Raw genomic sequence first — 144,179 nt, forward strand, 5'->3', positions numbered from 1 at the left:
TGTTCCACCACTACTCTTTCATCCATGACCAAGCAGTTCTCTATCCATCTTACTAACTGACCGCTGATTCCATTTCACTTCACCTTCTGTATGAGCCTGCCATAAGGAACCATATCAAAGGCCTTGCTAAGGTCCAGACGGCCAACATCCAGCCCCATGCCCTCATCAATCAATTTTGTCACTTCCTCAAAATAATCAATTAAGTTTGTGAGACATGATCTTCCCTACACAACTGCATTGCCTGTTGCTAGTAAGTCCATATGAGAGTACTGTTGGAGCTGCACTCATTCAGACAAGTGATTATTCCATCATATTCCTGACTTGAAACTTGGAAAAGATTAGATTCCCTACAGTGTGGAAACAGGTCCTTCGGCCCAACCAGTCCACACTAACTCAGAAGAGTAACCCACCCAGATCCATTCCCCTGCCCTATATTTACCCTTGACAAATGCACCTAACACTGTGGACAATTTAGCATGGCCAATTCCCCTGACCTGCACATCTTTGGACTGTGGGAGGAAACCGGAGCACCCAGAGAAAACCCACGTAGACACGGAGGGAATGTCTAACCTCCACACAGACTGTCGCCCAAGGTCAGAATTGAACCTACGACTTTTGTGCTGTGGGGCAGTAGTGTTCAGCACTGAGCGATTAACAGTTACTGTGCAGTGGGAGGTATGTCGGGCCGTGACTATTACTGTACAGTGGGAGGTATGTCGAGCTGTGACTGTTACTGTACAGTGGGAGGTATGTCGGGCTGTGAGGTTGCAGACTGAGTTGCCCAGAGTATGATTCGACCGCTGCTGTTGGCCAATTGCACCTCATAGATGCATCATCATTTGTTGCTCAATCTGTTTAACATCTGTCCCATTAGGAACCCATATCATGGTGAGGTGGGTCTACAAAATGTGAAGTTAGCCCTTGCTCCCCATTGTGCAGTGACCATTCTTACCGATATATGAAATGGAGAGGTGTATCTGCAGTAGGCAGATCGGTGATAATGTGGTCAATTATATGTTTCCCTTTTACTGATTCCATCATAACCTGCCACAGAGCTGTATAGCAGCCGCAGGATCCAGCACCAATGCTGAGCACTGTATTTAATATATACCAAGGAGCTGCCCCCTCAGCCTGGCTATGTCCTGTCAGTGGGACATAACCTACCAGAGAGGGTGGTGAAGTTACCAGGGACGTAGTCCTGTTCACAGAATCCTGCTTTACAGGCAATATCTGACTGTTTTTTTATTAGTCCATGGGAAATATACAACAAGTCACTTTTACATTTTGTATAATGAAGTGTTCATATCACTTTATTTCTTATATAATTTAAAATAAAAGAAACATCATTGTTTTTCAGTTGAAAACAATTGAAGTGAACAATAATTGAAATACCAGAAAGACACCTAACTATTACACAAATCAGTGACTGTAGTAAAGAGCCGATTCATGTTCAGATCAGTGAACACACCATCTTGCAGGCAGCAAAGCTGTTGGAAATGATTTTGAGGAAAAGCCTGAATTCAGACATAGTGTTACTGGCCCTCACCATGACTTCCACAACACTGGCCATCACCAAAGTCTGTCCAGAGAGCTTCCAAACTGGAGCTGGGCAGTTACTTACACAATCCCTCACAATAGACTGATTGGAGACATACCTGAACAACGGAGAGATGTAAGTGGGGAAAACTGGTCAATGGACTAGCACATGGCGCTAATCCAGACGCAGTTCAACATTTGTAACAATGACCTGTAAACAACCATGTCTTGCATGTGTATCTCTTCTATGTGCCACCTAAACTCTGTAATTCTGTACCTTGGACCCAATCCTGAATGAAGGTGTTATAAAGGTGATGGGCTCCTGCAACACATGGCATCTTACACTGAATCCATCATTAACCATATCCTGGGTATGTTAGCTCCACAATGTCAGTATCCAAACAGATTTGTGCAGCCCCATTAATGGCCAGAATCATCCCAGCCCAATGTCATTGTGTGTGACTTGAGCTGGAAATCTCTGTGCAAATGTTTGCAGGATTGTTCTAACCATTAACAGCAAAGTCTCTTCACTGAAGTTCCGACATCCTTTCATAATACCAGCTTTTAGATTGCCCAATAAGCACAAATTCCACCCATTTATTCCGTTCACTTTTATAACAACAATATGATGTGAGTGGCCAACTCACAGTAAGGAGCATTGAAATGATGAATCTCATTACCACACCCAAGACCACATTATTATTAAGGACGAGGAATTTGAAAGTATTCATTTATTTTCCCTTGTATTAATATTGTGAACACATAGTCGACTCTCCTGCTCCTCAGACGCTGCCTGAACGGCTGTGTTTCTTTTTATCAGAACCACCCTTTTTGACTCTGATCTCCAGTATCTGCTGTCCTCACTTTCTTCCTGCTGATATTCACTCATAATCACTTTCATGGCAACAATATCACTGTGTTTTTAAACATGTTACAGTCAGATATGAGTACATTTTGAATTGCTTCGGTCTATTTCAGAGCTCGGTAATGTGTAATGTGAATGTCAGTGTCTGTGCGGTACGTCGGCCACGCCTCTGAGAGACTGACAGATTGTTTAAAACAGCATATCCCTTCAGCTGTTCACAACAAACAGGTTACTTCCTGGACCCTAACAGCCTGAGCTCACAAAACCCAAAGCACAGTGTCCAGCACTGAGCTGGTCTGGACTATATATTCATTTTCATTTATACATGGAATATGATTGTTTCAGTATTTATTGCCCAGCTCTTGTTGCCATTGAGAAGGTGAGGGTGAGCTGCCATATTGAACTACTGCAGTCAATGTGCTGTAATTAGACTTACGATACCATTAGGAGGGAACTTGAAATAGTGGCACTGAAGGACCGCCAATATACTTCCCAATCAGGATGGTGGAAGGGAAAGCGAACACGATGATAATCCCATGTATCTGTTTCCCTTGTCCATCTTCACGGTCATGGTTTCAGAGCTACGTTGTAAGAAGCCTTGTAAAATTTCTGCAGAGCACCGTGTAGATGGCAGGTATTGATGCTCCTGAGTTTTAGTGGTTGAGGGGTGAAGCTGCATTCACAGGCAAATGGGCAGGGCGCGGGTATTTCATCACACACACATTCAATGTGTGTCTTATAGATGGTGTACAGGCTTTTGGAAATCATGAGGTATGTTATTTCTGCAGGATTCCTAGCCCTTGAGATATTCTTGTAGCCAATTAATTTATATGCATCAAAGTGTGGCGCTGGAAAAGCACAACAGGTCAGGCAGCAGCTGAGGTACAGGAGAGTCAACGTTTTAGGATAAGCCCTTTACAGGAATGGGTAATAAAATTATGTGGTCGGTCCAGTTCTGGTTAATGGTAATCCCCGGAATATTGGTCGTTGGGAGTTCAGTGATGGTGGTGGCATTGAACGTTAGAGGATATGGTTCCATTTTCAATTGTTAGAGGTAGTCGTTGTCTGGCATGTGTGCAATGGAAAATGTACTTGTCACGGTTAAGCACACACCTTCATATTCCCAGGTCCTTGTAGCATTTGGATAAGGATTGTTTCAGTAAATGACATATAGTGTTGAATACTGTCCAATCAGTGACAAACATCCCCAGTTGTGACTTCACTTGAGTAGAGATGGTCATCTATGAAGTAGCTGAAAATTATTGCGCCTAGGGCTGAGAGCTCACTTACAGCTCAGTGATGCTGTCCCTCTCTCTGAACTAGGAAGTTTGCTTCTAGTATGACCTGCTCAAGAGGTGTCTAACAACATATCTGAATGGAATAATATTACAGTATCTTCCCCAAGGAGTCGAGTGAGGACTTGGTTAGCTCAATCAGTTGGCCGACTGGTTTGTAATGCAGACTAATACTAACAGTATAGGTTCAATTCCTGCACTGACTGAGGTGTTTGAAAAGGGCTGTCCTACTCAAGCTCTCCCTCACTTAAGGCATGATGACTGTCCAGTTAAACTACCACCCGTCGTCTCTGTCTAACAAGAGAGTAGTCCTATCATCCTGTCTGGTATGGTGCCTTATCTTTCCGTTTCTAATCTGCAGGCTTACCCAAAAAACCCTCCCCTGGAGAGCAGTGGTCTGCTGTGATGGCTGCTCTCTACCTACCCCAGCCACCTTCCTTTGTACCAGGTGCAACTTTTGCCAATGCAGACGATTCCTATTTGCTCCAGGTTTGTTGTTAATCCTGGAAACAACATTTGGTCGAATGCAGTTATGATCATGTTAACTGTCACTTTCACTTTACCTCTATGTGTTTTCTTGTTGGACATCGTTAAACCAAGGCTTCAATGAGCCGAAGGGATTGGAGCCCAAACTGAGCTTCAGTGAGCAGGTTGGTGCTGAGGAAGTGCTGCTTGATCCCACGGAAGGTGACATCTGCCATCCCTTTATTAATGATAGAGATGAGAGCAATGGGGCAGTCATTGATTGTCTGATTTTTTTCTGTGTGTGTACAGGACACACCCGGATAGTTTCCCACATTGTCAGATAGATGCCAGTGCTGTATCCCAGCAGGAACAGCCTGAATGGAATGTTATCAGTGCGCACAGCCTTTGCATTCTCCAATTCCTCCAGCTGTTTGTAAATACCACACACAGTGAATAGGATTAGCTGAAGACTGCCATGTGGAGGAGACTAAAATAGAAAAAGTAGGAGAAAGTGAGGACTGCAGATGCTGGAGATCAGAGCTGAGAAATGTGTTTCTGAAAAAGTGTAGCAGGTAGGCAGCATCCAAGGAGCAGGGGAATCGACGCTTCGGGCATGATTCCTGAAGAAGGGCTCATGACCGAAACGTCGATTCCCCTGCTCCTTGGATGCTGCCTGACCTGCTGCACTTTTCCAGCAACACATTTTTCAACTGAAATAGATCATCTCATCGATATTTCTGTCTGAAAACTTTAGTGAAACATCAGCCTTAGCTTTTCTATTATTGTGCTGGGCTCTTCAATCTTTGAAGAAGGTGGTATTTTTGGGTCCTCTTTCTCCAGTGAGTTGTGTGATTGTCCACCACCACTCACCCAGACTGCGAGAGGATTGCAGAAATTAGGTCTGATTCACGCTTAGATCTATGGATCATTTGCTATTTATACCATGTGTTGAGTAAATGGCCCAATTTAGTAACTTCATCTCATTCTGAGGTGTATTTGGTGATACTATAGGCAGGCCCTCCTGTATTCTCCATTCTCCAAGGCTGTACCCCTGGCTTGATGGTCAGGATAAAGTGGAGTGTACACCAGGCAGTGATAGTGAAAATTATACTGGAGTACAAATCTGCTGTTGTTGGTAATGACCCGAACCACCTCACATGGGCCAGTACGAAATTCCAAAATCTATTGGAAATCTGCCCTGTTTAGCACAGTGATGGTGTCACACATACACAGGGGGTCTTCACAACGTAAAAGTGGAACATGGTCTCCAGAAATACTGTGTGCTGTACAATGTTTGGGAGAAGATTTGTAGCTCGGGTGCTCGTTGTTGTGGTTCTGTTCGCCGAGCTGAAAATTTGTTTTGCAAACGTTTCGTCCCCTGTCTAGGTGACATCCTCAGTGCTTGGGAGCCTCCTGTGAAGTGCTTCTGTGCTGTTTCCTCCGGCATTTATAGTGGCCTGTCTCTGCCGCTTCCGGTTGTCAGTTCGAGCTGTCCGCTGTAGTGGCCGGTAGATTGGGTCCAGGTCGATGTGTTCGTTGAAAGAGTCTGTGGATGAGTGCCATGCCTCTAGGAATTCCCTGGCTGTTCTCTGTTTGTCTTGCCCTATAATGGTAGTGTTGTCCCAGTCGAATTCATGTTGCTTGTCGTCTGTGTGTGTGGCTACTCAGGATAGCTGGTCGTGTCGTTTCGTGGCTGGTTGGTGTTCGTGTATCCGGATTGTTAACTGTCTTCCTGTTTGTCCGATGTAGTGTTTTGTGCAGTCCTTCCATGGGATTTTGTACACTACATTGGTTTTGCTCATGTTGGGTATCGGGTCCTTTGTTCTGGTGAGTTGTTGTCTGAGCGTGGCTGTTGGTTTGTGTGCTGTTATGAGTCCTAGTGGTCGCAGTAGTCTGGCTGTCAGTTCAGAAATGCTCCTGATGTATGGTAGTGTGGCTAGTCCTTTGGGTTGCGGCATGTCCTCGTTCCGTTGTCTCTCCCTTAGGCATCTGTTGATGAAATTGCGAGGGTATCCGTTTTTGGCGAATACTTTGTATAGGTGTTCCTCTTCCTCTTTTTGTAGTTCTAGTGTGCTGCAGTGTGTTGTGGCCCTTTTGAATAGTGTCCTGATGCAACTTCGTTTGTGTGTGTTGGGGTACTTGTTTTCATAGTTTAGGACTTGGTCTGTGTGTGTGGCTTTCCTGTAAACCTTTGTGGTGAATTCTCCGTTCGGTGTTCTCTGTACCATCTCGTCTAGGAATCGGAGTTGGTTGTCCTTTTCTTCCTCTCTAGTGAATCGGATTCCTGTGAGTGTGACTGTAGCCACCGTTCCCAATATGGTCATTGAACAATCTGTCTGTAGTCGGTAGGTTGGTAAGGATGAGGTCAAGGATGTTTCTCCCTATCAGTCATTCCCCCTGACCCGGTGCCGACGCAGTGAAGCAGTTGCGTCCTTTTGGACTCGACCACCTCGATCAGCAACGCTGCTGCTGAGCTCCCCTTGGTGGTGGTTTTGAAATGGCCCACCCTCCAGCTCTGTCAGTCTCTCAGTGCTTCCTCCAAGTGTTGTTCAATGTGGAGGGACACTAATCCACCAGCTCAGGCAGGGGAGTCATCAGGAGGTTTCTGTGTCAGTGTTTCATATGACATTGTGAGACTGAGGGAGGGGAGTCAGCAGGATGTTTCCATGTCATTGTTAGATCTGACGCCGTGAGACTGAGGGAGGGGCGTCAGCAGGAGGTTTCTATCTCAGTGTTTGATCTGACCCCGTGAGGCTGAGGAGGAGAGTCAGCAGGAGTTTTCCGTGTCAATGTTTGATGTGACACCGTGAGGGTGAGGGAGGGGAGTCAGCAGGAGGTTTCCGTTTCAGTCTTTGATATGACCCCATGAGATTTTCTTCTGTCACATTGTTGCTTGAGCAGTCTGGAGGACATCTCTCGCAATTCTGGCATAAGCTCCAATGCATTAGGAAGGAGGAGTTTGCAGGGTCTACAGGGTCTTTTATTTTATTACAGTCAGCAGAAGGGCCACTCCTGTGTGGATGACACTGATTCCTTGGCTCTCGTGATTAGACACTCCAAGGTCTCACTCCTTCAATTACTCTCTGTCCCTTGTCTGCCCATTCATCAACCAATCTATCACTGTAAATACCTGCACAACCGTCCTCCTCCCTACCACTTTAAATTCCTCCAAAGTCTGTACCTCTCCCTATCTCTGTAACGTCTTCCAAACCCTACACCTCTCCCTACCTCTCTGTCCACCTCCAAACCCTACACTCCTCCCTATCTCTGTCACCTCCCCCAGCCCCCATAACACTCCCTATCTCTGCAAACTGCTCCAAACCCAGACCTTCCTTATCTCTCTAAATTCATTCAAACGCTACTCCACTGCCTAGCTCCTATACCTCCTCAAAACAGAGATCTCTCCCAACTCTCTAACCTCGCCCAAACCCTGCATCCCTCCCTATCTCTCTGACATCCTCCAAATCCTACACCCATCCCTGTCTCTCTAACCTTCTCCAAATCCAACACCCCTCCTCACCTCTCTAACCTAGTCCAAATCCTACACCATCCATATCTCTCTGACCTACTCCAAACACTATACACCTTCCTATCTCTCCAATACTCTTCACCTCCTTCAATCCTCCCTATCGCTGCAACCTACTCTAAACCCAGGTCCCTTCCTATCTCTCTAATCACCTCCAAAACCTACAGCACTCCCTACCTCTCTAATCTCCTTCAAATTCAACACCACTCTCCATCTCTCTAATACTTTTCAACTCCTTCACATCTCCCTAACTATGCAACCTCCTCGAAACTCAGATCCCTTCTTCTCTCCCTAACCACCTCCAACATTTGCACCCCTCGTTATCTCTCTCCCCACCTCCCAACCCTACATCCCTCCCTATCGTACTAACCTCCTCCATCATCTACATATCTCCCTTTACCTGTGACTTACTTCAGCCCCTACAACCGACATATCTCTCTAAGCTGCTCTCAAATATATCCTGTCACTGTAACCTTGTCCAGCCACACCCCGCTCCCGACCTTTGTAAACCTCATCCAACCATGATCTCTGTAACGTGCTCCAGCCTCTCCATACTGCTCCATGCTTCTGGCATTCTCAGTACCTCTACCTTTTCTTATGTATATAACCACCATAAACACATTTAGTTTTGTGATGGAAAGCGATAGGTACACGCCACAGGCCAAGCGTTATCAATGGGGGAAGGGCAATTGTAATGTGAATCGGCAGGACTTATGATGCATAGAAAGGGGTAGCAATATGCAGGGAATGGAGATAATCGAAATGTGAAGCTGGTTCAAAGAATAGACGTCGCGTGTCCTTGAATAACATGCCCCCATCAGGCAGGGAGGAAGTGATAATGTAAGGGAACCATGGTTTACTACAGAAATTACATCTGTTGTTAAGAAGGGAAGGAGGCTTATGTGATGATGAGACAATGGAGAGTTACAGATTATCTATGAAGGATTTAAAGAGAGAGTTAAGAAGAGCAAAGAGAGGATAGGAGTAGTCTTTAGCAGGTCAATAAAAGGAGAATCCTAAAGATTTTAATAGGTATGTTAGGCAGAAAAGGATGAATAGAGTAGGAATAGAGCCAGTCAAAGACAGAAGCGGGAAGTTGAGTGTGGATTCTGTGGAGATCGGAGAGGTGCCAAACGAACATTTCTCATTGGTTTTCACTTAGGGAAAGGAGAATATTATAGAGAAGTATGAGATGCGAGATATTTGACGAGAAAGGATCAAGGTTGGTAAGGAAGAGGTGTTATCAATTCGAGAAGAAGTGAAAGTGAATACGTCCCCTGAGCCGAATGCGATTCATTCGAGCATTCTCTGGTGCGCTAGGAAGGAGTTGTTGGAGCCTTTGGCTTTGATATTTGAGTCTTCATTGTCTACACGTTTAGTACCAGAGGACTGGAGGATTGCAAATGTTTGCCCTTGTTCAAGAAAGGCCTAACAGGTGACCCAGGCAATTACAGGCCAGTTAGCCTTATTTGTGTGTAGAAAATATTTTGGAAAGGATTGTAAGAGATAGGATTTATAATCATCTAGCAAACAACAATGTGATTACAAACAGTCAACATGATCTTGTCTCTCAAACCTCGTTGAGGTTTTTGAGAAGGTGACCGAGCATGTTTAAGAGAGTGAGGCAGTTGACGTGGTGTACATGGACCTCAGTAAAGCATTTGATAAGATTCCACGTGGTAGGCTGTTGGAGAAAGTGCAGAGGCGTGGGATTGAGGGTGATTTAGCAGTTTGGATTAGAAACTGGCTTTCTGTAAAAGGCAGCGAGTGGTGGTTGATGGAAAATATTCAGCATGGAGTCCGGTTACTATGGTGCACCACAAGGATCTGTTCTGGGACCACAACTGCTTGTCATGTTTATAATTGACTTAGATGCAGGCATAGCTGGATGGGTTAGTAAGTCTACAGATGACACTAAAGTCAGAGTGTGGAAATATTTTGCGGGTTGAAGAGGCACGTGGACAAACCGCAGACTTGGGCTGAGAGGTGGCAAATGGAGTTTTAATGCAGCTAAATATGAGGTGATTCATTTTGGGAAGAATACCAGGAAGGCGGAATATTTGGTCAATGGAAATATTCTTGGTAATGTGAATGTGCAGATGGATCTTGGTTTCCATGTACATAGATCCCTGAATGTTGCTACCCAGTTGGAAATGCTGTTAAGAAGTCATACGGTGTGCTAGGTTTTATTGGTCAAGGTATTGAGTTCTGCAGCTGTAATGTCATGCTGCAACTATGCAACATGCTAGTGCGGCCACACTTGTAAGTGTGTGCAGTTCTGGTCGCCCCAATACAGGAAGTGTGTGGACGCATTGGAAAAGGTGCAGTGGAGATTTACCAAGATGTTGCCTGGTCTGGAAGGAAGGTCTTATGAGGAAAGGCTGAGAAACGTGGGTCTGCTCCCATTGGAGAGAAGAAGGCTAAGATGGGATTTGATAGAGACATATAAGATGATGAAACGATGTGATAGGGTAGACAGTTAAAGCCTTTTTCCTCAGCTTTACGAAGGGGCATAGCTACAAATTGAGGGGTGACAGGTTTAAGACTGATGTCAGAGGCAGGTTCTTTACTTCGAGAGTAGTAAGAGCATGGAATGTCTTGCCTGCCAATGTTCTTAACTGAGCCACGTTAGGGGGATTTATACAATCCTTGGATAAGCATATGGATGATGATGGGACAGTGTAGAGAGTTGGTCCTAGATTAGTTCACAGGTCAGTGCAACATTGAGGGCAAAAGGGCATGTTCTGCGCTGTATTGTACTACTATATTCTATAAACACTTACATCTTCCCCATTTCAGTAACTACACGCTGTAACTACAGCCCTCTTCATCTCTGTACCTCCTCCACCCACTTCATCATCCTCGATCAACGTACACTCCTCCAGCCGCTCTTCCCATCACTACCTCTGTGAACTTCATCCATTATCCATGGTCTTCCTGAGCTCTGTCACCTCCTCCAGCCTCTCCACACCTCCCTATATCGCTTACATCCTCCAACACCTAAATCTATTCTTATCTGCATAACCTCCATCAACACATACATCTTCCAGTCCTCCAGCTCTACTGATCCCTGTAATCTCCTGCAGTATCTTCTGTCCTTCTTATCACTGTGGCTTCCTTCATCACGAATACTTTCCATATCTCTGGAACACACTCTAGCAATTCCATACTACCCTCTCGCTACAATCTCCATAAGCTCCTCCACTCCTTCCTGCCTTTCAGCACTTACAGCCTTCTCGAAGTTTGTAAAGTCTTCCAGCACATACACCCGTCCGTATCTCCGTCATCTCCCTGTTCTATTGCAGCTTCCCCTCATCTATAACACCCTCTTGAACCTATATCTCCATATCATTGTAACATCATCTAACCAGAAGCTCCTCCATATCTCTGAGAAGTTTTCCCTGAATTCATTGACAGTGCATCCACAATCGTTGGAATGGCGAATACTGAATACGCTGATACCCTTCGAGGGATGTGTTTTCACATCATCTTAATCCTAGATAAGTTGCCCCTTAGCCTGAGATCTTGTCATCATGTTTTGGATTCCCAGACACAGAGAAATAATTTCTCACCATCTGCCTTATCACGTTCTTTCCACTCAGAAACATTTGCACCTCAATCAAATCACTTCTCTATTACCTGAGATTCAAGAATATTGACTAAATATATTAAGAAACGCAGCAAGGGAAACTCAGATGCCAAAGAGTGAAACATTATTGTATTATTCATTGATAGCTATCAGACATTGCTGGCTGGGCCATCATTTATTGCCCATACACTGTTGTCTGGACATGGTGGCCGTGCACTGCCCATTTGAACTCTTGCAGTCACGTTGGTGCAGGGTCACCCACAATAATGTTAGAGAATGAAAGTCAAGATATTCATCAAGTGACACCCGCAAAACTGAGATATATTTTCAAGTCAGGATGGTCATTGACTTTTTTTGTAACTTGCAGGGTTGGTGCTGCCCTTGTTACGTCAGATGACCAAGGCTTGGAATGTGCTCTCGAATGGACTTTGGCAAATGTCTGCAATGTATCTTATAGCTGGAATACACTGCTTCCTTTGAGGGTTCATAGTGGAGGTAGTGAATGTTGTGGATGTCGTGGCAATTAATCTGGACTACACATGTACCCTTTCTTATACATGGGAGCGTAGCTGTTCTAGATATGATCTAAGCTATTTTTGTCAATACGACTTCAATTTGTTACAATCAATGACTCCATGTAATTTAATTGAAGAATTATCTGCTGAGATGAGTTTGTAATTGGATGCATGATCGCCATGCCATTGCAATGTGGAACACAATACGATCAGGGCAGGATGAGGTTGTTGAACCCCTTGCTCCTGATCCACAATTTAAGGTTATTCTAACTGATTTGTTACATAACTCCGTTTTCCTGCCTTTGGCCAGATCCGTCACGAACTTTCCTTCGCTAAAAAGGTTTCTATTCCAGGTATTCACCTGTAAACAAAGAACGAAACAATACCAACCAAAACAGAGAACAAGATGGATGTTGAGTGGATAACCCGAAACGTGTCAACTTAGTGTTGCCTACAGAATGCCGTTGAGGGACAATTTTAATGATGGGGTATTGTCCTTCAGTCATTGCCTTTGCTTCTGTTGAGAATATTTTGTTCAAAAAAGACAGTACTTCAACTTTTCAAAGTAAGAAATAAAAGATGTAAATTGTGTTTGGCATGTGTCAAGGCGGTTGCATAGTAAAAGTGGGAAATTGGTTTGGGCGGAGGTAATAATGTTCACTTCAAGGGCCAGTGACAACACTATGGGCCTCCTTCACTCTAACAATACTATAATTTTGGATGTACTCGTATGGATTCATTATTCACGAAAAGACAGGAAACAGAATGAAGCATTTAACAGAAAACCCTTGTGTGGGAATATGTGCTCTGAGGAGATTTAAATATTTATGAAAATTGAACGGGCCTCCACATGGGCAGGGTCATTGCAAATGATATATGATGCAGAGACGTGAAGTTATCCACTTTATTGGAGAAATTGATGATTCACTGACTGAGTAAAAATATGTCTCTCAGCCTTTAAGATATTTTCAAAATCTTTTGGAATTGTTTCTCTCACTGATATGAGTCTTTACTTCGTTGTTTATTTCTAGCGCACTTTGTTGAACCGATATTTATAATTCATAAATAGTGAAACGTTGAAAAGTACAGATGTAAATAAAACCCAAGGTGTCCTTGTCTATATGCTGCTGATGTCTAACTTACAGGTGCAGCAATCTATTTGGAAAGACAGTGGAATGAGAACCTTTATTGTCAGAGGATGTAAGCACAATAGGAGAGACGTCTTGCTTCACTTGAATTGAAGATTGGCCAGACTGCACCTGGAAGACTCTGTGTAGTTTTGATTCTTTCTCTCAGTAAATATTTTATTGCCATAGAGAGAGGAAAGGGAAGGTTCTATAGGTTTCTACCAAGGACAATGTTATCAAAGAGGTCCATGTGAAACTTGGCCTGTGTTCCCCGGTGTTTAAAGGAATGAAACTTAAAATCATTGGAATTTACAGAATACTGATTAGATTCCTGCTTCTAACTAATTCCTGGCTATTCATGTACCATTTATAAATTCAGTTGTATTCCGAACTGTGCCTCACTGCAATGGGAGACAGGTTGTTGTTTTCACAAACACAGAAATAGTAGCAGACTGCATACCACAAGGCATAGCAACAATATGCCCAGCAGCTCAACGAGTATGTTCTGCCTTTCAGTTCAAAGATGTTTGTTCTGATAGCCCTCAACCCCACTTCCTTGCATTTTCTCCGTCACCAATAATTCACTGACTGAGTAAAAATATGTCTCTCAGCCTTTAAGATATTTTCAAAATCTTTTGGAATTGTTTCTCTCACTGATATGAGTCTTTACTTCGTTGTTTATTTCTAGCGCACTTTGTTGAACCGACATTAGATGCCGACCTCCACTCTGTTCAAAAGTACAATAAATAAATAAAGCTCATAGCCTGTTATTTTTTCCATCTTCTTTCATATCAGCTTAAGATACAGATCTGGGGATTTGTCCACTCTTTACTCTGTCAAAACTTTCAGTTCTTCCTTCCGGTCGCTATCAATCTTTTAAAGGCTCACACGGTCACTCTCCCTGAATCCAGGAACTCCTTTGCCCAAGTGAAAACGGATATGAAATACGTGCTTTACGTATTTTCTGGCTGTGTGCACAGGCTGCCTCCTTGATTCTTCCTATTCCCCGTTATTTCCCTTGTTATCCTCTTCCCCCAATATGTGGATGGAATATCTTCGGATTCTTACTATTCTTACCCGCTAATGTTTTATCACACCTCCTTTATTCTCTTCTACTAACTTCCTTAACTTCAGCGCTGCACTTTCTACATTCTTAGAGGGATTCTATTGATCTGCTCACTTTATAGCTGCTTTAAACTTCTCTTTACTTTGTTTTTCAGCTCTGATTATTTGTAGACGTCAGAGTGTCTCTGGGCTTGTTTTCCTAAGCTTGATCTTAGAGTGTAACGTATTGGGCTCATACTCTCATCAATTCCTTTTTGAGCATAGACACTCCTCCCTACTCCACGCTATTCGACGACAGCGTTACCCAGAAGTAAATGTCCCCAGACTACTTTGGCCAGATCCTAATTTCTAATAAACTCTGTCTCCCCAATCCAAAAACCTTATATTTTTCAGGCTTTTTTTGGCCTTTTCCTTAAGAAACTTAAAATAAATGATGTTATGGTCATTGGTCCTTACCTTCTCTTCCAATCCTGCTCGAACATATGATTGGCTTCATTCTCGACAATAAGGCCCAGCCATGTACTATCCCTGGTTGTATCTTCTACACGTTGATATGAGAAGCTCTCGGCAATAAATTTCAAAGTATTTGTCCCCTCTTAAAAGCATGTGACTTCCCCAATAAATGTTGCATATTGAAAAGCATAAATATAATTACCCTCTTACTGTTTTTATACACTACAGCGATTGGTTACATACTGGCTCATGTATTTTCTTCTAACAGGCGATCTTTAATATGCCCCTAGCAATTATCTGGTTATCTTTTTATTCTAATCACAATCCTCGAAGCCTCAATTGGAGGCCCGTCCAAGATAATGTCCCTCTTTACAGCAGTAATTGATTAATTAATTAATAAAGCAACAGCATCTCCTGCATATAGTTCCTATGCTACAGAATACAGAGTTGCCAATCCTGACCTCCTTCAACCACATCTCTGATGTCAAAAAAGTCACAATTTCACGTGTCAATCTATTCCCTTGTAACATCTGTCTGACATGTAATAATCCTAGCACCAAGGTAAAGGGCATCCAGCCTGGAGTATAACACCAGGAACAGTCTGTACCTCGTCTGTACTTCAGAGATCTATAAACATTCACTGTTTGTTAACAGGCTTCCCAATCTACGAACAAAAACACTAGATCTAAGACTGTAAGAAGCAATAATTGTTGAATCACCATTTTTAAAAAAATTGATGCATCAAATTCCACTTTCCCGAACTGAGCGATCACCTCCACATAGCATGAGTTTTTTGGTGATTAATTCCCCAAACAGTGTGCAGGGGCGCAGACCTCAGTAATGGGCAGCGTTGATTAAGTCCTTCCACAAGTTCATGTGTTCCCAGTGATGCTGCTGGAGCGTGCAGGGTACCGGCTTGTGCTGACCCTTTGTGAACAATAATCACTCTCCCTCTGGTAGATCAAATCTGCCTCTCATCATGTGGAGTATCCCACAAAAAATGGTTAGTGCCTTCTTATGTTTTCAATTCCATCATCCCCAGGATATTGGGAATCATATTGGCTCAGGAAGTCAGCACTACATGTAGCCCTGAAATGTAAAGTCATTAAGTGGGTTGAACAGGCCATTATAGAGTAGACCACCTGAGATGAAGCACAGACTGTTTCTCCCAGGTAGTGGATTCTCATCAATTGGTGAATGGGGGAGGGAGTGAGGTGAGGAAGCTGGGAAGTGGCGTTAGATCGAGACTTGCAGTTATGGTGCCCATTGTTACATTTTACTGAGTGTCAGTACAATGTGTGTGTGGTGACATACATCAGACAAAATCCACACAGTTCAATTATTAAAGTGGTTTCAAATTGGTGTTTGCTGCTGGTTCCCTCAGATGCACTCTGCAGGACTGATCTCGATCGAAACCCACTCAAAAGCAGGTTGGATAACACAACCTGATCTCTGGCCACATACACAGAAGTTCAATTTTATTTTGACACTGTTGAGTATGAAGGTGACATATACTGCTGATGGGTTTAGAATGTTCACTCTGAGACACAGTGTGCTCCAGGAGACAGTCAAATTGTGAATTTCTTCATCCTGGGTCTGGTGCAGGGTGCAAATATCTGTAATCTAGGAGGGAGTCCAGATGCTGTCAAGTCCCTTGTGCGGTGTGTTCTGGCAAGACATGCCCATCCATCTGCTCCCTGGAGCAGGCTGAGACTGAAGATGAATTTGTAAGACCTGTTTGCTTTGTCAGTCATTGGCACCTAATTTGGACAGCATGTGTGTCTACACTAAGACAAGCGATAGGCTATTGGTTAGTTTTCACCTGCCCAGGGTGAGCTGCCAATGATTTCTTGTGAACGTATGTTTGAATAAGTGCCCCAACCCAGGTTGTAATGTCTCTAGACAGGTTGTGGAGCAGGCCAGTGTGTCACTCAGTATTACAGCAGCTGTGAGTTCCAGTAGCACTATGCCTGAATCTATTTATTATGTTGGTCATGATTCCAAGTGATGAGTTTCCCGGTATGAACAATAATAAAATATCTGCTGTGTTTTTTAAATTGGGGGCAGCAATACCATGTGAACTCCGACTATTTCACATAACAATGCCTACATTATCTCTGAGAACAACTACATTGTTACTATATGTTTGGGACTAAAATATACATTCATTACAACACATTATGATACAAAATTAAAAGAAAACTGCATGTTATTTTACATTGAACAGAGAATATTTGCCTAATATTTGTACAATCACAGTTAAATATTCAACGTCAATATTCAAATGAACACATTCTCACTCTAATATTTCGGAAGTTGTTTGCCTCTAAACCATTACATATTCACAGTCGGCAAACAATTCCACAATCAAATAGATTTAGCATTCTTATGAATTAAAATATAATTAATAAATTTAATTTCTCACTGAAATGCATGAGCTTTAGCTAATTGCAAATAATTAAAGAATGAAAGTAATTCAATATGTACTTCGAATATTAATAGTTGTTAATACTTTGTGTTATTAAATGGTATTTGTTACGAAGCCAAAGCACGTAGATCCAATTTAAAATGAACATTGTTTTCTGTATATTGAAGTAAACTCAAATTGCAGGCTCAGCTGCCCAAATGGAAGGGCTGGGAGATGAGCTGTTACAAAATGGATACATGGAACAATTGGCTGTTAAATGGATACTTGAATTTTGGTTGCTGTTTTGACAACAATTCAAATTTAACCAAATAGTAAACTATGCCCGGGATACTAAAACCCATTCGGGTTTGAATTTCTTGTTTTGATGACAATGACCAGTGACAGGGGACGATATTGGGGGTATAAAAAAGATTGGGTATTTTGAAAATTGGTTAGAGCTACTGCCACTGAATAACACAGCAACTGCTGCAGAGTGGAAGAGCTAACTGCCTATCTAAAATCTTGCTCTCAAAGAAATCTGAAAGCCGTGCATCAAAAAGATATCTTTTGCTGTAAAACATATTCAGAGTAAAAGAAATAAGTCGAGAGTGTGGTGCTGGAAAAGCACAGCAGGTCAGGTAGCATGCAAAAAGTAGCAGAATCAACATTTCGGGCAAGAGCCCTTCATCGGCACAACTCTCTTGTCTCTAATCTCCAGCATCTGCAGTTCTCACTTTCGCTTAGTAAAAAGGAATAAGACGACCCAGTGAAATCAGTGGGTAAAAGATTGATTACAGCAGAAAAGGCAAAGACTATGTAGACATGTGATTAGGTTAATGTAATATTTATTGTGTGTTATGGGAACAACATGTCAATAGGGTTGTGCTTAGTTAAGAGAAGCAATGTTCAGTTTCATAATAATTTTGTTCGGAAAGAAAATTGTTACTTTTCTTTAAATAATGGAAACTGGGTGTTCCCTTTCAGTTCCTCACACTTCGAACAGATGACAAGATGACGTGAGCGTTTCTGTGCGTTCAACTTTATTTAGTAGCGGTTCGACATCAGCATTTTAATAGATTGGGGTGTCGTCTGGGATTTGGACAGGTTTAAACAGAATTGGGGTACCAAAGATCCCAGCAGAATTCAACACTTGATGATTAGTGTCGTAAATCTTGAAATAACATGTCGGTGAAATAATTGGTTTCATTTTGATGATATGTGATTGGTTAAACTAAAAGAGAGGGAAATGGCTCTTAACTTTGCGAAAGAGGTTCTGAGGTTTGAAGGTGCTTCGCAACTTTGCCAAGGAAGGTTAGAAAGACAGAGGAATGATATTCTTTTGGAATTAGCAGACAAATTAGAATTTGTTGTAACCAGGGACATAAGGAAAATGAAATGGACTTGGTCAAACACTGAGGTATATCAGAGAAACAGAAGTGCAGCAGAGTTAGAAAAACGTAAACTGTGTTTGAGGCAAACGAAATGAGAAGAAAAAAAAGGGAGAGAAGGATATTAGCTGAGCAAAAAGATAGAGAGAAGAAAGACGAGAGAGAGAGAGAAATAGAAAAGTAGATGGAGAAGAGAGGGAGTAAACGACTGAAAAGAGAGAGAGAAAAAGGAGAGAAGTCTCTTAGCTGAGCAAAGAGAGAGAAGAAGGAGAAAGAGAAAGGGTGAGGGAATGTGCACTTCAGTAGTTTCAAATTAGTCAGGAAAATCAAGTTCAGAGGATGGAAATGAAGTCAAAAGAGTTTATCCTGCTGGAGTGCGTAATGAACTCATTTCCAGAGAACTTATGTGATGAACAGAAACTTCAAGAAGTGAGAAGAGCAGCAGAGATGATCAAGAAATGTGCATTGATGCATGGCGTGAAATTTAGTTTCTGACACGAATTTCATCCCTGTGAGGGATAGCAATTGGAAACCGGGAGAGCCTTCACTATAAAACAAAGAGTCGAGCACACTGGGAATAGTTTTCCATTGGTGGTAAAATGAATTCCAAGGAAATGAAAGGCCTCAGGTGTTTGCAGGGTGGTACGATTGTACTCGTAAACTCACAGTGGTGGTCATGGAAGAATGACATTGTGGGAAAAGCTGTGGGAAAAGAGGCTAATCCAATGGTATTAGGTAAAGTAGTAACGGAGACCCAAAGAAAAGCCGAGGAGCTGCAGGAGAGTGCACAGCCTTGGCAGGGCTGGGATATTGAGTAAGTTGCTGATCGCAATAAATACTTTATCTCTGTGGGAAAAGTTTACTTAGGAAGAACAAGGAAGAGACTGAAATTAAGTTATTATTTCATGAGATATGGGATCTGGTCAGTCTCTGATGGTAAGAGGTGAAAGTATTTTCACGCTTTCCGACATATTACCCAAGAAGGTATTAATTTGTTGAATAGATAGGCAGAAAGTTAGCGTTCCCCTATGTAAGATATGGGATCTGGTCAGTCTCTGATGGTAAGAGGTGAAAGTATTTTCACGCCAAATAAAGACTGGGGAAGTACCTGTAGGAGTGATTGACAGAATGTCAGTTTCAGGAATACAATTTTTTCTTGGGAATTATTCAGCAGGATCCAAGGTGTGAGTGACACCCCTTGTAGTGGAGAAGCCAACAGAAGATCAGGGACATACAGAGTTACAAGAAGAATGCCATGGAAGTTTTCCAGACTGTGTCGTAGTAAGAAGTCACTGTCATAAGTTACAGCAAGAAGGAAAAACTAAACAGAAAGACAAAGAAGTTGAGGTTCAGTAGCTGACACCCTATTTGATGTAATGTTACAGGAAAACCCTTAACAGGCAATGGGTCAGACAGAAATGTTTAGTCAAGAAAGGCTAAGAGACTTGCAACAGAAAGATGAGAAGATATATATTATGATACAAACTCAGAAAAGGAATCAGAATATATTCCTGGGGGTTATTATCTGAAGGAAAGAAGCCTAAAACAAAAGTGGAGACCCCAAAGGGGAAATGGGCAGAGGTGTACCAGATTGTGTTGCCTGTAGCATACAGACAGGAAGTGTTAGGGATAGAACATGAATCACCAGAAGGAGGTCACCTACGTATGAGGAGGACTCAGGCTAATGTACAAAAGCACTTCCATTGGCCTGGCATGCACAAGGATGTGGTTAAATATTGCCACACATGTTATACATGCCTAATGGTAGGTATGCTGCAAGCAATAATAAAATCAGTAGATTTGTTGCCAATTCCTGCATTTGTAGAATCTTTCACATGGGTTATGATTGATTGTGGAGGACCTCTTCCTAGAACTAAAAGTGGGAATCAGCACTTGCTAACCATAATGCACATGTCAACTAGATTCCGGAGGCAATTCCATGACGGAGTGTTAAGACAAAAAGGATGGTGGAGGGGTTTGTAGCTTTCTTTCCCTGTTATGTGCTACCCAGAGAGATTCGACTGTTGAGTTGTTTAAGGAAGTTATGGATAGCATACATCACTTTAAACCAAGTCCATACCATCCAAAATCCCAGGGAGCCTTGGAAAGATGGCATTGGCCCCGAAGACAATATACAGTCAGGATACCCTGAGTGATTGGGATAAAGGTACCGAACTTGTATGGATTGCCATGAGAGATGCCCCAAATGAATCTACTCAGTTTACTTCCTGTGAGTTAATATTTGGACATTATATGAGAGGGCCTTTGAGACTAAAAATTTGATATGATCGAAGTCAGAGATCTCACACTTGGATTATCTAGCAGTGGTGATGGAATAATTACATCGGGAAGGTGAGTTAAATAAACAGCACCTGAATATGGCACAGCGTAGAATGAAGCAGTTGGCACATAGAAATTATAAAAAAAACAGACGTTTTCCGAAGGAGATGATGTATTAGTATTGTTTCCAGTAGTAGGAGATGCCTTCAAAGGCAGGTTTAGTGGCCCCTATCAAATTGAGAAAATGTTGAGTCAGGCAAGCTATCTCATAAATTTGTTGGGCAGAAAAGAAGCTGTATTGGGCATGCCATCTGAATATATTGAAACCATAGCGACATGGAATTGGATAAGCAGGTGTTATTTATTGTCCTGCTGAGTGAGAAATCAGATCCAGATGTAATGGACTTTGATGTGCCTCAAAGTGCGTTCAATAATGAGGAAGTCCTGAAAGAATGGGGTGGGAGAATTAGCTGTCTGTCTCAGGAGCAAAGAACACAGTTGAAAGGTTTGTTGCAACATTATGAGGACATATGCAGGAATAAAATAGGAGGACTAATACCAGGGTGCATGAGGTGGAAGTAGGGAATGCTGTTCCAATAAAAAAATACCTTTACTGGCGTAATCCTTTCAAAGCCCAACAGGTCCAGAAGGGAGTGAATGTGATACTCAATGAAGACATCATCGAACCAAGGCAGAGTGGAGTGGAGTTCGCTGATCTTGTTCGTTCCCATAGCTGATGAAACTCAACAATTTTCTTTGGACTATTGGAAGGCCAACGACTAACAAAATCGCTCTCATAGCCAATACTGAGTTTGGAGGACTGTACAGAGAAAGTTGGAAAAGCCAGTTGCATCACAAAGTTGATTTACTGCATTGTTACAAATAGGTATCTTTAATAGAGAAAGCGAAAGAAGTTTCTGCATTTGTTAACCCAAATGGACTGTATCAATTCAAAATAATACCCTTTGAGATGAAGAGCACACGGGCCACATTCCAAAGACTCATGAACAGACTTGTGGCCAGATTAAGAAATAACCTGATGATGTGGTGATCTTTCGCCATTCATGGAAAGATCACATGTGACAGTTGGCAAAATGCTTTGACTGATTCCTAAAAATAAAGCTGGAAATAAACTTAAAAAAAACCCATAATTTGTGACATTCCTGGGATATAACATTGAACATGGAAGGATGATTCCAAGGAACGCATGGATGAAAACAATGGAGGAATTTCCTTGCGCATGGAGAAATATGTGCTTCGACTTTTGGGACTGAACAGATTCGACAGGAAGTTTGTTCCAAATTTCAGCAGCATGGGGGCACTACTGACAGATTTACTAAAGAAGAACATGGAATTTGGTTGGACAGAATAGTGCCAGGAGGCATTGGAACATTAACAAGCTGTATTAACCACCACATCAGTTTCATATCATTATACTTGCAGACATATATTTGCAGATAAATTCTGTTTTGCTCAAAAATGCATATACTGCAGGCAGTCAAAGCAGGCAGTCATTGCGTTAAATATTTTGTTAATTCCACTTTGGAAATAGAACAAGTCTAACTCAAGACTGGGACACAGACAGACTCTGACCTTCCATCTTTAATGCATCGTCTGAGCTGAGATGTCACCTTTTGTTGTAAAACCTTAAGTTATCATGAGATGATGACTTAAATGAAGTTCTGGGATTTACATATTAATGAACCGAAAACTGCAACCCATTCTAAAAGATGAAAGACTTAAAAATCCAGGTTGGTTCAATATACTATTTCAGTTGCATGGCACTCTGTTATTTTGCTCTAAATTTTGCGTTTTACGGTCTGACTCTCCACAAACACCTGCTGAAGGAGCAGCGTATTGAAAGCTATTGCTTCCAAATAAACCTGTTGGAATATAACCTGGTGTTGTATGATGTTTATCGTAGTAACTTCAGATAATGGTCTTTTCAAATAGAATAAGACAATTTCTCTCATCCTTCCTTTATCCTGAATTCCAGTTATGACTCTATTCATTGATAATGTTCTTGATATTCTTCGACAAAGTAATGGATTGCGTGCGTGTGTGTGTGCTTATGTGGTTATTTTTGTATGCATGTGTATCTGTGTCTGTGTCTTTGGTTGTGTACCTGTGTATATATGTGTTATGTACGATCCTTTGAAATTGGAGTGAAATGAAAGAATGAGAAATTGCCATATGAATGAGAAAATGTACAAAGATTCCAAGTAGTCTGGTATAAAAAGAACAAGAACAAGTACAGCACAAGAACAGGCCCTTCAGCCCTCCAAGCCTGCACCAATCCAGATCCTCTACCTAAACCTGACACATATCTTCTAAGAGTCTGTATCTCTTTGCTCCCTGTCCATTCATATATCTGTCTAGATACATCTTAAATGATGCTATCGTGACCGCATCTACCATCTCTGCTGGCAACGTGTTCCAGATACCCATCACCCTCTGCACAAAGAAATTTCCACGCATATCAACCCTAGACTTTTCCCCTCTTACTTTGAACTCCTGACCCCTAGTAATTGAGTCCCCACTCTGGGGAAAATAAATCGTGTTCTTCATTCTATCTATATCTCTCGGAATTTTGTAGAGCTCAATCAGGCTCCCTGCTCGACTTTCATCTTTATAATGAAAATAACGATGATCTACCCAAAATCTTTTCATAGCGAGCACCCACCATACCTGGTTAACCTCTTGTGCACCCTCTCCATAGCATCCATATCCTTTTTGTAATGTGGCAACCAGGTGTGTAGGCAGTATTCCAAATGTGGGGTACAAAACGTCTTATACAACTGTAACATGACCTGCCAACGCTTGTACTCAATACCCCACTGTATGAAGGAAAGCATGCGATATGCCCTCTTCAGGGAACAATGGACCTGAACACCCAGAAATCACTGAACATCAATTTAACCCAGCACTTTTCAATTTTCTGTATATTTCGCTCTTGAATTAGGTCTTCCAAATTGCATCACCGCACATTTGCCCGGATTGAATTTCATCTCCCATTTCTCTGCCAACTCTAAAATTCACCTATATTGTCCATTATTCTCTTACAGTCCCCTTCAGTATCTGCTACTCCACCAATCTTTGTGTCATCTGCAAACTTGCTAATCAGGCCATCCATACGTTCGTCCAGATCACTTCTGTATGTTGAAAACAACAGTGGTCCCAGTACGGATCCCTGTTGAACACCACTGGTCACAGGCCTCCATTTTCAGAAACGCCCTTCCACTACTAATCTCCATGAGCTGTGGCCCAGTCACTTCTCTATCCATCTACCTAGTACAGCCTGAACGCTATACGACTTCACTTTCTCAATCAGCGTACCATGGGGAACCCTATCAAACGCCTTACTAAAGTCCATGTATATGACATCTAAAGACATTCACTCAACAAGCAACTTTGTCCTTCCTCAAAGAATTCTGTTAAGTTGGCAAGACATGTCATTCCTTACACAAAACTATGTTGCTTATCACTGATAAGCACATTTTCTTTCAACTGGGAATACATCCTATCCCTCAGTATTTTCTACAACAGCTTCCCTGCCACGAACGTCAGGGACGCCATTCTTAAACAAGAGAACACCAGTACTCTGGGACTTCACCCGTGTTCAAAGATGCTGCAAATATATTTGTTATGGTCCCACCTGCTTCCTCTCTCCCTTCTCTCAGTAACCTGGGATAGATCCCATCCGGACCTGGGAACTTGGCCACCTTAATGCCTTTCAGAATAACCAACACTTCCTCTCTCCTTATTTCGACTTGACCTCTAGGAATCAAGCATCCATACCTAATCTCAACATTTCTCCTTGGTGAATACCGATACAAAGTGTTCATTAATATTCTCACCCATTTTCTCTGACTCCACGCATAACTTTCCTCCTTTGTCCCTGAGTGGTCCAACTCTTCCTCTAGTTACCCTCTTGCTCCTTATATATGAATAAAAGTCTTTGGGATTTTCCATAATCTTGTTTGCTACATACATCTCATGACCCCTTTTTCGCCCTCTTAATTCCTTGTATCAGATCAGTCGTACATTCCCGATATTCTTCCCAAACTTTGTCGGTCTTCAGTCACCTAGACCTTATGTACACTTCCTTTTTCCACTAAACTAGTCTCACAGTTTCACCTATTATCCATGGTTCCCTAATCTTGCCATTCCTACCCCTCATTTCCACACAAGCATATCTGACCTCAACTCTAATCAACCTCTCTTTAAAAGCTTCCAACGTATCAAATGTCGATTTACCTTCAAACAACTGCTCCCAAACTATATTCCCCAACTTCTGCTGAATGTTGGTATAGTTGGCCGTCCCCCAATTTAGCACTCTTCCTTAAGGACCACTCTTGTCTTTGTCCTTGTGTATTCTATAACATATGTGTGGAATATAGGTAAATTGATGTTACTTCTGCAATTCTGAAATTATAAAGAACAGCCTCGGGAAAGGCACATATGGAAGGGGTAGATAATGATGAAGAAAGAATATGCCCAACAATGACCTATAGCGGGATGAGGTTAAACAGCCTTGTGAGGCCAGAAATAAGCATTTTGTCACAGACAAGGCCGGATAAGGCAAGAGATAAACAGGAGTAATAGGTGCCGGTCTTAGGGAAGTGGAAGATGTAAATGGGGAGGAGCGATGTAAAACAAAAGAAATCAAATCATATAAATATTGTGTATGAATTGAATTTGGTGTGTGTATGTCCTCTGCCTTATAGACACTGGAGATCACACCCACTTGCAAGTGTAAAATAAATGATACCACTGATTCATAACTTGTCTCGGACTGACATTATTGAAGTGAGTGAGCTATCTTTCTCACAATTGGGGGCTGTCCGCAATGTTCTTCCATCGCCGGGGGAAGTGGCTGGCCCTGGACACTTAGAAGACGCGTCCCGTTCCCCATTGAGGAGCGGTCTCGTGTCCCGGCTTGGTCCACTCCCTTGGGCGACTGGTACGAATCCCACAAGAGAGACATCTGAATCAGACAGTGATAGGAGCTCGATAGGAAATACGGCACAAAGGGGCCAGGCAACTCTGTGCACAGACCAAGGTAAGAAAATTGACTTTTAAGTATTGCCTTGGTGGCCGGGATTGAGTTTTAGTAGTTAATAAGGGACTAACGAAGGAACTCAATATGGGTTGTGCCGTGGGTAAGGAAAAAGCCTCCGGGAAAACAAAAGAAGGAAAAGGCAATGGAAATGGAGACGGGGTCCCTTACAACATACCTCCAGAAAGTCCTTTGGGCAGGATGTTGTGGAATTGGCAAAATAATACTTGTACAAGGGAAAGAGATGATTAAATATTGTTGCTTCGTATGGACTAAGGAATCCATTCTTCATCCCGCCGTCTTCTGGCCAAAATACAGGTCGGACAAAGACTGGGTTTGTAAATATCTGAATTTATTTGTCAATGAGTGAGAGAGAGAGAGAGAGAATGAAAAGAGCTGTACAGCTGGTACAAAGTTTAACCCTTTGTGATTTGGTTTGAATGTACATTTGTTTGTTGGTGATTGAATGTTTCCGCATTATTCCCTGGAGCTTGAGTTCCGGGACTGTTTTGAATCTGATTTTTATTATGGAAACTTAGCATGATTTCTTTTAAGGTTAAGGATTCTATAGAAATAATGAAAAAATAATAATAACTCCTGTTCTTCTTACAGCTAATGACTGCCTTACTATCAGTTTCTAACTGATCTCTTTTATCTTTACATAAAAGCGATTTATGGAGGACAGTTCAAGTTTCAGTTCAACATTAGATTGTAGTAAAAACAAAATTCTATGGTTAATATCTGTGACCTTGGATTCGGCCATTGTTAATGCATTAGAAGTTTTTTTTTAACTAGAATAGACAAATTCTTTTAAGGCAGCTCTGATTATTTCACAACATATAGTATTGTAATTGAGCAATGATTGGTCAGGACTACTTAAGAAAACTAATTTTGGATTTAACTTAATGGACTAAAACTGGGTGATTACAGTGGATTTCAAAATTGGAAACTGTATGCATTTTACATTGCAAATATTAAATACTGAATAAATGAACGTAAATATATAAATATATTTAAAAGTTTGGAATATGCTTTAAAGTTAGTCAAGCATGAATTGATGAATTGGTGTTTGAAGTTATGGGGAGCGAGAAATATTGCAATATTTCTTTAAAAAAGAAAAAGGGGAAGAACGTAATGACGAATCCCCTTCGGGAGGTACCAATAGGAGACAAAGAGATTGGGTTTGTAAGTGCCCCCCACCCCCCCTCAGCAGTGGGGAGGTCAGAACATTTAAAAAAGAAATGAAGGTCCTGGTTGAGGATCCGGTAGGGTTGTCTGAACAAATTGATCAATTTTTGGGGCCCAGTTACCTGGGCTGAGTTAATGTCTATTTTGAATATACTATTTACTGGGGAAGAAAGGGGACTTATATGGGGAGCAGCCATTAAAATATGGGACAGGGAACACCCGATTGGAGATGGGGATGCTGGACAGAGAGAGACGAAGTTTCCCCTCAGAGACCCCAGTGGGAAGATCAAATCCCGGAGCATAGAGAAGAAATGAGGAAATTGAAAGACCTGGTTCTAAAAGGAATAAGAGAGGCAGTTCCGAAGTCACAGGATTTGACTAAAGCCTTTGAGGTTAGACAGGAGAAAGATGAGACTCCTTCAGCTTTTTTGCAGAGATTAAGAGACTCAATGCAGAAATATTCTGGAATGAACCCTGAGAAACCCTGTGGCACAGGGTCTTTTGAAAGTACATTTTTGTGACAAAGGCATGGCCAGACATACAGAGAAAGATACAGAAGATAGAAGGGTGGAGTGAAAAGCCATTAGATGAATTGTTAAGAGAGGCACAGAAAGTGTTTGGAAAGAGAGAGGATGAGAGACAAAAACAGAAGGTGAAAATGATGGGAGCTACGGTTGGTGAGGTAGTTCAGAAAAGAATGGAACCAATAGTGAGCAACCGGAGCAGTGGGTGGCAGCAGGTAGGACGGAGAGGATAAGGGGGAGGGAGAGGGAGAGGGTTCGAGCGACAGGGGCAGAGCTGGAGGACTCCACAGGCAGGATGCTATTATTGCGGAAAGATAGGGCACTTTAAGCGGGAATGTCCGGCTCTGAAAAGGGAAGAGAGGGCAATTCCGCTTATGAATTTTGATGAAGTATAGGGGTGTCAGGGGTTCCTGCCCCCGGGGACCCACCAGGAACCCTTGATAAACCTGAAGGTGGGACCCTATAGGGAAGAGGTAGTCTTCCTAGTAGATACGGGGGCAGCACGGTCATCGCTGAATTTTAAACCAAAGAAAGTAGGAATGTCGACATGGTCAATTACAGTTTCCGGGGTGAAAGGGGAAGGATTTACTGTTCCAGTATTTGAACCTATGATGATAGAAGGTCCTAAGGATAGGGTCAAAGGGGAATTGTTGTATATCCCTGATATAGGAAGTAACTTACTAGGGAGAGATTTAATTATCCTCTTAGGACTGGAGATTGAAATTCAGGAAAAAGAATTAGGTGTCCAAATGGCAATGTTGACAGAGGATATGGAGAGAGAGATAGACCCTATTGTATGGGCTAGAGAAGGGAATCGTGGAAAATTACAGATCCCTCCCCTTGATGTAAATTTAAAAAGGAAAGGGGGCGTTGTCTGTGAGCGACAATATCCCATTTCCATAGAAGGTAAACGAGGACTGCAGCCAGTAATTGAAGGATTGATTAGAGATGGATTGTTGGAGCCATGTATGTCTCCTTATAATACCCCAATCCTACCAGTGCGGAAATCCGATGGAACTTACCGATTAGTGCAGGATTTGAGAACATTAAATCGAATACTACAGATCAGGCACTCAGTGGTGCCAAACCCCTATACCTTATTAAGTAAGATCCCTCATGACCACAAATGGTTTAGTGTGATAGATTTAAAGAATGCCTTTTGGGCCTGTCCCTTGGCAGAGGAAAGTAGGAATTTGTTTGCCTTTGAGTGGGAAGACCCTAAGACAGGACGAAAACAGCAATACCGGTGGACTGTGCTTCCCCAGGGGTTTACGGAATCCCCGAATTTATTTGGACAGATGTTAGAACAAATATTGGAGAAATTTAACAGCCCCAAGGGGACTACCCAGTTGCAGTATGTAGACGACCTCTTAGTAACAGGAAAAAGAAGAGAAAGAGTAGTAGAAGCCACTAACAAATTATTGAATTTCCTGGGTCAGCAGGGACTGAGGGTATCTAAAAACAAACTACAATATGTGGAGCAAGAAGTGAAATACTTGGGACATTTAGTTAGTGAGGGAAAGCGAAAGATAAGCCCGGAACGGATAGAGGGAATAGTGGGGATGCCACTGCCCAGCACTAAAAGGGAGTTACGCAAATTTTTAGGTCTTACGGGTTATTGCAGATTGTGGATTGATTCCTATGCTCAGAAGACTAAGAACTTATATCTCAAACTATTAGAGGGGGAACCAAATTGTCTAAGTAGGGATGATGAGGAAAAAGAACGAGTTGAGAAACTCAAAAGAGATCTGATCCATGACCCCGTGTTAGCATTACCTTCTCTAGATAAAACTTTCCACCTCTTTGTGACTGTAGATAAGGGAGCGGCTTTGGGAGTATTACCCCAGAGGTGGGGAGGAATGAAACAGCCAGTAGCATATCTTTCGAAGCTATTGGATCCAGTATCCCGGGGGTGGCCTGAGTGTGTGCAGACCGTGGCTGCCACTGCACTGTTAGTGGAGGAAAGCAGAAAGCTTACATTTGGAGGAGTCCTAATAGTAAGTACCCCACACCAAATGAGAATGATCCTAAACCAAAAAGCTGGGCGATGGTTGACAGACTCACGGATTCTGAAATATGAGGCAATATTAATAGAAAAGGATGATCTAGTGTTGGTCACTGACAATTGTTTAAGTCCAGCTGACTTTCTTTGGAAAGGGGAAGGAGACTCTCCTCAGAATCCAGGGCACGACTGCCTTGACATTATAGAATACCAAACTGAGGTCTGCATGGATCTGAGAGATTTTCCGCTTCATGCAGGAGCCCCACATTTTATAGACGGATCATCCCGGGTGACTGAAGGGAAAAGACATAATGGGTATGCAGTCGTAGACGGGATGGAAGGTAGTATTGTGGAGGCAGGAAGGTTGCCAAATGGGTGGTCAGCTCAGACCTGCGAACTCTATGAATTGGAAAGAGCCCTTAGGGCGTTAGAAAATAAAGAGGGAACATTATACACTGACTCTAAATATGTATTTGGTGTTGGCACTTTCGGAAAGATATGGCAGGAAAGAGGACTGATCAATAGCCGAAGGAAGGAATTAGTACATAAGGAGTTGATTAAACGGGTCTTGGAGTCCCTATTACTCCCCCGAGAAATAGCAGTAGTGCATGTAAATGGTCATCAGAAAGGAAATGAACCTGAAGTTAGGGGAAATACATTAGCCGATGAAGTGGCTAAGGAAGCAGCCCTGAACCCACAAGAAGTGGTGATTCATTCCCTAATACCTACTGTCCCAGGTCCTCGGGAAGCTCCTATATTTACTGAAAGAGAAGAAAAAGAATTGAGAGATTTAGGGGCTGTAAAAACAGCAGAAGGGCGTTGGAGGTTACCTGATGGAAGGGAAATGTTAAACAAAATGATGATTCGAGAGATTATGGCTGTCCTACATCGAGGCAGCCATTGGGGAGTACAAGCAATGTGTGATTTAGTTCTTAGGGAATATGGATGTAAAGGAATATATACAATTGCTAAACAAATATGTGAGGGATGTATAATATGCAGAAAGGTAAATAAGAAAGTCCTGAGAAAACAGACCCCAGGAGGAAGCGACCCGGGATTGAGACCCGTCCAGAGTATGCAAGTAGATTATACTGAACTACCCAGAGTAGGAAGACTAAAGTATTTGCTGGTTATAGTAGATCATCTATCTGGTTGGGTTGAAGCATACTCCCGAGCTACTGCCACTGCGAGTGGGGTGTCTAAAACAATATTAGAGCACATAATTCCCTGATATGGGCTAGTGAACCGTATAGATTCTGACCAAGGAACTTATTTTACCTCTAAAGTGTTTCAGGGGGTAACGAAAGGGTTGGGAATTTCCTGGGAGCTCCATCCTCCATGGCACCCTCCATCATCGGGAAAGGTTGAGAGAATGAACCAAAAACTCAAATGACAGCTCTCTAAATTGATAATAGAAACCAGACTGCCTTGGACCAAATGTTTACCTCTAGCTCTCTTGTGAGTACGAACAGCCCCAAGGATAGATTTGGGACTATCCCCCTATGAAATCTTATTTGGATTACCTTACTTGGGAATGAATGGAGAATTGCCAATTCCCGAAACTAAAGACTTGTTTTTAAAGAAGTATATACTGGGCTTGTCCTCCTCTTTGTCTTTCCTCAGGAAACAGGGGTTATTGGCACAGACTCCACCCCTTCAATTCACCGTTCATCCCATCCGGCCGGGAGATTCGGTCTTAGTAAAATCATGGACAGAGACTAAATTGCAGCCGGACTGGGAAGGGCCGTACCAGGCGCTTTTGACGACCGAAACGGCAATAAGGACGGTGGGGAAAGGCTGGACTTACTACACTCGGATCAAAGGGCCAGTGGAACCTCCAGTTGGGGAAGAAGTCTGGACAGTCGGATCAACGGAAGACCAGCTGAAACTCAGACTGAAGAGACTTTGAGTAACTGATTATACAGTGGTGACGCGAGCGCGGGATTATTTCGGTAAGATTGTATATTAAGTCGTTTTGTGCTTCCCCATCATGTTTAGAATGCTGGAGATGCTTAGAGTTATGATGCTAGCTCTCCTAGTATTGGGATTTTGTCAAATATCATTTTTATATGTATTATTAACAGTTCCTCAGTCTGATAATCCACAAGTAATAGACGCTGATGTATGCAGCTTAAATTGTGGGGATGAAGATAATCAGAGACAGTACCACAGCTCAGAGTTACATCTTAATCCTATGGGGATGGCTTTGGAAACGGTACTTGGTATAATGATCTCGTCACAGTACACCGGGCCCCCTTCCGACCAGCTCGCGATTGTCCCGATAAAAAGTGTAACCCAATATACTTAACGATGAAGAAAACCACATGGCACAGAGCAATTCTGGGGTGGGGGGGGGGGTGGGTGGGGGGGTTGGGGGGGCACCTATGAGATACAATTAAATGAAACATTTGGTATAGAAATGAAAGCAAATGGGTAGGATTTCTTGGGCTGTTGTTTTTGAATTAGTGTAGGACAGGGAAAACGGGCAGAACTACTGGGTCACCCCTCCCAATGACCCTAAAGGAGTAAAAATTACACAGGGAAAGGACTTAAAACAGACCATCAAAATAGAAACTGGGTATGGGGATGCAAATGCCTGAGTTGAATGGGTAAAGTATACTGGAAAAAGTCTGAACAAGACCAATTGTTATGCATGTGCCTCCGGTCGGCCAGTGGCCCAGGGGGTTCCCTTTCCACTCGGGTGGAAGGGAGACAGGAAGGGCATGAAATGTATGATAGCCCTGTACCAGGATGAGACTGCATGGAATGATAGGAACTGTACCTCCCTATCTCTGATGTTCCCTCCCTCGGAGAAGAAAGATGCAAAAGCCCTCCCACCACCCCCCCGCCACGTTTCCAGCCGCAATCAGAAATCACACGTTGTGTGTGCGTAGACGAGTTACAAATCGGTCTGGAGACTTGGGGGGAGCTGAAATTATTTACAGAGATTAAGGATGTCACCGAAACGGAGAAGGGAGGGAACTACTCAGCACTGAACGTTCCTCAAGCGGATCTGTGGTGGGACTGTGGAGGCAAAATACTGAGACCCACCCTCCCTCCGGATTCGAGAGGGATATGTGCAATTGTACAATTGGCAATTCCATTGACCCTGGCATTTGAGAAGGAAAAGATAGTAGGGAAAACGGGAAGGAGTAAGAGATCACTGTTAGACACTTCATTGGATGACAGGATTTATCTCGATTCTGTAGGAGTCCCTGGAGGGGGGGGGGGGGTGTTACCTGATGAGTTCAAGGCTCGTACCCAGATTGCAACAGGCTTAGAGTCAGCTCTCTTCTGGTGGGTAACAATTAATAAAAATGTAGATTGGATAAGTTACATTTTCTATAATCAACAGCGATTTATAAATTATATAAGAGATGTAGTTAAAGGAATATCAGACCAGCTTGATGTGACAAGTAGGATGGCATGGGAAAACAGAATGGCCCTTGATATGATTCTAGAGGGAAAAGGGTATGTGTGTGTGTGATGTTAGGAGGAAGCTGGTCTACCTTTATTCCTCATTACACTGTGCCTGATGGTTCAATTACTCGGGCCTTAAGGGGATTGACTACCTTAGCAGAGGAACTGGCTGAGAATTCAGGAGTAGACACATCTCTCACAGGATGGCTTGAATCATGGTTTGGAAAATGGAAGGAGGTGGTGGTCTCCATCCTTACTTCCCTGATAGTAGTAGCCGGGGTATTGGTGGCCACTGGCTGTTGTATCATACCCTGTATACGAGGACTCACCCAAAGACTGATTGAGACAGCCTTAATGAAACAGATGCAATTCCATTTACTTGTACAAGGCAAATGAACTCACACCAATGTGTAATTGTTTTAGCCAAGAGCTGAGTCAACAAGAATGGAAATATGTGGAGGAAATACATAATTGTATTAGCTGAAATTGTATACAAGAATGAAATGTGACTGCAAAACAATGGTAGATATTACAGGCGAATAAAATAAGATGCTGTGAGGGGAGGAAGTTAAGCAAGATACGCCTGTACAAACAGTAGATATAAACATCTTTTCCCACTTTTACAGAAACACAGGAACAAGCCCCAATTAAAAGGGTCATAGGGATCAGAACGGCCTCGGGAAAGGCACAGATGAAGGGGGTAGATAATGATGAAGAAAGAATATGCCTAACAATGACCTACAGCGGGATGAGGTCAAACAGCCTTGTGAGGCCAGGAATAAGCATTTTGTCACAGACAAGGCCGGATAAGGCAAGAGATAAACAGGAGTAATGGGGGCCGGTCTTAGGGAAGTGGAAGATGTAAACAGGGGAGGAGCAATGTAAAACAAAAGAAACTAAATTATATAAATATTGTGTATGAATTGAATTTGGGGTGTGTATGTCCCTTGCCTTACAGACACTGGACATCACACCCTCTTGCAAGAGTAAAATAAAGGACACGACTCATTCAGATTTTGTCTCGGACTGCAATTATTGAAGTCTGTGAGCTTTGTTTCTCATCGTTCCAGATCCTAACCACTGGATTAATCCGGCCTACCCCACACTATCAGACACTGTGTTCCACACCCTAACCCCTGGATTAATCCGGCCCATCCCATACTCTCAAACACTGTGTTCCAGACCCTTACCCCTGGAGTAATCCTGCCTATCCCACACTCTCAGGCACTCTGTTCCAGACACTAACCCCTGGATTAATCCAGTCTCCCCACACCCTCAGACACTCTCTTCCACACACTAACCCCTGGAGTAATCCGGTCTATCCCACATTCCATACACTATATTCATACACTATGCACTGTATTCCATACACTAACCCCTGGATTGACCCGGCCTATCTCACACTCTCAGGCACTGTGTTCCAGTCCTTAACACCTGGATTAATCCGGCCTATCCCTCACGCTCAGGCATTCTGTTCCAGACCCTAACCCCTGGATTAACCCAGTGTCCCCACACTCTCAGGCACTGTATTCCAGACACTAATCCCTGGAGTAATCCGGTCTATCCCACATTCTCAAACACTGTATTCCAGACTCTAATCCCAGGATTGACCCGGCCTATCTCACACTCAGACATTGTGTTCCAGACCCTAACTCATGCATTACTCTAGCCTCTCCCACACTCTCAAATGCTGTGTTTCAATCCTAAACACCAGGATTAATCCGGCCTATCCCTCACGCTCAGACATGCTGTTTCAGACCCTAACCCCTGGATTGACCTGGTGTCCCAACACTCTCTGCCACTGTATTCCAGAAACCAACCCCTGGATTAATCAGACCTATCCCACTCTCTCTGACATTATGTTCCAGACACTTACCCCTGGATTAATCCGACCTATCCCACTCTCTCAGGCACTGCGTTTCAGACCCTAACCCCTGGATTAATCCGGTCTATCCCATAAACTCAGACAATGTACTCCAGACCCTAACTGCTGGATTGACCCGGCCACCCTAAACTCTCTGACACTGTGTTCCAGACCCTAACCCCTGGATTAATCCAGCATCCCCCCACACTCTCAGACACTGTGTTCCAGAATGTAACTCCTGGATTGACCGGGCCTATCCCACACTCTCAGACACTGTGTTCCAGACCTAAACCCCTGGATTAATCTGGCATACACCACATTCTCAGACACTGTTCCAGACCCTATCCCCTGGATTAATCCGGCCTATCCCACATTCTAAAACACTGTGTTCTAGAACCTAACCCCTGGATGAATCCAACCTATCCCACTCTCTCAGACAATGTATTCCAGACACTAACCCCTGGATTAATCCGGTTTATCCCACAATTTCCGGTACTTTGTTCCAGGCCCTAACCACTGGATTGACCCGCTCTCCCCATACTCTCAGACACTGTATTCCAGACCCTAACCCCTGGATTAATTCGGCATGTCCCACAGTCTCAGACACTGTGTTCCAGACACTAACCCCTGGATAACGCTGGACTCTCCCAAACATTCTCGGACACTGTGTTATCGACTGTAACCCCTGGATTAATCCAAAAAATGCCACACTCTCACACATTGTGTTCCAGAATGTAATCCATGGATAGAATGGGCCGATCCTACACTCTCAAACACTGTGTTCCAGACCCTAAGGCCAGGATTAATCCGGCCTCTCCGACAATGTCAGACACTGTGTTCCAGACACTAACTCCTGGATTAACCCGACCCATCCCACACTCTCAGGCACTGTGTTCCAGACACTAACCCCTGGATTAATCCGGCCTATCCCACTCTCTCAGGCACTGTGTTCCAGACCCTAATCCCTGGATTAATCCGGCCTATCCCACTCTCTCAGGCACTGTCTTCTCAACCCTAACCATTGGATTAATCCAGCACACCCACACTCGCAGACACCGCATTCCAGAACCTACATCCTGGATTAATCCGGCCTATCCGACACTGTCAGACAATATGTTCCAGACCCTAACACCTGGATTAACCCGGCCTATCCCACACTCTCAGGCACTCTGTTCCACTAATCGCTGGATTAATCGGTCTATCCCACATTCTCAAGCACTTTATTCCAGACACTAATCCCTGGATTGACCCGGCCTATTCTACACTCTCAGACACTGTGTTCCAGACCCTAACTCATGTATTAATCCAGATTATCATACACTCTCAAATGCTGTGTTCCAGTCCTTAACACCTGGATTAATCCGGCCTATCCCTCACGCTCAGACATTCTGTTCCAGACCCTAACCCCTGGATTGACTCAGTGTCCCCACACTCTCAGGCACTTTATTCCAGACACAAACCCCTGGATTAATCCAACCTATCCCACTCTCTCACACACTGTGTTCCAGACCCTAACTCCTGGATAAATCCGGTCTATCCCATAAACTCAGTCAATGTATTCCAGACCTAAACCCCTGGATTAATCCAGTCTATCCCACACTCACAGACACTATGTTCCAGACCCTAACCCTTGGATTGAATCTGCCTTCCCCCCACTCTCCAGCACTTTGTTCCAGTCCCTAACCCCTGGATTAATCCGGCCTATCCCACACTCACAAACTGTGTCCCAGACCCTAACCCCTGGATTAATCTGGCCTATCCCACACTCTCGGGCACTGTGTTCCAGACACCAACCCCTGGATTAATCCAACCTATACTACTCTCTCAAGCACTGCGTTCCAGACCCTAACTCCAGAAATATTCCGGCCTATTCCACACTCACAAACTGTGTTCCAGACACTCACCCCTGGATTGACCCGGCCACCCTAAACTCTGTTCCAATCCCTAACCCATGGATTAATCCAGCCAATACACACTCTCAGGCTCTGTGGTTCCAGACCCTTATTCCTGGATTAATCCGTCCTCCCCCACACTGTTGGACACTGTGTTCCAGACCCTAACCCCTTGATTAATCTGACCAATCCCACACTCTCAGACATTGTGTTCCAGAGTGTAACCCCTGGATTGACTGGGCATACACCACATTCTCAGACTCTGTGTTCCAGACCTTATCCCCTGGATTTACCCAGCCTATCCCACACTCTCAAGCACTTTGTTCCATACCCTAACCCCTAGATTAATCCGGCCTACCCAACACTCTCAGGCACTGTGTTCCAAACCCAAACCCCTGGATTACTCCAGCCTATCCCACACTCTCAGACAATGTATTCCAGACACCAGCGCCTTGATTAATCCGGTCTATCCCACAATCTCCGGCACTTTGTCCCAGACCCTAACCACTGGATTGACCCGCTCTCCCCACACTCTCAGACACTGTGTTCCAGACCCTAACCCCTGGATTAATCCGACCTATCCCACAATCTCAGACATTGTGTTCCAGTGCCTAACCCCTGGATAGACCGGGCCTATCCTATACTCTCAGAATCTGTGTTCCAGGCACTCACCCCTGGATTAATCCGGCCTCTCCCACACTCTCAAGCACTTTGTTCCAGACCCAAACCCCCTGGATTGACCCGGCCACCCCAAATTCTCTGACACTGTGTTCCAGACCCTAACCCCTGGATTGACCCAGCCACCCCAAATTCTCTGACACTGTGTTCCAGACCCTAACCCCTGTATTGATCCAGCCACCCCAAACTCTCTGACACTGTGTTCCAGACCCTAACCCCTGGATTGACCCAGCCACCCAAAATTCTCTGACACTGTGTTCCAGACCCTAACCCCTGGATTGATCCAGCCACCCCAAACTCTCTCACACTGTGTTCCAGACCCTAACCCCTGGATTGACCCGGCCAATACACCCTCTCAGGCACTGTGTTCCAGATCCTAACGTCTGGATTAATCCCGCCTATCCCAGACACTGTAGTCCAGATCCTAGCCCTTGGATAAATCTGACCTATCCCATACATGTTCCAGACACTAACCCCTGGATTATTCTGACCTACCCCACTCTCACAACTACTATATTCCAGACTCAAACCCCTGGATTAATCCGGCCTATCCCATAATCTAAAACATTGTGTACCAGACCCTAACCCCTGCATTAATCCAGCCTATCCCACACTCTCAGACACTGTGTTCCAGACCTAAACCCCCGGATTAATCTGGCCTATCCCACACTCGCAGACATTATGTTCCAGACCCTAACCCTTGGATTGAATTTGCCTTCCCCACATTCTCTGGCACTTTGATCCAGTCTCTAACTCCTGCATTAATCCGGCCTATCCCACACTCTCATGCACTTTGTTCCAGTCTCTAACTCATGGATTAATCTGGCCTATCGCACACTCTCAGGCACTGTGTTCCAGAAGCTAACCCCTGGATTAATCCGGCCTCCCCCACACTCTCAGACCCTGTATTCCAGAATGTAACCCGTGGATTGACCGGGCCTATCCCATACTCTCAGACACTGTATTCCAGACACTATCCCCTGGATTAATTCGGCCTATCCCACACTCTCAGGCACTGTGTTCCAGAAGCTAACCCCTGGATTAATCCGGCCTCCCCCACACTCTCAGACACTGTATTCCAGAATGTAACCCCTGGATTTACCGGGCCTATCCCACACTCTAAGACACTGTATTCCAGACATTAACCCCTGGATTAATTCGGCCTATCCCACACTCTCAGGCACTGTGTTCCAGACACCAACCCCTGGATTAATCCTACCTATCCTACTCTCTTAAACACTGCGTTCCAGACCCTAAATCCTGGAATATTCCGGCCTATCCCACACTTACACACTGTGTTCCAGATCCTAACCCCTTGATTAATCCGGTCTATCCCATAAACACAGATAATGTATTCCAGACACTCACCCCTGGATTGACCCGGCCACCCTAAACTTTCTGACACTTTGTTCCAATCCCTAACCCATGGATTAATCCAGCTAATACGTACTCTTAGGCTCTGTGTTCCAGACCCTAATTCCTGGATTAATCCGACCAATCCCACACTCTCAGACATTGTCTTCCAGAATGTAACCCCTGGATTAATCTGGCCTACTCCACACTCTCAGACATTGTATTACACACACTAACCCCGGGATTAAGCCAACCTACCCTACACTCTCATTACTGTGTTCCAGACCCTAAACCCTGGATTAATCCGGCCTATCCCACACTCTCAGGCACTGTGTTACAGACCCTAACTCCTGAATTAGAACCTATCCCACATTCTCAGACATTGTGTTCCAGACCCTATCCCCTGGATTGACCCAGCCTACTTATCCTCTCAGACATTGTCTTCCAGACCCTAACCCAGGCTCTGTGTTCCAGATTCTAATTCCTGGATTAATCCGGCCTATCCCACAAACTCTGGCACTGTGTTCCAGACTCTAACCCCTGGATTATTCTGGACTCCCCCAGACTCACAGGCATTGTGTTCGAGACCCTAAAACCAGGATTAATCCGGCCCATTCCACACTCTGACGCACTGTGATGTAGACCCTAACCCCTGGATTAATCCGGCCTATCCCAGAGTATCAGGGACTGTGTTCCAGACACTAACCATTGGATTGACCTGGCCTATCCCACACTCTCAGACACTGTGTTCCAGACACTAAATCCTGGGTTATTCCGGCCTCCCCACACTCTCAGGTACTTTGTTCCAGACGCTAACCCCTGGATTAATCCGACCAATCCCACACTCTCAGACATTTTGTTCCAGAATGTAACCCCTGGATTGACCGGGCCTATCCCACACTCTCAGACACTGTATTCCAGACACTAACCCCTGGATTAATCTGGCATACAACACATTCTCAGACTCTGTGTTCCAGACCTTATCCCCTGCATTAATCCGGCCTATCCCACATTCTCAGACACTGTGTTCTAGAAATTAACCCCTGGATTAATCCAGCCTATCCCACACTCTCAGATACTGTGTTCCAGACCCTAACCACTGGAATGACCTGGCCTCCCCCACAATCTCAGACACTGTATTCCAGACCTTAACCCCTGGATTAATCCGGCCTACCCAACACTCTCAGGCACTGTGTTCCAAACCCGAACCACTGGATAAATCCAGCCTATCCACACTCTCAGACACTGTTATCCAGACCCTAACCCCTGGATTAATCCAGCCTATCCCACACTCTCAGACAATGTGTTCCAGACACTAGCCCCTTGATTAATCTGGTCTATCCCACACTCTCAGGCACGGTGTTCCCGACTCTAACTCCTGGATTAATCTGGCCTATCTCACACTCTCAGACACGGTTTTCCAGACCCTAACCCTTGGATTAATCCAGCCTATCCCACTCTCTCAGGCACTGTGTTCCAGACACTAACCCCAGGATTGACCCGGCCTATCTCACACTCACAGACATTGTGTTCCAGACCCTAACTCATGCATTAATCCAGCCTATCCCACACTCTCAAAAGCTGTTTCCCAGACCTTAACACCTGGATTAATCCGGCCTATCCCTCACGATCAGACACTGTATTCCAGACACTAACCCCTGGATTAATCCGGCCTATCCCACACTCTCAAAAGCTGTTTCCCAGACGTTATCACCTGTTTTAATCCGGCCTCTCCCTCACGGTCAGACACTATATTCCAGACACTAACCCCTGGATTAATCCGGCCTATCCCACACTCTCAGACACTGTATTCCAGACACTAACCCCTGGATTAATCTGGCCTATCCCACACTCTCAGACACTGTGATCCGGACCCTAACCCATGGATTATTCCAGCCTACCCCACACTCTCAGACACTCTGTTCCAGACCCTAACCCCTGGGTTAATCCGGCCTATCCCATACTCTCAGGCACTGTATTCCCGACCCTAAACCTTGAATTAATCTGGCCTATCCCACACTCTCAAGCACTTTGATCCAGACACTAACCCCTGGATTAATCCGGCCTCCGCCACGCTCTCGGACACTGAGTTCCAGAATGTAACCCCTGGATTTATCTGGCATATACCACATTCTCAGACACTGTGCCAGACCCTATCCCCTGGATTAATCCGGCCTATCCCACATTCTCAGACACTGTGTTCTAGAAATTAACCCCTGGATTACTCCAGCCTATCCCACACTCTCAGACACTGCGTTCCAGACCCTAACCCCGGGATTAATCCAGCCTATCCCACACTCTCAGACACTGTGTTCCAGACCCTAACTACTGGAATGACCTGGCCTCCCCCACAATCTCAGACACTGTATTCCAGACTCTAACCCCTGGATTAATCCGTCGTACCCCACACTCTCAGACACTGAATTACAGACACAAACCCCGAGATTAATCCGGCCTATCCTACACTCTCAGACAATGTATTCCAGACACTAACCCCGGGATTAATCCGGCCTATTCCACAATCTCCGGCACTTTGTTCCAGACCCTAACCACTGGATTGACCCGCTCTCCCCACACTCTCAGACACTGTATTCCAGACCCTAACCCCTGGATTAATCCGGCATGTCCCACACTCTCAGGTGCTGTGTTCCAGACACCAACCCCTGGATTAATCCGACCTATCCTACTCTCTTAAACACTGCGTTCCAGACCCTAAATCCTGGAATATTCCGGCCTATCCCACACTTACACACTGTGTTCCAGATCCTAACCCCTTGATTAATCCGGTCTATCCCATAAACACAGATAATGTATTCCAGACACTCACCCCTGGATTGACCCGGCCACCCTAAACTTTCTGACACTTTGTTCCAATCCCTAACCCATGGATTAATCCAGCTAATACGTACTCTTAGGCTCTGTGTTCCAGACCCTAATTCCTGGATTAATCCGACCAATCCCACACTCTCAGACATTGTCTTCCAGAATGTAACCCCTGGATTAATCTGGCCTACTCCACACTCTCAGACATTGTATTACACACACTAACCCCGGGATTAAGCCAACCTACCCTACACTCTCATTACTGTGTTCCAGACCCTAAACCCTGGATTAATCCGGCCTATCCCACACTCTCAGGCACTGTGTTACAGACCCTAACTCCTGAATTAGAACCTATCCCACATTCTCAGACATTGTGTTCCAGACCCTATCCCCTGGATTGACCCAGCCTACTTATCCTCTCAGACATTGTCTTCCAGACCCTAACCCAGGCTCTGTGTTCCAGATTCTAATTCCTGGATTAATCCGGCCTATCCCACAAACTCTGGCACTGTGTTCCAGACTCTAACCCCTGGATTATTCTGGACTCCCCCAGACTCACAGGCATTGTGTTCGAGACCCTTAAACCAGGATTAATCCGGCCCATTCCACACTCTGACGCATTGTGATGTAGACCCTAACCCCTGGATTAATCCGGCCTATCCCAGAGTATCAGGGACTGTGTTCCAGACACTAACCATTGGATTGACCTGGCCTATCCCACACTCTCAGACACTGTGTTCCAGACACTAAATCCTGGGTTATTCCGGCCTCCCCACACTCTCAGGTACTTTGTTCCAGACGCTAACCCCTGGATTAATCCGACCAATCCCACACTCTCAGACATTTTGTTCCAGAATGTAACCCCTGGATTGACCGGGCCTATCCCACACTCTCAGACACTGTATTCCAGACACTAACCCCTGGATTAATCTGGCATACAACACATTCTCAGACTCTGTGTTCCAGACCTTATCCCCTGCATTAATCCGGCCTATCCCACATTCTCAGACACTGTGTTCTAGAAATTAACCCCTGGATTAATCCAGCCTATCCCACACTCTCAGATACTGTGTTCCAGACCCTAACCACTGGAATGACCTGGCCTCCCCCACAATCTCAGACACTGTATTCCAGACCTTAACCCCTGGATTAATCCGGCCTACCCAACACTCTCAGGCACTGTGTTCCAAACCCGAACCACTGGATAAATCCAGCCTATCCACACTCTCAGACACTGTTATCCAGACCCTAACCCCTGGATTAATCCAGCCTATCCCACACTCTCAGACAATGTGTTCCAGACACTAGCCCCTTGATTAATCCGGTCTATCCCACACTCTCAGGCACGGTGTTCCCGACTCTAACTCCTGGATTAATCTGGCCTATCTCACACTCTCAGACACGGTTTTCCAGACCCTAACCCTTGGATTAATCCAGCCTATCCCACTCTCTCAGGCACTGTGTTCCAGACACTAACCCCAGGATTGACCCGGCCTATCTCACACTCACAGACATTGTGTTCCAGACCCTAACTCATGCATTAATCCAGCCTATCCCACACTCTCAAAAGCTGTTTCCCAGACCTTAACACCTGGATTAATCCGGCCTATCCCTCACGATCAGACACTGTATTCCAGACACTAACCCCTGGATTAATCCGGCCTATCCCACACTCTCAAAAGCTGTTTCCCAGACGTTATCACCTGTTTTAATCCGGCCTCTCCCTCACGGTCAGACACTATATTCCAGACACTAACCCCTGGATTAATCCGGCCTATCCCACACTCTCAGACACTGTATTCCAGACACTAACCCCTGGATTAATCTGGCCTATCCCACACTCTCAGACACTGTGATCCGGACCCTAACCCATGGATTATTCCAGCCTACCCCACACTCTCAGACACTCTGTTCCAGACCCTAACCCCTGGGTTAATCCGGCCTATCCCATACTCTCAGGCACTGTATTCCCGACCCTAAACCTTGAATTAATCTGGCCTATCCCACACTCTCAAGCACTTTGATCCAGACACTAACCCCTGGATTAATCCGGCCTCCGCCACGCTCTCGGACACTGAGTTCCAGAATGTAACCCCTGGATTTATCTGGCATATACCACATTCTCAGACACTGTGCCAGACCCTATCCCCTGGATTAATCCGGCCTATCCCACATTCTCAGACACTGTGTTCTAGAAATTAACCCCTGGATTACTCCAGCCTATCCCACACTCTCAGACACTGCGTTCCAGACCCTAACCCCTGGATTAATCCAGCCTATCCCACACTCTCAGACACTGTGTTCCAGACCCTAACTACTGGAATGACCTGGCCTCCCCCACAATCTCAGACACTGTATTCCAGACTCTAACCCCTGGATTAATCCGTCGTACCCCACACTCTCAGACACTGAATTACAGACACAAACCCCGAGATTAATCCGGCCTATCCTACACTCTCAGACAATGTATTCCAGACACTAACCCCGGGATTAATCTGGCCTATTCCACAATCTCCGGCACTTTGTTCCAGACCCTAACCACTGGATTGACCCGCTCTCCCCACACTCTCAGACACTGTATTCCAGACCCTAACCCCTGGATTAATCCGGCATGTCCCACACTCTCAGGTGCTGTGTTCCAACCCTAACCCCTAGACTAAACTGGCCTATCCCACACTCTCAATCACTGTGTTCCAGACCCTAACCCTGGATTAGGCCGGCCTATCCCACACTCTCGGACACAGTGTTACAGACCCTAACACCTGCATTAATCCGACCGATCCCACACTCTGAGACATTGTGTTCCAGTGCGTAACCCCTGGATAGACCGGGCCTATCCCACACTCTCAGACACTGTGTTCCTGGCCCTAACCCCTGGATTGACCTGGCCTATCCTACACTCTCAGACACTAGATTAATCCGGCCTATCCCATACTCTCAGACAATGTAACCAGACACTAGTCCCTGGATTAATCTGGTCTATCCCACACTCTCCGGCACTTTGTTCAAGACACTAACCACTGGATTGACCCGCTCTCCCCTCACGCTCAGACACTGTGTTCCAGACCCTAATGCCTGGATTAATCTGGCCTATCCCACACTCTCATACACTGTGTTCCAGACCCTAACCACTGGAATTACCCGGCGTACCCCACACTCTCAGACACTCTGTTCCAGACCCTAACCCCTGGATTAATCCGGCCTATCCCACACTCTCAGACACTGTGTTCCAGACCCTAACCCCTGGATTAATCCGGCCTACCCCACACTCTCAGCCACTGTGTTCCAGACACTGACCTTTGGATTGACCCGACCTATCCCACACTCTCAGACACTGAGTTCCAATTCCTAAATCCTGGGTTATTCCAGCCTACCCACACTCGCAGGCACTTTGTTCCAGACGCTAACCCCTGGATTAAGTTGGCCTATCCCACACACCCAGATACTTTATTCCAGTCTCCAACCCCGGGATTGAATCGGACTTCCCCACACTTTCTGGCATTTGTACCAGACCCTAACGCCTGGATTAATCCGGCCTCTCCTACTCCTGCAGACCCTGTATTCCGGACCGACACTGCTGGATTAATCCGGCCTATCCCACACTCTCAGACACTGCGTTTCAGACCCTAACTCCTGCATTAATCCGGCCTATCCAAAACTCTCAAACGCTGTGTCCCAGACTTTTACACCTGGATTAATCCGGCCTATCCCTCACGCTACGACACTGTGTTCCAGACCCTAATGCCTGGATTAATCCGGCCTACCCCACACTCTCAGCCACTGTGTTCCAGACAATGACCATTGGATTGACCTATTCCACACTCTCAGACACTGAGTTCCAATCCCTAAATCCTGGGTTATTCCAGCCTCCCCACACTCACAGGCACTTTGTTCCAAACCCTAGCCCCTGGATTAACACGGCCTATCCCACATTTAACAGCACTTTGGGCCTGACCCTTACCCCTGAATTAATCCGGCCTATCCCACACTCTCAGACACTTTGTTCCAGACTCTAATGCCTGGATTAATCCGGCCTATCCCAAACTCCCAGATACTTTATTCCAGTCTCTAACCCCGGGATTGAATCGGCCTTCCCCACACTTTCCAGCACTTCGTTCCAGACCCTAACCCCTGGATTAATCCGGCATATCCTACTCCCGCAGACACTGTATTCCAGACCGAAACCGCTGGATTAATCCGGCCTATCCTACACTCTCAAACGCTGTGTCCCAGACTTTAACACCTGGATTAATCTGGCCTATCCCTCACGCTAAAACACTGTGTTCCAGACACTAACCCCTGGATAGACCCGGTGTCCCCAACTCTCAGGCACTGTATTCCAGACTCTAACCTTTGGGTTATTCTGACCTATCCCACTCTGTCAAACACTGCGTTCCAGACCCTAACTCCTGGAATATTCTGGTTTATCCCACTCTCACCCAATGTGTTCCAGACCCTCACCCCTGGATTAATCGGTCTACCCCATAAACTCAGACAATATAATTCAGATCCTAACCGCTGGATTGACCCACTTTCCCCACACTCTCAGACACTGTATTCCAGACCCTAATACTTGGATAGATCCGGGCTCCCGCACACTCTCGGACACTGCGTTACAGACCCGAACCCCTGGATTAATCTGGCCTATCCCACGCTCTCAGACACTGTGTTCCAGGCCCTAACCTCTGGATTAATCTGGCCTATCCCACACTCTCAGACACTGTGTTCCAGGCTCGAACCCCGGGACTAATCCGGCCTATCCCACATTCTCAGACACTGTGTTCCAGGCTCGAACCCCTGGATTAATCCGGCCTATCCCACATTCTCAGACACTGTGTTCCAGGCTCGAACCCCTGGATTAATCCGGCCTATCCCACACTCTCAGACACTTTATTCCAGACCCTAACCGCTGGATTGACCCAGCCACCCCAAATTTTCTGACACTGTGTTCCAGACCATAACCCATGGATTAATCCAGCCAATACACCCTCCCGGGACTGTGTTCCAGACACTAACATCTGGATTAATCCAGCCTATCCCACACTCGCAGACACTGTATTCCAGAGCCTAGCTCTTGGATAAACCTAGCCTATCCCACACTCTCAGACACATGTTCCAGACACTAACCCCTGGATTAATCCGGCCTATCCTACTCCTGCAGACACTGTATTCCAGACTGACACTGCTGGATTAATCCGGCCTATCCCACACTCTCAGACACTGTGTTCCAGACCCTAATGCCTGGATTAATCCGGCCTATCCCACACTCTCAGACACTGTGTTCCAGACCCGAACCCCTGGATTGACCTGGCCTATCCTACACTCTCAGACACTGTGTTCCAGACCCTAACTCCTGCATTAATCCAGCCTATCCCACACTCTCAAACGCTGTGTCTCAGACCTTAACCCCTGGATTAAGTCGGCCTATCCCACACTCCCAGATACTTTATTCCAGTCTCTAACCCCGGGATTGAATCGGCCTTCCCCACACTTTCCGGCACTTTGTACCAGACCCTAACGCCTGGATTAATCCGGCCTATCCTACTCCCGTAGTCACTGTATTCCCGACCGAAACCACTGGATTAATCCGGCCTATCCCACACTCTCAGACACTGCGTTTCAGACCCTAACTCCTGCATTAATCCGGCCTATCCAAAACTCTCAAACGCTGTGTCCCAGACTTTAACACCTGGATTAATCCGGCCTATCCCTCACGCTAAGACACTGTGTTCCAGACCCTAACCCCTGGATTAATCCGGCCTACCCACACTCTCAGCCACTGTGTTCCAGACAATGACCATTGGATTGACCTATTCCACACTCTCAGACAGTGAGTTCCAATCCCTAAATCCTGGGTTATTCCAGCCTCCCCACACTCACAGGCACTTTGTTCCAAACCCTAGCCCCTGGATTAACACGGCCTATCCCACATTTAACAGCACTTTGGGTCTGACCCTTACCCCTGAATTAATCCGGCCTATCCCACACTCTCAGACACTTTGTTCCAGACTCTAATGCCTGGATTAATCCGGCCTATCCCACACTCCCAGATACTTTATTCCAGTCTCTAACCCCGGGATTGAATTGGCCTTCCCCACAATTTCCGGCACTTTGTACCAGACCCTAACCCCTGGATTAATCCGGTATATCCTACTCCCGCAGACACTGTATTCCAGACCGAAACCGCTGGATTAATCCGGCCTATCCTACACTCTCAAACGCTGTGTCCCAGACTTTAACACCTGGATTAATCTGGCCTATCCCTCACGCTAAAACACTGTGTTCCAGGCACTAACCCCTGGATAGACCCGGTGTCCCCAACTCTCAGGCACTGTATTCCAGACTCTAACCTTTGGGTTATTCTGACCTATCCCACTCTGTCAAGCACTGCGTTCCAGACCCTAACTCCTGGAATATTCTGGTTTATCCCACTCTCACCCAATGTGTTCCAGACCCTCACCCCTGGATTAATCGGTCTACCCCATAAACTCAGACAATATATTCCAGATCCTAACCGCTGGATTGACCCACTCTCCCCACACTCTCAGACACTGTATTCCAGACCCTAATACTTGGATAGATCCGGGCTCCCGCACACTCTCGGACACTGCGTTACAGACCCGAACCCCTGGATTAATCTGGCCTATCCCACGCTCTCAGACACTGTGTTCCAGGCCCTAACCTCTGGATTAATCTGGCCTATCCCACATTCTCAGACACTGTGTTCCAGGCTCGAACCCCGGGACTAATCCGGCCTATCCCACATTCTCAGACACTGTGTTCCAGGCTCGAACCCCTGGATTAATCCGGCCTATCCCACACTCTCAGACACTTTGTTCCAGACCCTAACCGCTGGATTGACCCAGCCACCCCAAACTTTCTGACACTGTGTTCCAGACCATAACCCATGGATTAATCCGGCCAATACACCCTCCCGGGACTGTGTTCCAGACACTAACATCTGGATTAATCCAGCCTATCCCACACTCGCAGACACTGTATTCCAGAGCCTTGCTCTTGGATAAACCTAGCCTATCCCACACTCTCAGACACATGTTCCAGACACTAACCCCTGGATTATTCCGAACTAACCCACACTCACAAGTACTATATTCCAGACACAAACCCCTGGATTAATCCAGCCTATCCCCCAATCTCAGACATTGTGTTCTAGACCCAAACCCCTGCATTAATCCGGCCTATTCCACACTCACAGGCACTGTGTTCCCGACCATAACGCCTGGATTAATCCGGCCTATCCCACAATCTCAGGCACTCTGTTCCAGACCCTATTTCCTGTATTAATCCGGTTCATCCCACTGTCTCAGACTCTGTTTTCCAGACCCTAACCCTTGGATTAATCCGGCCCCTCCCACTCTCTCAGGCACTGTGTTCCAGACCCTAATCCCCGGATTAATCCGGCCTCCCGCACACTCTCGGACACTGTGTTACAGACCCTAACCCCTGGATTGACCGGGCCTATCCCACGCTCTCAGACACTGTATTCCAGACCCTATCCCCAAGATTAAATGGCCTATCCCATACTCTCAGACACTGTGTTCCAGACCCTATCCCCTGGATTAATCTGGCCTATCCCACACTCTCAGACACTGTGTTCTAGTACCTAACCCCTGGATTAATCCGGCCTACCCCACACTTTCTGACACTGTGTTCCAGACCCTAACCCCTGGATTAATCCGGCCTCCCCCACACACTCTGTCCCTGTGGTCCAGACCCTAACCCCTGGATTAATCCGGTCTATCCCATAAACTCAATGTGTTCCAGACCCTAACCACTGGATTGACCCGGCCACCCCAAACTCTCTGACACTGTGTTCCAGACCCTAACCCCTGGATTGACCCGGCCACCCCAAACTCTCAGACACTGTGTTCCAGACCCTAACCCCTGGATTGACCCGGCCACCCCAAACTCTCAGACACTGTGTTCCAGACCCTAACCCATGGATTAATCCGGCCAATACACACACTCAGGTTCTGTGTTCCAGACCCTAATTCCTGGAGTAATCCGTCCTATCCCACACTCTCAGGCACTTTGTTCCAGACCCTAACCCCTGGATTAATCCGGCCTCCCCACACACTCTGTCCCTGTGTTCCAGACACTAACCACTGGATTAATCCAGCCTATCCCACACTCTCAGAAACTGTATTCCTGACACTAAAACCTGGACATTTCCAGACTATCCCACACCGTCAGACACTGTTCCAGACCCTAACCCCTGGATGAATCCGGCCTACCCCACACTCTCAGGACCTTTGTTCCAGATCCTAACCCCTGGATTAATCCGGCCTATCTCACATCCTCAGGCACTGAGTTCCAGACCCTAATCCCTGGATTTTTATGGCCTATCCCTCACTCTCAGACACTATGTTCCAGACCCTAAACCCTGGATTTTTCCAGCCTATCCCACACTCTTTGACACTGCATTCCAGACCCAAACCATTGAATTGAACCGGACTACCCCACAATCTCAGACACTTTGTTCCAGACCCTAACCCCTGGATTAATCCAGCCCATCCCACACTCTCAGGCACTGTATTCCAGACACTTACACCTGGATTAATCCAACCTATCCCACTCTCTCCAGCACTGCATTCCAGACCCTATCTCCTGGAATATTCCGGCCTATCCCACACTCACATACTGTTCCAGACCCTAACCCCTGGATTAATCCGGTCTATCCCATAAACTCAATGTATTCCAGATCCTAACCCCTGGATTGACCCGGCCACCCCAAACTCTCAGTCACTGTGTTCCAGACCCTAACCCCAGGATTGACCCGGCCACCCCAAATTCTCAGACACTGTGTTCCAGACCCTAACCCATGGATTAATCCGGCCAATACACACTCTCAGGTTCTGTGTTCCAGACCCTAATTCCTGGAGTAATCCGTCCTATCCCACACTCTTAGGCACTTTGTTCCAGACCCGAACCCCTGGATTAATCTGGGCCATCCCATACTCTCAGACATTGCGTTCCTGACCCTAACTCCTGGATTATTCCGGCCTCCCCCAGACTCTCAGGCACTGTGCTCGAGACCCTAAACCCAGGATTAATCCAGCCCATTCCACACTCTGAGGCACTGTGATGCAGACCCTAACCTCTGGATTAATCCGACGTATCCAGTCTCAGGAACTGTGTTCCAGACATTAACTATTGGATTGACCTGGCCTATCCCATAGTCTCAGGGACTGTGTTCCAGACGCTAACCCCTGGATTAATCTGACTTATCCCACTCTCTCAAGCACTGCGTTCCAGACCCTAACTCCTGGAATATTCCGGCCTATCTCACACTCACACACTGCGTTCCAGACACTAACCATTGGATGGACCTGGCCTATCCCACACTCTCAGACACTGTGTTCCTGACCCTAACCACTGGATTAAACCGGCATGTCCCACACTCTCAGGCACTGTCTTCCAGACCCTAATCCCTGCATTATTGCTGCCTGTCCCACATTCCCAGACACTTTGTTCCAGACTCTAACCCTGGAATTGAATCGGCCTTCCCCACACTTTCTGGCACTTTGTACCAGTCCCGAAAACCTGGATTAATCCGGCCTATCCTACTCCCACAGACACTGTATTCCGGACCCAAATCGCTGGATTAATCCGGCCTATCCCATAATCTCTGACATTGTGTTCCAGACCCTAACCACTGGATTAATCCAGCGTATCCCACACTCTCAGACACTGTGTTCCTGACCTTAAACCCTGGATTTTTGCAGACTATCCCACACTTTCAGCCACTTTGTTCCAGACCCTAACCCTGGATCTTTTCCAGCCTATCCCACACTCCCAGACACTTTGTTCCAGACCGTAACCACTGGATTAATCAGGCCTATCGCACTCTCTCAGACACTGTTTTCCAGACCCTAAACCCTGGATTAATTCAGCCTATCCCACTCTCTCAGAGACTGTGTTCCTGACCCTAAACCCTGGATTTTTCCAGACTATCCCACACCATCAGACACTGTCTTCCAGACCCTAACCACTTGATTAATCCGGCGTAACCCACACTTTCAGACACTGGGTTCCAGACTCTAACCACTTGATTGACCCGGCCTCCCTCACACTCTCAGGCACTTTGTTCCAGACCCTAACCCCTGTATTAATCTGCCCTATCCCACACTCTCAGGCACTTTGTTCCAGAATCTAACCACTGGATTAATCCGGTCTATCCCACAATTCCAGACACTTTGTTCCTGACTCTAACCCCGGGATTGAATCGGCCTTCCCCACACTTTCTGGCACTTTTTACCAGTCCCTAACGTCTGGATTAATCCGGACTACCCCACACTCTCAGATACATTGTTCCAGACCTGAACCCCTGTATTAATCTGGCCTATACCACACTCTCAGACACAGTGTTCCAGACACTAATCCCTGGATTAATCCGGCCTTTCCCACTTGCTCAGACACTGTGTTCCAGACCCTAACGATTGAATTTACCCAGACTACCCGAGACTCTTAGACACTTTGTTCTAGACCCTAACCCCTGGATTTTTCCGGCCTATCCCACACTCTCAGGCACTGTATTCCAGACACTGACCCCTGGATTAATCAGACCTTTCCCACTCTCTCCAGCACTGCATTCCAGACCCTAACTCCTGGAATATTCCGGCCTATCTCACACTTACACATTGTGTTCCAGACCCGAGCCACTGGATTAATCCGGCCTAACCCACACTCTCAGACACTGTGTTTGAGACCCTAACCCCTGCAGTATTCTAGCCTCCCCAGACTCTCAGGCACCGTGTTCGAGACCCTAAACCCAGGATTAATCCAGCCCATTCCACACTCTGAGGCACTGTGATGTAGACCCTAACCCCTGGATTATTACGGCCTGTACCACAGTCTCATGGACATTGTTCCAGACACTAACCATTGGACTGACCTGGCCTATCCCACACTATCAGACACTGTGTTCCAGACATTAAATCCCGGATTATTCCGGCCACACCACACTCTCAGGACTTTGTTCCAGACACTAACACTTGGATTGATCTGGCCTATCCCACTCTCTCAAGCACTGCGTTCTAGACCCTAACTCCTGGAATATTCCGGGCTATCCCACACTCTCAGGCACTGTCTTCTAGACCCTAACCCCTGGATTAATCCTGCCTATCCCACACTCCCAGACACTTTGTTCCAGACTCTAACCCAGGGATTGAATCGGCATTCCCTACTCTTTCTGGCACTTCGTCCCAGTCCCTAACGCCTGAATTAATCCAGCCTATCCTACTCCCGCAGACAATGTATTCCGGACCAAACCGCTGGATTAATCCAGCCTATCCCACACTATCAGACATTGTGTTCCAGACCCTAACCACTGGATTAATCCGGTCTCCCCCCCACTTTCTGACACTGTGTTCCTGACCCTAAACCCTGGATTTTTCCAGACTATCCCACACCGTCAGACACTGTGTTCCAGACCCTAACCTCTGGATTAATCCGGCCTAACCGACACTTTCAGACACTGTTCCAGACCCTAACCACTTGATTGACCTGGCCTCCCTCACACTCTCAGGCACTTAGTTCCAGACGCTAACCCCTGGATAAATCCGGCCTACCCCACACTCTCAGGCACTTTGTCCCAGATCCCAACCCCTGGATTAATCTGGCCTATCTCAAATTCTCAGGCACTGTGTTCCAGACACTAATCCCTGGATTTTTCCAGCCTATCCCACACTCTTAGACACTGTATTCCACACCCTAACCACTGAATTAAACCGGCCTATCCCACACTCTCAGGCACTGTCTTCCAGACCCTAACCCCTGGATTAATCCTGCCTATACCACACTCCGAGACATTTTGTTCCAGACTCTAAACCTGGGATTGAATCGGCATTCCCCACAATTTCCGGCACTTTGTACCAGACCCTAACCCCTGGATTAATCGGCCTATCCTACTCCTGCAGACACTGTATTCTGGACCCAAACCGCTGAATTAATCCGGCCGATCCCACACTCTCAGACATTGTGTTTCAGACCCTAAACCCTGGATTAATCCGGCCTTCCCCAGACGTTCTGACTCTGTGTTCCAGACCCTAACCCCTGGATTGACCGGCCTATCCCACACTCTCAGACATTGTGCTCCAGACCCTAACCCCTGGATTAATCGGGACTACCCCACACACTCTGGCCTTGTGTTCCAGACCCTAACCACTGGATTAATCCGGCCTCCTTCACACTCTCAGGCACTTTGTACCAACCTTATCCCCTGGATTAATCCGGCCACCATCACACTCTCAGACACTGTGTTTCAGACCCTAACCACTGGATTGACCCGGCCTACCCCACGCTCTCAGGCACTTTGTTCCAGATCCTAACCCCTGAATTAATCCGGCCTATCTCACATTCTCAGGCACTGTGTTCCAGACCCTAAACACAGGATTAATCCAGCCTCCCCCACACTCTCAGGCCCTGTGTTCCAGAGCCTAAACCCTGGATTAATCCGGCCTTTCCCACATGCTCAGACACTGTGTTCCAGGCCCTAAATGCTGGATTATTCCAAACTCCCGAGATTCTCAGGCACTTTGTTCCAGAATCTAACCCCTGGATTAATCCGGCCTATCCCACACTCACAGGCACTGTGTTCCAGACACGAACCCCTGGATGAATCCAGCCTATCCCACATTCTCAGATATTGCGTTCTAGACCCTGACCCTTGGATTAATCCGGCCTATCCCACACTCTTAAACACTGTGTTCCAGACCCGAACCATTGAATTGACCCGGACTACCCCACACTCTCTGACACTTTGTTCCAGACCCTAACCTCTGGATTAATCCGGCCTATCCCACACTCTCAGGCACTGTATTCCAGACACTTACCCCTGGATTAATCCGACCTATCCCACACTCTCAAGCACTGCATTCCAGACCCTAACTCCTGGAATATTCCGGCCTATCCCACACTCACACATTGCGTTCCAGATACTCACCACTGGATTAATCCGTCCTATCCCACACTCTCAGACACTGTGTTCCAGACCCTAAACCTAGGATTAATCCGGCCTCTCCCACACTCTCAGGCCCTGCGTTCCAGACTCGAATGCCTGGATCAATCCGGCCTATCCCACACTCTAACGCACTGTGTTCCAGACCCAAATTCCTGGATTGACCCGGCCACCCTAAACTCTCTGACACTTTGTTCCAATCCCTAACCCATGGATTAATCCGGCCAATACACACTCTCAGACACTTTGTTCCAGACCCTAACCCCTGGATTAATCCGGCCTCTCTCACACTCTCAGACACTGTGTTCCAGACCCTAATGCCTGGATTAATCCAGCCTATCACACACTCCCAGACACTTCATTCCAGACTTTAGCCCCGGGATTGAATCGGCCTTCCCCACACTTTCCGGCACTTTGTACCAGATTCTAACCCCTGGATTAATCCGGCCTATCCTACTCCTGCAGACACTGTATTCCAGACCCAAACTGCTGGAATAACCCGGCCTATCACACACTCTCAGACACTGCGTTCCAGACCCTAACCCCTGGATTAACCCGGCATCCATCACATTCTCAGATGCTGTGTTTCAGAACCTAACCCCTGGATTATTCCGGCCTCCCACAGACTCTCAGGTCCTGTGTTCGAGCCCCAAACCCAGGATTAATCTGGCCCATTCCACACTCTCAGGCACTGTGTTCCAGACCCTAACCCCTGGATTAATCCGGCCCATCCCACACTCTCAGACAATGTGTTCCAGACCCTAACCCCTTGATTATTCCGGCCTCCCCACACTCTCTGACACTGTGTTCGAGACCCTAACCCCTGGATTAATCCGGCCTATCCCACAATCTCAGGCACTCTATTCCAAACACTTACCCCTGGATTAATCCGACCTATCCCACTCTCTCAAGCACTGCGTTCCAGACCCTAACTCCTGGAATATTCTGGCATATCCCACACTCAAACACTGTGTTCCAGACCCGAACCATTGGATTGACCCGGCCACCCCAAACTCTCTGACACTGTGTTCCAGAACCTAATTCCTGGAGTAATTCGACCTATCCCACACTCTCAGAAACTGTTTTCCAGACCATAACCCCTGGATTGACCTGGCCTATCCCACACTCTCAGACACTGTGTTCCAGACCCTAAATCCTGCATTAATCCAGCCTATCCCACACTCATAAATGCTGTATTCCAGACCCTTATCACCTGGATTAATCCAACCTATCCCACTCTCTCAGACACTGTGTTCCAGACCGTAACCCCTGGATTAATTTTGCCTACTCCACACTTTCAGACACTGTGTTCCAAACCGTAACCCCTGGATTAATTTTGCCTACTCCACACTTTCAGACACTGTGTTCCAGACCCTAACCCCTGGATTGACCCGGCATCCATCACACTCTCCGACACTGTGTTTCAGACCCTAACCCCTGGATTATTCCGGCCTCCCCCAGACTCTCAGGCACTGTGTTCAAGACCCTAAACTCAGGATTAATCCGGCCCATTCCAAACTCTGAGGCACTGTGATGCAGACCCTAACCCCTGGATTAATCCGGCCTATCCCAGTCTCTCAGGGACTATGTTCCAGACACTAACCATTGGATTGACCTGGCCTATTCCACACTCTCAGACACTGTGCTCCAGACAATAAATCCTGGATTATTCTGGCCACCCCACACTCTCAGGCACTTTGTTCCAGACCCTAACCCCTGGATTAATCCGACCTATCCCATTCCCTCAAGCAATGCATTCCAGACACTAACTCCTGGAATAATCCGGCCTATCACACACTCCCAGACACTTTGTTCCAGAATCTAGCCCCGGGATTGAATTGGCCTTCCCCACAGTTTCCGGCATTTTGTACCAGACCCTAACCCCTGAATTAATCCGGCCTATCCGACTCCCACAGACACTGTATTCCAGAACCAAACTGCTGGAATAATTACGCGTATCCCACACTCTCAGACATTGTGTTCCAGACCCTAACCCCTGGATTAATCTGGCCTTTCCCACACTCTCAGGCACTGTGTTCCAGAACCTAACCCCTGCATTGAACCGGCCTCCCCACACTCTCAGACACTGTATTCCAGACCCTAACCCCTGGATAGAAATGGCCTATCCCACACTCTCAGACATTGTATTACACACACTAACCCCTGGATTAATCCAGCCTATCCTACACTCTCATCACTGTGTTCCAGACCCTAAACCCTGGGTTAATCCGGCCTAACCCACACTCTCAGACATTGTGTTCCAGACCCTAACGCCTGCATTAATCCAGCCTATCCCACATTCTCAAATGCTGTGTTCCAGTCCTTAAAACTGGATTAATCCGGCCACTCACTCATGCTCAGACATTGTGTTCCAGACCCTAATCCATGGATTGACCCGGCCACCCCAAAGTCTCTGACACAGTGTTCCAGCCCCTAACCCCTGGATTAATTTAGCCTATTCCACACTCTCAGACACTGCGTTCCAGACCCTAACCCCTTGATTATTCGGCCCTCCTCCAGACTCTCAGGCACTGTGTTTGAGACCCTAAAGCCAGGATTAATCCAGCCTACCCCACACTCTCAGACACTGTGCTCCAGACCCTAACCCCTGGATTATTCCGGCCTCCCCCACACTCTCATGCACTTTGTTCTAGAAACTAACCCCTGGTTTAATCCGGCCTCTCTCACACTCTCAGACACTGTGTTCCAGACCCTAATGCCTGGATTAATCAGGCCTATCCCACACTCCCAGACACTTTGTCCCAGACTCTAGCCCCGGGATTGAATCGGCCTTCCCCGCACTTTCCGGCACTTTGTAACAGACCCTAACCCCTGGATTAATCCAGTGTCCCCACACGCTCAGACACTGCATTGGAGACCCTAACCCCTGGATTAATCCGAACTATCCCACACTCTCAAGCACTGCGTTCCAGACCCTACCTCCTGGAATATTCCAGCCTATCCCACCGCCGGAAAATTGTGTTCCAGACCCGAATCACTGGATTGACCCGGCCTACCCCACACTCTAAGACACTATGTTCCAGCCACTAAATCCTGGATTATTCTGGCCTCTGCACACTCTCAGGCACTGTGTTCCAGACCCTAACCCCTGGATTAATCCGACCAATACACACTCTCAGGCTCTGTGTTCCGGACCCTAATTCCTGGAGTAATCTGGCCTAACCCACTCTCTCAGGCACTTTGTTCCAGACCCTAACCCCTGGATTAATCCGACCTATCACACACTCTCTGACACTGCATTCCAGACCCTAACCCCTGGATTGACTCGGCCTATCCCACACTCTCAGACACTGTGTTTCAGATCCTAACCCCTGGATTAATCTGGCCTCCCCCAGATTCTCAGACACTGTGTTCGAGACCCTAACCCCTGGATTAATCCAGCCTATTCTACTCCCGCAGACACTGTATTCCAGACCCAAGCTGTTGGATTAAATGTGGCCTATCCCACACTCTCAAATGTTGTGTTCCAGACCTTAACACCTGGATTAATCCGGCCTATCCCTCACGCTCAGACACTGTGTTCCAGATCCAAACCACTGGATTGACCCGGCCACCCCAAACTCTCTGACACTGTGTTCCAGACCCTAAACCCTGGATTAATCCGGCCTATCCCACTCTCTCAGACACTGTGTTCCAGACACTAACCCCTGGACTAATCCGACCTATCACACACTCTCAGACACTGCGTTCCAGACTCTAACCTCTGGATTGACCCGGCCTCCATCACACTCTCAGACACTGTGTTTCAGACCCTAACCCCTGGATTGACCCGGCATCCATCACACTCTCAGACACTGTTTCAGAACCTAACCCCTGGATTATTCCGGCCTCCCCCAGACTCTCAGGCACTGTGTTCGAGACCCTAAACCCAGGATTATTCCGGCCTATCCCACACTCTCAGGCACTATGTTCCAGACCCTCACCCCTGGATTAATCCAATGTCCCCACACTCTCAGACACTGTATTCCACACCATAACCCCTGGATTAATCTGGCCTATCCCACACTCTCGGGCACTGGGTTCCAGACCCTCACCCCTGGATTAATCTGATGTCTCCACACTCTCGGTCACTGTGTTCCAGACCCTCACCCCTGGATTAATCTGATGTCCCCACACTCTCTGACACTGTGTTCCAGACCCTAACACCTGGATTGACCCGGCCACCCCAAACTCTCTGACACTGTGTTCCAGCCCATAACCCATGGAGTAATTCGGCCTGTCCCACACTCTATGACACTGTGTTCCAGACTCTAACCTCTGGATTAATCTGGCCTACTCCACACTCTCAGACACTTTGTTCCAGACCCTAACTCCTGCATTAATCCAGCCTATCCCACACTTATAAATGCGGTGTTCCAGACCTTAACACCTGGAATAATCTGGCCAATCCCTCACGCTCAGACATTGTTTTCCAGACCCTAACCCCTGGATTAATTCAGCCTATCCCACACTCTGACACTGTGTTCCAGACCCTAACCCCTGGATTAATCAGCTGTCCCCACACTCTCAGACAGTGTTCCAGACCCTAACCTCTGGATTAATCCGACCTATCACACAGTCTCTGACACTGCGTTCCAGACCCTAACCCCTGGATTGACCCGGCCTCCAGCACACTATCCGACACTGTGTTCCAGACCCTCACCCCGAGATTATTCCGGCCTCCCCCAGAGTCTCAGGCACTGTGTTCGAGACCCTAAACCCAGGATTAATCTGGCCCATTCCACAATCTGAGGCACTGTGATGCAGGCCCTAACCCCTGGATTAATCCGACCTATCCCACTCTCTCAAGCACTGCATTCCAGACCCTAACTCCTGGAATATTCTGGCCGATCCCACACTCTCAGGCTCTGTATTCCAGACCCTAATTCCTGGAGTAATCTGGCCTATCCCACACTCTCAGACACTTTGCACCAGACCCGAACACCTGGATAAATCTGGCCTATCCTACTCCCGCAGACACTGTGTTCCAGACCCAAACTGCTGGAATAATCCGGCCTATCACACTCTCAGACACTATGTTCCAGCCCGTAACCCCTGGATTAATCTGGCCTTTCCCACACTCTCAAACACTGAGTTCCAGACCTTAACACTGGAATAATCCGGCCTATCCCACATTCTCAAACACTGTGTTCCAGACCTTAACACTGGATTAATCCGGCCTATCCCACTCTCTCAGACACTGTGTTCCAGCCCGTAACCCCTGGATTAATCTGACCTTTTGCACACTCGTAAACACTGTGTTCCAGACCTTAACACTGGAATAATCCAGCGTATCCCACATTCTCAAACACTGTGTGCCAGACCCTTACTGCTGGATTAATCCGGCATATCCCACTCTCTCAGGCACTGTGTTCCAGACTCTAAACCCTGGATTGACCCGGCCTACTGCACACTCTCAACCACTGTGTTCCAGACACTAACCATTGGATTTACCCGGCCTATTCCACACTCTCAGACACTGAGTTCCAGACCCTAAATCTTGGATTATTCCGGCCTCCCACACACTCTTAGACACTGTGTTCCAGACCCTAACCACTGGATTAATCTGGCCTAACCCACTCTCTCAAACACTGTGTTCCAGACCCTAACCCATGGATTATTCCGGCCTATCCCACACTCTCAGACACTGTGTTCCAGATCCAAACCACTGGATTGACCCGGCCACCCCAAACTCTCTGACACTGTGTTCCAGACCCTAAACCCTGGATTAATCCGGTCTATCCCACTCTCTCAGACACTGTGTTCCAGACACTAACCCCTGGACTAATCCGACCTATCACACACTCCCAGACACTGCGTTCCAGACTCTAACCTCTGGATTGACCCGGCCTCCATCACACTCTCAGACACTGTGTTTCAGACCCTAACCCCTGGATTGACCCGGCATCCATCACACTCTCAGTCACTGTTTCAGAACCTAACCCCTGGATTATTCCGGCCTCCCCCAGACTCTCAGGCACTGTGTTCGAGACCCTAAACCCAGGATTATTCCGGCCTATCCCACACTCTCAGGCACTATGTTCCAGACCCTCACCCCTGGATTAATCCAATGTCCCCACACTCTCAGACACTGTATTCCACACCATAACCCCTGGATTAATCTGGCCTATCCCACACTCTCGGGCACTGGGTTCCAGACCCTCACCCCTGGATTAATCTGATGTCTCCACACTCTCGGGCACTGTGTTCCAGACCCTCACCCCTGGATTAATCTGATGTCCCCACACTCTCTGACATTGTGTTCCAGACCCTAACACCTGGATTGACCCGGCCACCCCAAACTCTCTGACACTGTGTTCCAGTCCCTAACCCATGGAGTAATTCGGCCTGTCCCACACTCTATGACACTGTGCTCCAGACTCTAACCTCTGGATTAATCTGGCCTACTCCACACTCTCAGACACTTTGTTCCAGACCCTATCTCCTGCATTAATCCAGCCTATCCCACACTTATAAATGCGGTGTTCCAGACCTTAACACCTGGAATAATCTGGCCAATCCCTCATGCTCAGACATTGTTTTCCAGACTCTAACCCCTGGATTAATTCAGCCTATCCCACACTCTGACACTGTGTTCCAGACCCTAACCCCTGGATTAATCAGCTGTCCCCACACTCTCAGACAGTGTTCCAGACCCTAACCTCTGGATTAATCCGGCCTATCCCAAACTCTCAGGCACTGTGTTCCAGATCCGAAACACTGGATTGAACCAGCCACCCCAAACTCTCTGACACTGTGTCAAGTCCCTAAACCATGGATTAATCGGCCATTACACACTCTCAGGCTCTGTTTTCCAGACACAAATTCCTGGAGTAATTCGGCCTATCCCACACTCTCTGACACTGTGTTCCAGACCCTAACCTCTGGATTAATCCGACCTATCACACAGTCTCTGACACTGCGTTCCAGACCCTAACCCCTGGATTGACCCGGCCTCCAGCACACTATCAGACACTGTGTTCCAGACCCTCACCCCGAGATTATTCCGGCCTCCCCCAGAGTCTCAGGCACTGTGTTCGAGACCCTAAACCCAGGATTAATCTGGCCCATTCCACAATCTGAGGCACTGTGATGCAGGCCCTAACCCCTGGATTAATCCGACCTATCCCACTCTCTCAAGCACTGCGTTCCAGACCCTAACTCCTGGAATATTCTGGCCGATCCCACACTCTCAGGCTCTGTATTCCAGACCCTAATTCCTGGAGTAATCTGGCCTATCCCACACTCTCAGACACTTTGTACCAGACCCGAACACCTGGATAAATCTGGCCTATCCTACTCCCGCAGACACTGTATTCCAGACCCAAACTGCTGGAATAATCCGGCCTATCACACTCTCAGACACTATGTTCCAGCCCGTAACCCCTGGATTAATCTGGCCTTTCCCACACTCTCAAACACTGAGTTCCAGACCTTAACACTGGAATAATCTGGCCTCTCCCACATTCTCAAACACTGTGTTCCAGACCTTAACACTGGATTAATCCGGCCTATCCCACTCTCTCAGACACTGTGTTCCAGCCCGTAACCCCTGGATTAATCTGACCTTTTGCACACTCGCAAACACTGTGTTCCAGACCTTAACACTGGAATAATCCAGCGTATCCCACATTCTCAAACACTGTGTGCCAGACCCTTACTGCTGGATTAATCCGGCATATCCCACTCTCTCAGGCACTGTGTTCCAGACTCTAAACCCTGGATTGACCCGGCCTCCCCATACTCTCAGGCACTTTGTACAAGACCCTAACCCCTGGATTAATCCAGTCTATCCCACGCTCTCAGACACTCTGTTGCAGACCCTAATGCCTGGATTAATCTGGCCTATCCCACACTCCCTCACACTTTGTTCCAGACTCTAACCCTGGGAATGAATCAACCTTCCCCACACTTTCTGGCACTTTGTACCAGACCCTAACCCCTGGATTAATCCGGCCTCCCCACACTCTCACACACGGTATTCCAGACCCTAACCCCTGGATTGACCCGGCCTCCCCACACTCTCAGACACTGTATTCCAGACCCTAACCCCTGGATTAATCCGACCTATCCCACACTCTCAGGCACTCTATTCCAGATACATACCCCGGGATTAGTCCAACCTATCCCACTCTCTCAAGCACTGCATTCCAGACCCTAACTCCTGGAATATTCCGGCCTATCCCACACTCACACACTGTATTCCAGACCCTAACCCCTGGATTAATCCAGTCTATCCCATAAACTCAGACAATGTATTACAAACCTTAACCCCTGGATTGACCCGGCCTCCCCACACTCTTACACACTGTATTCCAGATCCTAACCCCTGGATTAATCCGGCCTATCGGACACTCTCAGGCACTGTATCCCAGACACTTACCTCTAGATTAATCCGACATATCCCACTCTCTCAAGCACTGTGTTCCAGAACCTAACTCCTGAAATATTCCAGCCTATCCCACAATCTCACACACTGTGTTCCAGACCATAACCCCGGGATTAATCCGGTCTATCCCATAAACCCAGACATTGTATTCCAGACCATAACACCTGGATTGATCCGGCCACCAGGTCATCTGTTGGGTCATCTGCTCTTGACTGTGGGAGTTAGATTGTCACAGTGCTGTCAGTCTGCTCTTGTTTGGTTGGGTTACATTGACAGAGTGAAGGTCAGTCTACTACTCCCTGGGTGTATTGCGTTCCGAGAGAGGGGTCAGTCCACACTCCCAAGGTTGAGTTACATTGACAGAGTGAGGTCAGTCTGCTCTTCCCAGGGTGTGTAACATTGACAGAGTGGGGTCAGTCTGCTCTTCCCTGGGTGTGTTACATTGACAGAGAGGGGTCAGTCAGCACTTCACTGGGTGTGTGACATTGACAGAGAGTGGTCAGTCTGCTCTTCACTGGGTGTGTTACATTGACAGAGTGGGGTCAGTCTGCTCTTCACTGGGTGTGTTACATTGACAGAGTGGGGTCAGTCTGCTCTTCACTGGGTGTGTTACATTGACAGAGTGGGGTCAGTCTACTCTTCCCTGGGTGTGTTACATTGACAGAGTGGGGTCAGTCTGCTCTTCACTGGGTGCGTTATATTGACAGAGCGGGGTCAGTCTGCTCTTCCCTGGGTGTGTTACATTGACAGAGTGGGGTCAGTCTGCTCTTTTCTGGGTGTGTTACATTGACAGAATGGGGTCAGCCTGCTCTTCGCTGGGTGTGTTACATTGACAGAATGGGGTCAGTCTGTTCTTCCCTGGGTGCGTTACATTGACAGAGTAGGGTCAATCTGCTCTTCACTGCGTGTGTGACATTTACAGAGTGGGGTCAGTCTGCTCTTCCCTTGGTGTGTTACATTGACAGAGTGAGGTCAGTCTGCTCTTCCCTGGGTGTGTTACATTGACAGAGTGGGGTCAGTCTGCGCTTGATTCTGTTAGTAATTTTGCAGAGTGAGGTCAGTCTGCTCTTCCCTGGGAGGGTTACATTGTCAGTGTCGGGTCAGCCTGCTCTTCCCTGGGTGTGTTACATTGACAGTGTGGGGTCAGTCTACCCTTCTTCTCTGGGTGTGTTACGCTGACAGAGTGGAGTCAGTCTGCGCTTTCCTGTGTATGTTTGTTTGACAGAACGGGGTCAGTCTGCGCTTGATTGTGTGAGTAATTTTGCAGAATGAGGTCAGTCTTCTCTTCCTTCGGTGTGTTACATTGACAGAGTGAGGTCAGTCTGTTCTACCTTGGTTGTGTTACATTGACAGAGTGGGGTAAGTCTACTCTTGCATGGGTGTGGAACATTGACAGAGTGGGGTCAATCTACTCTTGCCTATTTGAGTTACATTGATAGACTGAGTTCAGTCTGCTCTTCCTTGAGTGTGTGACATTGACAAAGTGGGGTCAGTCTGCTCTTACCTGGGTGTGTTACATTGACAGAGTGGGATCCGTCTGCCCTTCCCTGGATGGGTTACATTGACAGAGTGGTGTCAGTCTGCTCTTCCCTGTGTGAGTTACATTCAAAGAGTGGGGTCACTCTGCACTTCCCTGTGTATGTTACATTGAAAGAGTGGGGTCATTCTGCTTGTCCTTGCGTGTGTAACATTGACAGAGTAGGGTCAGTCTGCTCTTCCCTGGGTGTGTTACACTGACAGAGTGGGGTCAGTCTGCTCTTTCCTGGGTGGGTTACATTGAGAGAGTGGGGTCAGTCTGCTCTTCCCTGGGTGTGTCACATTGACAGAGTGTGGTCAGTCTACTCTTCCCTGGATGTGTTACATTGACAGAGTGGGGTCAGTCTGCTCTTCCCTGGGTGTATAACATTGACACAGTGGGGTCGTCTGCTCTTTCCTGTGTCTGTTACACTGACAGAGTGGGGTCAGTCTGCTCTTCCCTGCGTGTGTTACATTGAGAGAGTGGGGTCACTCTGCTCTTCCCTGTGGGTGTTACATTGACAGAGTGGGGTCATTCTGCTCTTCACTGGGAGAGTTACTTTGACAGAGTGGGGTCATTCTGCACTTCCCTGGTTGTGTTACATTGACAGAGTGGGGTCAGTTTGTTCTTCCTTGGGTGGGTTACATTGACAGAGTAGGGTAAATCTGCTCTTCACTGCGTGTGTGACATTTACAGAGTAGGGTCAGTCTGCTCTTCCCTGGATATGTTACGCTGACAGAGTGGGGTCAGTCTGCTCTTCCCTGGCTGTGTTTCATTGACAGACTGGGGTCATTCTGCTCTTCTCTGGCTGTAGTACATTGACAGAGTGAGGTCAGTCTGCTCTTCACTGGGTTTGTTACATTGGCAGAGTGGAGTCACTCGGCTCTTCCCTGGTTGTGTTATATTGACAGAGTGGGGTCAGTCTGCTCTTCTCTGGGTGTGTTACATTGACAGAGTGGGGTCAGTCTGCTCTTCCCTGGGTGTGTTACATTGACAGAATGGGGTCAGTCTGCTCTTCCCTGGGTGGGTGACATTGACAGAGTGGGGTCAGTCTGCTCTTCACTCGGTGTGTTACATTGACAGAGTGGGGTCAGTCTGCCCCTCCTGGGTGGGTAACATTGACAGAGTGGTGTCCGTCTGCTCATCCCTGGATGTGTTACATTGACAGACTGAGGTCAGTCTGCTCTTCCCTGGGCGGGTTACATTGACAGAGTGGGGTCAGTCTGCTCTTCCCTGGGTGTGTAACATTGACAGAGTGGGGTCAGTCTGCTCTTCCCTGGTTGGGTTACATTGACAGAGTGGTGTCCTTCTGCTCTTCCCTGGGTGTGTTTCATTGACAGAGTGAGGTCCGTCTGCTCTTCCTTGGGTGTGTGACATTTACTGACTGGGGTCAGTCTGCTCTTCCCTGGCTGTGGTACATTGACAGAGTGAGGTCAGTCTGCTCTTCCCTGGGGGTGTTACATTGACCGAGTGGGGTCAGTCTCCTCTTCCCTGGGTGTGTTACATTGACAGAGTGGGGTCAGTCTGCTCTTCACTGGGTGCGTTATATTGACAGAGCGGGGTCAGTCTGCTCTTCCCTGGGTGTGTTACATTGACAGAATGGGGTCAGCCTGCTCTTCCCTGGGTGCGTTACATTGACAGAGTAGGGTCAATCTGCTCTTCACTGCGTGTGTGACATTTACAGAGTGGGGTCAGTCTGCTCTTTCCTTGGTGTGTTACATTGACAGAGTGAGGTCAGTCTGCTCTTCCCTGGGTGTGTTACATTGACAGAGTGGGGTCAGTCTGCGCTTGATTCTGTTCGTAATTTTGCAGAGTGAGGTCAGTCTGCTCTTCCCTGGGAGGGTTATATTGTCAGTGTGGGGTCAGCCTGCTCTTCCCTGGGTGTGTTACATTGACAGTGTGGGGTCAGTCTACCCTTCTTCTCTGGGTGTTTTACGCTGACAGAGTGGATTCAGTCTGCGCTTGCCTGTGTATGTTTGTTTGACAGAGCGGGGTCAGTCTTCGCTTGATTGTGTGAGTAATTTTGCAGAATGAGGTCAGTCTTCTCTTCCTTGTGTGTGTTATATTGACAGAGTGAGGTCAGTCTGTTCTACCTTGGTTGTGTTACATTGACAGAGTGGGGTAAGTCTACTCTTGCATGGGTGTGTTACATTGACAGAGTGGGGTCAATCTACTCTTGCCTATTTGAGTTACATTGATAGACTGAGTTCAGTCTGCTCTTCCTTGAGTGTGTGACATTGACAAAGTGGGGTCAGTCTGCTCTGACTTGGGTGTGTTACATTGACAGAGTGGGATCCGTGTGCCCTTCCCTGGATGGGTTACATTGACAGAGTGGGGTCAGTCTGCTCTTCCCTGTGTGAGTTACATTCAAAGAGTGGGGTCACTCTGCTCTTCCCTGTGTGTGTTACATTGAAAGAGTGGGGTCATTCTGCTTGTCCTTGCGTGTGTAACATTGACAGAGTAGGGTCAGTCTGCTCTTCCCTGGGTGTGTTATGCTGACAGAGTGGGGTCAGTCTGCTCTTTCCTGGGTGGGTTACATTGAGAGAGTGGGGTCAGTCTGCTCTTCTCTGGGTGTGTCACATTGACAGAGTGTGGTCAGTCTACTCTTCCCTGGATGTGTTACATTGACAGAGTGGGGTCAGTCTGCTCTTCCCTGGGTGTATAGCATTGACACAGTGGGGTCAGTCTGCTCTTTCCTGTGTCTGTTACACTGACAGAGTGGGGTCAGTCTGCTCTTCCCTGCGTGTGTTACATTGAGAGAGTGGGGTCACTCTGCTCTTCCCTGTGGGTGTTACATTGACAGAGTGGGGTCATTCTGCTCTTCACTGGGAGAGTTACTTTGACAGAGTGGGGTCATTCTGCACTTCCCTGGTTGTGTTACATTGACAGAGTGGGGTCAGTCTGTTCTTCCCTGGGTGGGTTACATTGACAGAGTAGGGTAAATCTGCTCTTCACTGCGTGTGTGACATTTACAGAGTAGGGTCAGTCTGCTCTTCCCTGGGTATGTTACGCTGACAGAGTGGGGTCAGTCTGCTCTTCCCTGGCTGTGTTTCATTGACAGACTGGGGTCATTCTGCTCTTCTCTGGCTGTGGTACATTGACAGAGTGAGGTCAGTCTGCTCTTCACTGGGTTTGTTACATTGGCAGAGTAGAGTCACTCGGCTCTTCCCTGGTTGTGTTATATTGACAGAGTGGGGTCAGTCTGCTCTTCTCTGGGTGTGTTACATTGACAGAGTGGGGTCAGTCTGCTCTTCCCTGGGTGTGTTACATTGACAGAATGGGGTCAGTCTGCTCTTCCCTGGGTGGGTGACATTGACAGAGTGGGGTCAGTCTGCTCTTCACTCGGTGTGTTACATTGACAGAGTGGGGTCAGTCTGCCCCTCCTGGGTGGGTGACATTGACAGAGTGGTGTCCGTCTGCTCTTCCCTGGGTGTGTTACATTGACAGACTGAGGTCAGTCTGCTCTTCCCTGGGTGCGTTACATTGACAGAGTGGGGTCAGTCTGCTCTTCCCTGGGTGTGTAACATTGACAGAGTGGGGTCAGTCTGCTCTTCCCTGGTTACGTTACATTGACAGAGTGGTGTCCTTCTGCTCTTCCCTGGGTGTGTTTCATTGACAGAGTGAGGTCCGTCTGCTCTTCCTTGGGTGTGTGACATTTACAGACTGGGGTCAGTCTGCTCATCCCTGGCTGTGGTACATTGACAGAGTGAGGTCAGTCTGCTCTTCCCAGGGTGTGCTCCATTGACAGAGTGTGGTCAGTCTGCTCTTCCCTGGTTGTGTTACATTGACAGATTGAGGTCATTCTGCACTTCCCTGGTTGAGTTACATTGACAGAGTGGGGTCAGTCTGCTCTTCCCTGGGTGAGTTACATTGACAGAGTGGGGTCAGTCTGCTCTTCACTGGGTGTGTGACATTGACAGAGTGAGGTCAGTCTTCACGAACACGGGTTGTGTTACATTGACAGAGTGGGGTCAGTCTACTCTTGCCTATTTGAGTTAAATTGATAGACTGAGGTCAGTCTGCTCTTCCCTGGCTGTGTAACATTGACAGAGTGGGGACAGTCTGCTCTTCCCTCGGCGGGTTACATTGACAGAGTGGGGTCAGTCTGCTCTTCCCTGGGTGTGTAACATTGACAGAGTGGGGTCAGTCTGCTCTTCGCTGGGTGGGTTACATTGACAGAGTGGTGTCAGTCTGCTCTTCCCTGGGTGTGTTACATTGACAGAGTGGGGTCAGTCTGCCCTTCTCTGGGTGTGTTATATTGACAGAGTGGTGTCAGTCTGCTCTTCCCTGGGTGTTGTTACATTGACAGAGTGGTGTCCGTCTTCTCTTCCCTGGGTGTGTTACATTGACAGAGTGGGGTCAGTCTGCTCTTTCCTGGGTGTGTTACATTGACAGAGTGAGGTCAGTCTGCACTTCCCTGGTTGTGTTACATTGACAGAGTGGGGTCAGTCTGCTATTCCCTGGGTGAGTTACTTTGACAGAGAGGGGGGAAGTCTACACTTCACTGGGTGTGTTAAATTGACAGAGTGGGGTCAGTCTGCAATTCACTGGTTGTGTAACATTGACAGAGTGGGGTCAGTCTGCTTTTCCATGGGTGTGTTACCTTGACAGAGTGGGGTCAGTCTGCTCTTCCCTGGGTGTGTAACATTGACAGAGTGGGGTCAGTCTGCTCTTCCCTGGGTGTGTTACATTGACAGAGTGAGGTCAGTCTGCACTTCCCTGGTTGTGTTACATTGACAGAGTGGGGTCAGTCTGCTATTCCCTGGGTGAGTTACTTTGACAGAGAGGGGGGAAGTCTACACTTCACTGGGTGTGTTAAATTGACAGAGTGGGGTCAGTCTGCAATTCACTGGTTGTGTAACATTGACAGAGTGGGGTCAGTCTGCTTTTCCATGGGTGTGTTACCTTGACAGAGTGGGGTCAGTCTGCTCTTCCCTGGGTGTGTAACATTGACAGAGTGGGGTCAGTCTGCTCTTCCCTGGGTGTGTTACATTGACAGAGTGCGGTCAGTCTGCTCTATCCTTGCTGTGTTACATTGACAGACTGGGGTCATTCTGCTCTTCTCTGGCTGTGGTAAATTGACAGAGTGGGGTCAGTCTTCTCTTTCCTGGGTGGGTTACATTGAGAGAGTGGGGTCAGTCTGCTCTTCCCTGGGTGTGTTACATTGACAGAATGGGGTCCGTCTGCTCTTCCCTGGGTGGGTGACATTGACAGAGTGGGGTCAGTCTGCTCATCTCTGGGTGTGTTACATTGACAGTGTGGGGTCCGTCTGCTCCTCCTGGGTGGGTATCATTGACAGAGTGGTGTCCTTCTGCTCTACCCTGGGTGTGTTACATTGACAGACTGAGGTCAGTCTGCTCTTCCCTGGGTGTGTAACATTGACAGAATAGGGTCAATTGGGTCTTCCCTGGGTGGGTTACATTGACAGAGTGGAATCAGTCTGCTCTACCCTGGGTGTGTCACTTTGACAGAGTGTGGTCAGTCTGCTCTTCCCTGGGTGTGATACATTGACAGAGTGGGGTCAGTCTGCTCTTCCCTGACTGTGTTACATTGACAGAGTTGGGTCAGTCTGCTCTTCCCTGGGTGTATTACATTGACAGAGTGCGGTCAGTCTGCTCTTCCCTGGGTGTGTTACATTGACAGAATGGGGTAAGTCTGCTCATCCCTGGGTGTGTCACATTGACAGAGCGTGGTCAGTCTACTCTTCCCTGGGTGTGTTACATTGACAGACTGGGGTCAGTCTTCTCTTCCCTGGTTGCATTACATTGACAGACTGAGGTCAGTCTGATCTTCACTGGGTGTGTTACATTCACAGAGTGGGGTCAGTCTGCTCTTCCCTGGGTGTGTTACTTTGACAGACTGATGTCAGACAGCTCTTCCTTGGTGGGTTACATTGACAGAGCGTGGTCAGTCTACTCTTCCCTGGGTGTGTTACATTGACAGACTGGGGTCAGTCTTCTCTTCCCTGGTTGCATTACATTGACAGACTGAGGTCAGTCTGATCTTCACTGGGTGTGTTACGTTCACAGAGTGGGGTCAGTCTGCTCTTCCCTGGGTGTGTTACATTGACAGACTGATGTCAGACAGCTCTTCCTTGGTGGGTTACATTGACAGAGTGAGGTCCGTCTGCTCTTCCCTGGGTGTGTAACATTGACAGAGTGGGGTCAGTCTGCTCTTCCCTGGGTGTGTTACATTGACAGAGTGGGGTCAGTCTGCTCTTCCCTTGCTGTGTTACATTGACAGACTGGGGTCTTTCTGCTCTTCCCTGGCTGTGGTACATTGACAGAGTAAGGTCAGTCTGCTCTTTACTGGGTGTGTTACATTGACCGAGTGGGGTCAGTCTGCTCTTCCCTGCGTGTGTTACATTGACAGAGTGGGGTCAGTCTGCTCTTCCCTGGGTGTGTTACATTGACAGAGTGGGGTCAGTCTGCTCTTCCCTTGCTGTGTTACATTGACAGACTGGGGTCATGCTGCTCTTCCCTGGCTGTGGTACATTGACAGAGTAAGGTCAGTCTGCTCTTCACTGGGTGTGTTACATTGACCGAGTGTGTTCAGTCTGCACTTCCCTGGTTGTGTTACATTGACAGAGTGGGGTCAGTCTACTCTTCCCTGGGTGAGTTACATTGACAGAGTGGGGTCTGACTGCTCTTCCCTGGGTGTGTTACATTGACTGAGTGAGGTACGTCTGCTCTTCCCTGGGTGAGTTACATTGACAGAGCCGGGTCATTCTGCTCTTCCCTGGCTGTGGTACATTGACAGAGTGAGGTCAGTCTGCTCTTCACTGGGTGTGTTACATTCACAGAGTGGGGTCAGTCTGCTCTTCCCAGGGTGAGTTACTTTGACAGAGTGGGGTCATTCTGCTCTTCCCTGGGTGAGTTACGTTGACAGAGTGGGGTCAGTCTGCTCTTCCCTCGGTGTGTTAAATTGACAGATTGGGGTCAGTCTGCACTTCACTGGTTGTGTTACATTGACAGAGTGGGGTCAGTCTGCTTTTCCCTGGGTGAGTTACATTGACAGAGTGGGGTCCGTCTGCTCTTCCCTGGGTGTGTTACATTGACAGAGTGAGGTCAGTCTGCTCTTCCCTGGGTGTGTTACATTGACAGAGTGAGGTCAGTCTGCACTTTCCTGGCTTGTTACATTGACATACTGGGGTCATTCTGCTCTTCTCTGGCTGTGGTACATTGACAGAGTGAGGTTAGTCTGCTCTTCACTGGGTGGGTTACATTGACAGAGTGGTGTCACTCGGCTCCTCCCTCGTTGTGTTATATTGACAGAGTGGGGTCAGTCTGCTCTTCTCTGGGTGTGTTACATTGACAGAGTGGGGTCAGTCTGCTTTTCCCTGAGCGGGTTACATTGACAGAGAGGGGTCAGTCTGCTCTTCTCTGGGTGTGTTACATTGACAGACTGAGGTCAGTCTGATATTCCGTGGGTGTGTAAAATTGACAGAGTGATCTCAGTCTGCTCTTCCCTGGGTGTGTTAGATTGACAGACTGAGGTCAGTCTGATATTCCGTGGGTGTGTAACATTGACAGAGTGGGGTCAGTCTGCTCTTCCCTGGGTGTGTAACATTGACAGAGTGGGGTCAGTCTGCTCTTCCCTGGGTGGGTTACATTGACAGAGTGGTGTCCTTCTGCTCTTCCCTGGGTGTGTTTCATTGACAGAGTGAGGTCCGTCTGCTCTTCCTTGGGTGTGTTACATTTACAGACTCGGGTCAGTCTGCTCTTCCCTTGCTGTGGTACATTGAGAGAGTGGGGTCAGTTTGCTCTTCCCTGGGTGAGTTACATTGACAGCGTGGGGTCAGTCTGCTCTTCACTGTGTGTGTTACATTAACAGAGTGAGGTCAGTCTGCTCTTCCCTGGGTGTGTTACATTGACAGAGTGGGGTCAGTCTACTCTTGCCTATTTGAGTTAAATTGATAGACTGAGGTCATTCTGCTCTTCCCTGAGTGTGTGACATTGACAAAGTGGGGTCAGTCTGCTCTTACTTGGGTGTGTTACATTGATAGAGTGGGATCCGTCTGCCCTTCCCTGGAAGGGTTACATTGACAGAGTGGGGTCAGTCTGCTCTTCCCTGTGTGAGTTAAATTCAAAGAGTGTGGTCACTCTGCTCTTCCCTGTGTGTGTTACATTGACAGAGTGGGGTCAGTCTGCTCTTCCCTGTGTGAGTTAAATTCAAAGAGTAGGGTCAGTCTGCTCTTCCCTGGGTGTGTTACACTGACAGAGTGGGGTCAGTCTGCTCTTTCCTGGGTGGATTACAATGAGAGAGTGGGGTCAGTCTGCTCTTCTCTGGGTGTGTCACATTGACAGAGTGTGGTTAGTCTATTCTTCCCTGGGTGTGTTACATTGACAGAGTTGGGTCAGTCTGCTCTTCCCTGGGTGAATTACATTGACACAGTGGGGTCAGTCTGCTCTTTCCTGTGTCTGTTACACTGACAGAGTGGGGTCAGTCTGCTCTTCCCCGCGTGTGTTACATTGAGAGAGTGGGGTCACTCTGCTCTTCCCTGTGGGTGTTACATTGACAGAGTGGGGTCATTCTGCTCTTCACTGGGAGAGTTACTTTGACAGAGTGGGGTCATTCTGCACTTCCCTGGTTGTGTTACATTGACAGAGTGGGGTCAGTCTGTTCTTCCCTGGGTGGGTTACATTGACAGAGTAGGGTAAATCTGCTCTTCACTGCGTGTGTGACATTTACAGAGTAGGGTCAGTCTGCTCTTCCCTGGGTGTGTTACGCTGACAGAGTGGGGTCAGTCTGCTCTTCCCTGGCTGTGTTTCATTGACAGACTGGGGTCATTCTGCTCTTCTCTGGCTGTGGTACATTGACAGAGTGAGGTCAGTCTGCTCTTCACTGGGTTTGTTACATTGGCAGAGTGGAGTCACTCGGCTCTTCCCTGGTTGTGTTATATTGACAGAGTGGGGTCAATCTGCTCTTCTCTGGGTGTGTTACATTGACAGAGTGGGGTCAGTCTGCTCTTCCCTGGGTGTGTTACATTGACAGAATGGGGTCAGTCTGCTCTTCCCTGGATGGGTGACATTGACAGAGTGGGGTCAGTCTTCTCTTCACTCGGTGTGTTACATTGACAGAGTGGGGTCAGTCTGCCCCTCCTGGGTGGGTAACATTGACAGAATGGTGTCCGTCTGCTCTTCCCTGGGTGTGTTACATTGACAGACTGAGGTCAGTCTGCTCTTCCCTGGGCGGGTTACATTGACAGAGTGGGGTCAGTCTGCTCTTCCCTGGGTGTGTAACATTGACAGAGTGGGGTCTGTCTGCTCTTCCCTGGTTGGGTTACATTGACAGAGTGGTGTCCTTCTGCTCTTCCCTGGGCGTGTTTCATTGATAGAGTGAGGTCCGTCTGCTCTTCCTTGGGTGTGTGACATTTATGACTGGGGTCAGTCTGCTCTTCCCTGGCTGTGGTACATTGACAGAGTGTGGTCAGTCTGCTCTTCCCTCGGTGTGTTACATTGACAGATTGAGGTCATTCTGCACTTCCCTGGTTGAGTTACATTGACAGAGTGGGGTCAGTCTGCTCTTCCCTTGGTGAGTTACATTGACAGAGTGGGGTCAGTCTGCTCTTCACTGGGTGTGTGACATTGACAGAGTGAGGTCAGTCTTCACGAACACGGGTTGTGTTACTTTGACAGAGTGGGGTCAGTCTACTCTTGCCTATTTGAGTTAAATTGATAGACTGAGGTCAGTCTGCTCTTCCCTGGGTGTGTAACATTGACAGAGTGGGGACTGTCTGCTCTTCCCTCGGCGGGTTACATTGACAGAGTGGGGTCAGTCTGCTCTTCCCTGGGTGTGTAACATTGACAGAGTGGGGTCAGTCTGCTCTTTCCTGGGTGTGTTACATTGACAGAGTGGTGTCAGTCTGCACTTCCCTGGTTGTGTTACATTGACAGAGTGGGGTCAGTCTGCCCTTCTCTGGGTGTGTTACATTGACAGAGTGGTGTCCGTCTTCTCTTCCCTGGGTGCGTTACATTGACAGAGTGGGGTCAGTCTGCTCTTTCCTGGGTGTGTTACATTGACAGAGTGAGGTCAGTCTGCACTTCCCTGGTTGTGTTACATTGACAGAGTGGGGTCAGTCTGCTATTCCCTGGGTGAGTTACTTTGACAGAGAGAGGGGAAGTCTACATTTCACTGGGTGTGTTAAATTGACAGAGTGGGGTCAGTCTGCAATTCACTGGTTGTGTAACATTGACAGAGTGGGGTCAGTTGCTCTTCCCTGGGCGGGTTACCTTGACAGAGTGGGGTCAGTCTGCTCTTCCCTGGGTGTGTAACATTGACAGAGTGGGGTCAGTCTGCTCTTCCCTGGGTGTGTTACATTGACAGAGTGGTGTCCTTCTGCTCTTCCCTGGGTGTGTTTCATTGACAGAGTGAGGTCCGTCTGCTCTTCCTTGGGTGTGTTACATTTACAGACTCGGGTCAGTCTGCTCTTCCCTGGCTGTGGTACATTGAGAGAGTGGGGTCAGTCTGCTCTTCCCTGGGTGAGTTACATTGACAGCGTGGGGTCAGTCTGCTCTTCACTGGGTGTGTTACATTAACAGAGTGAGGTCATTCTGCTCTTCCCTGGGTGTGTTACATTGACAGAGTGGGGTCAGTCTACTCTTGCCTATTTGAGTTAAATTGATAGACTGAGGTCAGTCTGCTCTTCCCTGAGTGTGTGACATTGACAAAGTGGGGTCAGTCTGCTCTTACTTGGGTGTGTTACATTGACAGAGTGGGATCCGTCTGCCCTTCCCTGGAAGGGTTACATTGACAGAGTGGGGTCAGTCTGCTCTTCCCTGTGTGAGTTACATTCAAAGAGTGGGGTCACTCTGCTCTTCCCTGTGTGTGTTACATTGAAAGAGTGGGGTCATTCTGCTTGTCCTTGCGTGTGTAACATTGACAGAGTAGGGTCAGTCTGCTCTTCCCTGGGTGTGTTACACTGACAGAGTGGGGTCAGTCTGCTCTTTCCTGGGTGGGTTACATTGAGAGAGTGGGGTCAGTCTGCTCTTCCCTGGGTGTGTCACATTGACAGAGTGTGGTTAGTCTAGTCTTCCCTGGGTGTGTTACATTGACAGAGTTGGGTTAGTCTGCTCTTCCCTGGGTGTATTACATTGATACAGTGGGGTCAGTCTGCTCATTCCTGTGTCTGTTACACTGACAGAGTGGGGTCAGTCTGTTCTTCCCCGCGTGTGTTACATTGAGAGAGTGGGGTCACTCTGCTCTTCCCTGTGGGTGTTACATTGACAGAGTGGGGTCATTCTGCTCTTCACTGGGAGAGTTACTTTGACAGAGTGGGGTCATTCTGCACTTCCCTGGTTGTGTTACATTGACAGAGTGGGGTCAGTCTGTTCTTCCCTGGGTGGGTTACATTGACAGAGTAGGGTAAATCTGCTCTTCACTGCGTGTGTGACATTTACAGAGTAGGGTCAGTCTGCTCTTCCCTGGATATGTTACGCTGACAGAGTGGGGTCAGTCTGCTCTTCCCTGGCTGTGTTTCATTGACAGACTGGGGTCATTCTGCTCTTCTCTGGCTGTGGTACATTGACAGAGTGAGGTCAGTCTGCTCTTCACTGGGTTTGATACATTGGCAGAGTGGAGTCACTCGGCTCTTCCCTGGTTGTGTAATATTGACAGAGTGGGGTCAGTCTGCTCTTCTCTGGGTGTGTTACATTGACAGAGTGGGGTCAGTCTGCTCTTCCCTGGGTGTGTTACATTGACAGAATGGGGTCAGTCTGCTCTTCCCTGGATGGGTGACATTGACAGAGTGGGGTCAGTCTGCTCTTCACTCGGTGTGTTACATTGACAGAGTGGGGTCAGTCTGCCCCTCCTGGGTGGGTAACATTGACAGAGTGGTGTCCGTCTGCTCTTCCCTGGGTGTGTTACATTGACAGACTGAGGTCAGTCTGCTCTTCCCTGGGCGGGTTACATTGACAGTTTGGGGTCAGTCTGCTCTTCCCTGGATGTGTATCATTGACAGAGTGGGGTCAGTCTGCTCTTCCCTGGGTGTGTAACATTGACAGAGTGGGGTCAGTCTGCTCTTCCCTGGTTGGGTTACATTGACAGAGTGGTGTCCTTCTGCTCTTCCCTGGGTGTGTTTCATTGATAGAGTGAGGTCCGTCTGCTCTTCCTTGGGTGTGTGACATTTACAGACTGGGGTCAGTCTGCTCTTCCCTGGCTGTGGTACATTGACAGAGTGAGGTCAGTCCGCTCTTCCCTGGGTGTGTTACATTGACAGAGTGCGGTCAGTCTGCTTTTCCCTCGGTGTGTTACATTGACAGATTGAGGTCATTCTGCACTTCCCTGGTTGAGTTAAATTGACAGAGTGGGGTCAGTCTGCTCTTCCCTTGGTGAGTTACATTAGCAGAGTGGGGTCAGTCTGCTCTTCACTGGGTGTGTGACATTGACAGAGTGAGGTCAGTCTTCACGAACACGGGTTGTCTTACATTGACAGAGTGGGGTCAGTCTACTCTTGCCTATTTGAGTTAAATTGATAGACTGAGGTCAGTCTGCTCTTCCCTGGGTGTGTAACATTGACAGAGTGGGGACTGTCTGCTCTTCCCTCGGCGGGTTACATTGACAGAGTGGGGTCAGTCTGCTCTTCCCTGGCTGTGTAACATTGACAGAGTGGGGTCAGTCTGCTCTTCCCTGGGTGGGTTACATTGACAGAGTGGGGTCAGACTGTTCATCCCTGGGTGTGTTACATTGACAGAGTGGTGTCAGTCTGCTCTTCCCTGGGCGTTGTTACATTGACAGAGTGGTGTCCGTTTTCTCTTCCCTGGGTGTGTTACATTGACAGAGTGGGGTCAGTCTGCTCTTTCCTGGGTGTGTTACATTGACAGAGTGAGGTCAGTCTGCACTTCCCTGGTTGTGTTACATTGACAGAGTGGGGTCAGTCTGCTATTCCCTGGGTGAGTAACTTTGACAGAGAGGGGGGAAGTCTACATTTCACTGGGTGTGTTAAATTGACAGAGTGGGGTCAGTCTGCAATTCACTGGTTGTGTAACATTGACAGAGTGGGGTCAGTCTGCTTTTCCCTGGGTGTGTTACATTGACAGAGTGGGGTCAGTCTGTTCTTCGCTTGATGCGTTACATTGACAGAGTGGGGTCAGTCTGCTCTTCCCTGGGTGTGTTACATTGACAGAGTGGGGTCAGTCTGCTCTTCCCTTGCTGTGTTGCATTGACAGACTCGGGTCATTCTGCTCTTCTCTGGCTGTGGTACATTGACAGAGTGGGGTCAGTCTGCACTTCCCTGGTTGTGTTACATTGACAGAGTGGGGTCAGTTTGTTCTTCCCTGGGTGGGTTATATTGACAGAGTGGGGTCAGTCTGCTCTTCCCTGGGTGTGTTACATTGACAGATTGGGGTCAGTGTGCTCTTCCCTCCATTTGTTACATTGACAGATTGGGGTCAGTCTGTTCTTCCCAGGGTGTATTACATTGACTGAGTGGTGTCAGCCTGCTCTTCCCTGGGTGTGTTCCATTGACAGAGAGGGGTAAGTCTGCTCTTCCCTGGGTGCGTTCCATTGACAGATTGGGGTCAGTCTGCTCTTCCCTGGGTGTGTTACATTGACAGAGTGGGGTCAGTCTGCTCTTCTCTAAGAGGTTTCCATTGACAGAGTGGGGTCAGTCTGCTCTTCCCTGGGTGTGTTCCATTGACAGAGAGGGGTAAGTCTGCTCTTCCCTGGGTGCGTTCCATTGACAGATTGGGGTCAGTCTGCTCTTCCCTGGGTGTGTTACATTGACAGAGTGGGGTCAGTCTGCTCTTCTCTGAGAGGTTTCCATTGACAGAGTGGGGTCAGTCTGCTCTTCCCTGGGTGTGTTCCATTGACAGAGTGGGGTCAGTCTGCTCTTCCCTGGGTGGGTTACATTCACTGAGTGGGGTCAGTCTGCTCTTCCCTGGGTGTGTTACATTGACAGAGTGGGGTCAGTCTGCTCTTCGCTACGTGTGTTAAATTGACAGAGTGGGGTCAGTCTGCTCTTCCCTGGGTGTGTTACATTGACAGAGTGGAGTCAGTCTGCTCTTCCCTGGGTGTGTTACATTGACAGAGTGGGGTCAGTCTACTCTTCCCTGGGTGTGTTACATTGACAGAGTGGGGTCAGTCTGCTCTTCGCTATGTGTGTTACATTGATAGAGTGGGGTCAGTCTGCTCTTCCCTGGGTGTGTTACATTGACAGAGTGGGGTCAGTCTGCTCTTCCCTGGGTCTGTTACATTGACAGAGTGGGGTCAGTCTGCTCTTCCCTGGGTGTATTACATTGACAGAGTGGGGTCTGTCTGCCTCTCCCTGGGTGGGTTAAAATGACAGTGTGGGGTCAGTCTGTTCTTCCCTGGGTATGTTACATTGACAGAGTGGCGTCAGTCGACTCTTCTCTGGGTGTTTTACATTGACTGAGAGGGGTCAGTCTGCACTTCCCTGGGTGTGTTACATTGACAGAGTGGGGTCAGTCTGCTCTTCCCTGGGTGTGTTACATTGACAGAGCGTGGTCAGTCTACTCTTCCCTGGGTGTGTTACATTGACAGACTGGGGTCAGTCTTCTCTTCCCTGGTTGCATTACATTGACAGACTGAGGTCAGTCTGATCTTCACTGGGTGTGTTACATTCACAGAGTGGGGTCAGTCTGCTCTTCCCTGGGTGTGTTACATTGACAGACTGATGTCAGACAGCTCTTCCTTGGTGGGTTACATTGACAGAGCGTGGTCAGTCTACTCTTCCCTGGGTGTGTTACATTGACAGACTGGGGTCAGTCTTCTCTTCCCTGGTTGCATTACATTGACAGACTGAGGTCAGTCTGATCTTCACTGGGTGTGTTACGTTCACAGAGTGGGGTCAGTCTGCTCTTCCCTGGGTGTGTTACATTGACAGACTGATGTCAGACAGCTCTTCCTTGGTGGGTTACATTGACAGAGTGAGGTCCGTCTGCTCTTCCCTGGGTGTGTAACATTGACAGAGTGGGGTCAGTCTGCTCTTCCCTGGGTGTGTTACATTGACAGAGTGGGGTCAGTCTGCTCTTCCCTTGCTGTGTTACATTGACAGACTGGGGTCTTTCTGCTCTTCCCTGGCTGTGGTACATTGACAGAGTAAGGTCAGTCTGCTCTTTACTGGGTGTGTTACATTGACCGAGTGGGGTCAGTCTGCTCTTCCCTGCGTGTGTTACATTGACAGAGTGGGGTCAGTCTGCTCTTCCCTGGGTGTGTTACATTGACAGAGTGGGGTCAGTCTGCTCTTCCCTTGCTGTGTTACATTGACAGACTGGGGTCATGCTGCTCTTCCCTGGCTGTGGTACATTGACAGAGTAAGGTCAGTCTGCTCTTCCCTGGGTGTGTTACATTGACCGAGTGTGTTCAGTCTGCACTTCCCTGGTTGTGTTACATTGACAGAGTGGGGTCAGTCTACTCTTCCCTGGGTGAGTTACATTGACAGAGTGGGGTCTGACTGCTCTTCCCTGGGTGTGTTACATTGACTGAGTGAGGTACGTCTGCTCTTCCCTGGGTGAGTTACATTGACAGAGCCGGGTCATTCTGCTCTTCCCTGGCTGTGGTACATTGACAGAGTGAGGTCAGTCTGCTCTTCACTGGGTGTGTTACATTCACAGAGTGGGGTCAGTCTGCTCTTCCCAGGGTGAGTTACTTTGACAGAGTGGGGTCATTCTGCTCTTCCCTGGGTGAGTTACGTTGACAGAGTGGGGTCAGTCTGCTCTTCCCTCGGTGTGTTAAATTGACAGATTGGGGTCAGTCTGCACTTCACTGGTTGTGTTACATTGACAGAGTGGGGTCAGTCTGCTTTTCCCTGGGTGAGTTACATTGACAGAGTGGGGTCCGTCTGCTCTTCCCTGGGTGTGTTACATTGACAGAGTGAGGTCAGTCTGCTCTTCCCTGGGTGTGTTACATTGACAGAGTGAGGTCAGTCTGCACTTTCCTGGCTTGTTACATTGACATACTGGGGTCATTCTGCTCTTCTCTGGCTGTGGTACATTGACAGAGTGAGGTTAGTCTGCTCTTCACTGGGTGGGTTACATTGACAGAGTGGTGTCACTCGGCTCCTCCCTCGTTGTGTTATATTGACAGAGTGGGGTCAGTCTGCTCTTCTCTGGGTGTGTTACATTGACAGAGTGGGGTCAGTCTGCTTTTCCCTGAGCGGGTTACATTGACAGAGAGGGGTCAGTCTGCTCTTCTCTGGGTGTGTTACATTGACAGACTGAGGTCAGTCTGATATTCCGTGGGTGTGTAAAATTGACAGAGTGATCTCAGTCTGCTCTTCCCTGGTTGTGTTAGATTGACAGACTGAGGTCAGTCTGATATTCCGTGGGTGTGTAACATTGACAGAGTGGGGTCAGTCTGCTCTTCCCTGGGTGTGTAACATTGACAGAGTGGGGTCAGTCTGCTCTTCCCTGGGTGGGTTACATTGACAGAGTGGTGTCCTTCTGCTCTTCCCTGGGTGTGTTTCATTGACAGAGTGAGGTCCGTCTGCTCTTCCTTGGGTGTGTTACATTTACAGACTCGGGTCAGTCTGCTCTTCCCTTGCTGTGGTACATTGAGAGAGTGGGGTCAGTTTGCTCTTCCCTGGGTGAGTTACATTGACAGCGTGGGGTCAGTCTGCTCTTCACTGTGTGTGTTACATTAACAGAGTGAGGTCAGTCTGCTCTTCCCTGGGTGTGTTACATTGACAGAGTGGGGTCAGTCTACTCTTGCCTATTTGAGTTAAATTGATAGACTGAGGTCATTCTGCTCTTCCCTGAGTGTGTGACATTGACAAAGTGGGGTCAGTCTGCTCTTACTTGGGTGTGTTACATTGATAGAGTGGGATCCGTCTGCCCTTCCCTGGAAGGGTTACATTGACAGAGTGGGGTCAGTCTGCTCTTCCCTGTGTGAGTTAAATTCAAAGAGTGTGGTCACTCTGCTCTTCCCTGTGTGTGTTACATTGACAGAGTGGGGTCAGTCTGCTCTTCCCTGTGTGAGTTAAATTCAAAGAGTAGGGTCAGTCTGCTCTTCCCTGGGTGTGTTACACTGACAGAGTGGGGTCAGTCTGCTCTTTCCTGGGTGGATTACAATGAGAGAGTGGGGTCAGTCTGCTCTTCTCTGGGTGTGTCACATTGACAGAGTGTGGTTAGTCTATTCTTCCCTGGGTGTGTTACATTGACAGAGTTGGGTCAGTCTGCTCTTCCCTGGGTGAATTACATTGACACAGTGGGGTCAGTCTGCTCTTTCCTGTGTCTGTTACACTGACAGAGTGGGGTCAGTCTGCTCTTCCCCGCGTGTGTTACATTGAGAGAGTGGGGTCACTCTGCTCTTCCCTGTGGGTGTTACATTGACAGAGTGGGGTCATTCTGCTCTTCACTGGGAGAGTTACTTTGACAGAGTGGGGTCATTCTGCACTTCCCTGGTTGTGTTACATTGACAGAGTGGGGTCAGTCTGTTCTTCCCTGGGTGGGTTACATTGACAGAGTAGGGTAAATCTGCTCTTCACTGCGTGTGTGAGATTTACAGAGTAGGGTCAGTCTGCTCTTCCCTGGGTGTGTTACGCTGACAGAGTGGGGTCAGTCTGCTCTTCCCTGGCTGTGTTTCATTGACAGACTGGGGTCATTCTGCTCTTCTCTGGCTGTGGTACATTGACAGAGTGAGGTCAGTCTGCTCTTCACTGGGTTTGTTACATTGGCAGAGTGGAGTCACTCGGCTCTTCCCTGGTTGTGTTATATTGACAGAGTGGGGTCAATCTGCTCTTCTCTGGGTGTGTTACATTGACAGAGTGGGGTCAGTCTGCTCTTCCCTGGGTGTGTTACATTGACAGAATGGGGTCAGTCTGCTCTTCCCTGGATGGGTGACATTGACAGAGTGGGGTCAGTCTTCTCTTCACTCGGTGTGTTACATTGACAGAGTGGGGTCAGTCTGCCCCTCCTGGGTGGGTAACATTGACAGAATGGTGTCCGTCTGCTCTTCCCTGGGTGTGTTACATTGACAGACTGAGGTCAGTCTGCTCTTCCCTGGGCGGGTTACATTGACAGAGTGGGGTCAGTCTGCTCTTCCCTGGGTGTGTAACATTGACAGAGTGGGGTCTGTCTGCTCTTCCCTGGTTGGGTTACATTGACAGAGTGGTGTCCTTCTGCTCTTCCCTGGGCGTGTTTCATTGATAGAGTGAGGTCCGTCTGCTCTTCCTTGGGTGTGTGACATTTATGACTGGGGTCAGTCTGCTCTTCCCTGGCTGTGGTACATTGACAGAGTGTGGTCAGTCTGCTCTTCCCTCGGTGTGTTACATTGACAGATTGAGGTCATTCTGCACTTCCCTGGTTGAGTTACATTGACAGAGTGGGGTCAGTCTGCTCTTCCCTTGGTGAGTTACATTGACAGAGTGGGGTCAGTCTGCTCTTCACTGGGTGTGTGACATTGACAGAGTGAGGTCAGTCTTCACGAACACGGGTTGTGTTACTTTGACAGAGTGGGGTCAGTCTACTCTTGCCTATTTGAGTTAAATTGATAGACTGAGGTCAGTCTGCTCTTCCCTGGGTGTGTAACATTGACAGAGTGGGGACTGTCTGCTCTTCCCTCGGCGGGTTACATTGACAGAGTGGGGTCAGTCTGCTCTTCCCTGGGTGTGTAACATTGACAGAGTGGGGTCAGTCTGCTCTTTCCTGGGTGTGTTACATTGACAGAGTGGTGTCAGTCTGCACTTCCCTGGTTGTGTTACATTGACAGAGTGGGGTCAGTCTGCCCTTCTCTGGGTGTGTTACATTGACAGAGTGGTGTCCGTCTTCTCTTCCCTGGGTGCGTTACATTGACAGAGTGGGGTCAGTCTGCTCTTTCCTGGGTGTGTTACATTGACAGAGTGAGGTCAGTCTGCACTTCCCTGGTTGTGTTACATTGACAGAGTGGGGTCAGTCTGCTATTCCCTGGGTGAGTTACTTTGACAGAGAGAGGGGAAGTCTACATTTCACTGGGTGTGTTAAATTGACAGAGTGGGGTCAGTCTGCAATTCACTGGTTGTGTAACATTGACAGAGTGGGGTCAGTTGCTCTTCCCTGGGCGGGTTACCTTGACAGAGTGGGGTCAGTCTGCTCTTCCCTGGGTGTGTAACATTGACAGAGTGGGGTCAGTCTGCTCTTCCCTGGGTGTGTTACATTGACAGAGTGGTGTCCTTCTGCTCTTCCCTGGGTGTGTTTCATTGACAGAGTGAGGTCCGTCTGCTCTTCCTTGGGTGTGTTACATTTACAGACTCGGGTCAGTCTGCTCTTCCCTTGCTGTGGTACATTGAGAGAGTGGGGTCAGTCTGCTCTTCCCTGGGTGAGTTACATTGACAGCGTGGGGTCAGTCTGCTCTTCACTGGGTGTGTTACATTAAAAGAGTGAGGTCATTCTGCTCTTCCCTGGGTGTGTTACATTGACAGAGTGGGGTCAGTCTACTCTTGCCTATTTGAGTTAAATTGATAGACTGAGGTCAGTCTGCTCTTCCCTGAGTGTGTGACATTGACAAAGTGGGGTCAGTCTGCTCTTACTTGGGTGTGTTACATTGACAGAGTGGGATCCGTCTGCCCTTCCCTGGAAGGGTTACATTGACAGAGTGGGGTCAGTCTGCTCTTCCCTGTGTGAGTTACATTCAAAGAGTGGGGTCACTCTGCTCTTCCCTGTGTGTGTTACATTGAAAGAGTGGGGTCATTCTGCTTGTCCTTGCGTGTGTAACATTGACAGAGTAGGGTAAGTCTGCTCTTCCCTGGGTGCGTTCCATTGACAGATTGGGGTCAGTCTGCTCTTCCCTGGGTGTGTTACATTGACAGAGTGGGGTCAGTCTGCTCTTCTCTAAGAGGTTTCCATTGACAGAGTGGGGTCAGTCTGCTCTTCCCTGGGTGTGTTCCATTGACAGAGAGGGGTAAGTCTGCTCTTCCCTGGGTGCGTTCCATTGACAGATTGGGGTCAGTCTGCTCTTCCCTGGGTGTGTTACATTGACAGAGTGGGGTCAGTCTGCTCTTCTCTGAGAGGTTTCCATTGACAGAGTGGGGTCAGTCTGCTCTTCCCTGGGTGTGTTCCATTGACAGAGTGGGGTCAGTCTGCTCTTCCCTGGGTGGGTTACATTCACTGAGTGGGGTCAGTCTGCTCTTCCCTGGGTGTGTTACATTGACAGAGTGGGGTCAGTCTGCTCTTCGCTACGTGTGTTAAATTGACAGAGTGGGGTCAGTCTGCTCTTCCCTGGGTGTGTTACATTGACAGAGTGGAGTCAGTCTGCTCTTCCCTGGGTGTGTTACATTGACAGAGTGGGGTCAGTCTACTCTTCCCTGGGTGTGTTACATTGACAGAGTGGGGTCAGTCTGCTCTTCGCTATGTGTGTTACATTGATAGAGTGGGGTCAGTCTGCTCTTCCCTGGGTGTGTTACATTGACAGAGTGGGGTCAGTCTGCTCTTCCCTGGGTCTGTTACATTGACAGAGTGGGGTCAGTCTGCTCTTCCCTGGGTGTATTACATTGACAGAGTGGGGTCTGTCTGCCTCTCCCTGGGTGGGTTAAAATGACAGTGTGGGGTCAGTCTGTTCTTCCCTGGGTATGTTACATTGACAGAGTGGCGTCAGTCGACTCTTCTCTGGGTGTTTTACATTGACTGAGAGGGGTCAGTCTGCACTTCCCTGGGTGTGTTACATTGACAGAGTGGGGTCAGTCTGCTCTTCCCTGGGTGTGTTACATTGACAGAGCGTGGTCAGTCTACTCTTCCCTGGGTGTGTTACATTGACAGACTGGGGTCAGTCTTCTCTTCCCTGGTTGCATTACATTGACAGACTGAGGTCAGTCTGATCTTCACTGGGTGTGTTACATTCACAGAGTGGGGTCAGTCTGCTCTTCCCTGGGTGTGTTACATTGACAGACTGATGTCAGACAGCTCTTCCTTGGTGGGTTACATTGACAGAGCGTGGTCAGTCTACTCTTCCCTGGGTGTGTTACATTGACAGACTGGGGTCAGTCTTCTCTTCCCTGGTTGCATTACATTGACAGACTGAGGTCAGTCTGATCTTCACTGGGTGTGTTACGTTCACAGAGTGGGGTCAGTCTGCTCTTCCCTGGGTGTGTTACATTGACAGACTGATGTCAGACAGCTCTTCCTTGGTGGGTTACATTGACAGAGTGAGGTCCGTCTGCTCTTCCCTGGGTGTGTAACATTGACAGAGTGGGGTCAGTCTGCTCTTCCCTTGCTGTGTTACATTGACAGACTGGGGTCTTTCTGCTCTTCCCTGGCTGTGGTACATTGACAGAGTAAGGTCAGTCTGCTCTTTACTGGGTGTGTTACATTGACCGAGTGGGGTCAGTCTGCTCTTCCCTGCGTGTGTTACATTGACAGAGTGGGGTCAGTCTGCTCTTCCCTGGGTGTGTTACATTGACAGAGTGGGGTCAGTCTGCTCTTCCCTTGCTGTGTTACATTGACAGACTGGGGTCTTTCTGCTCTTCCCTGGCTGTGGTACATTGACAGAGTAAGGTCAGTCTGCTCTTTACTGGGTGTGTTACATTGACCGAGTGGGGTCAGTCTGCTCTTCCCTGCGTGTGTTACATTGACAGAGTGGGGTCAGTCTGCTCTTCCCTGGGTGTGTTACATTGACAGAGTGGGGTCAGTCTGCTCTTCCCTTGCTGTGTTACATTGACAGACTGGGGTCATGCTGCTCTTCCCTGGCTGTGGTACATTGACAGAGTAAGGTCAGTCTGCTCTTCCCTGGGTGTGTTACATTGACCGAGTGTGTTCAGTCTGCACTTCCCTGGTTGTGTTACATTGACAGAGTGGGGTCAGTCTACTCTTCCCTGGGTGAGTTACATTGACAGAGTGGGGTCTGACTGCTCTTCCCTGGGTGTGTTACATTGACTGAGTGAGGTACGTCTGCTCTTCCCTGGGTGAGTTACATTGACAGAGCCGGGTCATTCTGCTCTTCCCTGGCTGTGGTACATTGACAGAGTGAGGTCAGTCTGCTCTTCACTGGGTGTGTTACATTCACAGAGTGGGGTCAGTCTGCTCTTCCCAGGGTGAGTTACTTTGACAGAGTGGGGTCATTCTGCTCTTCCCTGGGTGAGTTACGTTGACAGAGTGGGGTCAGTCTGCTCTTCCCTCGGTGTGTTAAATTGACAGATTGGGGTCAGTCTGCACTTCACTGGTTGTGTTACATTGACAGAGTGGGGTCAGTCTGCTTTTCCCTGGGTGAGTTACATTGACAGAGTGGGGTCCGTCTGCTCTTCCCTGGGTGTGTTACATTGACAGAGTGAGGTCAGTCTGCTCTTCCCTGGGTGTGTTACATTGACAGAGTGAGGTCAGTCTGCACTTTCCTGGCTTGTTACATTGACATACTGGGGTCATTCTGCTCTTCTCTGGCTGTGGTACATTGACAGAGTGAGGTTAGTCTGCTCTTCACTGGGTGGGTTACATTGACAGAGTGGTGTCACTCGGCTCCTCCCTCGTTGTGTTATATTGACAGAGTGGGGTCAGTCTGCTCTTCTCTGGGTGTGTTACATTGACAGAGTGGGGTCAGTCTGCTTTTCCCTGAGCGGGTTACATTGACAGAGAGGGGTCAGTCTGCTCTTCTCTGGGTGTGTTACATTGACAGACTGAGGTCAGTCTGATATTCCGTGGGTGTGTAAAATTGACAGAGTGATCTCAGTCTGCTCTTCCCTGGGTGTGTTAGATTGACAGACTGAGGTCAGTCTGATATTCCGTGGGTGTGTAACATTGACAGAGTGGGGTCAGTCTGCTCTTCCCTGGGTGTGTAACATTGACAGAGTGGGGTCAGTCTGCTCTTCCCTGGGTGGGTTACATTGACAGAGTGGTGTCCTTCTGCTCTTCCCTGGGTGTGTTTCATTGACAGAGTGAGGTCCGTCTGCTCTTCCTTGGGTGTGTTACATTTACAGACTCGGGTCAGTCTGCTCTTCCCTTGCTGTGGTACATTGAGAGAGTGGGGTCAGTTTGCTCTTCCCTGGGTGAGTTACATTGACAGCGTGGGGTCAGTCTGCTCTTCACTGTGTGTGTTACATTAACAGAGTGAGGTCAGTCTGCTCTTCCCTGGGTGTGTTACATTGACAGAGTGGGGTCAGTCTACTCTTGCCTATTTGAGTTAAATTGATAGACTGAGGTCATTCTGCTCTTCCCTGAGTGTGTGACATTGACAAAGTGGGGTCAGTCTGCTCTTACTTGGGTGTGTTACATTGATAGAGTGGGATCCGTCTGCCCTTCCCTGGAAGGGTTACATTGACAGAGTGGGGTCAGTCTGCTCTTCCCTGTGTGAGTTAAATTCAAAGAGTGTGGTCACTCTGCTCTTCCCTGTGTGTGTTACATTGACAGAGTGGGGTCAGTCTGCTCTTCCCTGTGTGAGTTAAATTCAAAGAGTAGGGTCAGTCTGCTCTTCCCTGGGTGTGTTACACTGACAGAGTGGGGTCAGTCTGCTCTTTCCTGGGTGGATTACAATGAGAGAGTGGGGTCAGTCTGCTCTTCTCTGGGTGTGTCACATTGACAGAGTGTGGTTAGTCTATTCTTCCCTGGGTGTGTTACATTGACAGAGTTGGGTCAGTCTGCTCTTCCCTGGGTGAATTACATTGACACAGTGGGGTCAGTCTGCTCTTTCCTGTGTCTGTTACACTGACAGAGTGGGGTCAGTCTGCTCTTCCCCGCGTGTGTTACATTGAGAGAGTGGGGTCACTCTGCTCTTCCCTGTGGGTGTTACATTGACAGAGTGGGGTCATTCTGCTCTTCACTGGGAGAGTTACTTTGACAGAGTGGGGTCATTCTGCACTTCCCTGGTTGTGTTACATTGACAGAGTGGGGTCAGTCTGTTCTTCCCTGGGTGGGTTACATTGACAGAGTAGGGTAAATCTGCTCTTCACTGCGTGTGTGACATTTACAGAGTAGGGTCAGTCTGCTCTTCCCTGGGTGTGTTACGCTGACAGAGTGGGGTCAGTCTGCTCTTCCCTGGCTGTGTTTCATTGACAGACTGGGGTCATTCTGCTCTTCTCTGGCTGTGGTACATTGACAGAGTGAGGTCAGTCTGCTCTTCACTGGGTTTGTTACATTGGCAGAGTGGAGTCACTCGGCTCTTCCCTGGTTGTGTTATATTGACAGAGTGGGGTCAATCTGCTCTTCTCTGGGTGTGTTACATTGACAGAGTGGGGTCAGTCTGCTCTTCCCTGGGTGTGTTACATTGACAGAATGGGGTCAGTCTGCTCTTCCCTGGATGGGTGACATTGACAGAGTGGGGTCAGTCTTCTCTTCACTCGGTGTGTTACATTGACAGAGTGGGGTCAGTCTGCCCCTCCTGGGTGGGTAACATTGACAGAATGGTGTCCGTCTGCTCTTCCCTGGGTGTGTTACATTGACAGACTGAGGTCAGTCTGCTCTTCCCTGGGCGGGTTACATTGACAGAGTGGGGTCAGTCTGCTCTTCCCTGGGTGTGTAACATTGACAGAGTGGGGTCTGTCTGCTCTTCCCTGGTTGGGTTACATTGACAGAGTGGTGTCCTTCTGCTCTTCCCTGGGCGTGTTTCATTGATAGAGTGAGGTCCGTCTGCTCTTCCTTGGGTGTGTGACATTTATGACTGGGGTCAGTCTGCTCTTCCCTGGCTGTGGTACATTGACAGAGTGTGGTCAGTCTGCTCTTCCCTCGGTGTGTTACATTGACAGATTGAGGTCATTCTGCACTTCCCTGGTTGAGTTACATTGACAGAGTGGGGTCAGTCTGCTCTTCCCTTGGTGAGTTACATTGACAGAGTGGGGTCAGTCTGCTCTTCACTGGGTGTGTGACATTGACAGAGTGAGGTCAGTCTTCACGAACACGGGTTGTGTTACTTTGACAGAGTGGGGTCAGTCTACTCTTGCCTATTTGAGTTAAATTGATAGACTGAGGTCAGTCTGCTCTTCCCTGGGTGTGTAACATTGACAGAGTGGGGACTGTCTGCTCTTCCCTCGGCGGGTTACATTGACAGAGTGGGGTCAGTCTGCTCTTCCCTGGGTGTGTAACATTGACAGAGTGGGGTCAGTCTGCTCTTTCCTGGGTGTGTTACATTGACAGAGTGGTGTCAGTCTGCACTTCCCTGGTTGTGTTACATTGACAGAGTGGGGTCAGTCTGCCCTTCTCTGGGTGTGTTACATTGACAGAGTGGTGTCCGTCTTCTCTTCCCTGGGTGCGTTACATTGACAGAGTGGGGTCAGTCTGCTCTTTCCTGGGTGTGTTACATTGACAGAGTGAGGTCAGTCTGCACTTCCCTGGTTGTGTTACATTGACAGAGTGGGGTCAGTCTGCTATTCCCTGGGTGAGTTACTTTGACAGAGAGAGGGGAAGTCTACATTTCACTGGGTGTGTTAAATTGACAGAGTGGGGTCAGTCTGCAATTCACTGGTTGTGTAACATTGACAGAGTGGGGTCAGTTGCTCTTCCCTGGGCGGGTTACCTTGACAGAGTGGGGTCAGTCTGCTCTTCCCTGGGTGTGTAACATTGACAGAGTGGGGTCAGTCTGCTCTTCCCTGGGTGTGTTACATTGACAGAGTGGTGTCCTTCTGCTCTTCCCTGGGTGTGTTTCATTGACAGAGTGAGGTCCGTCTGCTCTTCCTTGGGTGTGTTACATTTACAGACTCGGGTCAGTCTGCTCTTCCCTGGCTGTGGTACATTGAGAGAGTGGGGTCAGTCTGCTCTTCCCTGGGTGAGTTACATTGACAGCGTGGGGTCAGTCTGCTCTTCACTGGGTGTGTTACATTAACAGAGTGAGGTCATTCTGCTCTTCCCTGGGTGTGTTACATTGACAGAGTGGGGTCAGTCTACTCTTGCCTATTTGAGTTAAATTGATAGACTGAGGTCAGTCTGCTCTTCCCTGAGTGTGTGACATTGACAAAGTGGGGTCAGTCTGCTCTTACTTGGGTGTGTTACATTGACAGAGTGGGATCCGTCTGCCCTTCCCTGGAAGGGTTACATTGACAGAGTGGGGTCAGTCTGCTCTTCCCTGTGTGAGTTACATTCAAAGAGTGGGGTCACTCTGCTCTTCCCTGTGTGTGTTACATTGAAAGAGTGGGGTCATTCTGCTTGTCCTTGCGTGTGTAACATTGACAGAGTAGGGTCAGTCTGCTCTTCCCTGGGTGTGTTACACTGACAGAGTGGGGTCAGTCTGCTCTTTCCTGGGTGGGTTACATTGAGAGAGTGGGGTCAGTCTGCTCTTCCCTGGGTGTGTCACATTGACAGAGTGTGGTTAGTCTAGTCTTCCCTGGGTGTGTTACATTGACAGAGTTGGGTTAGTCTGCTCTTCCCTGGGTGTATTACATTGATACAGTGGGGTCAGTCTGCTCATTCCTGTGTCTGTTACACTGACAGAGTGGGGTCAGTCTGTTCTTCCCCGCGTGTGTTACATTGAGAGAGTGGGGTCACTCTGCTCTTCCCTGTGGGTGTTACATTGACAGAGTGGGGTCATTCTGCTCTTCACTGGGAGAGTTACTTTGACAGAGTGGGGTCATTCTGCACTTCCCTGGTTGTGTTACATTGACAGAGTGGGGTCAGTCTGTTCTTCCCTGGGTGGGTTACATTGACAGAGTAGGGTAAATCTGCTCTTCACTGCGTGTGTGACATTTACAGAGTAGGGTCAGTCTGCTCTTCCCTGGATATGTTACGCTGACAGAGTGGGGTCAGTCTGCTCTTCCCTGGCTGTGTTTCATTGACAGACTGGGGTCATTCTGCTCTTCTCTGGCTGTGGTACATTGACAGAGTGAGGTCAGTCTGCTCTTCACTGGGTTTGATACATTGGCAGAGTGGAGTCACTCGGCTCTTCCCTGGTTGTGTAATATTGACAGAGTGGGGTCAGTCTGCTCTTCTCTGGGTGTGTTACATTAACAGAGTGGGGTCAGTCTGCTCTTCCCTGGGTGTGTTACATTGACAGAATGGGGTCAGTCTGCTCTTCCCTGGATGGGTGACATTGACAGAGTGGGGTCAGTCTGCTCTTCACTCGGTGTGTTACATTGACAGAGTGGGGTCAGTCTGCCCCTCCTGGGTGGGTAACATTGACAGAGTGGTGTCCGTCTGCTCTTCCCTGGGTGTGTTACATTGACAGACTGAGGTCAGTCTGCTCTTCCCTGGGCGGGTTACATTGACAGTTTGGGGTCAGTCTGCTCTTCCCTGGATGTGTATCATTGACAGAGTGGGGTCAGTCTGCTCTTCCCTGGGTGTGTAACATTGACAGAGTGGGGTCAGTCTGCTCTTCCCTGGTTGGGTTACATTGACAGAGTGGTGTCCTTCTGCTCTTCCCTGGGTGTGTTTCATTGATAGAGTGAGGTCCGTCTGCTCTTCCTTGGGTGTGTGACATTTACAGACTGGGGTCAGTCTGCTCTTCCCTGGCTGTGGTACATTGACAGAGTGAGGTCAGTCCGCTCTTCCCTGGGTGTGTTACATTGACAGAGTGCGGTCAGTCTGCTTTTCCCTCGGTGTGTTACATTGACAGATTGAGGTCATTCTGCACTTCCCTGGTTGAGTTAAATTGACAGAGTGGGGTCAGTCTGCTCTTCCCTTGGTGAGTTACATTAGCAGAGTGGGGTCAGTCTGCTCTTCACTGGGTGTGTGACATTGACAGAGTGAGGTCAGTCTTCACGAACACGGGTTGTCTTACATTGACAGAGTGGGGTCAGTCTACTCTTGCCTATTTGAGTTAAATTGATAGACTGAGGTCAGTCTGCTCTTCCCTGGGTGTGTAACATTGACAGAGTGGGGACTGTCTGCTCTTCCCTCGGCGGGTTACATTGACAGAGTGGGGTCAGTCTGCTCTTCCCTGGCTGTGTAACATTGACAGAGTGGGGTCAGTCTGCTCTTCCCTGGGTGGGTTACATTGACAGAGTGGGGTCAGACTGTTCATCCCTGGGTGTGTTACATTGACAGAGTGGTGTCAGTCTGCTCTTCCCTGGGCGTTGTTACATTGACAGAGTGGTGTCCGTTTTCTCTTCCCTGGGTGTGTTACATTGACAGAGTGGGGTCAGTCTGCTCTTTCCTGGGTGTGTTACATTGACAGAGTGAGGTCAGTCTGCACTTCCCTGGTTGTGTTACATTGACAGAGTGGGGTCAGTCTGCTATTCCCTGGGTGAGTAACTTTGACAGAGAAGGGGGAAGTCTACATTTCACTGGGTGTGTTAAATTGACAGAGTGGGGTCAGTCTGCAATTCACTGGTTGTGTAACATTGACAGAGTGGGGTCAGTCTGCTTTTCCCTGGGTGTGTTACATTGACAGAGTGGGGTCAGTCTGTTCTTCGCTTGATGCGTTACATTGACAGAGTGGGGTCAGTCTGCTCTTCCCTGGGTGTGTTACATTGACAGAGTGGGGTCAGTCTGCTCTTCCCTTGCTGTGTTGCATTGACAGACTCGGGTCATTCTGCTCTTCTCTGGCTGTGGTACATTGACAGAGTGGGGTCAGTCTGCACTTCCCTGGTTGTGTTACATTGACAGAGTGGGGTCAGTTTGTTCTTCCCTGGGTGGGTTATATTGACAGAGTGGGGTCAGTCTGCTCTTCCCTGGGTGTGTTACATTGACAGATTGGGGTCAGTGTGCTCTTCCCTCCATTTGTTACATTGACAGATTGGGGTCAGTCTGTTCTTCCCAGGGTGTATTACATTGACTGAGTGGTGTCAGCCTGCTCTTCCCTGGGTGTGTTCCATTGACAGAGAGGGGTAAGTCTGCTCTTCCCTGGGTGCGTTCCATTGACAGATTGGGGTCAGTCTGCTCTTCCCTGGGTGTGTTACATTGACAGAGTGGGGTCAGTCTGCTCTTCTCTAAGAGGTTTCCATTGACAGAGTGGGGTCAGTCTGCTCTTCCCTGGGTGTGTTCCATTGACAGAGAGGGGTAAGTCTGCTCTTCCCTGGGTGCGTTCCATTGACAGATTGGGGTCAGCCTGCTCTTCCCTGGGTGTGTTACATTGACAGAGTGGGGTCAGTCTGCTCTTCTCTGAGAGGTTTCCATTGACAGAGTGGGGTCAGTCTGCTCTTCCCTGGGTGTGTTCCATTGACAGAGTGGGGTCAGTCTGCTCTTCCCTGGGTGGGTTACATTCACTGAGTGGGGTCAGTCTGCTCTTCCCTGGGTGTGTTACATTGACAGAGTGGGGTCAGTCTGCTCTTCGCTACGTGTGTTAAATTGACAGAGTGGGGTCAGTCTGCTCTTCCCTGGGTGTGTTACATTGACAGAGTGGAGTCAGTCTGCTCTTCCCTGGGTGTGTTACATTGACAGAGTGGGGTCAGTCTACTCTTCCCTGGGTGTGTTACATTGACAGAGTGGGGTCAGTCTGCTCTTCGCTATGTGTGTTACATTGATAGAGTGGGGTCAGTCTGCTCTTCCCTGGGTGTGTTACATTGACAGAGTGGGGTCAGTCTGCTCTTCCCTGGGTCTGTTACATTGACAGAGTGGGGTCAGTCTGCTCTTCCCTGGGTGTATTACATTGACAGAGTGGGGTCTGTCTGCCTCTCCCTGGGTGGGTTAAAATGACAGTGTGGGGTCAGTCTGTTCTTCCCTGGGTATGTTACATTGACAGAGTGGCGTCAGTCGACTCTTCTCTGGGTGTTTTACATTGACTGAGAGGGGTCAGTCTGCACTTCCCTGGGTGTGTTACATTGACAGAGTGGGGTCAGTCTGCTCTTCCCTGGGTGTGTTACATTGACAGAGTGGGGTCAGTCTGTTCTTCCCTGGGTGTATTACATTGACAGAGTGGGGTCTGTCTGCTCTTCCCTGGGTGGGTTAAATTGACAGAGTGGTGTCAGTCTGCTCTTCCCTGGGTGTGTTACATTGGCAGAGTGGGGTCAGTCTGCTCTTCCCTGGGTGTGTTACATTGACAGAGTGGGGTCAGTCTGCTCTTCTCTGAGTGGTTTCCATTGACAGAGTGGGGTCAGTCTGCTCTTCCCTGGGTGGGTTACATTCACTGAGTGGGGTCAGTCTGCTCTTCCCTGGGTCTGTTACATTGACAGAGTGGGGTCAGTCTTCCCTTCCCTGGGTGTGTTACATTGACAGATTGGGGTCAGTCTGCTCTTCCCTCCGTGTGTTACATTAACAGAGTGGGGTCAGTCTGTTCTTCCCAGGGTGTATTACATTGACTGAGTGGGGTCTGTCTGCTCTTCCCTGAGTGGGTTAAATTGACAGAGTGGTGTCAGCCTGCTCTTCCCTGGGTGTGTTCCATTGACAGAGAGGGGTCAGTCTGCTCTTCCCTGGGTGCGTTCCATTGACAGATTGGGGTCAGTCTGCTCTTCCCTGGGTGTGTTATTGACAGAGTGGGTTCAGTCTGCTCTTCCCTGGGTGTGTTACATTGACAGAGTGGGGTCAGTCTGCTCTTCTCTGAGTGGTTTCCATTGACAGAGTGGGGTCAGTCTGCTCTTCCCTGGGTGTGTTCCATTGACAGAGTGGGGTCAGTCTGCTCTTCCCTGGGTGGGTTACATTCACTGAGTGGGGTCAGTCTGCTCTTCCCTGGGTGTGTAACATTGACAGAGTGGGGACTGTCTGCTCTTCCCTCGGCGGGTTACATTGACAGAGTGGGGTCAGTCTGCTCTTCCCTGGCTGTGTAACATTGACAGAGTGGGGTCAGTCTGCTCTTCCCTGGGTGGGTTACATTGACAGAGTGGGGTCAGACTGTTCATCCCTGGGTGTGTTACATTGACAGAGTGGTGTCAGTCTGCTCTTCCCTGGGCGTTGTTACATTGACAGAGTGGTGTCCGTTTTCTCTTCCCTGGGTGTGTTACATTGACAGAGTGGGGTCAGTCTGCTCTTTCCTGGGTGTGTTACATTGACAGAGTGAGGTCAGTCTGCACTTCCCTGGTTGTGTTACATTGACAGAGTGGGGTCAGTCTGCTATTCCCTGGGTGAGTAACTTTGACAGAGAGGGGGGAAGTCTACATTTCACTGGGTGTGTTAAATTGACAGAGTGGGGTCAGTCTGCAATTCACTGGTTGTGTAACATTGACAGAGTGGGGTCAGTCTGCTTTTCCCTGGGTGTGTTACATTGACAGAGTGGGGTCAGTCTGTTCTTCGCTTGATGCGTTACATTGACAGAGTGGGGTCAGTCTGCTCTTCCCTGGGTGTGTTACATTGACAGAGTGGGGTCAGTCTGCTCTTCCCTTGCTGTGTTGCATTGACAGACTCGGGTCATTCTGCTCTTCTCTGGCTGTGGTACATTGACAGAGTGGGGTCAGTCTGCACTTCCCTGGTTGTGTTACATTGACAGAGTGGGGTCAGTTTGTTCTTCCCTGGGTGGGTTATATTGACAGAGTGGGGTCAGTCTGCTCTTCCCTGGGTGTGTTACATTGACAGATTGGGGTCAGTGTGCTCTTCCCTCCATTTGTTACATTGACAGATTGGGGTCAGTCTGTTCTTCCCAGGGTGTATTACATTGACTGAGTGGTGTCAGCCTGCTCTTCCCTGGGTGTGTTCCATTGACAGAGAGGGGTAAGTCTGCTCTTCCCTGGGTGCGTTCCATTGACAGATTGGGGTCAGTCTGCTCTTCCCTGGGTGTGTTACATTGACAGAGTGGGGTCAGTCTGCTCTTCTCTAAGAGGTTTCCATTGACAGAGTGGGGTCAGTCTGCTCTTCCCTGGGTGTGTTCCATTGACAGAGAGGGGTAAGTCTGCTCTTCCCTGGGTGCGTTCCATTGACAGATTGGGGTCAGTCTGCTCTTCCCTGGGTGTGTTACATTGACAGAGTGGGGTCAGTCTGCTCTTCTCTGAGAGGTTTCCATTGACAGAGTGGGGTCAGTCTGCTCTTCCCTGGGTGTGTTCCATTGACAGCGTGGGGTCAGTCTGCTCTTCCCTGGGTGGGTTACATTCACTGAGTGGGGTCAGTCTGCTCTTCCCTGGGTGTGTTACATTGACAGAGTGGGGTCAGTCTGCTCTTCGCTACGTGTGTTAAATTGACAGAGTGGGGTCAGTCTGCTCTTCCCTGGGTGTGTTACATTGACAGAGTGGAGTCAGTCTGCTCTTCCCTGGGTGTGTTACATTGACAGAGTGGGGTCAGTCTACTCTTCCCTGGGTGTGTTACATTGACAGAGTGGGGTCAGTCTGCTCTTCGCTATGTGTGTTACATTGATAGAGTGGGGTCAGTCTGCTCTTCCCTGGGTGTGTTACATTGACAGAGTGGGGTCAGTCTGCTCTTCCCTGGGTCTGTTACATTGACAGAGTGGGGTCAGTCTGCTCTTCCCTGGGTGTATTACATTGACAGAGTGGGGTCTGTCTGCCTCTCCCTGGGTGGGTTAAAATGACAGTGTGGGGTCAGTCTGTTCTTCCCTGGGTATGTTACATTGACAGAGTGGCGTCAGTCGACTCTTCTCTGGGTGTTTTACATTGACTGAGAGGGGTCAGTCTGCACTTCCCTGGGTGTGTTACATTGACAGAGTGGGGTCAGTCTGCTCTTCCCTGGGTGTGTTACATTGACAGAGTGGGGTCAGTCTGTTCTTCCCTGGGTGTATTACATTGACAGAGTGGGGTCTGTCTGCTCTTCCCTGGGTGGGTTAAATTGACAGAGTGGTGTCAGTCTGCTCTTCCCTGGGTGTGTTACATTGGCAGAGTGGGGTCAGTCTGCTCTTCCCTGGGTGTGTTACATTGACAGAGTGGGGTCAGTCTGCTCTTCTCTGAGTGGTTTCCATTGACAGAGTGGGGTCAGTCTGCTCTTCCCTGGGTGGGTTACATTCACTGAGTGGGGTCAGTCTGCTCTTCCCTGGGTCTGTTACATTGACAGAGTGGGGTCAGTCTTCCCTTCCCTGGGTGTGTTACATTGACAGATTGGGGTCAGTCTGCTCTTCCCTCCGTGTGTTACATTAACAGAGTGGGGTCAGTCTGTTCTTCCCAGGGTGTATTACATTGACTGAGTGGGGTCTGTCTGCTCTTCCCTGAGTGGGTTAAATTGACAGAGTGGTGTCAGCCTGCTCTTCCCTGGGTGTGTTCCATTGACAGAGAGGGGTCAGTCTGCTCTTCCCTGGGTGCGTTCCATTGACAGATTGGTGTCAGTCTGCTCTTCCCTGGGTGTGTTATTGACAGAGTGGGTTCAGTCTGCTCTTCCCTGGGTGTGTTACATTGACAGAGTGGGGTCAGTCTGCTCTTCTCTGAGTGGTTTCCATTGACAGAGTGGGGTCAGTCTGCTCTTCCCTGGGTGTGTTCCATTGACAGAGTGGGGTCAGTCTGCTCTTCCCTGGGTGGGTTACATTCACTGAGTGGGGTCAGTCTGCTCTTCCCTGGGTGTGTTACATTGACAGAGTGGGGTCAGTCTGCTCTTCCCTGGGTGTGTTACGTTGACAGATTGGGGTCACTCTACTCTTCCCTGGGTGTGTTACATTGACAGAGTGGGGTCAGTCTGCTCTTCCCTGGGTGTGTTACATTGACAGATTTGGGTCACTCTACTCTTCCCTGGCTGTGTTACTTTAACAGCGTCGGGTCAGTCTTCCCTTCCCTGGGTGTGTTACATTGACAGATTGGGGTCAGTCTTCTCTTCCCTGCGTGTGTTACATTGACAGAGTGGGGGCAGTGTGCTCATCTCTGGGTGAGTTAAATTGACAGAGTGGGGTCAGTCTGCCCTTCTCTGGGTGTGTTACATTGAGAGAGTGGTGACAGTCTGCTCTTCCCTGGGTGTGTTACATTGACAGAATGGAGTCAGTCTGCTCTTCCCTGATGTGTGTTACATTGACAGAGTGGGGTCAGTCTGCTCTACCCTGGGTGTATTACATTGACAGAGTGGGGTCAGTGTGCTCTTCCCTGGGTGTGTTATATTGACAGAGTGGGGTTAGTCTGCTCTTCCCTGGGTGTGTTACATTGTCACAGTGGCGTCAGTCTCCTCTTCTCTGGGTGTTTTACATTGACAGAGAGGGGTCAGTCTGCACTTCCCTGGGTCTGTTACATTGAGAGATTGTGGTGCGTCTGCTCTTCCCTGGGTGTGTTACACTGACGGAGTGGGGTCAGTCTGGTCTTCCCTAGGTGTGTTACATTGACAGAGTGGGGTCAGTCTGCTCTTCCCTGGGTGTGTTACATTGACAGAGTGTGGTCAGTCTGCTCTTCCCTGGGTTTGTTACATTGACAGAGTATTGTCCGTCTGCCCTTCCCTGGGTGGGTTACATTGACAGAATTGGGTCAGTCTGCTCTTCCCTGGGTGTGTTAAATTGACAGAGTGGGTTCAGTGTACTCTTCCCTTGGTGGGTTAAATTGACACACTGGGGTCAGTCTGCTCTTCCCTGGGTGTGTTACATTGACAGAGTGGGCACTGTCTGCTCTTCCCTGGGTGTGTTACATTTAGAGATTGTGGTACGTCTGCTCTTCCCTGGGTGTGTTACACTGACAGAGTGGGGTCAGTCTGCTCTTCCCTGCGTGTGTTACATTGACAGAGTGGGGTCAGTCTGCTCTTCCCTGGGTGGGTTACATTGACAGAGTGGTGTCAGTCTGCTCTTCACTGGCTGTGTCACATTGACAGAGTGGGGTCAGTCTGCTCTTCCCTGGGTGTGCTACATTGAGAGAGTGGGGTCAGTCTGCTCTTCACTGGGTGGCTTACATTGACAGAGTGGGGTCTGTCTGCTCTTCCCTGGGTTGGTTACATTGATAGAGTGGGGTCTCTCTGCTATTCCCTGGGTGTGTTACATTGACAGAGTGGGGTCAGTGTGCACTTTCCTGGGTGTGTTACATTGAGAGATTGTGGTGCGTCTGCTCTTCCCTGGGTGTATTACACTGACGGAGTGGGGTCAGTCTACTCTTCCCTGGGTGTGTTACATTGACAGAGTGGGGTCAGTCTGCTCTTCGCTATGTGTGTTACATTGACAGAGTGGGGTCAGTCTGCTCTTCCCTGGGTGTGTTACATTGACAGAGTGGAGTCAGTCTGCTCTTCCCTGGGTGTGTTACATTGACAGAGTGGGGTCAGTCTACTCTTCCCTGGGTGTGTTACATTGACAGAGTGGGGTCAGTCTGCTCTTCGCTATGTGTGTTACATTGATAGAGTGGGGTCAGTCTGCTCTTCCCTGGGTGTGTTACATTGACAAAGTGGGGTCAGTCTGCTCTTCCCTGGGTCTGTTACATTGACAGAGTGGGGTCAGTCTGCTCTTCCCTGGGTGTATTACATTGACAGAGTGGGTCTGTCTGCTTCTCCCTGGGTGGGTTAAAATGACAGTGTGGGGTCAGTCTGCTCTTCCCTGGGTATGTTACATTGACAGAGTGTCGTCAGTCGACTCTTCTCTGGGTGTTTTACATTGACTGAGAGGGGTCAGTCTGCACTTCCCTGGGTGTGTTACATTGACAGAGTGGGGTCAGTCTGCTCTTCCCTGGGTGTGTTACATTGACAGAGTGGGGTCAGTCTGTTCTTCCCTGGGTGTATTACATTGACAGAGTGGGGTCTGTCTGCTCTTCCCTGGGTGGGTTAAATTGACAGAGTGGTGTCAGTCTGCTCTTCCCTGGGTGTGTTACATTGACAGAGTGGGGTCAGTCTGCTCTTCCCTGGGTGTGTTACATTGACAGAGTGGGGTCAGTCTGCTCTTCTCTGAGTGGTTTCCATTGACAGAGTGGGGTCAGTCTGCTCTTCCCTGGGTGGGTTACATTCACTGAGTGGGGTCAGTCTGCTCTTCCCTGGGTCTGTTACATTGACAGAGTGGGGTCAGTCTTCCCTTCCCTGGGTGTGTTACATTGACAGATTGGGGTCAGTCTGCTCTTCCCTCCGTGTGTTACATTAACAGAGTGGGGTCAGTCTGTTCTTCCCAGGGTGTATTACATTGACTGAGTGGGGTCTGTCTGCTCTTCCCTGAGTGGGTTAAATTGACAGAGTGGTGTCAGCCTGCTCTTCCCTGGGTGTGTTCCATTGACAGAGAGGGGTCAGTCTGCTCTTCCCTGGGTGCGTTCCATTGACAGATTGGGGTCAGTCTGCTCTTCCCTGGGTGTGTTATTGACAGAGTGGGTTCAGTCTGCTCTTCCCTGGGTGTGTTACATTGACAGAGTGGAGTCAGTCTGCTCTTCTCTGAGTGGTTTCCATTGACAGAGTGGGGTCAGTCTGCTCTTCCCTGGGTGTGTTCCATTGACAGAGTGGGGTCAGTCTGCTCTTCCCTGGGTGGGTTACATTCACTGAGTGGGGTCAGTCTGCTCTTCCCTGGGTGTGTTACATTGACAGAGTGGGGTCAGTCTGCTCTTCCCTGGGTGTGTTACGTTGACAGATTGGGGTCACTCTACTCTTCCCTGGGTGTGTTACATTGACAGAGTGGGGTCAGTCTGCTCTTCCCTGGGTGTGTTACATTGACAGATTTGGGTCACTCTACTCTTCCCTGGCTGTGTTACTTTAACAGCGTCGGGTCAGTCTTCCCTTCCCTGGGTGTGTTACATTGACAGATTGGGGTCAGTCTTCTCTTCCCTGCGTGTGTTACATTGACAGAGTGGGGGCAGTGTGCTCATCTCTGGGTGAGTTAAATTGACAGAGTGGGGTCATTCTGCCCTTCTCTGGGTGTGTTACATTGAGAGAGTGGTGACAGTCTGCTCTTCCCTGGGTGTGTTACATTGACAGAATGGAGTCAGTCTGCTCTTCCCTGAGTGTGTTACATTGACAGAGTGGGGTCAGTCTGCTCTACCCTGGGTGTATTACATTGACAGAGTGGGGTCAGTGTGCTCTTCCCTGGGTGTGTTATATTGACAGAGTGGGGTTAGTCTGCTCTTCCCTGGGTGTGTTACATTGTCACAGTGGCGTCAGTCTCCTCTTCTCTGGGTGTTTTACATTGACAGAGAGGGGTCAGTCTGCACTTCCCTGGGTCTGTTACATTGAGAGATTGTGGTGCGTCTGCTCTTCCCTGGGTGTGTTACACTGACGGAGTGGGGTCAGTCTGGTCTTCCCTAGGTGTGTTACATTGACAGAGTGGGGTCAGTCTGCTCTTCCCTGGGTGTGTTACATTGACAGAGTGTGGTCAGTCTGCTCTTCCCTGGGTTTGTTACATTGACAGAGTATTGTCCGTCTGCCCTTCCCTGGGTGGGTTACATTGACAGAATTGGGTCAGTCTGCTCTTCCCTGGGTGTGTTAAATTGACAGAGTGGGTTCAGTGTGCTCTTCCCTTGGTGGGTTAAATTGACAGAGTGGGGTCAGTGTGCTCTTCCCTGGGATTGTTACATTGACACACTGGGGTCAGTCTGCTCTTCCCTGGGTGTGTTACATTGACAGAGTGGGCACTGTCTGCTCTTCCCTGGGTGTGTTACATTTAGAGATTGTGGTACGTCTGCTCTTCCCTGGGTGTGTTACACTGACAGAGTGGGGTCAGTCTGCTCTTCCCTGCGTGTGTTACATTGACAGAGTGGGGTCAGTCTGCTCTTCCCTGGGTGGGTTACATTGACAGAGTGGTGTCAGTCTGCTCTTCACTGGCTGTGTCACATTGACAGAGTGGGGTCAGTCTGCTCTTCCCTGGGTGTGCTACATTGAGAGAGTGGGGTCAGTCTGCTCTTCACTGGGTGGCTTACATTGACAGAGTGGGGTCTGTCTGCTCTTCCCTGGGTTGGTTACATTGATAGAGTGGGGTCTCTCTGGTATTCCCTGGGTGTGTTACATTGTCAGAGTGGGGTCAGTGTGCACTTTCCTGGGTGTGTTACATTGAGAGATTGTGGTGCATCTGCTCTTCCCTGGGTGTATTACACTGACGGAGTGGGGTCAGTCTACTCTTCCCTGGGTGTGTTACATTGACAGAGTGGGGTCAGTCTGCTCTTCGCTATGTGTGTTACATTGACAGAGTGGGGTCAGTCTGTTCTTCCCTGGGTCTGTTACATTGACAGAGTGGAGTCAGTCTGCTCTTCCCTGGGTGTGTTACATTGACAGAGTGGGGTCAGTCTGCTCTTCGCTATGTGTGTTACATTGATAGAGTGGGGTCAGTCTGCTCTTCCCTGGGTGTGTTACATTGACAGAGTGGGGTCAGTCTGCTCTTCCCGGGGTCTGTTACATTGACAGAGTGGGGTCAGTCTGCTCTTCCTTGGGTGTATTACATTGACAGAGTGGGGTCTGTCTGCTTCTCCCTGGGTGGGTTAAAATGACAGTGTGGGGTCAGTCTGCTCTTCCCTGGGTATGTTACATTGACAGAGTGTCGTCAGTCGACTCTTCTCTGCGTGTTTTACATTGACTGAGTGGGGTCAGTCTGCACTTCCCTGGGTGTGTTACATTGAGAGATTGTGGTGCGTCTCCTCTTCCCTGGGTGTGTTCCACTGACGGAGTGAGTTCAGTCTGCTTTTCCCTGGGTGTGTTACATTGACAGAGTGGGGTTAGTCTGCTCTTCCCTGGGTGTGTTACATTGACAGAGTGGGGTCAGTCTGCTCTTCCCTGGGTTTGTTACATTGACAGAATGGGGTCCGTCTGCCCTTCCCTGGGTGGGTTACATTGAGAGAATTGGGTCAGTCTGCTCTTCCCTGGGTGTGTTAAATTGACAGAGTGGGGTCAGTGTGCTCTTCCCTTGGTGGGTTAAATTGACAGAGTGGGGTCAGTGTGTTCTTCCCTTGGATTGTTACATTGACACACTGGGGTCAGTCTGCTCTTCCCTGGGTGTGTTACATTGACAGAGTAGGTACAGTCTGCTCTTCCCTGGGTGTGTTTCATTGAGAGATTGTGGTCCGTCTGCTGTTACCTGGGTGTGTTACACTGACAGAGTGGGGTCAGTCTGCTCTTCCCTGGGTGTGTTACATTGACAGAGTGGTGTCAGTCGGCTCTTCCCTGGGTGAGTTACATTGACAGAGTGGGGTCAATCTACTCTTCCTTGGGTATGTTCCATTGACAGAGTGGGTTCAGTCTGCTCTTCCCTGGGTGTGTTACATTGACAGGGTGGGGTCAGTCTGCTCTTCCCTGTGTGTGTTACATTGACAGAGTGGAGTCAGTCTGCTCTTCACTGGGTGTTGACATTGACAGAGTGGGGTCAGTCTAGTCTTCCCTGGGTGTGTTACATTGACAGAGTGGGGTCAGTCTGCTCTTCCCTAGGTGTGTAACTTTGACAGGGTGTGGTCAGTCTGCTCTTCCCTGGGTGTGTTACATTGACAGAGTGGGGTCAGTCTGCTCTTCCCTGGGATGGTTCCATTGACAGAGTGGGGTCAGTCTGCTCTTCCCTGGGTGGGTTACATTCACTGAGTGGGGTCAGTCTGCTCTTCCCTGGGTATGTTACATTGACAGAGTGGGGATAGACTGCTCTCCCTGGGTTTGTTACATTGTCAGAGTGGGGTCCGTCTACTCCTCCCTGGGTGTGTTACATTTACAGAGTAGGGTCAGTCTGCTCTTCCCTGGGTGTGTTACATTGACTGAGTGGGTTCAGTCTGCTCTTCCCTGGGTGTGTTACATTGACAGATTGGGGTCCGTCTGCTCTTCCCTGGGTGGGTTACATTGACAGAATGGGGTCACGCTGGTCTTCCCTGGATGTGTTTCATTGACAGAGTGGGGTCAGCCTGCTCTTCCCTGGGTGTGTTACATTGACAGAGTGGGGTCTGTCTGTTCTTCCCTGCGTGGGTTAAATTGACAGAGTGTGGTCAGTCTGCTCTTCCCTGGGTGTGTTACATTGACAGAGTGGGGTCAGTCTGCTCTTCTCTGGGTGAGTTACATTGACAGAGTGGGGTCGGTCTTCCCTTTCCTGGGTGTGTAACATTGGCAGAGTGGGGTCAGTCTGCCCCTCTCTGGGTGTGTTACATTGAGAGAGTGGGGACAGTCTGCTCTTCCCTGGGTTTTTTACATTGATAGAGTGGGGTCTGTCTGCTCTTCCCTGCGTGTGTGAAATTGACAGAGTGTGGTCAGTCTGCTCTTCCCTGGGTGTGTTCCATTGACAGAGTGGGGTCAGTCTGCTCTTCCCTGGGTGGGTTACATTCACTGAGTGGGGTCAGTCTGCTCTTCTCTGAGTGGTTTCCATTGACAGAGTGGGGTCAGTCTGCTCTTCCCTGGGTGTGTTCCATTGACAGAGTGGGGTCAGTCTGCTCTTCCCTGGGTGGGTTACATTCACTGAGTGGGGTCAGTCTGCTCTTCCCTGGGTGTGTTACATTGACAGAGTGGGGTCAGTCTGCTCTTCCCTGGGTGTGTTACGTTGACAGATTGGGGTCACTCTACTCTTCCCTGGGTGTGTTACATTGACAGAGTGGGGTCAGTCTGCTCTTCCCTGGGTATGTTACATTGACAGAGTGTCGTCAGTCGACTCTTCTCTGGGTGTTTTACATTGACTGAGTGGGGTCAGTCTGCACTTCCCTGGGTGTGTTACATTGAGAGATTGTGGTGCGTCTCCTCTTCCCTGGGTGTGTTCCACTGACGGAGTGAGTTCAGTCTGCTTTTCCCTGGGTGTGTTACATTGACAGAGTGGGGTTAGTCTGCTCTTCCCTGGGTGTGTTACATTGACAGAGTGGGGTCAGTCTGCTCTTCCCTGGGTTTGTTACATTGACAGAATGGGGTCCGTCTGCCCTTCCCTGGGTGGGTTACATTGAGAGAATTGGGTCAGTCTGCTCTTCCCTGGGTGTGTTAAATTGACAGAGTGGGGTCAGTGTGCTCTTCCCTTGGTGGGTTAAATTGACAGAGTGGGGTCAGTGTGTTCTTCCCTTGGATTGTTACATTGACACACTGGGGTCAGTCTGCTCTTCCCTGGGTGTGTTACATTGACAGAGTAGGTACAGTCTGCTCTTCCCTGGGTGTGTTTCATTGAGAGATTGTGGTCCGTCTGCTGTTACCTGGGTGTGTTACACTGACAGAGTGGGGTCAGTCTGCTCTTCCCTGGGTGTGTTACATTGACAGAGTGGTGTCAGTCGGCTCTTCCCTGGGTGAGTTACATTGACAGAGTGGGGTCAATCTACTCTTCCTTGGGTATGTTCCATTGACAGAGTGGGTTCAGTCTGCTCTTCCCTGGGTGTGTTACATTGACAGGGTGGGGTCAGTCTTCTCTTCCCTGTGTGTGTTACATTGACAGAGTGGAGTCAGTCTGCTCTTCACTGGGTGTTGACATTGACAGAGTGGGGTCAGTCTAGTCTTCCCTGGGTGTGTTACATTGACAGAGTGGGGTCAGTCTGCTCTTCCCTAGGTGTGTAACTTTGACAGGGTGTGGTCAGTCTGCTCTTCCCTGGGTGTGTTACATTGACAGAGTGGGGTCAGTCTGCTCTTCCCTGGGATGGTTCCATTGACAGAGTGGGGTCAGTCTGCTCTTCCCTGGGTGAGTTACATTCACTGAGTGGGGTCAGTCTGCTCTTCCCTGGGTATGTTACATTGACAGAGTGGGGATAGACTGCTCTCCCTGGGTTTGTTACATTGTCAGAGTGGGGTCCGTCTACTCCTCCCTGGGTGTGTTACATTTACAGAGTAGGGTCAGTCTGCTCTTCCCTGGGTGTGTTACATTGACTGAGTGGGTTCAGTCTGCTCTTCCCTGGGTGTGTTACATTGACAGATTGGGGTCCGTCTGCTCTTCCCTGGGTATGTTACATTGACAGAGTGGGGATAGACTGCTCTCCCTGGGTTTGTTACATTGTCAGAGTGGGGTCAGTCTGCTCTTCCCTGGGTGTGTTACATTGACTGAGTGGGTTCAGTCTGCTCTTCCCTGGGTGTGTTACATTGACAGATTGGGGTCCGTCTGCTCTTCCCTGGGTGGGTTACATTGACAGAATGGGGTCACGCTGGTCTTCCCTGGATGTGTTTCATTGACAGAGTGGGGTCAGCCTGCTCTTCCCTGGGTGTGTTACATTGACAGAGTGGGGTCTGTCTGTTCTTCCCTGCGTGGGTTAAATTGACAGAGTGTGGTCAGTCTGCTCTTCCCTGGGTGTGTTACATTGACAGAGTGGGGTCAGTCTGCTCTTCTCTGGGTGAGTTACATTGACAGAGTGGGGTCGGTCTTCCCTTTCCTGGGTGTGTAATATTGGCAGAGTGGGGTCAGTCTGCCCCTCTCTGGGTGTGTTACATTGAGAGAGTGGGGACAGTCTGCTCTTCCCTGGGTTTTTTACATTGATAGAGTGGGGTCTGTCTGCTCTTCCCTGCGTGTGTGAAATTGACAGAGTGTGGTCAGTCTGCTCTTCCCTGGGTGTGTTACTTTGACAGAGTGGGGTCAGTCTGCTCTTCTCTGAGTGGTTTCCATTGACAGAGTGGGGTCAGTCTGCTCTTCCCTGGGTGTGTTCCATTGACAGAGTGGGGTCAGTCTGCTCTTCCCTGGGTGGGTTACATTCACTGAGTGGGGTCAGTCTGCTCTTCCCTGGGTGTGTTACATTGACAGATTGGGGTCAGTCTGCTCTTCCCTGGGTGTGTTACGTTGACAGATTGGGGTCACTCTACTCTTCCCTGGCTGTGTTACTTTAACAGAGTCGGGTCAGTCTTCCCTTCCCTGGGTGTGTTACATTGACAGATTGGGGTCAGTCTGCTCTTCCCTGCCATTGTTACATTGACAGAGTGTCGTCAGTCTGCTCTTCCCTGCGTGTTTTACATTGACAGAGTGGGGTCAGTCTGCTCTTCTCTGGGTGAGTTACATTGACAGAGTGGGGTCAGTCTCCTCTTCCCTGGGTGTGTAACATTGGCAGAGTGGGGTCAGTCTGCCCTTCTCTGGGTGTGTTACATTGAGAGAGTGGGGACAGTCTGCTCTTCCCTGGGTGTGTTGCATTGACAGAATGGGGTCAGTCTGCTCTTCCCTGGGTGTGTTACATTGACAGAGTGGGGTCAGTCTGCTCTTCCCTCGGTGTGTTACATTGACAGAGTGGGGTCAGTGTGCTCTTTCCTGGGTGTGTTATATTGACAGAGTGGGGTCAGTCTGCTCTTCCCTGGGTGTGTTACATTGACAGAGTGGCGTCAGTCTGCTCTTCTCTGGGTGTTTTACATTGACAGAGAGGGGTCAGTCTGCACTTCACTGGGTGTGTTACATTGAGAGATTGTGCTGCGTCTGCTCTTCCCTGGGTGTGTTTCACTGACGGAGTGGGGGCAGTCTGGTCTTCCCTGGGTGTGTAACATTGACAGAGTGGGGTCAGTCTGCTCTTCCCTGGGTGTGTTACGTTGACAGAGTGGGGTCAGTCTGCTCTTCCCTGGGTTTGTTACATTGACAGAGTATTGTCCGTCTGCCCTTCCCTGGGTGCTTTACATTGACAGAATTGGGTCAGTCTGCTCTTCCCTGGGTGTTTTAAATTGACAGAGTGGGGTCAGTCTGCTCTTCCCTTGGTGGGTTAAATTGACAGAGTGGGGTCAGTGTGCTCTTCCCTGGGATTGTTACATTGACACACTGGTGTCAGTCTGCTCTTCCCTGGGTGTGTTACATTGACAGAGTGGGGACAGTCTGCTATTCCCTGGGTGTGTTACATCGAGAGATTGTGGTCCGTCTGCTCTTCCCTGGGTGTGTTACTTTGACAGAGTGGGGTCAGTCTGCTCTTCCCTGGGTGTGTTACATTGACACAGTGGGGTCAGTCTGCTCTTCCCTGGGTGAGTTACATTGACAGAGTGGGGTCAGTCTGCTCTTCCCTGGGTGAGTTACATTGTCAGAGTGGGGTCAGTCTACTCTTCCTTGGGTATGTTCCATTGACAGCGTGGGTTCAGTCTGCTCTTCCCTGGGTGTGTTACATTGACAGGGTGGGGTCAGTCTGCTCTTCCCTGTGTGTGTTACATTGACAGAGTGGAGTCAGTCTGCTCTTCACTGGGTGTTGACATTGACAGAGTGGGGTCATTCTAGTCTTACCTAGGTGTGTTACATTGACAGAGTGGGGTCAGTCTGCTCTTCGCTGTGTGTGTAACTTTGACAGAGTGGGGTCAGTCTGCTCTTCCCTGGGTGTGTTACATTGACAGATTGGGATCAGTCTGCTCTTCCCTGGGTGTGTTACATTGACAGAGCGGGGTCAGTCTATTCTTATCTGGGTGTATTACATTGACAGAGTGGGGTCTGTCTGCTCTTCCCTGGGTGGGTTAAATTGACAGAGTGTTGTCAGTCTGCTCTTCCCTGGGTGTGTTACTTTGACAGAATGGGGTCAGTCTGATCTTCCCTTGGTGGGTTACATTGACAGAATGGGGTCAGTCTGATCTTCCCTGGGTGTGTAACTTTGACAGAGTGGGGTCAGTCTGCTCTTCCCTGGGTTTGTTCCATTGACAGAGTGGGGTCAGTCTGCTCTTCCCTGGGTGGGTTACATTCACTGAGTGGGGTCAGTCTGCTCTTCCCTGGGTGGGTTACATTGACAGAGTGGGGTCAGTCTGCTCTTCCCTGGGTTTGTTCCATTGACAGAGTGGGGTCAGTCTGCTCTTCCCTGGGTGGGTTACATTCACTGAGTGGGGTCAGTCTGCTCTTCCCTGGGTGGGTTACATTGACAGAGTGGGGTCTGTCTGCTCTTCCCTGCGTGGGTTAAATTGACAGAGTGTGGTCAGTCTGCTCTTCCCTGGGTGTGTTACATTGACAGAGTGGGGTCAGTCTGCTCTTCACTGGGTGAGTTACATTGACAGAGTGGGGTCGGTCTTCCCTTCCCTGGGTGTGTAACATTGGCAGAGTGGGGTCAGTCAGCCCTTCTCTGGGTGTGTTACATTCAGAGAGTGGGGACAGTCTGCTCTTCCCTGGGTTTTTTACATTGACAGAGTGGGGTCTGTCTGCTCTTCCCTGCGTGGGTGAAATTGACCGAGTGTGGTCAGTCTGCTCTTCCCTGGGTGTGTTACTTTGACAGAGTGGGGTCAGTCTGCTCTTCTCTGAGTGGTTTCCTTTGACAGAGTGGGGTCAGTCTGCTCTTCCCTCGGTGTGTTCCATTGACAGAGTGGGGTCAGTCTGCTCTTCTCTGGGTGTTTTACATTGACAGAGAGTGGTCAGTCTGCACTTCCCTGGGTGTGTTACATTGACAGAGTATTGTCCGTCTGCCATTCCCTGGGTGCGTTCCATTGACAGAATTGGGTCAGTCTGCTCTTCCCTGGGTGTGTTAAATTGACAGAGTGGGGTCAGTGTGCTCTTCCATGGGTGTGTTACATTGACAGAGTAGGTACAGTCTGCTCTTCCCTGGGTGTGTTTCATTGAGAGATTGTGGTCCTTCTGCTGTTACCTGGGTGTGTTTCACTGACAGAGTGGGGTCAGTCTGCTCTTCCCTGGGTGTGTTACATTGACAGAGTGGTGTCAGTCTGCTCTTCCCTGGGTGAGTTACATTGACAGAGTGGGGTCAATCTACTCTTCCTTGGGTATGTTCCATTGACAGAGTGGGTTCAGTCTGCTCTTCCCTGGGTGTGTTACATTGACAGGGTGGGGTCAGTCTGCTCTTCCCTGTGTGTGTTACATTGACAGAGTGGAGTCAGTCTGCTCTTCACTGGGTGTTGACATTGACAGAGTGGGGTCTGTCTAGTCTTCCCTGGGTGTGTTACATTGACAGAGTGGGGTCAGTCTGCTCTTCCCTAGGTGTGTAACTTTGACAGGGTGTGGTCAGTCTGCTCTTCCCTGGGTGTGTTACATTGACAGAGTGGGGTCAGTCTGCTCTTCCCTGGGTTTGTTCCATTGACAGAGTGGGGTCAGTCTGCTCTTCCCTGGGTATGTTACATTGACAGAGTGGGGACAGACTGCTCTCCCTGGGTTTGTTACATTGTCAGAGTGGGGTCCGTCTACTCCTCCCTGGGTGTGTTACATTTACAGAGTAGGGTCAGTCTGCTCTTCCCTGGGTGTGTTACATTGACTGAGTGGGTTCAGTCTGCTCTTCCCTGGGTGTGTTACATTGACAGATTGGGGTCCGTCTGCTCTTCCCTGGGTGGGTTACATTGACAGAATGGGGTCACGCTGGTCTTCCCTGGATGAGTTTCATTGACAGAGTGGGGTCAGCCTGCTCTTCCCTGGGTGTCTTACATTGACAGAGTGGGGTCTGTCTGTTCTTCCCTGCGTGGGTTAAATTGACAGAGTGTGGTCAGTCTGCTCTTCCCTGGGTGTGTTACATTGACAGAGTGGGGTCAGTCTGCTCTTCTCTGGGTGAGTTACATTGACAGAGTGGGGTCGGTCTTCCCTTTCCTGGGTGTGTAACATTGGCAGAGTGGGGTCAGTCTGCCCCTCTCTGGGTGTGTTACATTGAGAGAGTGGGGACAGTCTGCTCTTCCCTGGGTTTTTTACATTGATAAAGTGGGGTCTGTCTGCTCTTCCCTGCTTGTGTGAAATTGACAGAGTGTGGTCAGTCTGCTCTTCCCTGGGTGTGTTACTTTGACAGAGTGGGGTCAGTCTGCTCTTCTCTGAGTGGTTTCCATTGACAGAGTGGGGTCAGTCTGCTCTTCCCTGGGTGTGTTCCATTGACAGAGTGGGGTCAGTCTGCTCTTCCCTGGGTGGGTTACATTCACTGAGTGGGGTCAGTCTGCTCTTCCCTGGGTGTGTTACATTGACAGAGTGGGGTCAGTCTGCTCTTCCCTGGGTGTGTTACGTTGACAGATTGGGGTCACTCTACTCTTCCCTGGCTGTGTTACTTTAACAGAGTCGGGTCAGTCTTCCCTTCCCTGGGTGTGTTACACTGACTGAGTGGGGTCAGTCTGCTCTTCCTTGGGTGTGTTACATTGACTGAGTGGGGTCAGTCTGCTCTTCCCTGGGTGAGTTACATTGACAGAGTGGGGTCAGTCTACTCTTCCTTGGGTATGTTCCATTGACAGAGTGGGTTCAGTCTGCTCTTCCCTGGGTGTGTTACATTGACAGAGTGGGGTCAGTCTGCTCTTCCCTGGGTGTGTTACATTGACAGACTGGAGTCAGTCTGCTCTTCCCTGGGTGTTGACATTGACAGAGTGGGGTCAGTCTACACTTCCCTGGGTGTGTTACATTGACAGAGTGGGGTCAGTCTGCTCTTCCCTGGGTGTGTTACATTGACAGAGTGGGGTCAGTCTGCTCTTCCCTGGGTGTGAATCATTGACAGAGTGGGGTCAGTCTGTTCTTCCCTGGGTGTATTACATTGACAGATTGGGGTCTGTCTGCTCTTCCCTGGGTGGGTTAAATTGACAGAGTGGTGTCAGTCTGCTCTTCCCTGGGTGTGTTCCATTGACAGAGTGGGGTCAGTCTGCTCTTCCCTGGGTGTGTTACATTGACAGAGTGGGGTTAGTCTGCTCTTCCCTGGGTGTGTTACATTGACAGAGTCGGGTCAGTCTGCTCTTCCCTGGGTATGTTACATTGACAGAATGGGGTCCGTCTGCCCTTCCCTGGGTGGGTTACATTGACAGAATTGTGTCAGTCTGCTCTTCCCTTGGTGTGTTAAATTGACAGAGTGGGGTCAGTGTGCTCTTCCCTTGGTGGGTTAAATTGACAGATTGGGGTCAGTGTGTTCTTCCCTGGGATTGTTACATTGACACACTGGGGTCAGTCTGCTCTTCCCTGGGTGTGTTACATTGACAGAGTGGGTACAGTCTGCTCTTCCCTGGGTGTGTTACGTTGAGAGATTGTGGTCCGTCTGCTCTTCCCTGGGTGTGTTACACTGACAGAGTGGGGTCAGTCTGCTCTTCCCTGGGTGTGTTACATTGACAGAGTGGGGTCAGTCTGCTCTTCCCTGGGTGAGTTACATTGACAGAGTGGGGTCAGTCTACTCTTCCTTGGGTATGTTCCATTGACAGAGTGGCTTCAGACTGCTCTTCCCTGGGTGTGTTACATTGACAGGGTGGGGTCAGTCTGCTCTTCCCTGTGTGTGTTACATTGACAGAGTGGAGTCAGTCTGCTCTTCACTGGGTGTTGACATCGACAGAGTGGGGTCATTCTAGTCTTCCCTGGGTGTGTTACATTGACAGAGTGGGGTCAGTCTGCTCTTCGCTGTGTGTGTAACTTTGACAGAGTAGGGTCAGTCTGCTCTTCCCTGGGTGTGTTACATTGACAGAGTGGGGTCAGTCTGCTGTTCCCTGGGTGTGTTACATTGACAGAGCGGGGTCAGTCTGTTCTTATCTGTGTTTATTACATTGACAGAGTGGGGTCTGTCTGCTCTTCCCTGGGTGGGTTAAATTGACAGAGTGGTGTCAGTCTGCTCTTCCCTGGGTGTGTTACTTTGACAGAATGGGGTCAGTCTGATCTTCCCTGGGTGGGTTACATTGACAGAATGCGGTAATTCTGATCTTCCCTGGGTGTGTAACTTTGACAGAGTGGGGTCAGTCTGCTCTTCCCTGGGTTTGTTCCATTGACAGAGTGGGGTCAGTCTGCACTTCCCTGGGTGGGTTACATTCACTGAGTGGGGTCAGTCTGCTCTTCCCTCGGTATGTTACATTGACAGAGTGGGGACAGTCTGCTCTCCCTGGGTTTGTTACATTGTCAGAGTGGGGTCCGTCTACTCCTCCCTGGGTGTGTTATATTTACAGAGTAGGGTCAGTCTGCTCCTCCCTGGGTATGTTACATTGACAGAGTGGGTTCAGTCTGCTCTTCCCTGGGTGTGTTACATTGACAGATTGGGGTCCGTCTGCTCTTCCCTGGGTGTGTTACATTGACAGAGTGGGGTCTGTCTGTTCTTCCCTGCGTGGGTTAAATTGACAGAGTGTGGTCAGTCTGCTCTTCCCTGGGTTTTTTACATTGACAGAGTGGGGTCAGTCTGCTCTTCTCTGAGTGGTTTCCGTTGACAGAGTGGGGTCAGTCTGCTCTTCCCTGGGTGTGTTCCATTGACAGAGTGGGGTCAGTCTGCTCTTCCCTGGGTGGGTTACATTCACTGAGTGGGGTCAGTCTGCTCTTCCCTGGGTGTGTTACATTGACAGAGTGGGGTCAGTCTGCTCTTCCCTGGGTGTGTTACGTTGACAGATTGGGGTCACTCTACTCTTCCCTGTCTGTGTTACTTTAACATAGTCGGGTCAGTCTTCCCTTCCCTGGGTGTGTTACATTGACAGATTGGGGTCAGTCTGCTCTTCCCTGCCTGTGTTACATTGACAGAGTGTGGTCATTCTGCTCTTCCCTGAGTGTGTTACATTGACAGAGTGGGGTCAGTCTGCTCTTCTCTGGGTGAGTTACATTGACAGAGTGGGGTCAGTCTTCTCTTCCCTGGGTGTGTAACATTGGCAGAGTGGGGTCAGTCTGCCCTTCTCTGGTTGTGTTACATTGAGAGAGTGTGGACAATCTGCTCTTCCCTGGGTGTGTTACATTGACAGAATGGGGTCAGTCTGCTCTTCCCTGGGTGTGTTACATTGACAGAGTGGGGTCAGTCTGCTCTTCCCTGGGTGGGTTACATTCACTGAGTGGGGTCAGTCTGCTCTTTCCTGGGTGTGTTATATTGACAGAGTGGGGACAGTCTGCTCTTCCCTGGGTGGGTTACGTTGACAGATTGGGGTCACTCTACTCTTCCCTGGCTGTGTTACTTTAACAGAGTCGGGTCAGTCTTCCCTTCCCTGGGTGTGTTACATTGACAGAGTGGGGTCAGTGTGCTCTTCCCTGGGTGTGTTACATTGACAGAGTGGCGTCAGTCTGTTCTTCTCTGGGTGTTTTACATTGACAGAGAGGGGTCAGTCTGCTCTTCCCTAGGTGTGTAACATTGAGAGATTGCGGTCAACCTTCTCTTCCCTGGGTGTGTAACTTTGACAGAGTGGGGTCAGTCTGCTCTTCCCTGGGTTTGTTCCATTGACAGAGTGGGGTCAGTCTGCTCTTCCCTGGGTGGGTTACATTCACTGAGTGGGGTCAGTCTGCTCTTCCCTGGGTATGTTACATTGACAGAGTGGGGACAGTCTGCTCTCCCTGGGTTTGTTACATTGCCAGAGTGGGGTCCGTCTACTCCTCCCTGGGTGTGTTACATTTACAGAGTAGGGTCAGTCTGCTCTTCCCTGGGTGGGTTACATTGACAGAGTGGGTTCAGTCTGCTCTTCCCTGGGTGTGTTACATTGACAGATTGGGGTCCGTCTGGTCTTCCCTGGGTGGGTTACATTGACAGAATTGGGTCACGCTGGTCTTCCCTGGATGTGTTAAATTGACAGTGTGGGGTCAGCCTGCTCTTCCTTGGGTGTGTTTCATTGACAGAGTGGGGTCTGTCTGTTCTTACCTGCGTGGGTTAAATTGACAGAGTGTGGTCAGTCTGCTCTTCTCTGGGTGAGTTACATTGACAGAGTGGGGTCGGTCTTCTCTTCCCTGGGTGTGTAACATTGGCAGAGTGGGGTCAGTCTGCCCTTCTCTGGGTGTGTTACATTGAGAGAGTGGGGACAGTCTGCTCTTCCCTGGGTTTTTTACATTGACAGCGTGGGGTCTGTCTGCTCTTCCCTGCGTGGGTGAAATTGACAGAGTGTGGTCAGTCTGCTCTTCCCTGGGTGTGTTACATTGACAGAGTGGGGTCAGTCTGCTCTTCTCTGAGTGGTTTCCATTGCAGAGTGGGGTCAGTCTGCTCTTCCCTGGGTGTGTTCCATTGACAGAGTGGGGTCAGTCTGCTCTTCCCTGGGTGGGTTACATTCACTGAGTGGGGTCAGTCTGCTCTTCCCTGGGTGTGTTACATTGACAGAGTGGTGTCAGTCGGCTCTTCCCTGGGTGTGTTACGTTGACAGATTGTGGTCTCTCTACTCTTCCCTGGCTGTGTTACTTTAACAGAGTCGGGTCAGTCTTCCCTTCACTGGGTGTGTTACATTGACAGATTGGGGTCAGTCTGCTCTTCCCTGCCTGTGTTACATTGACAGAGTGTGGTCAGTCTGCTCTTCCCTGGGTGTGTTACATTGACAGAGTGGGGTCAGTCTGCTCTTCTCTGGGTGAGTTACATTGACAGAGTGGGGTCAGTCTCCTCTTCCCTGGGTGTGTAACATTGGCAGAGTGGGGTCAGTCTGCCCTTCTCTGGGTGTGTTACATTGAGAGAGTGGGGACAGTCTGCTCTTCCCTGGGTGTGTTACATTGACAGAATGGGGTCAGTCTGCTCTTCCCTGGGTGTGTTACATTGACAGAGTGGGGTCAGTCTGCTCTTCCCTGGGTGTGTTACATTGACAGAGTGGGGTCAGTGTGCTCTTCCCTGGGTGTGTTACATTGACAGAGTGGCGTCATTCTGCTCTTCTCTGGGTGTTTTACATTGACAGAGAGGGGTCAGTCTGCACTTCCCTGGGTGTGTTACATTGAGAGATTGTGCTGCGTCTGCTCTTCCCTGGGTGTGTTTCACTGACGGAGTGGGGTCAGTCTGGTCTTCGCTGGGTGTGTAACATTGACAGAGTGGGGTCAGTCTGCTCTTCCCTGGGTGTGTTACATTGACAGAGTATTGTCCATCTGCCCTTCCCTGGGTGCGTTACATTGACAGAATTGGGTCAGTCTGCTCTTCCCTGGGTGTGTTAAATTGACAGAGTGGGGTCAGTCTGCTCTTCCCTTGGTGGGTTAAATTGACAGAGTGGGGTCAGTGTGCTCTTCCCTGGGATTGTTACATTGACACACTGGGGTCAGTCTGCTCTTCCCTGGGTGTGTTACATTGACAGAATGGGGTCCGTCTGCTCTTCCCTGGGTGTGTTACACTGACAGAGTGGGTTCAGTCTGCTCTTCCCTGGGTGTGTTACATTGACAGAGTGGGGTCAGTCTGCTCTTCCCTGGGTGAGTTACATTGACAGAGTAGGGTCAGTCTACTCTTCCTTGGGTATGTTCCATTGACAGAGTGGCTTCAGTCTGCTCTTCCCTCGGTGTGTTACATTGACAGAGTGGGGTCAGTCTGCTCTTCCCTGGGTGTGTTACATTGACAGCGTGGGGTCAGTCTGCTCTTCCCTGGGTGTGTTACATTGACAGAGTGGGGTCAGTCTGTTCGTCCCTGGGTGTATTACATTGACAGAGTGGGGTCTGTCTGCTCTTCCCTGGGTGCGTTAAATTGACAGAGTGGTGTCAGTCTGCTCTTCCCTGGGTGTGTTTCATTGACAGAGTGGGGTCAGTCTGCTCTTCCCTGGGTGTGTTCCATTGACAGAGTGGGGTCAGTCTGCTCTTCCCTGGGTGTGTTACATTGACAGTGTGGGGTCAGTCTGCTCTTCCCTGGGTGTGTTCCATTGACAGAGTGGGGTCAGTCTGCTCTTCACTGGGTGTGATCCATTGACAGAGTGGGGTCAGTCTGCTCTTCTCTGAGTGGTTTCCATTGACAGAGTGGGGTCAGTCTGCTCTTCCCTGGGTGTGTTCCATTGACAGAGTGGGGTCAGTCTGCTCTTCCCTGGGTGGGTTACATTCACTGAGTGGGGTCAGTCTGCTCTTCCCTGGGTGTGTTACGTTGACAGATTGGGGTCACTCTACTCTTCCCTGTCTGTGTTACTTTAACAGAGTCGGGTCAGTCTTCCCTTCCCTGGGTGTGTTACATTGACAGATTGGGGTCAGTCTGCTCTTCCCTGCCATTGTTACATTGATCGAGTGTCGTCAGTCTGCTCTTCCCTGCGAGTTTTACATTGACAGAGTGGGGTCAGTCTGCTCTTCTCTGGGTGAGTTACATTGACAGAGTGGGGTCAGTCTCCTCTTCCCTGGGTGTGTAACATTGGCAGAGTGGGGTCAGTCTGCCCTTCTCTGGGTGTGTTACATTGAGAGAGTGGGGACAGTCTGCTCTTCCCTGGGTGTGTTGCATTGACAGAATGGGGTCAGTCTGCTCTTCCCTGGGTGTGTTACATTGACAGATTGGGGTCAGTCTGCTCTTCCCTGGGTGTGTTACATTGACAGAGTGGGGTCAGTGTGCTCTTCCCTGGGTGTGTTATATTGACAGAGTGGGGTCTGTCTGCTCTTCCCTGGGTGTGTTACATTGACAGAGTGGCGTCAGTCTGCTCTTCTCTGGGTGTTTTACATTGACAGAGAGGGGTCAGTCTGCACTTCACTGGGTGTGTTACATTGAGAGATTGTGCTACGTCTGCTCTTCCCTGGGTGTGTTTCACTGACGGAGTGGGGTCAGTCTGGTCTTCCCTGGGTGTGTAACATTGACAGAGTGGGGTCAGTCTTCTCTTCCCTGGGTGTGTTACGTTGACAGAGTGGGGTCAGTCTGCTCTTCCCTGGGTTTGTTACATTGACAGAGTATTGTCCGTCTGCCCTTCCCTGGGTGCGTTACATTGACAGAATTGGGTCAGTCTGCTCTTCCCTGGGTGTTTTAAATTGACAGAGTGGGGTCAGTCTGCTCTTCCCTTGGTGGGTTAAATTGACAGAGTGGGGTCAGTGTGCTCTTCCCTGGGATTGTTACATTGACACACTGGTGTCAGTCTGCTCTTCCCTGGGTGTGTTACATTGACAGAGTGGGGACAGTCTGCTATTCCCTGGGTGTGTTACATCGAGAGATTGTGGTCCGTCTGCTCTTCCCTGGGTGTGTTACTTTGACAGAGTGGGGTCAGTCTGCTCTTCCCTGGGTGTGTTACATTGACACAGTGGGGTCAGTCTGCTCTTCCCTGGGTGAGTTACATTGACAGAGTGGGGTCAGTCTGCTCTTCCCTGGGTGAGTTACATTGTCAGAGTGGGGTCAGTCTACTCTTCCTTGGGTATGTTCCATTGACAGCGTGGGTTCAGTCTGCTCTTCCCTGGGTGTGTTACATTGACAGGGTGGGGTCAGTCTGCTCTTCCCTGTGTGTGTTACATTGACAGAGTGGAGTCAGTCTGCTCTTCACTGGGTGTTGACATTGACAGAGTGGGGTCATTCTAGTCTTCCCTGGGTGTGTTACATTGACAGAGTGGGGTCAGTCTGCTCTTCGCTGTGTGTGTAACTTTGACAGAGTGGGGTCAGTCTGCTCTTCCCTGGGTGTGTTACATTGACAGATTGGGGTCATTCTGCTCTTCCCTGGGTGTGTTACATTGACAGAGCGGGGTCAGTCTGTTCTTATCTGGGTGTATTACATTGACAGAGTGGGGTCTGTCTGCTCTTCCCTGGGTGGGTTAAATTGACAGAGTGGTGTCAGTCTGCTCTTCCCTGGGTGTGTTACTTTGACAGAATGGGGTCAGTCTGATCTTCCCTTGGTGGGTTACATTGACAGAATGGGGTCAGTCTGATCTTCCCTGGGTGTGTAACTTTGACAGAGTGGGGTCAGTCTGCTCTTCCCTGGGTTTGTTCCATTGACAGAGTGGGGTCAGTCTGCTCTTCCCTGGGTGGGTTACATTCACTGAGTGGGGTCAGTCTGCTCTTCCCTGGGTGGGTTACATTGACAGAATGGGGTCAGTCTGCTCTTCTCTGGGTGTGTTACATTGACAGAGTGGGGTCTGTCTGCTCTTCCCTGCGTGGGTTAAATTGACAGAGTGTGGTCAGTCTGCTCTTCCCTGGGTGTGTTACATTGACAGAGTGGGGTCAGTCTGCTCTTCACTGGGTGAGTTACATTGACAGAGTGGGGTCGGTCTTCCCTTCCCTGGGTGTGTAACATTGGCAGAGTGGGGTCAGTCAGCCCTTCTCTGGGTGTGTTACATTGAGAGAGTGGGGACAGTCTGCTCTTCCCTGGGTTTTTTACATTGACAGAGTGGGGTCTGTCTGCTCTTCCCTGCGTGGGTGAAATTGACAGAGTGTGGTCAGTCTGCTCTTCCCTGGGTGTGTTACTTTGACAGAGTGGGGTCAGTCTGCTCTTCTCTGAGTGGTTTCCTTTGACAGAGTGGGGTCAGTCTGCTCTTCCCTGGGTGTGTTCCATTGACAGAGTGGGGTCAGTCTGCTCTTCTCTGGGTGTTTTACATTGACAGAGAGTGGTCAGTCTGCACTTCCCTGGGTGTGTTACATTGAGAGATTGTGCTGCGTCTGCTTTTCCCTGGGTGTGTTTCACTGACGGAGTGGGGGCAGTCTGGTCTTCCCTGGGTGTGTAACATTGACAGAGTGGGGTCAGTCTGCTCTTCCCTGGGAGTGTTACGTTGACAGAGTGGGGTCAGTCTGCTCTTCCCTGGGTTTGTTACATTGACAGGGTATTGTCCGTCTGCCCTTCCCTGGGTGCGTTACATTGACAGAATTGGGTCAGTCTGCTCTTCCCTGGGTGTGTTAAATTGACAGAGTGGGGTCAGTCTGCTCTTCCCTTGGTGGGTTAAATTGACAGAGTGGGGTCAGTGTGCTCTTCCCTGGGATTGTTACATTGACACACTGCTGTCAGTCTGCTCTTCCCTGGGTGTGTTACATTGACAGAGTGGGGACAGTCTGCTATTCCCTGGGTGTGTTACATTGAGAGATTGTGGTCCGTCTGCTCTTCCCTGGGTGTGTTACACTGACTGAGTGGGGTCAGTCTGCTCTTCCTTGGGTGTGTTACATTGACTGAGTGGGGTCAGTCTGCTCTTCCCTGGGTGAGTTACATTGACAGAGTGGGGTCAGTCTACTCTTCCTTGGGTATGTTCCATTGACAGAGTGGGTTCAGTCTGCTCTTCCCTGGGTGTGTTACATTGACAGAGTGGGGTCAGTCTGCTCTTCCCTGGGTGTGTTACATTGACAGAGTGGAGTCAGTCTGCTCTTCCCTGGGTGTTGACATTGACAGAGTGGGGTCAGTCTACACTTCCCTGGGTGTGTTACATTGACAGAGTGGGGTCAGTCTGCTCTTCCCTGGGTGTGTTACATTGACAGAGTGGGGTCAGTCTGCTCTTCCCTGGGTGTGTTACATTGACAGAGTGGGGTCAGTCTGTTCTTCCCTGGGTGTATTACATTGACAGATTGGGGTCTGTCTGCTCTTCCCTGGGTGGGTTAAATTGACAGAGTGGTGTCAGTCTGCTCTTCCCTGGGTGTGTTCCATTGACAGAGTGGGGTCAGTCTGCTCTTCCCTGGGTGTGTTACATTGACAGAGTGGGGTTAGTCTGCTCTTCCCTGGGTGTGTTACATTGACAGAGTGGGGTCAGTCTGCTCTTCCCTGGGTATGTTACATTGACAGAATGGGGTCCGTTTGCCCTTCCCTGGGTGGGTTACATTGACAGAATTGTGTCAGTCTGCTCTTCCCTTGGTGTGTTAAATTGACAAAGTGGGGTCAGTGAGCTCTTCCCTTGGTGGGTTAAATTGACAGATTGGGGTCAGTGTGTTCTTCCCTGGGATTGTTACATTGACACACTGGGGTCAGTCTGCTCTTCCCTGGGTGTGTTACATTGACAGAGTGAGTACAGTCTGCTCTTCCCTGGGTGTGTTACGTTGAGAGATTGTGGTCCGTCTGCTCTTCCCTGGGTGTGTTACACTGACAGAGTGGGGTCAGTCTGCTCTTCCCTGGGTGTGTTACATTGACAGAGTGGGGTCAGTCTGCTCTTCCCTGGGTGAGTTACATTGACAGAGTGGGGTCAGTCTACTCTTCCTTGGGTATGTTCCATTGACAGAGTGGCTTCAGTCTGCTCTTCCCTGGGTGTGTTACATTGACAGGGTGGGGTCAGTCTGCTCTTCCCTGTGTGTGTTACATTGACAGAGTGGAGTCAGTCTGCTCTTCACTGGGTGTTGACATCGACAGAGTGGGGTCATTCTAGTCTTCCCTGGGTGTGTTACATTGACAGAGTGGGGTCAGTCTGCTCTTCGCTGTGTGTGTAACTTTGACAGAGTGGGGTCAGTCTGCTCTTCCCTGGGTGTGTTACATTGACAGAGTGGGGTCAGTCTGCTCTTCCCTGGGTGTGTTACATTGACAGAGCGGGGTCAGTCTGTTCTTATCTGGGTGTATTACATTGACAGAGTGGGGTCTGTCTGCTCTTCCCTGGGTGGGTTAAATTGACAGAGTGGTGTCAGTCTGCTCTTCCCTGGGTGTGTTACTTTGACAGAATGGGGTCAGTCTGATCTTCCCTGGGTGGGTTACATTGACAGAATGCGGTAATTCTGATCTTCCCTGGGTGTGTAACTTTGACAGAGTGGGGTCAGTCTGCTCTTCCCTGGGTTTGTTCCATTGACAGAGTGGGGTCAGTCTGCACTTCCCTGGGTGGGTTACATTCACTGAGTGGGGTCAGTCTGCTCTTCCCTGGGTATGTTACATTGACAGAGTGGGGACAGTCTGCTCTCCCTGGGTTTGTTACATTGTCAGAGTGGGGTCCGTCTACTCCTCCCTGGGTGTGTTATATTTACAGAGTAGGGTCAGTCTGCTCTTCCCTGGGTATGTTACATTGACAGAGTGGGTTCAGTCTGCTCTTCCCTGGGTGTGTTACATTGACAGATTGGGGTCCGTCTGCTCTTCCCTGGGTGTGTTACATTGACAGAGTGGGGTCTGTCTGTTCTTCCCTGCGTGGGTTAAATTGACAGAGTGTGGTCAGTCTGCTCTTCCCTGGGTTTTTTACATTGACAGAGTGGGGTCAGTCTGCTCTTCTCTGAGTGGTTTCCGTTGACAGAGTGGGGTCAGTCTGCTCTTCCCTGGGTGTGTTCCATTGACAGAGTGGGGTCAGTCTGCTCTTCCCTGGGTGTGTTACATTGACAGAGTGGGGTTAGTCTGCTCTTCCCTGGGTGTGTTACATTGACAGAGTGGGGTCAGTCTGCTCTTCCCTGGGTATGTTACATTGACAGGGCATTGTCCGTCTGCCCTTCCCTGGGTGCGTTACATTGACAGAATTGGGTCAGTCTGCTCTTCCCTGGGTGTGTTAAATTGACAGAGTGGGGTCAGTCTGCTCTTCCCTTGGTGGGTTAAATTGACAGAGTGGGGTCAGTGTGCTCTTCCCTGGGATTGTTACATTGACACACTGGTGTCAGTCTGCTCTTCCCTGGGTGTGTTACATTGACAGAGTGGGGACAGTCTGCTATTCCCTGGGTGTGTTACATTGAGAGATTGTGGTCCGTCTGCTCTTCCCTGGGTGTGTTACACTGACTGAGTGGGGTCAGTCTGCTCTTCCTTGGGTGTGTTACATTGACTGAGTGGGGTCAGTCTGCTCTTCCCTGGGTGAGTTACATTGACAGAGTGGGGTCAGTCTACTCTTCCTTGGGTATGTTCCATTGACAGAGTGGGTTCAGTCTGCTCTTCCCTGGGTGTGTTACATTGACAGAGTGGGGTCAGTCTGCTCTTCCCTGGGTGTGTTACATTGACAGAGTGGATACAGTCTGCTCTTCCCTGGGTGTGTTACGTTGAGAGATTGTGGTCCGTCTGCTCTTCCCTGGGTGTGTTACACTGACAGAGTGGGGTCAGTCTGCTCTTCCCTGGGTGTGTTACATTGAGAGAGTGGGGACAGTCTGCTCTTCCCTGGGTGTGTTACATTGACAGAATGGGGTCAGTCTGCTCTTCCCTGGGTGTGTTACATTGACAGAGTGGGGTCAGTCTGCTCTTCCCTGGGTGTGTTACATTGACAGAGTGGGGTCAGTGTGCTCTTCCCTGGGTGTGTTACATTGACAGAGTGGCGTCATTCTGCTCTTCTCTGGGTGTTTTACATTGACAGAGAGGGGTCAGTCTGCACTTCCCTGGGTGTGTTACATTGAGAGATTGTGCTGCGTCTGCTCTTCCCTGGGTGTGTTTCCCTGACGGAGTGGGGTCAGTCTGCTCTTCCCTGGGTGTGTTACATTGACAGAGTGGAGTCAGTCTGCTCTTCCCTGGGTGTGTTACATTGACAGAGTATTGTCCGTCTGCCCTTCCCTGGGTGCGTTACATTGACAGAATTGGGTCAGTCTGCTCTTCCCTGGGTGTGTTAAATTGACAGAGTGGGGTCAGTCTGCTCTTCCCTTGGTGGGTTAAATTGACAGAGTGGGGTCAGTGTGCTCTTCCCTGGGATTGTTACATTGACACACTGGGGTCAGTCTGCTCTTCCCTGGGTGTGTTACATTGACAGAATGGGGTCAGTCTACTCTTCCTTGGGTATGTTCCATTGACAGAGTGGGTTCAGTCTGCTCTTCCCTCGGTGTGTTACATTGACAGAGTGGGGTCAGTCTGCTCTTCCCTGGGTGTGTTACATTGACAGAGTGGAGTCAGTCTGCTCTTCCCTGTGTGTTGACATTGACAGAGTGGGGTCAGTCTACTCTTTGCTGTGTGTGCTACTTTGACAGAGTGGGGTCAGTCTGCTCTTCCCTGGGTGTGTTACATTGACAGCGTGGGGTCAGTCTGCTCTTCCCTGGGTGTGTTACATTGACAGAGTGGGGTCAGTCTGTTCGTCCCTGGGTGTATTACATTGACAGAGTGGGGTCTGTCTGCTCTTCCCTGGGTGGGTTAAATTGACAGAGTGGGGTCAGTCTGCTCTTCCCTCGGTGTGTTACATTGACAGAGTGGGGTCAGTCTGCTCTTCCCTGGGTGTGTTACATTGACAGTGTGGGGTCAGTCTGCTCTTCCCTGGGTGTGTTTCATTGACAGAGTGGGGTCAGTCTGCTCTTCCCTGGGTGTGTTCCATTGACAGAGTGGGGTCAGTCTGCTCTTCCCTGGGTGTGTTACATTGACAGTGTGGGGTCAGTCTGCTCTTCCCTGGGTGTGTTCCATTGACAGAGTGGGGTCAGTCTGCTCTTCACTGGGTGTGTTCCATTGACAGAGTGGGGTCAGTCTGCTCTTCTCTGAGTGGTTTCCATTGACAGAGTGGGGTCAGTCTGCTCTTCCCTGGGTGTGTTCCATTGACAGAGTGGGGTCAGTCTGCTCTTCCCTGGGTGGGTTACATTCACTGAGTGGGGTCAGTCTGCTCTTCCCTGGGTGTGTTACATTGACAGAGTGGGGTCAGTCTGCTCTTCCCTGGGTGTATTACGTTGACAGATTGGGGTCAATCTACTCTTCGCTGGCTGTGTTAATTTAACAGAGTCGGGTCAGTCTTCCCTTCCCTGGGTGTGTTACATTGACAGATTGGGGTCAGTCTGCTCTTCCCTGCGTGTGTTACATTGACAGAGTGGTGTCAGTCTGCTCTTCCCTGGGTGTGTTACATTGACAGAGTGGTGTCAGTCTGCTCTTCACTGGGTGTGTTATAGTGACAGAGTGGGGTTAGTCTGCTCTTCCCTGGGTGTGTTACATTGTGAGAGTGGCGTCATTCTGCTCTTCTCTGGGTGTTTTACATTGACAGAGAGGGGTCAGTCTGCACTTCCCTGGGTGTGTTACATTGAGAGATTGTGCTGCGTCTGCTCTTCCCTGGGTGTGTTTCCCTGACGGAGTGGGGTCAGTCTGCTCTTCCCTGGGTGTGTTACATTAACAGAGTGGGGTCAGTCTGCTCTTCCCTGGGTGTGTTACATTGACAGAGTATTGTCCGTCTGCCCTTCCCTGGGTGCGTTACATTGACAGAATTGGGTCAGTCTGCTCTTCCCTGGGTGTGTTAAATTGACAGAGTGGGGTCAGTCTGCTCTTCCCTTGGTGGGTTAAATTGACAGAGTGGGGTCAGTGTGCTCTTCCCTGGGATTGTTACATTGACACACTGGGGTCAGTCTGCTCTTCCCTGGGTGTGTTACATTGACAGAATGGGGTCAGTCTACTCTTCCTTGGGTATGTTCCATTGACAGAGTGGGTTCAGTCTGCTCTTCCCTCGGTGTGTTACATTGACAGAGTGGGGTCAGTCTGCTCTTCCCTGGGTGTGTTACATTGACAGAGTGGAGTCAGTCTGCTCTTCCCTGTGTGTTGACATTGACAGAGTGGGGTCAGTCTACTCTTTGCTGTGTGTGCTACTTTGACAGAGTGGGGTCAGTCTGCTCTTCCCTGGGTGTGTTACATTGACAGCGTGGGGTCAGTCTGCTCTTCCCTGGGTGTGTTACATTGACAGAGTGGGGTCAGTCTGTTCGTCCCTGGGTGTATTACATTGACAGAGTGGGGTCTGTCTGCTCTTCCCTGGGTGGGTTAAATTGACAGAGTGGGGTCAGTCTGCTCTTCCCTGGGTGTGTTCCATTGACAGAGTGGGGTCAGTCTGCTCTTCCCTGGGTGTGTTACATTGACAGTGTGGGGTCAGTCTGCTCTTCCCTGGGTGTGTTTCATTGACAGAGTGGGGTCAGTCTGCTCTTCCCTGGGTGTGTTCCATTGACAGAGTGGGGTCAGTCTGCTCTTCCCTGGGTGTGTTACATTGACAGTGTGGGGTCAGTCTGCTCTTCCCTGGGTGTGTTCCATTGACAGAGTGGGGTCAGTCTGCTCTTCACTGGGTGTGTTCCATTGACAGAGTGGGGTCAGTCTGCTCTTCTCTGAGTGGTTTCCATTGACAGAGTGGGGTCAGTCTGCTCTTCCCTGGGTGTGTTCCATTGACAGAGTGGGGTCAGTCTGCTCTTCCCTGGGTGGGTTACATTCACTGAGTGGGGTCAGTCTGCTCTTCCCTGGGTGTGTTACATTGACAGAGTGGGGTCAGTCTGCTCTTCCCTGGGTGTATTACGTTGACAGATTGGGGTCACTCTACTCTTCGCTGGCTGTGTTAATTTAACAGAGTCGGGTCAGTCTTCCCTTCCCTGGGTGTGTTACATTGACAGATTGGGGTCAGTCTGCTCTTCCCTGCGTGTGTTACATTGACAGAGTGGTGTCAGTCTGCTCTTCCCTGGGTGTGTTACATTGACAGAGTGGGTTCAGTCTGCTCTTCACTGGGTGGCTTACATTGACAGAGTGGGGTCAGTCTGCTCTTCCCTGTGTGGGCTACATTAACAGAGTGTGGTCAGTCTACTGTTCCCTGGGTGTGTTCCATTGACAGAGTGGGGTCAGTCTGCTCTTCCCTGGGTGTGTTACTTTGACAGAGTGGGTTCAGTCTGCTCTTCCCTGTGTGTGTTACATTGACAGAGTGGAGTCAGTCTACTCTTCTCTCGCGTGTTCCATTGACAGAGTGGGGTCACTCTGCTCTTCCATGGCTGGGTTACATTCACTGAGTGGGGTCAGTCTGCTCTTCCCTGGGTGTGTTACAATGACAGAGTGGGGTCAGTCTGCTCTTCCCTGGGTGTGTTACATTGACAGAGTGGGGTCAGTCTGCTCTTCTCTGAGTGGTTTCCATTGACAGATTGTGGTCAATCTGCACTTCGCTGGGTGTGTTCCATTGACAGAGTGGGGTCAGACTACTCTTCCCTCGGTGTGTTACATTGATAGATTGTGGTCAATCTGCTCTTCCCTGTGTGTGTTACATTGACAGTGTGGGGTCAGTCTGATCTTCCCTGGGTGGGTTACATTGACAGAATGTGGTCAGTCTGCTCTTCGCTAGGTGTGTAACATTGAGAGATTGCGGTCAGCCTTCTCTTCCCTGGGTATGTAACTTTGACAGAGTGGGGTCAGTCTGCTCTTCCCTGGGTGTGTTACATTGACAGAGTGGGGTCAGTCTGCTCTTCCCTGGGTGTGTTCCATTGACAGAGAGGGGTCAGTCTGCTCTTCCCTGGGTGGGTTACATTCACTGAGTGGGGTCAGTCTGCTCTTCCCTGGGTATGTTACATTGACAGAGTTGGGACAGTCTGCTCTCCCTGGGTTTGTTACATTGTCAGAGTGGGGTCCGTCTCCTCCTCCCTGGGTGTGTTACATTGACAGCGTGGGGTCAGTCTGCTCTTCCCTGGGTGTGTTACATTGACAGAGTGGTGTCAGTCTGCTCTTCCCTGGGTGTGTTTCATTGACAGAGTGGGGTCAGTCTGCTCTTCCCTGGGTGTGTTCCATTGACAGAGTAGGTTCAGTCTGCTCTTCCCTGGGTGTGTTACATTGACAGTGTGGGGTCAGTCTGCTCTTCCCTGGGTGTGTTCCATTGACAGAGTGGGGTCAGTCTGATCTTCACTGGGTGTGTTCCATTGACAGAGTGGGGTCAGTCTGCTCTTCTCTGAGTGGTTTCCATTGACAGAGTGGGGTCAGTCTGCTCTTCCCTGGGTGTGTTCCATTGACAGAGTGTGGTCAGTCTGCTCTTCCCTGGGTGGGTTACATTCACTGAGTGGGGTCAGTCTGCTCTTCCTTGGGTGTGTTACATTGACAGAGTGGGGTCAGTCTGCTCTTCCCTGGGTGTATTACGTTGACAGATTGGGGTCACTCTACTCTTCGCTGGCTGTGTTAATTTAACAGAGTCGGGTCAGTCTTCCCTTCCCTGGGTGTGTTACATTGACAGATTGGGGTCAGTCTGCTCTTCCCTGCGTGTGTTACATTGACAGAGTGGTGTCAGTCTGATCTTCCCTGGGTGTGTTACATTGACAGAGTGGTGTCAGTCTGCTCTTCACTGGGTGTGTTATAGTGACAGAGTGGGGTTAGTCTGCTCTTCCCTGGGTGTGTTACATTGACAGATTGGGGTCAGTCTGCTCTTCCCTGCGTGTGTTACATTGACAGAGTGGTGTCAGTCTGCTCTTCCCTGGGTGTGTTACATTGACAGAGTGTTGTCAGTCTGCTCTTCACTGGGTGTGTTATAGTGACAGAGTGGGGTTAGTCTGCTCTTCCCTGGGTGTGTTCCATTGACAGAGTGGGGTCAGTCTGCTCTTCCCTGGGTGTGTTACATTGACAGAGTGGAGTCAGTCTACTCTTCTCTCGCGTGTTCCATTGACAGAGTGGGGTCAGTCTGCTCTTCCCTGGGTGTGTTACATTGACAGAGTGTGGTCAGTCTGCTCTTCTCTGAGTGGTTTCCATTGACAGATTGTGGTCAATCTGCACTTCGCTGGGTGTGTTCCATTGACAGAGTGGGGTCAGACTACTCTTCCCTCGGTGTGTTACATTGATAGATTTGGTCAATCTGCTCTTCCCTGTGTGTGTTACATTGACAGTGTGGGGTCAGTCTGATCTTCCCTGGGTGGGTTACATTGACAGAATGGGGTCAGTCTGCTCTTCGCTAGGTGTGTAACATTGAGAGATTGCGGTCAGCCTTCTCTTCCCTGGGTGTGTAACTTTGACAGAGTGGGGTCAGTCTGATCTTCCCTGGGTGTGTTACATTGACAGAGTGGGGTCAGTCTGCTCTTCCCTGGGTGTGTTCCATTGACAGAGTGGGGTCAGTCTGCTCTTCCCTGGGTGGGTTACATTCACTGAGTGGGGTCAGTCTGCTCTTCCCTGGGTATGTTACATTGACAGAGTTGGGACAGTCTGCTCTCCCTGGGTTTGTTACATTGTCAGAGTGGGGTCCGTCTACTCCTCCCCGGGTGTGTTACATTGACAGAGTAGGGTCAGTCTGCTCTTCCCTGAGTGTGTTACATTGACAGAGTGGGTTCAGTCTGCTCTTCCCTGGGTGTGTTACATTGACAGATTGGGGTCCGTCTGCTCTTCCCTGGGTGGGTTACATTGACAGAATGGGGTCACGCTGGTCTTCCCTGGATGTGTTACATTGACAGAGTGGGGTCAGTCTGCTCTTCCCTGGGTGTGTTACATTGACAGAGTGGGGTCTGTCTGCCCTTCCCTGCGTGGGTTAAATTGACAGAGTGGTGTCAGTCTGCTCTTCCCTGGGTGTGTTCCATTGGCAGAGTGGGGTCAGTCTGCTCTTCCCTGGGTGTGTTACATTGACAGAGTGGGGTCAGTCTGCTCTTCTCTGAGTGGTTTCCATTGACAGAGTGGGGTCAGTCTGCTCTTCCCTGGGTGTGTTCCATTGACAGAATGGGGTCAGTCTTCCCTTCCCTGGGTGTGTTACATTGACTGATTGGGGTCTGTCTGCTCTTCCCTGCGTGTGTTACATTGACAGAGTGTGGTCAGTCTGCTCTTCCCTGGGTGTGTTACATTGACAGAGTGGGGTCAGTCTGCTCTTCTCTGGGTGAGTTACATTGACAGAGTGGGGTCAGTCTTCTTTTCCCTGTGTGTGTAACATTGGCAGAGTGGGGTCAGTCTGCCCTTCTCTGGGTGTGTTACATTGACAGAATGGGGTCACGCTGGTCTTCCCTGGATGTGTTACATTGACAGAGTGGGGTCAGTCTGCTCTTCCCTGGGTGTGTTACATTGACAGAGTGGGGTCTGTCTGCTCTTCCCAGCGTGGGTTAAATTGACAGAGTGGTGTCAGTCTGCTCTTCCCTGGGTGTGTTCCATTGACAGAGTGGGGTCAGTCTGCTCTTCCCTGGGTGTGTTCCATTGACAGAGTGGGGTCAGTCTGCTCTTCCCTGGGTGTGTTACATTGACAGAGTGGGGTCAGTCTGCTCTTCCCTGGGTGTGTTACATTGACAGAGTGGGGTCAGTCTGCTCTTCTCTGAGTGGTTTCCATTGACAGAGTGGGGTCAGTCTGCTCTTCCCTGGGTGTGTTCCATTGACAGAATGGGGTCAGTCTGCTCTTCCCTGGGTGGGTTACATTCACTGAGTGGGGTCAGTCTGCTCTTCCCTGGGTGTGTTACATTGACAGAGTGGGGTCAGTCTGCTCTTCCCTGGGTGTGTTACGTTGACCGATTGGGGTCACTCTACTCTTCCATGGCTGTGTTACTTTAACAGAGTCGGGTCAGTCTTCCCTTCCCTGGGTGTGTTACATTGACAGATTGGGGTCAGTCTGCTCTTCCCTGCGTGTGTTACATTGACAGAGTGGGGTCAGTCTGCTCTTCTCTGGGTGAGTTACATTGACAGAGTGGGGTCAGTCTTCTTTTCCCTGTGTGTGTAACATTGGCAGAGTGGGGTCAGTCTGCCCTTCTCTGGGTGTGTTATATTGACAGAGTGGGGTCAGACTGCTCTTTTCTGGGTGTGTTACATTGACAGAGTGGCGTCAGTCTGCTCTTCCCTGGGTGTGTTACATTGACAGAGTGGGGTCAGTGTGCTCTTCCCTGGGTGTGTTATATTGACAGAGTGGGGTCAGACTGCTCTTTTCTGGGTGTGTTACATTGACAGAGTGGCGTCAGTCTGCTCTTCCCTGGGTGGGTTACATTGACAGAGTGGTGTCAATCTGCTCTTCACTGGGTGTGTTACATTGACAGAGTGGGGTCAGTCTGCTCTTCCCTGCGTGTGTTACATTGAGAGAGTGGGGTCAGTCTGCTCTTCACTTGGTGGGTTACATTGACAGAGTGGGGTCTGTCTGCTCTTCCCTGCGTTGGTTACATTGATTGAGTGGGGTCTGTCTGCTCTTCCCTGGATTGGCTAATTTGACACAGTGGGGTCAGTCTTCTCTTCCCTGGCTGTGTCACATTGACAGAGTGGTGTCATTCTGCTCCGCCCTGGGTGTGTTACATTGACAGAGTGGGGTCAGTGTGCTCTTCCCTGGGTGTGTTATATTGACAGAGTGGGGTCAGACTGCTCTTTTCTGGGTGTGTTACATTGATAGATTGTGGTCAATCTGCTCTTCCCTGTGTGTGTTACATTGACAGAGTGGGGTCCGTCTGATCTTCCCTGGGTGGGTTACATTGACAGAATCGGTTGTCTGCTCTTCCCTAGGTGTGTAACATTGAGAGATTGCGGTCAGCCTTCTCTTCCCTGGATGTGTAACTTTGACAGAGTGGGTTCAGTCTGCTCTTCCCTGGGTGGGTTACATTGACAGAGTGGGGTCAGTCTGCTCTTCCCTGGGTGTGTTCCATTGACAGAGTGGGGTCTGTCTGCTCTTCCCTGCGTGGGTTAAATTGACAGAGTGGTGTCAGTCTGCTCTTCTCTGAGTGGTTTCCATTGACAGAGTGGAGTCACTCTACTCTTCCCTGGCTGTGTTACTTTAACAGAGTCGGGTGAGTCTTCCCTTCCCTGGGTGTGTTACATTGACAGATTGGGGTCAGTCTGCTCTTCTTGCGTGTGTTACATTGACAGAGTGTGGTCAGTCTGCTCTTCCCTGGGTGTGTTACATTGACAGAGTGGTGTCAGTCTGCTCTTCTCTGGGTGAGTTACATTGACAGAGTAGGATCAGTCTTGTCTTCCCTGGCTGTGTAACATTGGCAGAGTGGGGTCAGTCTGCCCTTCTCTGGGTGTGTTACATTGACAGAATGGTGTCAGTCTGCTCTTCCCTGGGTGTGTTACATTGACAGAGTGGGGTCAGTCTGCTCTTCCCTGGGTGTGTTACATTGACAGAGTGGGGTCAGTGTGCTCTTCCCTGGGTGTGTTATATTGACAGAGTGGGGTCAGTCAGCTCTTTCCTGGGTGTGTTACATTGACAGAGTGGCGTCAGTCTACTCTTCTCTGGGTGTGTTACATTGACAGAGAGGGGTCAGTCTGCACTTCCCTGGGTGTGTTACATTGAGAGATTTTGCTGCCTCTGCTCTTCCCTGGGTGTGTTACACTGACGGATTGGGGTCAGTCTGGTCTTCCCTGGGTGTGTTACATTGACAGAGTGGGGTCAGTCTGCTCTTCCTTCGGTTTGTTACATTGACAGAGTTGGGTCAGTCTGCTCTTCCCTGGGTGTGTTAAATTGACAGAGTGGGGTCAGTGTGCTCTTCCCTTGGTGGGTTAAACTGTCAGAGTGGGGTCAGTCTGCTCTTGCCTGCGTGTGTTACATTGACAGAGTGGGGTCAGTCTGCTCTTCCCTGGGTGTGTTACATTGACAGAGTGGGGACAGTCTGCTCTTCCCTGGGTGTGTTACATTGACAGAGTTGGGTCAGTCTGCTCTTCCCTGGGTGTGTTACATTGAGAGAGTGGGGTCTGTCTGCTCTTCCCTGGATCGGCTAAATTGACAGAGTGGGGTCAGTCTTCTCTTCCCTGGCTGTGTCACATTGACAGAATGGTGTCATTCTGCTCCTCCCTGGGTGTGTTACTTTGACAGAGTGGTGTCAGTCTGCTCTTCCCTGGGTGTGTTACTTTGACAAAGTGGGGTCAGTCTGATCTTCCCTGGGTGTGTTACTTTGACAGAGTGGTGTCAGTCTGCTCTTCCCTGGGTGTGTTACTTTGACAAAGTGGGGTCAGTCTGATCTTCCCTGGGTATGTTACATTGACAGAGTGGGGACAGTCTGCTCCCCTGGGTTTGTTACATTGTCAGAGTGCGGTCCGTCTACTCCTCCCTGGGTGTGTGACATTGACAGAGTGGGTTAAGTCTGCTCTTCCCTGGGTGTGTTACATTGACAGAGTGGGTTAAGTCTGCTCTTCCCTGGGTGTGTTACATTGACAGATTGGGGTCCGTCTGCTCTTCCCTGGGTGGGTTACATTGACAGAATGGGGTCACGCTGCTCTTCCCTGGATGTGTTACATTGACAGAGTGGGGTCAGTCTGCTCTTCCCTGGGTGTGTTACATTTACAGAGAGGGGTCTGTCTGCTCTTCCCAGGGTGTGTTACATTGACAGAGTGAGGTCAGTCTGCTCTTCCCTGGGTGTGTTACATAGACAGAATGGGGTCAGTCTGCTCTTACTGGGTGTGTCAGATTGAGATAGTGGAGTCAGCCTGCTCTTCCGTGAGTGAGTTACAGTGATAGAGTCGGTTCAGTCTGCTCTTCCCTGAGTGAGTTACATTGACAAAGTGTGGTCCGTCTGCTCTTCCCAGGCTTTGTTACATTGACAGAGTGGGGTCAGTCTGTTCTTCCCTCGATGTGTTGCATTGACAGTGTGGGGTCAGTCTGCTCTTCCCTGGGTGAGTTACATTGACAGAGTCGGGTCATTCTGCTCTTCCCTGTGTGTGTTACACTGACAGAGTGGGGTCAGTCTGCTCTTCAGTGGGTGTGTTATATTGACAGAGTGGGTCAGTCTGCTCTTCCCTGGGTGGATTACATTCACTGAGTGGGGTCAGTCTGCTCTTCCCTGGCTGTGTTACATTGAAAGAGTGGGGTCACTCTACTCTTCCCTGCGGGTGTTACATTGAGAGAGTGGGGTCTGTCTGCTCTTTTCTGGGTGTGTTACGTTGACAGATTGGGGTCACTCTACTCTTCCCTGGCTGTGTTACTTTAACAGAGTCCGGTTAGTCTTCCCTTCCCTGGGTGTGTTACATTGACAGAGTGTGGTCAGTCTGCTCTTCCCTGGGTATGTTACATTGACAGAGTGGGGTCAGTCTGCTCTTCTCTGGGTAAGTTACTTTGACAGAGTGGGGTCAGTCTCCTCTTCCCTGGGTGTGTAACATTGACAGAGTGGGGTCAGTCTGCCCTTATCTGGGTGTGTTACATTGAGAGAGTGGGGTCAGTCTGCTCTTCCCTGGGTGTGTTACATTGACAGAATGGGGTCAGTCTGCTCTTCCCTGGGTGTGTTCCATTGACAGAGTGGGGTCAGTCTGCTCTTCCCTCGGTGTGTTACATTGACAGAGTGGGGTCAGTCTGCTCTTCCCTGCGTGTGTTACATTGACAGAGTGGGGTCAGTGTGCTCTTCCCTGGGTGTGTTACATTGACAGAGTGGCGTCAGTCTACTCTTCTCTGGTTGTTTTACTTTGACAGAGAGGGGTCAGTCTGCACTTCCCTGGGTGTGTTACATTGAGAGATTGTGGTACGTCTGCTTTTCCTTGGGTGTGTTACACTGACGGAGTGGGGTCAGTCTGGTCTTCCCTGGGTGTATTACATTGACAGATTGGGGTCAGTCTGCTCTTCCCTGCGTGTGTTACATTGACAGAGTGTGGTCAGTCTGCTCTTCCCTGGGTATGTTACATTGACAGAGTGGGGTCAGTCTGCTCTTCTCTGGGTGAGTTACTTTGACAGAGTGGGGTCAGTCTCCTCTTCCCTGGGTGTGTAACATTGACAGAGTGGTGTCAGTCTGCCTTATCTGGGTGTGTTACATTGAGAGAGTGGGGTCAGTCTGCTCTTCCCTGCGTGTGTTACATTGACAGAGTGGGGTCTGTCTGCTCTTCCCTGGGTGTGTTAAATTGACAGAGTGGGGTCAGTGTGCTCTTCCCTGGGTGTGTTACATTGACAGAGTGGCGTCAGTCTACTCTTCTCTGGTTGTTTTACATTGACAGAGAGGGGTCAGTCTGCACTTCCCTGGGTGTGTTACATTGAGAGATTGTGGTACGTCTGCTTTTCCTTGGGTGTGTTACACTGACGGAGTGGGGTCAGTCTGGTCTTCCCTGGGTGTGTTACATTGACAGAGTGGGGTCAGTCTGCTCTTCCCTGGATTTGATACATTGACAGAGTGGGGTTCGTCTGCCCTTCCCTGGGTGGGTTACATTGACAGAATTGGGTCTGTCTGCTCTTCCCTGGGATTGTTACATTGACACACTGGGCTCAGTCTGCTTTTCCATGGGTGTGTTACATTGACAGAGTGGGGACAGTCTGCTCTTCCCTGGGTGTGTTACATTGAGAGATTGTGGTCCGTCTGCTCTTCCCTGGGTGTGTTACACTGACAGAGTGGGGTCAGTCTGCTCTTCCCTGCGTGTGTTACATTGACAGAGTGGGGTCAGTCTGCTCTTCCCTGGGTGGGTTACTTTGACAGAGTGGTGTCAGTCTGCTCTTCACTGGGTGTGTTACATTGACAGAGTGGGGTCAGTCTGCTCTTCCCTGGGTGTGTTACATTGAGAGAGTGGGGTCAGTCTGCTCTTCACTGGGTGGGTTACTTTGACAGAGTGGGGCCTGTCTTCTCTTCCCTGGGTTGGTTACATTGATAGAGTGGGGTCTGTCTGCTCTTCCCTGGATCGGCTAAATTGACAGAGTGGGGTCAGTCTTCTCTTCCCTGGCTGTGTCACATTGACAGAGTGGTGTCATTCTGCTCCTCCCTGGGTGCGTTACTTTGACAGAGTGGGGTCAGTCTGCTCTTCCCTGGGTGGGTTACATTGACAGAGTGGGGTCAGTCTGCTCTTCCCTGGGTGTGTTACATTGAGAGAGTGGGGTCAGTCTGCTCTTCACTGGGTGTGTTCCATTGACAGAGTGGGTTCAGACTACTCTTCCCTCGGTGTGTTACATTGATAGATAGTGGTCAATCTGCTCTTCCCTGTGTGTGTTACATTGACTGAGTGGGGTCAGTCTGATCTTCCCTGGGTGGGTTACATTGACAGAATCGGGTCAGTCTGCTCTTCCCTCGGTGTGTAACATTGAGAGATTGCGGTCAGCCTTCTCTTCCCTGGGTGTGTAACTTTGACAGAGTGGGGTCAGTCTGATCTTCCCTGGGTGTGTTACATTGACAGAGTGGGGTCAGTCTGCTCTTCCCTGGGTGTGTTCCATTGACAGAGTGGGGTCAGTCTTCTCTTCCCTGGTTGGGTTACATTGACAGAGTGGGTTCAGTCTGCTCTTCCCTGGGTTTGCTACATTGACAGATTGGTGTCCGTCTGCTCTTCCCTGGGTGGGTTACATTGACAGAATGGGGTCACGTTGGTCTTCCCTGGATGTGTTTCATTGACAGAGTGGGGTCAGCCTGCTCTTCCCTGGATGTGTTACATTGACAGAGTGGGGTCAGTCTGCTCTTCCCTGGGTGTGTTACATTGACAGAGTGGGGTCTGTCTGCTCTTCCCTGGGTGTGTTACATAGAGAGAATGGGGTCAGTCTGCTCTTAATGGGTGTGTCAGATTGAGAGAGTGGACTCAGCCTGCTCTTCCCTGAGTGTGTTACAGTGTCAGAGTCGGTTCAGTCTGCTCTTCCCTGAGTGAGTTACATTGACAAAGTGTGGTCAGTCTGCTCTTCCCTGGCTTTGTTACATTGACAGAGTGGGGTCAGTCTGCTCTTCCCTGGGTGTGTTACATTGACAGAGTGGGGTCAGTCTGTTCTTCGCTGTGTGTGTTACATTGACAGAGTGGGGTCAGTCTGCTCTTCCCTGGGTGTGTTGCAGTGACAGAGTGGGGTAATTCTGATATTCCCTTGGTTGGTTACATTGACAGAATGGGGTCAGTCTGCTCTTACTGGGTGTGTCAGATTGAGAGAGTGGAGTCAGCCTGCTCTTCCATGAGTGAGTTACAGTGACAGAGTTGGTTCAGTCTGCTCTTCCCTGAGTGAGTTACATTGACAAAGTGTGGTCAGTCTGTTCTTCCCTGGGAGTGTTGAATTGACAGAGTGGGTCAGTCTGCTCTTCCCTGGGTGTGTTACATTGACAGAGTCGGGTCATTCTGCTCTTCCCTGGGTGGGTTACTTTGACAGAGTGGTGTCAGTCTGCTCTTCACTGGGTGTGTTACATTGACAGATTTGGGTCAGTCTGCTCTTCCCTGGGTGGGTTACATTGACAGATTGGGGTCCGTCTGCTCTTCCCTGCGTGTGTTACATTGACAGAGTGGGGTCAGTCTGCTCTTCCCTGGGTGTGTTACATTGACAGAGTGGGGTCAGTCTGATCTTCCTTGGGTGTGTTACATTGACAGATTGGGTTCAGTCTGCTCTTCCCTGTGTGGGTTACATTGACAGATTGGGGTCCGGCTGCTCTTCCCTGCATGTATTACATTGACAGAGTGGGGTTAGTCTGCTCTTCCCTGGGTGTGTTACATTGACAGATTGGAGTCAGTCTGCTCTTTTATGGGTGTGTTACATTGACAGAGTGGGGTCAGTCTGATCTTCCCTGGGTGTGTTACATTGACAGATTGGGGTTAGTCTGCTCTTCCCTGGGTGTGTTACATTGACAGATTGGGGTCAGTCTGCTCTTCCATGGGTGTGTTACATTGATAGAGTGGGGTCAGTCTGCTCCTCCCTGGGTGTGTTACATTGACAGAGTGGGGTCAGTCTGATCTTCCCTGGGTGTGTTACGTTGACAGAGTCGGGTCAGTCTGCTCTTCCCTGGGTGTGTTACACTGACAGAGTTGGGTCAGTCTGCTCTTCAGTGGGTGTGTTATATTGACAGAGTGGGTCAGTCTGCTCTTCCCTGGGTGGATTACATTCACTGAGTGGGGTCAGTCTGCTCTTCCATGGCTGTGTTACATTGAAAGAGTGGGGTCACTCTACTCTTCCCTGCGGGTGTTACATTGAGAGAGTGGGGTCTGTCTGCTCTTTTCTGGGTGTGTTACGTTGACAGATTGGAGTCACTCTACTCTTCCCTGGCTGTGTTACTTTAACAGAGTCGGGTCAGTCTTCCCTTCCCTGGGTGTGTTACATTGACAGAGTGTGGTCAGTCTGCTCTTCCCTGGGTATGTTACATTGACAGAATGGGGTCAGTCTGCTCTTCTCTGGGTGAGTTACTTTGACAGAGTGGGGTCAGTCTCCTCTTCCCTGGGTGTGTAACATTGAAAGAGTGTGGCCAGTCTGCCCTTATCTGGGTGTGTTACATTGAGAGAGTGGGGTCAGTCTGCTCTTCCCTGGGAGTGTTACATTGACAGAGTGGGGTCAGTCTGCTCTTCCCTGGGTGTGTTACATTGACAGAGTGGGGTCAGTCTGCTCTTCCCTGCGTGTGTTACATTGATAGAGTGGGGTCTGTCTGCTCTTCCCTGGGTGTGTTACACTGACGGAGTGGGGTCAGTCTGGTCTTCCCTGGGTGTGTTACATTGACAGAGTGGGGTCAGTCTGCTCTTCCCTGGGTTTGTTACATTGACAGAGTGGGGTCCGTCTGCCCTTTCTTGGGTGGGTTACATTGACAGAATTGGGTCAGTCTGCTCTTCCCTGGGATTGTTACATTGACACACTGGGCTCAGTCTGCTTTTCCCTGGGTGTGTTACATTGACAGAATGGGGACAGTCTGCTCTTCCCTGGGTGTGTTACATTGAGAGATTGTGGTACGTCCGCTCTTCCCTGGGTGTGTTACACTGACAGAGTGGGGTCAGTCTGCTCTTCCCTGCGTGTGTTTCATTGACAGAGTGGGGTCAGTCTGCTCTTCCCTGGGTGGGTTACTTTGACAGAGTGGGGTCAGTCTGCTCTTCCCTGGGTGCGTTACATTGACAGAGTGGGGTCAGTCTGCTCTTCCCTGGGTGTGTTACGTTGAGAGAGTGGGGTCAGTCTGCTCTTCACTGGGTGTGTTCCATTGACAGAGTGGGTTCAGACTACTCTTCCCTCGGTGTGTTACATTGATAGATTGTGGTCAATCTGCTCTTCCCTGTGTGAGTTACATTGACAGAGTGGGGTCAGTCTGATCTTCCCTGGGTGGTTTACATTGACAGAATGGGGTCAATCTGCTCTTCCCTCGGTGTGTAACATTGAGAGATTGCGGTCAGCCTTCTCTTCCCTGGGTGTGTAACTTTGACAGAGTGGGGTCAGTCTGATCTTCCCTGGGTGTGTTACATTGACAGAGTGGGGTCAGTCTGCTCTTCCCTGGGTGTGTTCCATTGACAGAGTGGGGTCAGTCTGCTCTTCCCTGGGTGGGTTACATTGACAAAGTGGGTTCAGTCTGCTCTTCCCTGGGTTTGCTACATTGACAGATTGGTGTCCGTCTGCTCTTCCCTGGGTGGGTTACATTGACAGAATGGGGTCACGCTGGTCTTCCCTGGATGTGTTTCATTGACAGAGTGGGGTCAGCCTGCTCTTCCCTGGATGTGTTACATTGACAGAGTGGGGTCAGTCTGCTCTTCCCTGGATGTGTTACATTGACAGAGTGGGGTCTGTCTGCTCTTCCCTGGGTGTGTTACATAGAGAGAATGGGGTCAGTCTGCTCTTACTGGGTGTGTCAGATTGAGAGAGTGGAGTCAGCCTGCTCTTCCCTGAGTGTGTTACAGTGTCAGAGTCGGTTCAGTCTGCTCTTCCCTGAGTGAGTTACATTGACAAAGTGTGGTCAGTCTGCTCTTCCCTGGCTTTGTTACATTGACAGAGTGGGGTCAGTCTGCTCTTCCCTGGGTGTGTTGCAGTGACAGAGTGGGGTAATTCTGATATTCCCTTGGTTGGTTACATTGACAGAATGGGGTCAGTCTGCTCTTACTTGGTGTGTCAGATTGAGAGAGTGGAGTCAGCCTGCTCTTCCATGAGTGAGTTACAGTGACAGAGTTGGTTCAGTCTGCTCTTCCCTGAGTGAGTTACATTGACAAAGTGTGGTCAGTCTGTTCTTCCCTGGGAGTGTTGCATTGACAGAGTGGGTCAGTCTGCTCTTCCCTGGGTGTGTTACATTGACAGAGTGGGGTCTGTCTGCTCTTCCCTGGGTGGGTTACTTTGACAGAGTGGTGTCAGTCTGCTCTTCACTGGGTGTGTTACATTGACAGAGTGGGGTCAGTCTGCTCTTCCCTGGGTGTGTTACATTGACAGAGTGGGGACAGTCTGCTCTTCCCTGGGTGTGTTACATTGACAGAGTTGGGTCAGTCTGCTCTTCCCTGGGTGTGTTACATTGAGAGAGTGGGGTCTGTCTGCTCTTCCCTGGATCGGCTAAATTGACAGAGTGGGGTCAGTCTTCTCTTCCCTGGCTGTGTCACATTGACAGAATGGTGTCATTCTGCTCCTCCCTGGGTGTGTTACTTTGACAGAGTGGTGTCAGTCTGCTCTTCCCTGGGTGTGTTACTTTGACAAAGTGGGGTCAGTCTGATCTTCCCTGGGTGTGTTACTTTGACAGAGTGGTGTCAGTCTGCTCTTCCCTGGGTGTGTTACTTTGACAAAGTGGGGTCAGTCTGATCTTCCCTGGGTATGTTACATTGACAGAGTGGGGACAGTCTGCTCCCCTGGGTTTGTTACATTGTCAGAGTGCGGTCCGTCTACTCCTCCCTGGGTGTGTGACATTGACAGAGTGGGTTAAGTCTGCTCTTCCCTGGGTGTGTTACATTGACAGAGTGGGTTAAGTCTGCTCTTCCCTGGGTGTGTTACATTGACAGATTGGGGTCCGTCTGCTCTTCCCTGGGTGGGTTACATTGACAGAATGGGGTCACGCTGCTCTTCCCTGGATGTGTTACATTGACAGAGTGGGGTCAGTCTGCTCTTCCCTGGGTGTGTTACATTTACAGAGAGGGGTCTGTCTGCTCTTCCCAGGGTGTGTTACATTGACAGAGTGAGGTCAGTCTGCTCTTCCCTGGGTGTGTTACATAGACAGAATGGGGTCAGTCTGCTCTTACTGGGTGTGTCAGATTGAGATAGTGGAGTCAGCCTGCTCTTCCGTGAGTGAGTTACAGTGATAGAGTCGGTTCAGTCTGCTCTTCCCTGAGTGAGTTACATTGACAAAGTGTGGTCCGTCTGCTCTTCCCAGGCTTTGTTACATTGACAGAGTGGGGTCAGTCTGTTCTTCCCTCGATGTGTTGCATTGACAGTGTGGGGTCAGTCTGCTCTTCCCTGGGTGAGTTACATTGACAGAGTCGGGTCATTCTGCTCTTCCCTGTGTGTGTTACACTGACAGAGTGGGGTCAGTCTGCTCTTCAGTGGGTGTGTTATATTGACAGAGTGGGTCAGTCTGCTCTTCCCTGGGTGGATTACATTCACTGAGTGGGGTCAGTCTGCTCTTCCCTGGCTGTGTTACATTGAAAGAGTGGGGTCACTCTACTCTTCCCTGCGGGTGTTACATTGAGAGAGTGGGGTCTGTCTGCTCTTTTCTGGGTGTGTTACGTTGACAGATTGGGGTCACTCTACTCTTCCCTGGCTGTGTTACTTTAACAGAGTCCGGTTAGTCTTCCCTTCCCTGGGTGTGTTACATTGACAGAGTGTGGTCAGTCTGCTCTTCCCTGGGTATGTTACATTGACAGAGTGGGGTCAGTCTGCTCTTCTCTGGGTAAGTTACTTTGACAGAGTGGGGTCAGTCTCCTCTTCCCTGGGTGTGTAACATTGACAGAGTGGGGTCAGTCTGCCCTTATCTGGGTGTGTTACATTGAGAGAGTGGGGTCAGTCTGCTCTTCCCTGGGTGTGTTACATTGACAGAATGGGGTCAGTCTGCTCTTCCCTGGGTGTGTTCCATTGACAGAGTGGGGTCAGTCTGCTCTTCCCTCGGTGTGTTACATTGACAGAGTGGGGTCAGTCTGCTCTTCCCTGCGTGTGTTACATTGACAGAGTGGGGTCAGTGTGCTCTTCCCTGGGTGTGTTACATTGACAGAGTGGCGTCAGTCTACTCTTCTCTGGTTGTTTTACATTGACAGAGAGGGGTCAGTCTGCACTTCCCTGGGTGTGTTACATTGAGAGATTGTGGTACGTCTGCTTTTCCTTGGGTGTGTTACACTGACGGAGTGGGGTCAGTCTGGTCTTCCCTGGGTGTATTACATTGACAGATTGGGGTCAGTCTGCTCTTCCCTGCGTGTGTTACATTGACAGAGTGTGGTCAGTCTGCTCTTCCCTGGGTATGTTACATTGACAGAGTGGGGTCAGTCTGCTCTTCTCTGGGTGAGTTACTTTGACAGAGTGGGGTCAGTCTCCTCTTCCCTGGGTGTGTAACATTGACAGAGTGGTGTCAGTCTGCCTTATCTGGGTGTGTTACATTGAGAGAGTGGGGTCAGTCTGCTCTTCCCTGCGTGTGTTACATTGACAGAGTGGGGTCTGTCTGCTCTTCCCTGGGTGTGTTAAATTGACAGAGTGGGGTCAGTGTGCTCTTCCCTGGGTGTGTTACATTGACAGAGTGGCGTCAGTCTACTCTTCTCTGGTTGTTTTACATTGACAGAGAGGGGTCAGTCTGCACTTCCCTGGGTGTGTTACATTGAGAGATTGTGGTACGTCTGCTTTTCCTTGGGTGTGTTACACTGACGGAGTGGGGTCAGTCTGGTCTTCCCTGGGTGTGTTACATTGACAGAGTGGGGTCAGTCTGCTCTTCCCTGGATTTGATACATTGACAGAGTGGGGTTCGTCTGCCCTTCCCTGGGTGGGTTACATTGACAGAATTGGGTCTGTCTGCTCTTCCCTGGGATTGTTACATTGACACACTAGGCTCAGTCTGCTTTTCCATGGGTGTGTTACATTGACAGAGTGGGGACAGTCTGCTCTTCCCTGGGTGTGTTACATTGAGAGATTGTGGTCCGTCTGCTCTTCCCTGGGTGTGTTACACTGACAGAGTGGGGTCAGTCTGCTCTTCCCTGCGTGTGTTACATTGACAGAGTGGGGTCAGTCTGCTCTTCCCTGGGTGGGTTACTTTGACAGAGTGGTGTCAGTCTGCTCTTCACTGGGTGTGTTACATTGACAGAGTGGGGTCAGTCTGCTCTTCCCTGGGTGTGTTACATTGAGAGAGTGGGGTCAGTCTGCTCTTCACTGGGTGGGTTACTTTGACAGAGTGGGGCCTGTCTTCTCTTCCCTGGGTTGGTTACATTGATAGAGTGGGGTCTGTCTGCTCTTCCCTGGATCGGCTAAATTGACAGAGTGGGGTCAGTCTTCTCTTCCCTGGCTGTGTCACATTGACAGAGTGGTGTCATTCTGCTCCTCCCTGGGTGCGTTACTTTGACAGAGTGGGGTCAGTCTGCTCTTCCCTGGGTGGGTTACATTGACAGAGTGGGGTCAGTCTGCTCTTCCCTGGGTGTGTTACATTGAGAGAGTGGGGTCAGTCTGCTCTTCACTGGGTGTGTTCCATTGACAGAGTGGGTTCAGACTACTCTTCCCTCGGTGTGTTACATTGATAGATAGTGGTCAATCTGCTCTTCCCTGTGTGTGTTACATTGACTGAGTGGGGTCAGTCTGATCTTCCCTGGGTGGGTTACATTGACAGAATCGGGTCAGTCTGCTCTTCCCTCGGTGTGTAACATTGAGAGATTGCGGTCAGCCTTCTCTTCCCTGGGTGTGTAACTTTGACAGAGTGGGGTCAGTCTGATCTTCCCTGGGTGTGTTACATTGACAGAGTGGGGTCAGTCTGCTCTTCCCTGGGTGTGTTCCATTGACAGAGTGGGGTCAGTCTTCTCTTCCCTGGTTGGGTTACATTGACAGAGTGGGTTCAGTCTGCTCTTCCCTGGGTTTGCTACATTGACAGATTGGTGTCCGTCTGCTCTTCCCTGGGTGGGTTACATTGACAGAATGGGGTCACGTTGGTCTTCCCTGGATGTGTTTCATTGACAGAGTGGGGTCAGCCTGCTCTTCCCTGGATGTGTTACATTGACAGAGTGGGGTCAGTCTGCTCTTCCCTGGGTGTGTTACATTGACAGAGTGGGGTCTGTCTGCTCTTCCCTGGGTGTGTTACATAGAGAGAATGGGGTCAGTCTGCTCTTAATGGGTGTGTCAGATTGAGAGAGTGGACTCAGCCTGCTCTTCCCTGAGTGTGTTACAGTGTCAGAGTCGGTTCAGTCTGCTCTTCCCTGAGTGAGTTACATTGACAAAGTGTGGTCAGTCTGCTCTTCCCTGGCTTTGTTACATTGACAGAGTGGGGTCAGTCTGCTCTTCCCTGGGTGTGTTACATTGACAGAGTGGGGTCAGTCTGTTCTTCGCTGTGTGTGTTACATTGACAGAGTGGGGTCAGTCTGCTCTTCCCTGGGTGTGTTGCAGTGACAGAGTGGGGTAATTCTGATATTCCCTTGGTTGGTTACATTGACAGAATGGGGTCAGTCTGCTCTTACTGGGTGTGTCAGATTGAGAGAGTGGAGTCAGCCTGCTCTTCCATGAGTGAGTTACAGTGACAGAGTTGGTTCAGTCTGCTCTTCCCTGAGTGAGTTACATTGACAAAGTGTGGTCAGTCTGTTCTTCCCTGGGAGTGTTGAATTGACAGAGTGGGTCAGTCTGCTCTTCCCTGGGTGTGTTACATTGACAGAGTCGGGTCATTCTGCTCTTCCCTGGGTGGGTTACTTTGACAGAGTGGTGTCAGTCTGCTCTTCACTGGGTGTGTTACATTGACAGATTTGGGTCAGTCTGCTCTTCCCTGGGTGGGTTACATTGACAGATTGGGGTCCGTCTGCTCTTCCCTGCGTGTGTTACATTGACAGAGTGGGGTCAGTCTGCTCTTCCCTGGGTGTGTTACATTGACAGAGTGGGGTCAGTCTGATCTTCCTTGGGTGTGTTACATTGACAGATTGGGTTCAGTCTGCTCTTCCCTGTGTGGGTTACATTGACAGATTGGGGTCCGGCTGCTCTTCCCTGCATGTATTACATTGACAGAGTGGGGTTAGTCTGCTCTTCCCTGGGTGTGTTACATTGACAGATTGGAGTCAGTCTGCTCTTTTATGGGTGTGTTACATTGACAGAGTGGGGTCAGTCTGATCTTCCCTGGGTGTGTTACATTGACAGATTGGGGTTAGTCTGCTCTTCCCTGGGTGTGTTACATTGACAGATTGGGGTCAGTCTGCTCTTCCATGGGTGTGTTACATTGATAGAGTGGGGTCAGTCTGCTCCTCCCTGGGTGTGTTACATTGACAGAGTGGGGTCAGTCTGATCTTCCCTGGGTGTGTTACGTTGACAGAGTCGGGTCAGTCTGCTCTTCCCTGGGTGTGTTACACTGACAGAGTTGGGTCAGTCTGCTCTTCAGTGGGTGTGTTATATTGACAGAGTGGGTCAGTCTGCTCTTCCCTGGGTGGATTACATTCACTGAGTGGGGTCAGTCTGCTCTTCCATGGCTGTGTTACATTGAAAGAGTGGGGTCACTCTACTCTTCCCTGCGGGTGTTACATTGAGAGAGTGGGGTCTGTCTGCTCTTTTCTGGGTGTGTTACGTTGACAGATTGGAGTCACTCTACTCTTCCCTGGCTGTGTTACTTTAACAGAGTCGGGTCAGTCTTCCCTTCCCTGGGGGTGTTACATTGACAGAGTGTGGTCAGTCTGCTCTTCCCTGGGTATGTTACATTGACAGAATGGGGTCAGTCTGCTCTTCTCTGGGTGAGTTACTTTGACAGAGTGGGGTCAGTCTCCTCTTCCCTGGGTGTGTAACATTGACAGAGTGTGGCCAGTCTGCCCTTATCTGGGTGTGTTACATTGAGAGAGTGGGGTCAGTCTGCTCTTCCCTGGGAGTGTTACATTGACAGAGTGGGGTCAGTCTGCTCTTCCCTGGGTGTGTTACATTGACAGAGTGGGGTCAGTCTGCTCTTCCCTGCGTGTGTTACATTGATAGAGTGGGGTCTGTCTGCTCTTCCCTGGGTGTGTTACACTGACGGAGTGGGGTCAGTCTGGTCTTCCCTGGGTGTGTTACATTGACAGAGTGGGGT

This window comes from Chiloscyllium punctatum, chromosome 12 (genome assembly GCF_047496795.1).
Source record: "Chiloscyllium punctatum isolate Juve2018m chromosome 12, sChiPun1.3, whole genome shotgun sequence".
NCBI classification, from domain to species: domain Eukaryota; kingdom Metazoa; phylum Chordata; class Chondrichthyes; order Orectolobiformes; family Hemiscylliidae; genus Chiloscyllium; species Chiloscyllium punctatum.